The sequence below is a fragment of the Anarhichas minor genome, unplaced genomic scaffold (genome assembly GCF_050575085.1).
Source record: "Anarhichas minor isolate MPS153535 unplaced genomic scaffold, ASM5057508v1 ptg000054l, whole genome shotgun sequence".
Lineage (NCBI taxonomy): Eukaryota > Metazoa > Chordata > Actinopteri > Perciformes > Anarhichadidae > Anarhichas > Anarhichas minor.
The window spans coordinates 827,118-960,000 of NW_027466500.1; the positions used below are offsets into that span (position 1 = coordinate 827,118).

The window sequence follows — 132,883 nt, forward strand, 5'->3', positions numbered from 1 at the left end:
GTGTCGATTTCCTGGAGAGGGGATAATTAATTTGTTGCACAGTGGGAGAGCCAAGGAACTAGCCCATTAGAATCACTCCAGGCTACTTGCTGCCTTTCATTGTCCTCCTGCTCGGCCCTATTGTATCATGCAAATGGGTGAACTGAAACTTTGAGTGTGCTAAGCAACACTTGTTAGAGACGAAGCGGAAAAAAGCAACAAATTCGAGTGATGGTGCCCGTCGATCAAACTTACCAGTTTGAGTCATAGCTCCGCCCTTTATGAAATTGACTAAATCAAAGGTCAAACACAACTAAATGCTGCAGTGAACCACATGGATTTTAACAGACAGCAAAAATATATAAAGCGCTTTACGCTTTGGGGAAATGAGTTCAACAATCCGCCACACTGCATCAATGTTTAGTTTCTGCTTTATTCTGCAACCATGGTTACTTCTGCGAAATCAAATGAAAAACACAGGAACAGCAAGTCACTTGTAATGAATGAGCTGTCCAGCCTTTGAGAAACGGAAAATACTGCAGTTCACATTACATTTTTCTTTTCTAATTAAGACACATTTTTACCATCTTGAAAGAGAGGGGGGAAAAAATCATCATGCAAATATGTTTACAGTCCTATTCACAGGTTTATTATTGGGACTCGACAAAAACTCTCTGATGATCGGTGTAGAGAGACAGCGTTCGCCTGACGACGAGAAAGAGTTTATTTATGCTTCAGGCTCAATCGCAGGGTTGGAGGAAAGAAGTATGGAGAAGCCTCCAGTCAATTTGTCTTACTGACATATGATGCTGACAACACTTAAAAAGAAAAGTTGGATGAAGAAGAACTTCAGTACTTATCCCAAAGAGACAGCGGCTGACCAAAGCTCTGTGCGTAGGCTGAGCCTTGTTGACAGGAGATACGTCTTCTCTATCTCCGTGTCCCTTGCAGCGAAGGAGATGAACAAATCCGCAGCCTTTTGTGCGCTGAGTCCTTGGAGGCAAACCTAGAACAGACTGCCGGCTCCTGAGGAAATGCCAGGTGGAGATGCTGGTAACATAGTGGTAGATAAACAGTCCAGAATAAATAAAAAGGTGTCAAATGAGAACATGTTTCCGTTGAATCCTGGTGTGGTTTTAGTGTTGCCATACTTCCTGTAACCTTCACAGTGATGCTCAGTTCAAAGAAAAACATGAAAAATGTTTTGTAACTGTGTCAAGGAGCTCAAGTCTTTTAACTTCATGGTGGTACATCAGACAAACAAATAGCTAATGAATCTTGAACAAAGAAGTAGTTAATTAAAATACAGATCTAGCACTTTTTCACTACACAGTATGTGTTTGCGGCTGTAACCATAGCTTTTTTTTTTGGTAACACAGGAATTATTCTTAAGGTTTTACATTTAGCTCTATTTATAGAAACCAGAATGTACAAGAAATGCTCTGGGCAACAGATATGTACGAAGCACAAGTTTAAAAGTCATTGCGTTGTTTAACAGTCGAATTGACTGTAAAACAATCAAATGTAAGATTTCCGCTGCACAAATAATCCATATGCATGATTTAGATTGGAAATTTGTGTATAATCTGTCTAAAGTAGGTTTGACATTAATCATGTTAGCTTCCATTCCACTGTCACTAAAATGACTTATTTGAGTCTCCTACACAAGAGGGATTGCTCAGTGTCTCGTCTACTGTATATAACAGACTAGTATATTTCCCCTTTAATCTTCTGTTGTTATTTTTGTTATGACATTTATAACATGTTGAGCGGCAAAGAGACGGGCTTGATGGAATACACAGATCTGGGACAAGGAGCCCTCCCTCATCTCCTGGATATTGCAAGCTTTCATTTGATGAGAATCTGGTGATAAGATTTACTGATTGTACAGAGCTTAATGAATCTGCTTCCCTCACTGTCTTAATCAGATAAGCTATTTCCACATAGTTAAAGTAAACTTCACAAACACAAGCCCAGAGAACAGAAATAGGAACATATTTTGAGATATTATTATACATCACATCTGCCCAGCTGTGTGATATTTTCATATTTGGGCAGATGCAGCTGTAACCAGCTGAGACAAATAACTTTTACTTTTCCCATTATGGATGTACATTATTTACATAAAAAGATCAATGTCCTTGCAAAAATACAAGTATTTTCAGTCAAAAAGTGTCCCCTTTGAAGAAGCAAGTATAAATCTGTACAGTCTCCTCAGAGGGATTAGGCAGCACAGTGTTAACTGGTCCATCGATGCAAGGGTAGCAAAACACTCGAGACCATTCATTGTGACCGTGGTTTCATAGCTTGCTGGAAGTAACTGCCAAAGAAGATGTATTGCTTTCGAGTTGGTCATAGACTCGCAACATTAAAACACGTGGGGCGCTTCATCAGAGAGCTTGATGTCAGCGTGAGATGGCAGGTAGCCTGACAAGGGAGAAAAAAAAGAGAGACACAGAGGAGGAATTTTATGTATCGATTTGCATACGGGTGTATTTTTTGCAGGCAAACACATTTATCTTGGATGGGTCGATTGTTTAGAAGTAAATCAACTGGAACCTCATAGATATTTCTTGATGAAAATGCTTTCACCACTCCGCTACTTTCCTGATGCACTAATTATTTTATTGGGTCAAATAATTCACCCAGACATTCTCATCACTTTAGCTTGCACTAGATTGTGCTTCACTTACCTGTGAATACTAATACCTTGCTGTGACAAACTCAGGCTGACAAATACATAAATATACTGCACATAATAATAACGGTGTCTTGGTATCTCCTGTATGATAATACGGAGGCAGGGGGAATAGCATCAGTACTTAACAATAAGCGATTATCATGTATCTTCAACTTGTGATCACTGTTTCTCTTTGGCGGTGCAGTTTTTAACATGCGACATTTTTGACAACTTTATTTACTGTACTTAAGGGTCAGTTCACGCAATTTACAAAACAAATAATCATTTTCTCACTTAACCCTTGTGATATGTAACTATATGTGTCACTATAACTATTTGAATTGTTTTGGTTTTATGTACTTAGTGGTGGTCTGTTTCTGTGATTTATACCACAACTCAAAAACAAAGGGGGTGAATTACATGTTGTTTGTGGGGCTCATAGCATTAAAATAATTACATTTCAGAAATGTAACAGCAACAAGTCTTTTCACAAACAATGTTCAGGTTAAGGTACGGTCACATTAGCCATCTGTTTGATCAAACTGTAAGTGGTTTATGGGAGTGAATGCTGCAGTATGTGGTCTGGTAGAGTAATAGTGAACATAAATAATTGATTGCACTTCTAGGAAGTTTGCTTTTTATTTCTTTGTCATGCCAAACATTTGGCCCATCCTACATGGATTCAAACATAACTACTGATTAAATCATACACAAAGCAAAAAGAAAATCCTCAGTTCTAACATTATATGTACTTCTACGTACTCTCAAACAATATATATTCATGTGCAAAACAAGTTGAGCATTAAATAGCAGCGCAAAGACAAGAAAAGCCACGAGCTTAAAGTTTATCCTGGTTGAAGGTTGTTTTTTTTTTCCTCATCTATGTTCTCCAATTAACTGGCTGACATAAATGTTTTGTATGTGAATAGCTAATTCAAAGTCTTTTGTACTAATTAACAAGAATAATAACTACATTTCCAAACAGTGCATCACTGTTTCTGCCAATTAGCAAGGAAAACACAAGAAAAGTGTCTAGGACATGCAGCGGAACAGGAAGAGCATCCTTGTATTTGTCATGCAAAGAATATGGGCTTCAACTGAAGTGATAGAAGTGTAATGTCACCGTTTACGGCTTTACTCGTTATGTGTCACTGTGAACAGTTTTTAAAGGAACGACTTTATACTAATGAAATAGTTGCATATCTCTAAACCTTGGCAAATATATCCACTACCACCAACTACCACTAAAGAAAATGTTTTTTTGGCATTCGGACGAATTGACTTTTTAGCTAGTCCTGCAGTCTTTATGACCAGCACACACAAAGACAACATTTGTTGCATTGAGAACAGTGCAGGTGGTGATAACCTGAACTTATTTTTAGGTGCAATACCACAGACCGAATACTTGCTTTGACACGTGATAGAATAAAACACTTCATCAAGAATAGACCCTCATTGTCCAACATACAAATCTGAAAATAACAACGAGAAAAAACCTCGTATATTCGTGAGGAATAGCTGTAGCTTAAAGGGAGGAACATAATTACCTCTGCCTTTTGAGTCCAACTGTACATCCACATGATCCAGTGAGGTCAGCTTGTCCCCCTCAGGGTTTGGGACGTCTATGGAGGTCACTGTCGGGATGACCTCTTGTTCTTTGTCAGGCTGCTCTGCTGTGTATGTGTTGATGCCCGGGATCTTCCTGTAGGTCATGCAGTGGGGGAAAAAAAAAAAAGATTTAAAAAAAAAGGCAAAGCTAATGGAAACCTGCCATCAGGTCTGTTTCACTAATGCTTCCACTAAGCATAATGTGTCACACACTATTTTTAACTGTTCAGGATGGGAGAGGATTGCTTGAAAGCTGGAAACTAGGGCATTTCACATTCCACTGGGCATTGCTCTTTCACTTTCATATTGTTCACCTCCATTTTCAATCAATTTTTCATCCCCTCAGATGCACCCACAATTCCACTTAAAAACTAACATCTTGCATTTCTAATTTCAGAGTCTCCCCTTGTGATTTTGTGCCGCAGCTGGTGCGGTGACATTTGAGGCAGCTTTAGAAACTAAAAGTTGATTTCTTAATGTAATTAAGATCTTGAAAGTGAAAGTTAAGTAATGTTTTACTTCATAATGAGAAAGACCCTGCAAACTACAGAGGAACTAAACCATTCCTTTATGATTGGCATGGGATTACCTGCAGCAGAGGATGCTATTTACTGTATGTCCCTCACTGTATAATGTATGTTGTCTCAGGGCTTATCTTCTCAACCTTTCCTGCCTTTCTGCAGAGTATGCCTCACCTTGGATGGCTGTGTTTAGCATTTCCGCAAAGGTCAACCCTCACATTGTCAGATAGATGAATATTGATAACTGCAGGCCTCTGACAGCCATTCAGCACTCTGTGGGAATTGATTAGACTGTCATTCCCTGTAATATTCTGCAGATTGAGACAGAGGGGAATTGTCTTATTCCTCAAGCTATTATTGTGTCACGGGTGTCCATAACTCAGAGATATATGGAGTCTGAATACTTCTGGAAAGTTTTGGGAGTTAGGAGTGAGATGCATGCTTGTAGTTAATGGGGCCGACTCCGAACAGGGTCATTATGCAAACACACAGACAACAATAATCTATTTTATCATGGATACCTGCTCCTGAAAATCTGAGGATTGATCTTCGCACAAGTCCAAATATATTCTATCCAGTATACTGTACCTTTTAAACTTATATATAACAAAGACAGCCAAGCCCATCAGTACGACTGACACGAGCATGATGACTGCAGTTCCACTGTGGCCACTATCACTGCTGTCCACAAGAGGAGCTTTGAGGGACAAAAAAAAAGCAAGAAAAATTGAGTGCACATGCAGGCCAACTGAGGATAAATGCATTTTTTTAATTTCATATGATGCTTTTATCCAATCAACTCTTTGTCTTTCTCTTCTAAAGTACACTTTATCCAGGAAAAGCCCTTCACTATCAATACTGCTCTCCAGGGAGTTTATATATATTAAAAACAAACAATACACCAATAATACAATTAAAACACTACATTTCAAAACCTGTAGACTTACTACACATCTTCACCTTGAAACTTGAAGGCACAAAGTCTGGCGTGACAACCACCTGAAATGCAACTCTCTCCTAAAAAGGGATCAGAGTTCCATTTGTTCGGGGTTGGAGTGTGGCTGAGGCAGCAGGCTCACCTGGAGACAGCTGCGTGGCGTACACGTTCACCTGCACCCCCGGTTTGAGTGTGAACTGGATGAGGTCTTGGTTCAAAGCACTTAGCAGAACCTGAGAAAGCTATGAGGAGGGGTGATGGAGCAGAGAAGACTCAGTTAGAAGCGGCTGCACAGCAATATTCCACAGTCATCAATATTTCAACCACAGTCATTTCATCTAACAGCCTGAATTATGAATCAGAGTTTTTGCTTCCTTCTAAAGAGGAGCAAGCGTTGATATGACACGGAAAACCGAACCTGCTGCACTGAAACCCGGCAGAATTTTAATGGCGATGGAAACCCCGTCAGGTAAAAGGGCGGCCCTATCGGTGTGGCAGTGAGATTTTAAAAAGAGAATGTATTGCTATTTTGATCAAAACCAAATTTCTTACCTGTTTTTGTTCAGTATTTCCAGAAGATATAATTTAATGATTTAAAGTTCAAGCTATTGGAAATCAAAGTATGTTCTAATATCAGAAAATTAATTTTTCTCCCTGAAGTTCCCCTGCTTTCACACCTAGATGAAGCAATCATTTAACAGGAGACCAAAACGCCTTCCCAGAACCCATTTGACTCCTTAGCCATGCCTCACTAATTCCATCTTGCTCTTTCTAAAATCTTTCCACTGGTTAAAATTAGACTGCTCTACACAGTATGAATAATTACTTTTTGTTCTAGTGGCATATCAGGGTCAGTAAATCTATTACACATTTTAATAAGCCGCACCACACATACACTCACTACATGCATGTGTGTGGGTTGTGGGCACACGCTCACTTAATGCATCCACGTTGCAAGTCATTCACTCGAGCTGAGAGCGGTGAACTGAAGATTTATTACCCTATTGTCTGTGAGGTTCTGCCAGGTAATCAGACAGGCTTTAGATAAATACATCTCTTTAATTCCCAATCCAGGCCGCCTGCCCTAGTTTGTCTCCTTTCTCGATGCTGCCAATTATATGATGCATCAATGTAATTAAATATCTATTAACTTAGTTCAAGACTGACTGTGAGCCAGCAAAATTATGTTTACTTGTGATACATTGAGGTCCTCCTATCCCTTATGATGAATACATTTGCTTTAGTTTAGCTGGTGCTTAAAAAGCAGCGCTGTTTTATTGTTTTGTATACATATTTGATAGCTTTCCATAACATGTTGAGAGATTAGTTTTGAAGAATAATAATAACAACCATGAAGCATCGGAACTTGATTATGGTTTTGTTGTTGTCATCACAAGTTTAAGGCAAGCCTCCAAACTTCTAAAAGGTGGCAGTGAGTCGACAATATGTACGAGATGCTTTGTAAGTAATATTCTAGTGCTCTGATGGATGCTGTTTTAGTCCCTTTACACGGGAAGACATTGCCCTCTAGTGTTGACATTATGCATTAGTCTTTAGGGGGGGATTGCAAAACAAAGTGTGTGAGTGTGTGTGTGTGTATGTGTGTGTGTGTGTGTGTGTGGGAATCGCAGGGAATCAAAGGGGTTTACTCAAAAACTAAATGAGGAGGATGTCTTATGGAGCTATATGAGATGAGATGGGTCCTATGTGCCTGCATGCTAATAATGAAACATATTCCTCTTGTTCTCTGTGTGTTGTCGCTTAATGAACCACACCAGTTTATTGCTTTACCCCAATTACTACAAAACATGTTCACTCCTCATTACTGCTGACCTTTTCCAAAGAATAACATAGCATGTTTCCTACAGTACCATGTAGCCAGGGTGTCCAATCATTTCACCATGGTATCAACATACATTTGCAGAGACTCTAAACTTGGCTGACTTCAGTAATCCATCACAATGAGCATCATGTCCGCATTTATTTTTGTCAAACTTACCCTTATTGTCGCATTGTGCAGGAGTGCAGACTTTCCAAAGCACTTAAAACTGTGTTACCATGCAACAATAATGTAACTTTGACAAAAATAAATGTGGACATGATGCTCATTGTGAAGTATTGCCTCAAGGAAAAACAAGTTTTACATCTATACAAGTACCAACCAATGGCTGCCTGGAAGGTAGAAAAATGTTTCAAATGTTCAGCATGTAAAATGTAAAACACCTCATAGCAGAACTGGAGAATAATCAGTGATTAGTGAGATAATTGTGGATGATTGCTGGAATATATGGGAAAGCCAGACGACCAAAATTGAAATCAACTTTTTCAGATTGGCAAGTTTACAAACCACATGATGAATAGAGGTTGATGACTCATTTATCACATCATACCAGGACAAAATCCTTGATAAACTTATGGCACAGAATACTTTAAATTATTTTGGCTGCGAGCAAAGCTATCACGCAAAATGCAAAAAATATTTTACATGTACATGTGCCTATAACGTGTATTTTTAACATCTCACTAGAAGACCATGCTTCTGTACAACCCACTCAAACAAGATGTAACCTTCTGGTGAAAGACATGTCCAAACATAATAAACCATCACTTTAATACAGCAATATAGCTCAAGCTGATCACTCAACAGTGTTGTACGGCACTCTAAATGGAAAGGACATATCCTCCAGGCATATCTTCTCTAGACTTCCTCTGTTTACTTTTGTGCGGTTTTAATTATCCCAGAAAACCGCATTGCCGTGAACATCTGCAGAGGGCCATTAAAACAATTTGATGAGACGGTACCTGATCCAGGTGCGCCCACTTTTCATCCATGCCCCCGTCTCTTGGCTTCTTTTCAGGAACGATGAAGATCTCTGCTGTTGTTGGTAAACCTGGGAGCACTGTGACCAGGAGCTGCTCCTCCTTTATTCCTGTGACCTTTAATCATAACAACAAAACATCATTAAAAAAGGGTTTTCTAATTGACAGTGTTTGGAGTGATATTCTCTGCTTTGGTTCTGTATTAATGAGTAGATTCTCCTGGCTCACTGCTTCACATATCATTTGCCTAAGTACCAGTCACTGTCAAGATATAATGCACGGATCAACTGAAACATGCAAGCTCAATTTGACAGTCTTTGGTAAAGGCCAGGGCTTTTAGTGCATTTATGCCGTAATCAGAGGTCTCCTGTCAGTTTCCTAGTGTAAACCATGGTAATATCTGACAAGACAGAAGGTCAAAGTGAATGTTTCGTACTGAGGGCTACTGTAGGATATATATATAGACCTCAGTATCCAGGTCTTTTACATAACCTGCTGCTGTTTTGACATCCCCACAATGTCTGAGAGGGGAAACCGGATGCACTTAACCACAGTTAAGTTCTCTTTACTTGAGGTTTTGGTGTTCTCTCAAGGCAATGGCATTCAGCTCTTTAGAGAGCAAATGGCAACTACCACAGCGGTGCTTTTACTGCCCTGTTTTTAACAAGTTCAGTTGGAAGGTTGTACTGATTTCAGGTGAAGTGCAATATCAGAGTGTAGAGGTTAACATTACAATTAGACAGCAATTGAGGTTGAAGACACTGCAGGTAGCAGAGTGCAACGCTTGACAAGACCACATGCATACATTATAAATGCAGCATAACCAAGAATGGAAATGCCATTGGTTTATTAGACTTGACTTACTCCCTCCAGGCGAGTGCAAAGCTGCATATTGCCATACATTGTTCAATTAATTCCTGATTGTGTCATGGTCTTTATAATAAAAGATCGCAGCTGAAAAACTGACCTGAACCATGTTGATCTTCACCACTCGGCTGATGTCCTCTCTCCACTCAGACACCCCGGGGTTCAGCTCGTCCAAATTAGAAGAAAAGCCCAAAACGTATGACCGAAAATAATCTGAAATGAGATAGAATAAAATTCAGACCTAGGATACCTATATTTATGTATGTATTATATATGTTGTTTTTAAGAAGAGACTCAGAATTTTTACATTTTCATATGAATTTTGATTATTGGAAAAATAATCAACTTTCAAAACTTTCATTGATTCCCTCTCAATATGAAGACACAAAATTTACTCCATAGTTTTCCATCTATAATTATATTTAGAGGCTCTCTGTGTGTATTGAGTTTACCATAAACAGCCACAGTCATTTGGTCCTGATGGACAGTGTTGCCAACTGAAGCCTGAACAGTGACGGTGTGACTTCCCTCCTTGGAGAAAGTGAAGGACATCGCTCCGTCCAGAGTCACAACAGGCTAAAAGGCAAAGAGACAGAGAGAGATGTGACTTGTGACTCTATCATGTCATTCAGCAAACAGGCTACATGGAAGAGGATAAGAAAGTAAAGCGAACCTCTGTTTTGTTATCAAACCACCAGTAGTAGCTGACTGTTCCCACATTGCTGGGGCGTAACACTGTCGTGAGGTTTACCGCTTTGTTCTTGACGACAACTGAAGGAGCCGAGAGCTGGACCTGTTCAAGTTGACCTTTAGAGAGAAAACATGAACACTATAATTAAAATGTTTTGTTAAAATGTGGCTAATAACAGGATACTCAAAACTCCAGCAGAAGCCATGTTTTTAGCCATATTTTGGGCACAGCATTGACAGTGTGCCTGGAACACACTGAGCTTATATGGTAGATAGACAGTGGAGAAGATGATTGCACTACGGGAGTATTTTGACAAGTGTTTGTGGATGTTTAGATGCCAACCATTACATTGAGCTGAACTAGAGCACTTCTCTTTTAAAGGAGACAACAAACTGCCGTCTTTTACGGCATACACTGGGGCGTGTTTTTTGGATGGAGATTTTGGATGTAGTCTCGCTTTGAGGAGCCAAATTTGAAGTCACAGGTGATAAAGTCAATGGGATATTGCAAAATTGATTAAAATAATGCAGACAGAGTCTATTCTGGAGGAAAAAGGGCTAGTGTTCGAATTCCAAAATCAATGGAAGAATAGTCCAATAATTGTTTATGTTCTAGAAAGCCACTTTTAAATGAAATAAATGATTTAACTCACAGGAGACGTGGAGATAGAGTATCACCCTATCAAAGCCCAGAGTGTTGGTTGCTGTAGCAGAAACTTGGAAGATGCCAACTTTACTGTAGATGTGCTTGACCCCGTCATCGATGGAGCTTATGTTAACATACGACATCGCTGTGCCGTCGCCAAAGTCCACCGTTACACTTGTCATGGAGCCGAGACCCTTCAGAAAGAAAACACAATGCTGTCACTCACACTGTAGTCTCTTGTTTTTTCAGTGTCCTCACCAACACGTAACAGAGTGCATTTTCCATAATATCTACAAGAAAGTGGCCAAGTGGTAAATCATGTCACTGCATAGTATTGGATACGCTGGTGCTTTAGCCTCTCTGACAGCATCTCAATATACAGATAAAACACGACACTACAGAAAAGCACGAGGCCTACAAGTATCACCCTGTAACACACACTACTACTTTGATAAAGTGAAAAGCAGCACCTCTTCCAGAAAGACCAAGAAAGTGACATTCCTCTCCAGGGTTGCTACCAGTGTTCCCTCACTGGTGAAGAGCTGGAGGCCCCTGGGGGCCTGACGGGGACACTTTTGTCGCCTGGGGCTGTACTTCAACAGTGTTCCGTCAGTGCAGTTGTTAGACAAAGCCCGGCGATATCTGGAATTCATTAAAGACCCCGAAAAAGACACAGATGAGCACCACATGAGTGTAAAAGCAGACATACAACACATGCACACACAAGGAGACATTCATTAGAAATATACAACAGTGGTTCCAAAGCTGTTTTTGTCTACCGTACCCCCATAGATGAGCTCAATTAGCTTCTTCAAACAACAACAGCCATCAGTTTGTAATGGATGTTATTTCACACTATTAACTGTATAAAAAATAACATATTTTTATCATACAAAACATAACTATTATGAAAATTATGTTTCAACTATTTATCCTTTTATGTGAACTATTTTGAATTATCTACTGGCTTGCTAATACGTTTTAGAGCACTTTAGATTGCAGCATGTGGGTTCAGGTGCTGGTAGTTCGTAGGTTAGCCGTACACCGATTTGTAATCCTATTTGTTTTTTGATTTTCCTCCAATTTTCCTTCCCCCGTCTGTTCCGAAGGTTAAGAAGCTTTCTTGGATGGTGCATAATGCACAAACATTTTCACACAGAGTAGCAGGTGATTTTCAAGAAAGTTGAGCTTGATTGTAACCGGAGACATTTCTACACCGAGTACTCCCGTTGCTCGTGTCACCACAAAGGAATCTGTTGTACCCTGTGGTGTTGAGGAAGCTGTCCCCCGCGATGCAGTCTCTGGATGTTGCTGTAGGAACGAACCAGAAAGCCAGAGCGCAGCTCCCGTCAATCTGCCTCTCAAACCCATAGTCGCTGTTTTACGTTGGAACAACAGGTAAAGAAAGAGAAACTCTTAGGAATTATCCAGGTTAGTTATCATTCATTGAAAATATAAGATATAATTACTCAGCTCAAGTAGACTCATACACAGTAAGTACATGTCTACTGGGAATAGAAGTGTTCTCGGCTTGAGAAAACCTTTCACAGCCCGGCAGCTCACTGAGTTTGAGACTTGATGTTTTATGTATCACACATATAAAGGCAGAAAAAGAGTTGTGCGTGTTTATACAAAGTATGATTATACCTCGAGAAAGTCAGAGGGATCCGTCAGATTTTCTTTCATCATGATCAGAGAAACACAGTCTCAGAGTCAGAAAGTTGAATAAACCTTGTAATAGAGTGGTGTAAAGCTTGTTTAATTTAGTGGTAGGAGCTGTTCATTTAGCACCAGTGAGATCAGAGAGATAAAACAAAAACCATAAGAGACAAAGTCAAGTTGTGAGACATACAGAAGTATAAAATAATACACTCTCGAGCGAGGCATTCGTTGTATTCATGATTCAAACCTATTCCAGTGCACTTGATATAAGTAGTAAGATGCAGAAATGAACTGCTATCACATATTTGACTGTTGGGGCTGAGCTTCAATATTTTCAGTCATCTTCTGTCAGTTAAATTGGGTTATGTTGATATGATCATTACTGTTTTATAAAATTATGTCCAAATCAATCAATTCATGCTAATTGTTGTTTATTAAATTGTTAAACACATTTTAAGTTTTGTTTGCTGTAATCACAGTTCACTACATTAAACCCCAGTTTGTTTGTTTTTAATTTATATTGGATTATTGATTACAACCACAATCGTTTATAAAGCTAAGAGTTAAAACAACTTATGCCATATTTTAAAATCATATACTAACTAACACCCTAAGTCGATAGAAAGATAACAGAAACAAGAATAACAACCTCTATATCATAAAATATAAGTCTTCAAACACTCCTCTTGCTGTGCCTTAGGTTTGCTTCACAGACTCTGCCTCTGGAGGCTGATAAAAGGTTTTGTATTGGATTTAATGAAATGAAAAGAGTAGCTGCAGAGCAGGGAACTCACCACTCAAAATCTGCCTCTGTGCATGGGCAGGAATCTGACATCTGGGAAATATACTGATTTCTGGCCTTGACACATCGAACGTTTGCTTTTGGTTTTTGGAAGATTCTCTTCATTCCCATGATGCACACTTCGCCCTGTGATGAATAATGCATCATAAACATTTCTGAGGTCCTTTATCCTTTTTTTCTCTCGACCATCTTGCTTTCATTGTGTGACTGAACCAAAGAGATTCACTTGGGTTTGATCAGCGAGTGGCAGCTTACCTCATTGTGTAACTGCCATGTCATGTAATCTTCGGATGTGCATCGTTGTTGGAAAATGGACCGGAAGTCAGTTTTGACAAGTTGCCACTCAGATCGATGACTGAAATGACCGAATATCCTGCACAGAGAAGCCATAATACACGGTCAAAACATTTGGTATATGGGGCAGATTAAAATAAGAAAAACAGACTAAACATTTGGGTAATGTTGGGTACCGACTTTAATCCATATTCCTCTGTGGGTTGAGAAACATCTAGGGCTCATGAAACCCTTTCAAATTCACATTGAATAGACTTAGATGTACACTTCTAACGTTTTATTGGGGTAATATATAATTACTCAGAGCAATAATTAAACTACAAACACAGGAGCTCCTTTTGATTCCTTCGTATCTTACGTCATTATGAGGGTGTCCTCTCCAGGCTCTCCCAGTACCCCGTCAACATAGAGCGGAGAGGAGGTGAAGCTGTATTTGTCCCAGTTTCTGCCCTCATCAAAACTCAGCCTGAGGGAGAGAACAATGGTTGGATCACAGACAGACTAGCCACAAATAGAGTTGAATTCAGTATGACAATCCTTAGCAGAAAAGCAGCCTCACTCCTTGTTTGAAGATCGAGTATAGTCTCTAAAAGGATTGGGTACACCCTTGGAGAGCCTTACCAAATGTGCCTAATTGGCAGAGGTGTGTGTCGGATGGCCACCAGAGATCCTCCTTGATTCAGGAAAAACACGCTGTACTCTTCCTGAAAAACCTGCAGACACAACCAGCTTCACTTTATCACACCAGAGAAACATTTAGTCTACACAAAGTGTGCACCAATGACGACATGAGGGACATGCATACTTACACCTACACACTAAATAAGTAGAAACTGTTCTTAACACAAGGGTCTCAGCTGTGTGAATAAACTAAAGCGTCAAGCAAGTGTTGCCTCTGTAGGCTCCTTTTGGTTTATTCGTTTTACAGATCAGAGATGCACACTTCTTCACAAGGCTGGGTGTCAAACCTCAATTCTTTATTTCTTCACCAAGAACTGGAAAGTGAGAGGTGAAAGTTGGCACTGAAAGCTCAGTCACATTTCTGTTCTTAATTTGGCTAATGCCTGACTAAAGTCATATTTTTTGTCCTTTTGTTTTATATTATACTGAAGGAAAGTTCAGGGGAAAGTTCAAATCACATAAGCTTTTAAAAAATTCAGCAAAGTAATGTACAAAAAAAACTATTGTTGGAGAAATGCAGCTATTGTATAGGGACAATAGACCGTCTTACAGTTATCATACTGTACCTCTCTCCAGCTGTTTCCAGCATCAGATGTGATGAAAATACTGACATTATTACTGGTCAGCTCAGGTCCAACCACACCTGAATACAAAAGGTACGATAGCACTATTTTCAGTACAGTTGCTTTCTTTCTATTTTAACATTTATTCAGACAAAACAAAAATTCTTTGCACTGATGTAACATGGAGAAGATATGCAGGAAAGATTGATTTCATTTCAGTTTGAAAACGTAGGGAACTGAACTAAAGGACAGAATTGACTGAGAGATACAATCGAGGAACCATCATTAAGAGTAAACAACAGCTGGTTGTTCAAATCAAATAATCTCCTCACCTGACGCTATTATAATTCCTGGAGCTGAGTCTTTGCTGACGATGTTTCCCGAGGTGTAAGGATTCTCTGACACATGAAGGTGTAGATGTAACGAACAGTAAGGCTGCAGAGCACAAACACAAGGACATTCGTTTTCTGAAGTGAAAATGTGAAATTGAAAGGTTTGATACAGACCTGGTTCACATGTCATGATAACCGCCCTGAATTGATTTCTTAATTGTTTATTTATCATTATTTTAAATGAATTAACAAAAAACATGAATTTTTAAATCTTATGGTGCAGAGATCTGGGAAAGAAATGTGAACATGTTTGTCAGAATGTAGTAAATATGTTAAAGAAGTAAAAAGTTTTCCCAACACAAAACATTAAGTATAACCATACACTACCAAGTCTCCACAGATAAAACTGACTACAAATCATTTATGCAGGAAGCTCAATATGGAAGGATCCCTTTAACATCACAATTTATCAAAATGTGTATTTTCAGTTAATATTGGTATTATTATGGCTGAAATACAATCCAATAAGAGTACAGTAAGAGGCGGTCTGGATGATGCAATTACTTGTGGGACCTTTATTGGGCTAAAAGTGGTTTGATTTGTTGACTGGGTCGACCCCACTTTGTGTGTTTCCATTAATTATTAGAAGTTTTTCCTACTTTCTACTTTAGTATTGTCTTCTCCTGTCACCATGTGATAATGTAAAGCGTTTTTATTTCTGCCATGAAATGCTGTCTTTAAAATTTATTTAAAAAACGTTAAACTAATGGTCCATTCCCACTCCCTACCGCGCTCCCTCTGGCACTTTGCTCAGACCACACCCATCTTCAGATGCTATCGCAGTGACACAATCTGTCAGCAGAAATACAAACACTTGCCAAAGTCCTCAGAAGTGCTTCTGTGGTATAGTTCTGCTACAGCAGGTGTCTCCAGGACCACATTTTCCCATGATGACACTCACTGACTCACAAGGTGAAATAATACCATAACAACAGAACAATGTTCATTTATTAAATGTTTTGATTCCCAATTAATTAAGGAGATTAATTAAAAACATATATATATATCTATATATATATAGATATATATATGTGTATATGTATATGTATGTGTGTATATATATATATATATATATATATATATATATATATACATACACACACACACACACATACATATAGAGATAGATCATTATTCATCCATTGTATATATACTTTTAGAAGATAACGGAAATCCAAATAACCAAATCTATCTCTTGTCAGTGGCCCACTTACTTGTTCACAATAGACCTTGTTTCCCTGGAGATCGGTTGTTGGAGCCTGAAGAAGACGCCAGTCTCTCCCCTTGTTGTATGTGATATAAGTTTTCACTTGGTTCTCAACAACTTTATTTGACAGGAACACCCCTTTAATCCCGGCAACCTGCGTACATGAGAGACAGAGAGCAGTGGGGGAAAATAACAAAAAAGGGAGAAAAAAAATAAAAAATAACCGTAAATTATTCAGACTTAAGTAAAGCTGAAGGCCTAGTTCGGAGAGGAAAAGATGTCTTAAAGTGATAGTTTTTCTGACAGGGAGCACTATTTTGGACCATCTGTAGGACTCTGCTGAATCAAAACAACATATGGCACAGCCCTGAGATATTTCTTCTTCTGTGCACATAGATGCAGACTCTCATGCGTGGCGGCTATTCACATTTCTCTTCCATTTAAAGAGCACACATCTTTGTCACAGAAAGAATCACCATTTCCTATCTTCTGCTAGTCATAGTCGCTACATATTTCTGGACAAAGGTGAGTTAAAAAAAAATAAACATTCTGAAAATGCTGGACACATCATCAGTGAAGTTCCTGGGATCATCAGGTGTTCCGGGTTCTTTCAACAACATGCTCCCTCCCCCATTCAACCCAGCAGAGGCTGATCAGGCCCCTGCTTGTGTCCAGCTGGCAATAACTAACTACTTCCCACCCAGGGGTGTTCTCTTTTCAGCCATAGCCATGTAGAGGCTCTTTCTGCTGCGCTGGTGGTCTCTCAAATGGCTGTCCTCTTCTTTTTTCCTTCAATTCCCAGTGTGCTGAGTGCTCTGGACAGCAAAGGCAGCAAATCCTCGATATCCAGCCTCTTTCGGCAGACACTTCCCCTTTGATCCCGATTCTCTGCACTAGCTGGTGAGAAAAATTTCACATACAATGTCTGTGGAGGTCAGTGAGCAGTGAGAGTAACCAATGCTGACGGCTATCTTAGGTGTGTTTTTGTAACAATGTGATGCTTTTACTTCTGGCTGCAGATGAGGATAATCTAAAGTGATGTATACATGTGCAGCCACTGCAAACTTCATAGCACATCTGTCAACACAGATATAACATATTCAGGGCACAAGTTAAAGCTGCTGTTTTCCCTGAATTGTGACTATGGGCTTTACATGACACTTGCGCTTCTTCAACTTCTGTACAGATGGTTCGTTACCTGAAGACTCGACAGGCTAAATGGTTTTTTTTGTGTCCAAATGTCACATGAAAAGTAAGATCAAAGTGGGCAGAGACACGAGAGAGGCACTCAATGTAATGTACCAACATCTGTTCCATTATGGTGAGGACATCCAAGACAGCGCAGGGTACACTTAAAGAAAATCAAGATTAACTTCAAGCAAAGTTTTAGTCTGACTGTTCTTTACTTGTCAGAGTCTCTTGTTACTGCTCAAGCCCCCAAACCAGGAATTTCAATTTGTATGGTGATCTTATACACAGTTTCCTGTTCCCTCTTATGGTTAAATAAATGAAAGTTAGGTGGATTAGATATTCTAAATTGCATGTGAATGTGAGTGGATTCATGACTAAAGTGTACAACCAAGTATTAATCTCATTATTGATGAATCTGTTCAATATTTTTCTGATTAATCATTTATTAAGAACCTTGTGAAAACGAATTACTAAAAACAAAAAGGGAGCTCTTCTCTTGTTTCGATCCTGCAACAGTCGAGAGAAAATTAATTTGCAACTAGTTGAAGTTACTAAAAATATCCCAGCTTCTCAAATGTGACAATTTCCTGCTTGTCCTTTTCTTAACATTATTGTTAACTGAACAATTTGGAGTTTCGCAATGATAAAACCAGTCGGTTGGATAAAACAAAGCATCTGATACATCACCTTCGGCTCTAGGAAATTACAATGAACAAGTACCACCATTTTGTGACATTGTACAGACCTAAAAAATTAACAATGAATCAAAAAACAGTTTGAATGAAAACAATCGTTGGTTGCAGCCCTACTCTTGTCCAGCCAATAGTTAAAAAACAGAGAAAAGGAATTTGCAACGATACAAAATAGATGAAACAGCAACTCCTCAACTTTGAGCAGCAAATCTGAGAACCTGTACCCGGCAAATGTTTGGCATTTTTGTTTGATAAGAGATTTAAAGTTGTTGATGGATTTTCCGTCAGTCGATTGACATCATTTCAGTGCTAATTAATGTAAAGAGTAATCCAAGTACGAGCAGCATTGGAACATACAGAATATAAAGGCACGAGTGTATAATTGCACAAACAGTTTAAGGTATTGCTTAATAGAAAATCATTTTCATGTATAATTGCACAAATTACCATGTAGCTGATTGTTTTAGTCGTAAACATCAATGAACACGCCCTATAAACTGCAGCAGTTATAAAGCCAGGCCGGTGATTTGAGTTGGTTCAGCGCGCCTGAATAGAATAAAAACATGTAAAGGATGACAGCACCGCCCAACAGCACTGTCGCTGCCTACCTCATAGAGGTCTATCATGATGTTGCCCTCCGGTCCTCCACTGCTCACAGCGTTCTCCAGCATCAAGGTGAAGAACAGCCCTCTGGACTCAGACATGTACAGGTTGTAGGAGTCATTCTGGTGCCAGTCCTGAATCGCTGCCACCACCTGGTTGTCATCTGTGCTGATTATCTGCAAGTCCTAAACATGTGAAAGTCATGAGTACTGTAGATGCCTATAGGGGTTTAAGAACTGACTCAAATGAGTTCTCTCAACAACAAAAAAGAGTGAATCTGCATTTCAGTGTGTGCAGAGTGGCCACAGAGCTCAAGCAGCAAGCTAGCGATTCGTCACTTCTTGACATCATTCGGTCCGGATCAGCAGCGATTAGACCTCAGTTTCATGCCATGCACTAAAAATCAAGACAGGCTCCATTTAATTTTACTGAATCCCTTCTCCAGAGTGAGGTGAGGTAGGGGATGTGTGTCCTGCTCAAGGGAATTTTGACACATCCATGGTTGGATGGATGGACGGACAAACTGATGGAAACAACACTGCAGGCATCTCTCCTGTTGTTGTGACATGGTCTCTAAAACCACTGAGCAACCCTGCTGTGCTTTTAGCAAATGGGATTCAGTGCAGAACAATGTTTTTTGTGCAAATGCAAATTGACCTTTCTGCTTCAAAAAGTTCCTTTAGAGTTGTGGGGAAACTGTGCAACTCCACATTCATTCTTTTTCAAGCAAATATCTGTTGATCTACAGACGAGAGGGAAACTCATTAAAAGCTATGCATGGGTCTTAAATAAAAGCATGATCTAAAGATGTAAGTATGCAGAACTAAATACAGTTTCGGGAGGATAATAATGTTGGGGAAACAATTCAATGGATTGTCAGCAAACATTATGACTAACTGGGAACAACCGTACATAAAAACCAACCCTCACCAAGTCATCATGATACCACAAAACAGCCTGAAGGAATAAATCGTGTTTCACAGACAAATTAACGCTGCACTTGTTATGTTGCTTGCTCAACTCACCAAACACTGCACCATTTCCAGCAGCCTTACCTTTGGCAGAGTGTACTTGGGAAGCTTCATTGGGTAGAAAGCATTTCTTTTATAGGACACATAATGGACAGACTGACCACCTACTGGCACCTGAAAAAAGCAATATAGTGCAGTTTATAGTTCAATCCCATTTCAGGTAAATATTCATAAACTTCACTGTGCACACTGATTGTTAGCAGCATGTATCAAACAATTTAAGCCACCATCAAAATTCTGGGTTTGCTACTAATTGGGATATTGTGCATCATGGTAGAGTGGAGCTGTAGCATAATACACGACATTGTGATTTCAATTTCATGCCATCCTTTCCCAGGATAATGGCCCCTTTTAGTTAATGAAAAACATGGCTGTACATTAAGATGCGATTGAATGCAGTGGTTTTACAGCTTTTAATTGTCCTTTAATGAAGCCAGACCTTGCAATAAAAACCCACCTGGATGAAAACGTATTCATCCTGAACCACCAGGGAATTAGGGATGATGAATCCAGGGAAAGGCTTGCCCTTGTTTCCATCAGAGCAATTCTGAAGTTTACAAGTGATGTACTGTGACCCTGTGGGTAAGCAAGAAATGAGTGCTAAAAATATAACAGAGAGAAAAACAAACAACTTTCTGTAGTCCACCATCAAGGTTTAGCTTGCTGATGGTTTTAAGAGAGCCATAGAGGCAACATTTTGGAGGCCAATCTTTATTCTCACTAATAGATAAAGTAGAGAGAGAGAGCTGTCCCAGTGTGTTAGCATCAGCCAAATGAGGCAATCTCCCCAGGGACAGGGCATTAACACACAAGGCCTTGTTCCCCCTCTCTGCACTGTGGCCAATAAAAAGAGCCAAGTCACAGCCGGCCCTTGAAAAATGAATTAGCTTAATCGTATGAGGAGTCTCTATGCAGCCAATGCAGATGGGGAGGTAAGTTTTAGTAAAGCAAAAAAAAAAAATTGTTTTCGAATTCAAGGTTTAGGAATTACAACAAATGTTTATAATGTTTTATCACTCACGTCGATCAGAGATGCTGATCTCAAGGTTTAGGAATTACAACAAATGTTTATAATGTTTTATCACTCACGTCGATCAGAGATGCTGATCTCCAGGTGGATCACTCCTTGCTCTTTGTCTAAACCCAGTCTGGACCTGTAACATTAAGACAATTATGTGAGACATTTAAGATTTCTGCTTAAAGGAAAGTGTCTGTTAATAACGACATTGTGTCCAATAACAATGACAATGTGTCAGTTAATAAAAACATTGTGTGCATCAATAATGACATTGTGTTCATTAAAAGTGACATCGTGTCCGTTAATAATCACTTTGTGTGCATTGTGTGCATTAATAACAACATTGTATGCATTAGTAATTACATTGTGTCCATTATTAATGATTTTGTGTGCATCATTTCTGACAATGTGTGCATTAATGATATCATCATGTGCCCACATATTTTAAATTACAATTCAAATTGTTAACGTGCAACCTTATTTAGAAAAATCACTAGTTTCTCACTAGCGAGTTGCGAGTTGAAGGACTTAACACACAAACTTAGTGATTGATTTATGAATAGCTTGTGTAACCCAGTCCTGGAAATATGAAAGTATGCAGTATTTTACAAGGGGGGGAAAAAATAGCGTTTACTTTTGTGAAGCAGAAGCGTATGTTTTTCTTTCTAATCCATTGTATCATCTTGTAATCTCTGAGATTATCCAGGGACTCTAGGTTGTGAAACCCAGGTTGGGAGCCACTGATTTAGGTTATGCAGTTTGCAGTGCCTGTACATGTAGTAGACTTGGTTACAGAACATTTGTATTGTAATTTGAACTTTCTCGATATATGTTTTGAACATCAGGTGGCTTAATAAGGCATCGAGGCAAAAAGCTTTATCAACTATTTTTCTGCTGCCCCAAGGAATATTTAATAAAAGGGATGCTGTGTAAATAATTATAAGAAACAAAAGACAATTGAGAAACTGTACATAATAAATGCATTTAGCTCACAGCAATAGTTTCAGTTTTTCTGTTATCAGAGCCACAATATTTGTGGTTATATCAGATTTTCATTTTGTATTTGTAATGGTGCATTGAAAATACAGCATTGTCCTCTCAGGCCCATTAATACAACAACCTTATCTATAAACACTGGCCTGACAGACATTTGACCTGCAATGCACTTTATGGCTAAGGTGCACTTAGCCATTTCATTCACTTTCAATAGAGATTCTTCACGACGTACAAGAGTCACCACTTGTTGTATTAATAGCAGCTGTTGTGACAGAAGATGGCTTTCTTCTCATTTTCCATACCGTGTCTGAACTATAATATGAAAAGCCCCCATCCTGCTTCCCTCAGCACTCGGTAATTGCCTCACAGCTCCATCTCTTTTAATGGACTTTCTGTCAAATACTTCATCCAATTCTATCAGTCGAACAGCAGCGCTTGCTCTTAAATAAACCCCTGCAATGTTACACAGAGTTCTCCCATAACCAACACGTACCAGTATGTCTGCCTAGCGAGGGTGGCTGTTAACATGTTTTTTGTAAATCATGTTTGTCAGATGTTCTCGGATAAGATGAGCAGTGCAGGATGCGATGAAAGAAATTCTTTCATCCTTGATCTCTGATGGTGTGGGGAACGTGTTTTTCTTTTTGCCTCGCATGTTTTGGTTGACTTATTTCAGCAACAACAAAAGGAAAAGTATATCTGAACATCAAAAATTTGTTTTTTTTATTGATCATCTAGTAACACAACTGCAGGATGATGCTAAAGAAAACTCAGGCACCATTGTCCCTAATAAACATATAAATTCAAGCTGCAAATACTGTATATACCTGCCTTGTGCGTATAACAGCAGCTCACCACTAAAATATTGTCACATGGACATCTCTGAGTTGGTGAGGTAAAATCTTTATTCTGTATGATCAATTTATTTTTCCTTGTTTTATCAGAACAGGTTGCACCCTAATAGTTAGGAAGCTTAGTGCAAATTGTTTCTGATGTATGAGGAAAGATGTTGATGTTTGGTACAAACCTAATTAAGAGGATATCCTCTCATGGAAAGCTACCACAGTGTAGAGCCTTATGTAAAGAAAAATGTAACTCAAAGATCTCCGTACGCACAGTTGAGTTTAGGTACATTACCATTAGATACAGAAAATCGTTTCCCTGAAGAGAAAGAGCTTTGTTTGTTATGTGATTTAGGTGGGACTGAAGATGATTGATCATGTTTTATTGCTCATTATGTGATGATTTATGGGCTACATTTTCTATTAAGGAGTCCTTTTTCTGGATTGATGATTTAAAAAAAAGAAATCTCTTTTAAGCCCACGTGGGCTGTTAACTTGTATGTGCATGACACAATAAATAGCATAGATAACACACACAGGTAGAGAGTCACTAACATGGGACGGTTAAAGATTACTTTTCAACCCCAATAAGAAAAGAGTGCCATACATCTACCTTCTGAGGATCAAAACATCAGCCTCATAAAACAAGATGTAGTCTTTGTTTTGTCTACTTAGTTGTCACCTCCTCGTTAAAGTCATTGTTATTTACTGTAATATTGTTGTTAATGTGTTTCCCAGACTAATGCAAAAAATGTAGGCTACTGGACGTAACTCCAACCACCTTGATTAATCGGTGGTTCTTCTTCCATAGTTCTATGTGTGTGAAAGGTATTCTGGAGCCAACGACTATGAAAAACATTATAAATTAAACATTTATCCCGGGCCATAATCCCCGTACCAGCACCTGACAGCTAATAACGCTAAAACACTCTGAGAGACACCTAGAAGCTATCTGCCACAACATCAGGGCTGATTCTGTGCTTTATAGATCAGCTATCATATTTAATAGATTACTGACTGAACATTTTTGGATAAGATTTGATTTTTAATACTGTGGTATCTAATCAATATTGAATGAGCAGATTCCATTCAGCGGATGACATATTATGTATAACACCACACTAGTATTTTTATAATATTGTTTTTTTTAAAGAAAGAAAAAGATCTTCCTCCCCAAACACCTAGCTTCATTTGGCAATCAATAATAACAGTGATGGGAATAAAATGTGTCATTACATTTAGCAACAAGTTGTTAGCAGTTCCACCAAAAAGTGGATTCATGCATTTATATTAACACTACATGAAAGTTGATACAATGATCATTTCAATCAAAAGGGGAAAGTACTTAACTTTTTTATACTTTAAGTAAATTTTGCTAATACTTATTTACTTTTATTTAAGTCTGTTTCAATAAGGGGATTTTACTTACCTAGAACAAGGATTCCACCACTGACTGACCAATAAAAACTGGCGAATTATTTGAATTTAATGACATTTCTGTGACACACTGTAAAGTATAAAACATGTTACTCTAAACGTGTTACTCTAAACTTGTTACTCGGTTCAAATCTGATATTTATAACGCCTTAGTAGCCAATTCTCATGTTTACTCATGTTTCTACCATGTCAGTGAAAAAACATGTAAACATATTTTATGGAGCATGTCAATATGTACAGTGAATGCATTTCCCCTACTACTGCTGTGAACAGAATGCTAAAAAATGCATACATTTTAATTATTAAATGTATAATTGTTCTGTGCTGGTCTATTATTCATAGTGTTGATGGAAATAAATAAATATGCGGCGATGTTGCGGCATTTCTCTCCCAGAAAGAAAAACCCTCTGCAAATGACTGATTGTCGATCTCACCAGTAGAATCTGTTGGGGATGACGCTGTCGTGCACAAGCTGCCATCTCTTCCCAAATTCAACAGAGACATAGAGCTGAAAAATGAGAGGAATGCATTAACCAAATGAGTTACAGCATTAAGAATAATGTTCCATGTCATAATACCCAAGAGAATTGTTTCCTGATGTATGTCTAACTATATTATCAAGCAGCTGACAAGATTTGTTGATTTTGTGGCGTCAGTGTGTTGATGTTGTTTTGTGACGAGAAAATCCATCAGTTCCTGTAAAAATACAGTTATACTCTGAAACCAGACAAAAAATTAAAATGGAAAGATGATTCGCTCTGATGCCTTGGAAAAGAGGGAAGGAGGACAGACAAATTGGTCTCTGAATTAAAATCAAAGTGTCTCCTTCATAACTCAGCAGGATTTCGGCCTAATTAGTGTTATAACATCACTCATTTAACTGTCGTTGTAGTCTTTTTATTCCATAAAGCCATTAGCCTTCTTTTTACTGCAAAGCTGGACTTATGTCAAAGCATTCAGAACGCCTGTCATCTTGCCATAATGATCGGGCAAAGCATCTTAAGCCCGGAGCTTTACAAGGATAAGCAACATCATTTTGCCTTATCTAAGAGCTTTAAACTTGTAAAAGACATGACAGACAATCAATACATGTAAAATGAAACCAACCGCAGATTAATTTCTGCAGTTAAAAGGGAAAAAAAAACTGATTCAATTTCGCTTTACAAAGACATATAGAATGACCTGAAGGCAAACTTCTCCAGAGCATCTTTATTTTGACCCTGCGATGGTTCTCAACTAAGCTTTCATCTTCCTCCCTGCACCATTTATCTCACTTCTCAGACCTAGACTGTTTTTCCCTCAGAAAATCAAGTCAGGCAATAGCAGGCTGGGAAGGCCGAGTTTGATGTCTGCGGTGTTGAGTAAAGCAGACAGCAGGGTTCTCACGCAGAGTAATGAAGGGTGCGTGTTCATGCTTGCATTTGTGTGTTCGTGTGTGTGTTTGTGGATTGTTTGGCTGCGTCTTTCTTGTTATCTTTCCCCTGAGCTGTCTGGGGCATATCCATTCAGAGTTAGAGTCTGCAGCCAGACTTTATGACTTGTTTAGGGCAGCAGGTGATCAGATGCCTCTGTTTTGGAAACTGCAGCCTTGGCTTAAGTGGCACATTTCTGCTCACGAAGACCATGTCCTGAAAGCTAGCCGCTATTATCAAAGTAAATGCTTTTGACCGTTACAACAACCTATCTCTTGTATCATTGTATAGTGATATTCATTTTGCTGTGACCCAACCGGCTTGAGGTTCATAATCGGACAGAACAACAATCTGACAGAACAACAATCCGAGCTCACATGTGCATGATAAGCATCAAGTGAACCCTCCACAACAGCCCTTATTCAGCAGCCAGGGATTTATTTTTTTTTTTTTTTGTCCTCTGTCACATTTTCAGTTTTTATTCCAGCTATTTCATGCCACCTGACAGCTACACGTTACCTTTTGGTCGTGGCTGTAAGCCAGGATCCAGTCCTCCTGCTCGGGGTGAAAAAGCAGGCTGAGGATATCAAAGGCTAAGCTGTGTTTCTGATAGGTCGCCCCCTCGTCAAGGCTAATGAGCAGGCTGCTCTCCACCTCCGGGTCGGTAAGCAACATGATCTGAGACGAGACAAGAAAAGAGATGGGGGAGTCAGCGGCCCACCTTGATAGCATCCATTCCACAGGGCCTATGTGTATTTGTGTACTTGTGATGCCTGGTGCAAATGTCTGTAGGGCTGCTATGTAGTGACAATGCGAAAAACTCTGCAACACAGCAACAATTGACCTAATCATTCAATATAGGAAGGCAGGATTTTTCTATAAGATGCATGTGGAAACGTACCTTCCTTTTGTTGTTCGGACTCACGTACAAGTAGCTCAGGATGTTTTTTGGCCCGACTTTCTCATTAAGCTTCTCGTATGTGGTCCCATAATCAGTTGACCTAAAATTCGATTATAAGGATAAAATTATATACTATATATGGAGAAACGCATACTAGTTAAGATGCTGATGGTATTATTAAGCATATCAGGCAAGCAGAAAATTGAAACCGCAGAAATCAGGAAGCAATTTGCAAGATGAATGAAGATTCTTCTAATTATCAACACAAACAAGAATATCCTGTGTTGCAGGGGGATGAGGTATTACTATCATTATTATTATTGATGCTTTGGGGTAAAAATGTAATTTCATGTTTGTGATTTTCATCTTTTAAAATTCACATGGAGGACATATTTTGCCTGTTGGCTGAAAAAAAGCTTTGATTGTTTTTGAAAACAGAAATATACAAAACTATATGAATTGCCCTCTAAGCACTGCTTTGTCGACTTCATTATCGATGTCTTCATATGAATTGTCAGCTAAATACATGCTGCTCTCAGATGCTTTGGGACATTTCAGAAACAAGCAGCCTTAAAATGTTTTCTGCATAACATTAAATAAATAAATCTGTTTTGTGGATTTGTGGATTTTTATATTTTATAAGATATTTAGTTTTGAGTGTGGGCATTTGGGAAATATGACCTTTTGAGTTAATATAGCAAACTTGTCACCAAACACTTGCTTATTTACACATCCTGCAGTAATGGAGCAACATTATCATTCGTTTAGAGTCATGTCATGAATGCAAGTGCAATATTTTCTCCTTTGGCTCTGTTTTTGGTCTCTACCAACTCCTGAGGGAAATATCTGGCTCTTTAGCTGCTAAATGCTCCATATGTCCAACAGCTAGTTGCTAACTGTCTCTGTCTGCCGTTTGGTGCTAAACAGATGAGTGAGCTTAAGAGTTTTTTCACTGAAAGCAGCTGCCTACTGCGGCGGGAAATGACGCTATGAGAGCCGTGGGAGTAAAACAAAGCTTGACAATAAGGTACAACTAGTATCATATTGTTGTTTGATACATTGTTATTGTAAGAAATATTCATTATAGCTGATTTAATGAAGGTGACAAAATATGAGAATGACCAAAATATATATATATTTTTTAATGTGTTATATGGGCAATGCATAAATCAGTGGTTCCCAAAGTGGGGGTCGCGACCCCTAGGGGGGGCGCGGTGGTACTACAGGGGGGTCGCGGCTTCATCACCAACCCACACACACAGACGCACACATACACCGGTAAAACAATATAAAATAACCGACGTGACATGCACTGTGTTCCAACCACGCCACCAGAGCGGCTCATGTCACAGACCGACTGTGGCAAAACCAGCGAGAGCGAGAGCGAGCGCGCGCGAGCGAGAGAGCGAGCGCGCGCCCGAGCGAGAGAGCGCGAACGAGCGAGGGAGAGAGAGAGTGAGGGAGCGCGAACGAGAGAGAGACACACAGCGACACAGAGCGAGAAAGATACGGAGCGACAGAGAAAGATAAAGATTGGAGTGGAGAAAGACTACCCACTACTAGGCCAAAGAGCTATGGGCATACTGTTGCCTTTTGCCACATCCTATTTATATGAAACAGGGTTTTCTGCAGTTGCTGCAATGAAGACCAAATACAGATCAAAGTTGAACATTGAGAATGAACTGAGAGTAGCTATCTCCAACCAGCAACCCCGCTTTGACAAAATCTGTAAAGCAAAGCAAGCCCACACCAGTCACTGATTGATATATATGAATAGGAATATACATAGGAATATGATCACAAAATAATATGGTCCATGTAGACCTGCACACCTTGTTCATGATTGTGTTATTTTATTGTTTGAGAAAACCTGCTGTTCAATGTGAGGAAATACAGTATATGTTGTTTGCACTTTGTTTGAAATTAAGTTAATTGTATTTACAAATTATTTTATATATTTTTTATTTTATATATATTTTATTATTGCTATTTTTTTTCCCAGTTAAACAAACTGAAGAATAAACTGTGAAGTGATATGTACTTATTTTAGAAAGAAATAAAAATATTTTATACAGTTCATGCATTATAATGCAATTCATTAAAAACCAAGAAAAATTTGGGGTCGGGTTGCGGGGGGGGGGGGGGGGGGGTTCGTCCAATGTTCCTATATCATCAAAGGGGGTCTTGACAGAAAAAGTTTGGGAACCACTGGCATAAATGAATAAATACATATAAATATATATATATATATATTCCTTTTGTTTGCCAAAACATCAGTGACAGACAAAAAATGTATATACGGTTATCCTTCACGCAGTAATGACATTAAATTGGTGTTTAATTAGACAACTGTAAGGTTTTAACTATGTGAGAATTATATTAAATAAACTGTAAAACTTAAAAAAATAACTGTAAAACTAAAATAACAGAAATCCAAATCAAATTCTTTGTAATTTAGTGATGTGTTATAAGCATCAATCACATACAAATCATAAAAAAGCATTGTATTTAACCGTGTTTTACAAGTCTCTGAGAACAAACAGATTTCTAAAACAATCAGTTTGAAATCATGTGTGTAACCAGACAGAAGATCTTACCTCCATAAAGAACTCTCTGTTACTCTGCCAGAGTTGAAGTCATAGTACTTTGTCAACATGAGGATCACCTACGAAACAGATCAAACAGATTAATAGCTTCGGAGGAGTAGTATCATCAGTTTGGTGAACAGCAAAGCAATCCATCCATGCACATGTCTTTTAAGCTCCATGACAGACACAGCTTTATTAAAAACAAAACAAAACTGTGATGGCATGTCAACCCGTTCCTTTTTTTGTCGTAATGCTATAAACTTTTGTGTATATTCTCTGAGGAAAAGCTGACCACATATGCATGCTATAATGGTTTCTAGGACCCGGTAGACCAGAAAATGCTACCACTGGTAAACTATGACTAAATTAATAAATAATACTGTGCATTGCAGGCACAGATGGAGACAGGCCTCGTAAATATCATGGACATGTTCTTTGAAGAGGATCATAAAAAGTGTCATAGTGGTATGTGGTTTACAATAAACAGGCCTTTACTTAATAAACATAAAGAGCTGTAGATGTCTTGTACATTACCCCAGATATTAATGAATGGCTCACTGTGGACATTTCTATTTGCCTGGGTGTTTGTATATACAAGTAACTACTGATGCATAAAGACATGATTATGTACATTTTAACCAGAATTTTACTTTAATTTCCTTTTCCAGTGAGGCAACAATATGAGGAAAAACTTATTATAATAAGAACTTCCATCCAAAGAATGCATTATTTCCACAATGGTCACAAAATCTCAACAGTCTGCCACACAAAAACAGTTGTTCGCATTGTGCCCTTCACCCTCAACTCAAATATGTAGTGCAGGGCCCCGCCTGCACTGTGCAATCGTAAAATCTGCAGATCATATTGCTCTCTAGGGGAGACTCTCTGGGCATCTTTTCATGGCTATCCTCTAATTATCGAGTGTTATGAGTGCTTGGGGTAACATTCTGTATAACGAGTGAGAACTCCATCATGTAAACAAGAAATTTGAACTTTTTAAAACCCTGCTTGCACAGTTTGTGGAAATTCCAAATAGCCCGTCATTTTCTTGGCTTTCTTTCATATTAAACAGGTCAATCATCCTCATCTCTGCTAAATAAAAGCCCGCCCCTTCTTGAAACTGACAGACACACAGTGTGCACACATGAGGCCCATCCACGTCCCTTATGTACAGTCGACTCCAGCATTTAGCAGGAAATCAATTTTTAAAGCTAAATTGGTCAATACCATCTGTTTGCCAACATATTTTACTGGCGCAACACCACAAAACACAGTAACAGTATCTCTGATTTATGAATACAAAACAATATTATACAAGTGCTCCATCCTAAATATGGGCTACTCACTATCCAAATCTCTTATATGATATTCTTAATTCTTGTATCAATAAACAGAATCACCAATGAAATCGAATTAAGTATCCTCACATCTCTTGCTGGTATACATACAGAAACTCCTGTTATGTTATCATGTTTCTCAATTTCCCAGATCCTAAAACAACTTCTTTAAATGTCTTGTTTAGTCTGATCAAACGTCCAATAAACAAAATAACGATTACATTACATATTAAAACACAGAAAAGCAGCAAATCCTCACAAATGCGAAGCTGGAAACAGATGTTTTCTATTATTCCTTTAGAAATTACTTAAACGATTAAACAACTAGAATAATTATCTGTTGATCATATTGATGAATCTACTACTCATTTCCGCTCTAACATTATGAAAAATAGGAAAACTCTGACTCTGCAATTACTTTGTGCTGAAATCTTTTATATGACCGTGAGTTCAGAGATAATCCATGTAGCTTGTTATAACTATGGTACCAAGTGTCCAGACTGGGTTGCAGAGATTTATGATCTTCCAATAAAATGGCCTTTATACCTTCCAAAAGTCATACCCTCATGGACACTGTCATACGCAATAAAACAACCAGCAGCAGCAGTCTGAAAATTAGGACAAAATATATGCTCCATTCTGTATGGCGATTAACTTTATGCATTTGCTTGGGAAGGATCCAGGATTACAGTCAGATATAATTTGCATCCAACTAAGGTGGCTAGAAAAGTTCCCTGTGTTCTAAGGGATGTTGAAAGGTAAAGTCCCATGGCTGCAGTTAACCCATCAATACGGTGATAAAATATTCACTTTGTAGATATTTCTATGTGAAACAGGTGTTTGAAGTTCATGTCACATAAGCCATTCAATTACTATTTGAAATCACTGGACGAAGGCTACTTCTTTTAATGCTTACACCATACACCGGATGATGGCAGAATTTACCCTCTGGATTTCAATAATGCCATATATATTAGCATATCTTTTCCCTTTGAATTTCAACAAAGGTGTCCCATTTGATGCCAGCTACCATGTAGTGCATAGCCCATTAGACTGCAGTGGCACCAACATATCTTCAAACTGGATTACATGACATCCAAGAGCAAGCAAATTGATTTTTCAACCTCTAATCCTTTGTAAATCTTAAACCTTGGAGGTAAATGGACTGGGATGAATTTGATCATTATGTCAGAATGAATGGAGGCTTAATGGTGACTTAAAGGGCTTAGGGTGTAGAGATTACGGTATGAGAAATGAAGGTGTTGTATAAAGAGGAGAGGGGATGGGTTATCGAGAAAGCAGAAGAGGGGGATTCTGTTATTGAAAGGTGAACACCTGAGACAAATGACAGGAGCGACAGAATACGCATTACGATTTATTCCCAGTCTCACCAGCCCGTTGATCCAGCTTCATCAGCTGTTGGAATTAAGTTGCCTCATCAATAAAACTGTCATCATATTTAGCCACTGCAATTAAACAGATGGATGATTCCATAAAAGCAATTGTTTCAGGAGTTACTGACTGGAATATTAATAATAAAGACAGATATGACATATCAAAAGCTGTCACATGTCTGAGGTATTACCCTGTCCAATCCATGATGGGATTAGCTCCAATATGGGATAAACCGGTATATACAGTATAAATGAATGAATGCAATATAACTCTCTTTTATTGTCTAGTTTAGACAGAGTCAGTCATAAATGAAAAATAACTAGGAATAAATAAATAAATGTAATAAACTGTAGCCAAAATGTAATAAAATAATATTACAGTACAAAACATTCGTGCAAAATCTAATAAAATAGATTTTAGCCGTTTTAAACATAAAGATTTTAAATCAACATGTTCATAGGAGAGAGAAGATTTTGTCTAATGCTGGTATTCAAAATTGTGATAACTGGTGACAAAGAATGTCACAACTAAGACAAATTGAAGGAAAAAGGGTGAGAACACCTGCCTACAAGATATTAACGCCACAGAAGTGTTAACAATGTGACAACAAACGCTTTTCAAAGAATAAAAAAAAAAAATACTTTAACGAGCAAATTCAAAGACCCCAGGGGCCGGTATAGCTTTAAGTATGGGACTTCACTTGATGAAATCACCACTTTAAACAGCACCATTTAATGCCTTTAATAAAGAAAGAATTGTCTATTTCTATTACATTGTTTATGGCCCTGCAACTCACTCCGCAGCAACAAAAGCCTGCGGGAAAGCACATCCTCAAATACCTCAATACCACCTGAGACATGTAACGTACAGAGGCTTTTGTCTGCCACTTCAAATTATATCACTTCATTAACAAAGGCAACATTTCCTCGTAGACCAGATGTTGTGCTGAAGCTAGATTGTTTGAAGTCAGAGCTGTTGGCTCTCATATGGATAGCAGGTCACTGCAATCATGAATTATAAAGTGACTTCACAATATCACTTTGCACACAAAAAACGATGGGCTTCCTAATAAAACCAGATACACAAACACAAAGAGAAGTGAAATCACAGTGAATTATTTAACATCTTCTGTCCTTGCATTAAGGACTTGAAGGGTATTAATATGACTGGATGTTTTTAAAACATGTCATTCATGAGTGATACAGTTCAGCCATAATGTGACTGATGGCAACATACTGTTACCTTGACAGAGGGTAATACCATTGATCTGTGGACATCAAATAACGGGCCTTTTAAATTGAAAGAGAACAGATACTCCATGTTACAGCTATGGCTTTCAAGCAGAACAGAAAGTGTCTGACTCGTGTCGAGACAACAGCCCTGCGTGGGAAGTAGCAGCTTGGTTGACAAGTCATCTGAAACGGCTTTCCTTCTGGCTTCTACTCTCGCTCGCATCATTTGCTTCTTCGCCAGAAATGAAAGTCAAGGCTAGTTCAGCAGCTAGGCTACGGCAGCCTGCTGTGCTTCAGTGTGCACGGAAGGGGTCTGATCAATGCAGGCAAGATTAGAAAGCAAGAGGGTAGCTTTTTTTCCCCAACCCAACCAAAAAGTTTGCGTTTTTTCCAAAACTACTTTTAACTCTACAGCACTCCATTTAAAAGTGCTGAGTGCAATGGTATAAGATTAGTTGCATGTTGACAAACTAAAAGCTCCCTGGACTCTTTAATAAATTGCATTTTCTCGGACATAAATAAAAGTAAAACAGCTGATTAGATAAATATGCTGGGGAAGAATTTCTCTTACCCATATGCCTCCTTTATAGGCTCACCAACAGTGTTTGAAACTTCCTGCTTTTGCATCACTATAAATCCAAAAAGGAAACTTCAGCATGTAAATCAAAGTTAGGGTTTTGAATATGAGGCTTTTCTTGCAGCAGCCAGATGGTGTAACTCATACGGTATGAATGAGTAATGCAGGTGGCCACTGTAAAATGAAAGAGCTCTGAAACTCAAAATGAGGTGGTGACTGAGCAATGGCCAAAAGCAGTATATCGACAACAACAACAGCAACCAACGAGTGTTTCTGATTCACGGATGGAGCACTGAGGCTCTGACTGTTTTGGTTTTAATTTAAACACACCGACAATGCGTTATACTTATGGTGCCAAAAATGTGAATGTATTGTTGTGTAAGTGCAGTAAAATGTTAAATGTATCAGTGCTGTGTTGGTGAATAAAGGAAATGTACAAAGTAGGTTGGGTTGACTGCACTCTGAAGTTATTCTTTAAATTATCATGGAACATATTTCAACACGATTAAACTGCTTTCTTTAAACATGAAGCAATTCTGTTGGTCCAACTAAATTTGCTAGGGTTGGATCATGAAAAACAACGCTTTCAATGAACTTAATGAAATCATGGAAAGTATTTCCACATGATTAAACTACTTTCGTTAAGTATTAGGCTTTTCTATTGGTCCAACTTAATTTACTACTGTAATTTTACTAATGTAAAATGAGTTCCACCAACCGTACTAAGTTAAGTTGGACCCAACCCAAGTAAATAAGTTGAACCAACCCTAGTAAATTAAGTTGGACCAACATTGTTGTGTGGAAATACTTTCCATGATTTTATTAAGTTCGTTGAAAGCGTTGTTTTTTTGAGGTCAGCCAAGGTATTGAAAGTAAAATTTGAAAAAATAAAGCTGTAACTTTAATTTGGAAAATTCGACAAAAGGGGTATGCACAATATAAGTTTGATTTAAGCAAACACAAAGAAGTACAAACACAATGACAACATAAATAAGCAAGAGGTAAGAACTAATCATGCATTGTCACAGCCAAATTAACTTTATCCTGGTCTTTTTTTGGGGAATTCTGCTCTATTAGAAAACGCAGCAGAGAAGAGACTAAGGGGGGGGGGGACCCATCCATTGAGTCATTCTGCACATTGACTGCAGAATATACTGTGGATACAGTAATTACACTTGCAAGTAATTACACTTTTGTTGCTTTTGTTAGCCATTGACAGAATTAATGTAAATCCTTGTACTTAACCTCTCTACCACTCCTTACCATATAATCATTGTTTGCCTTTTTCAGGGGGGGCAGGGGATCTTTAAGGGAGATAGCTCAACAGTCTATGCTGGTGTCATCTGAAAGACGTTAACCTGAAGATTATGCAGCCAGCACTGTGCCTTAAGTTGTTGTAGCCATAAACCAAAACAGTTATCAATTAACTAGTTTTAATAAATTGTGAAAGTGTAAAAGGGCTAAGAATACAGTGAAAATTCCACTGCTCACTTATGTCGAATAACCTTATGCAGCAATGTTAAGGTTGATACCATTTGTTACACAGCTTTGGTGCTAGATCTAACAATTTTTTGCCACTTGAGAATCAATACAAATTATCGAAAATCCCTCAAAGATAGCACATTAAGGCATCAAGACCTCAAGGAACACCATAGAAAAGTAATGATGTGATTTGGTACCTAAAACTTTTGACATTTGGAGATTTTTGCAAGAATTGCATTTATCGACAATTGGATATTGAGCGCTTCTGGAAACTGAGAACCCTCCTTATTGTCCCTATACCTACGAAGCCATACATCCTCTGAATGCTCAAGGACGTAGAGTTTTATACAGTAACGTCAAGTTTCAAAAGCTTGTCTCACTATGTGAAATGGCTACTTTGGGGACTAACATCATTACATTAATGTAATTGGCTCACTGGATCCGCAAGAGTCTCAGCTTTCCAGTCGTAAAGTCGGCCGAGGACAGTGGTGTTCGCAAGGAGTGGAAGAGCAAACTTAAATGTCCCTGGATGATTACAGCAGTTAAATCATGACATTTGTCTTTTAGCCTTTTTCCACCGAAATTAGCATCAATAGACTCCTTCCCATTCCCAACGATCAGCGAGATAAAATTAATGTTTCTGTCAATGGAGTCTTTGAGGAGAGCATATAACAGCTATTTATTTTCCCATTTAACTCGGTATATAAAGGGGTTTATTTCGACCAAACCAGAGTTGATGATTGTTAGAACTGTGGAAAGATGGTTTTAATGAGTTTCATTGTTTCTGTCGAGTTTCAATGAAGACTGTTTTGATGATCAGCGACGCACAGTAACTGTTGTCTGACTGAGTCTGGTGGCTTTGAGGAAAGACTATTAATTGTAATAATTGTCCAGATCTCTTTTGATTTCGTTTTTTATTATATTCACTTCAATGCGTGTCACACAGCATCGCACCGGAAAAGGGCCGAAAATAAGTGTGTCCACTCGCACGTCATGTTTCCATCACTGCCGATCGGAGCTGGAGCCGATTGATACCCGTCACTCCTGCAAAGAAGGTTTTGAGTACACAAAAGTGGCGATTCAGCAGAGAAAGATTATGAGGCTCCCTTTTGCCAAGAAATGAAAATTCACTCAGACTAAATGCCCTAACTACTGAAAAGCAAGCTGAAGCTCAAGGCTGAGATGTAGTGAGATGTAGACACAGGCTTTCCATCAACAACCTGATTAATTTAGGACATAAACTCCCAAGAAATGTCCTGGATGTTGTAGGGATCTCTATCGCCCCCCCCCCCCCCCCCCCCCCCCACACACACACACACACGGAAGAAGAAGAAAAGGTAGAGGAGGATGGTGTACACTTCAAACCAACAACTTCATGCTTCTGAACACAATCAGGACACAAGCACCTTTTTATTTGTTAATCTATCACCTGCAATATAATAAATAATAAAGTGTGCTGCCTGTATCGCTTCTGTGGAGAATCTTAAGTAATTAACATTAAACGTGGCATTTAAAACAGCTGGGTAGAGTGGAAACAAAATAGGACAGATGTGTTCAAGGTCGTGAGGGACTGGAGCCTATCCCAGCATGCACTGGGCATTACCCAGGACAGTTTGACAATCTCACAAAGCTAACACAGAATGACAAACACATTCACACATTTAGACTTTCTGATTCACTTTCCTTGCATGTGGCTGGACTGTGAGAGGGAACTAAAGCACCTGAATAAAAGTACATTTCTGCCAGATTGGTTGCTGTTAGATGTTCAGTTTGAAGGGGATCACAGCGCCTGATGAAAAGTATAATATGTAGTCACATTAACGGTTGCTCTTTGTAAACACAGCATTCAATTTGGCATTTGAACAGATCAATACAGATTGAACGTTTGCATTTTAGCTCAAATCTTACTATTTAAAACAAAAAGTAAATCAAAAGTACACGCACAAGAGTAATGCGCCTGCATGTGCAGGAGTGTTTTGAATAGAAAGGTGGTCGCAAAGACGTGTGCGTTTGGGAAGTACTGAGCATATGACTCCATGAATGAGAATTGGAGAATACGGCATGAGTTGTGAGAGAGTTTGTGAACTGATGTTTTGAGATTGCTTTGCTGTTGTGAAAAGCAGCCCCCATATACTTCAATGCATCAAGACATTTGTCAGTTTTTGGATTCTCTGTTTACCGTGGAGCCATGCAAGAAAAACTAAAATCCAAGGTAACGTGGGGGGAGTACCTGATATACAAATTATCATTTGGGGGGTGAAGTATTCCTTTAAGCCCTCACATTTCCTGTAGTAAAACATTTTTTTCCCTGACTGCTAATAAAGTCCCAATAGATCTTTGATAAACATCCTCTGCAACACAGGTTGATTGAAATTTTGCATCTACCGCACTGGCTCCTGTAGGAAAACCGTTCAAGGCTATAGCAGCATGGATGCCACAATAGGGTTCTGAATTAAGCAAATACATCTTCTCAGTAATAAAGTAGGCTTACTATATTATATATTTTTATTACAATTTGTTTCATTATAATAAAATCCTTGCTTGATTGCTCAAATGATAACTAATCAATTAATTAATTGCTAATAATTTAATTCAATTGGTCAAATGATGTGAGAGTTCTTTTGGTATTAACATGTTGCATGTGACAGACCCAGCCCAGGTTGTGTCACTCATTCATTAGCATACATTCAGGTCTGTTTTCTTATCCAAGTTGCCATCTTTGTTTTGAATGGAAAACAGAGGCGCAACTTGGGAAACAAGTGTAAAAGACCTCTATGACCCGAAGTATACTTGAAAGCACAAATCTGGGCTCGTGACTGACAATAACCACATGAGTCAGTGTGGTAGCAGCAATGGACTGATCGCATTTTCCTTTGTTTTCATTTGAATTAAAATGCCGAAATGACACTGCACCTTATCAAACAGTGATAATTGGAGAAATTATAAAACAACAGTAACATCCAAGAATCATTTTTTGTCATTTGCCACTGAAGGCCTACAAAAAATAATATCTGGAATTTGACAGGAAAACTAAATATCACAGTCAATAACAAGCTCAGACATTGTGTCTCACAAACTGTATGCACTAAACCAAATACAAAATTTCACAATTTGAAAGTTGCAACAAATACATTACAGAAGGCTGCACTATATAGGTAACTATCAGCTGTCTGAATATTTGAGTTCAAGTGTGAAAACTTGATTTCCTGTAGAAAACGTGAGAAGTGCCTGAGGTGTCAAAACATGGCAGCACTTTCCCACACAAACTGAGTCACATTAACAAGCCGAAGGGGATATTACGTATATGAACACTGCAAGCTTTCACCAGCCCCTTTACACTTTCTTTGTATTTGTTGGCCAATGTACTCACATTTCACAAATTGTCTCCCTCTCTTTATTCGGCATATAAGATAAGGTTGCTTATTGATGTCTGACTAGCTGCCAAACCTCTTACAATTCTTCTCATACATTCGGGAAGCTGATTGCAGCAATTATGACTGATCTCTATCAGTTGATAAGTTTAAAAAAACAACGTTGAATTTGAAAAAGGGACATTGGCCACTTTTGAAACAGATTATTAAACCGATTTCTAAAGAGAACACCAATCTGTGAGCTTTCTTGGCGACCTCCTGGCCTGCACCTACAGAGAGAGTAAGGGTGGGGCATGTCGCAGACGTGGGAACACACACACACACACACACACACACACACACACATTATAACACAGTAAGCGGGATGAGATTCTGTGTCATTAGGGTGAGATAGCATGTTAATTAGTACAATTAAGAGGTGCTGCTAGGCAAATGTTGCTACCTTTGGACAGAGTGAGGCTAGCTGTTTCCCCCATGCTTCCAGTCATAATGCTCAGCAAATCAGCTGCTAGCTGTAGCTTTATTTTCATATTTACTCACATGAGAGGCAAAAAAAGCGAATAAGTGTATGTCTCCAAATGTTAAACTGTTCCTTTAAAAAAAAAGTAACATGAATTAGAATGTTGGGGTTCATTTTGGTGTTTGTTATTTTTTCTTTTTACCATTTATTTGCATCTGTTTTACAAATGAACAGTCAACTTTGATATAGTTATAAAGCATTAAGACAAATGTTTTAAAACATTTCCGGTTCAGTTGTAGTGGGCTGCACTAGATGCATTTGTTGTGAAATGGGTTGGTCTTGCTGACTATGTTCTAAATCATTAATACATGACTGGGACTTGGCCTCATGCTCTTCTCAGTCTACACACTGCCCTTAGATGATGTCATCGTATCGTCAATTTCCACAGCTACGCCGATGGCACACATACACATACACATCTGCAGAGCCAAATGATAGAACTGGCTCAAAGCATGTCTGCATTTAATAAATAGATGAGTTATAAGTACCTAAAACTCAATGAAAGACACGCAGGACATAAATACTTGTGCTAAGCCCTGAGGGCAAAGGAGATGCACCGTGCAAGAATCCTGGATATCTGGTTCCCCACATCAAGCATCGGCTCGCTGCCTTTTAGTATTAAATCACACCTCTAAATCAGCTTCTTTCATCTCAGAAAAATTGCCACGGTGCAATTTAAGCCAGCAAGATGTCAAAAAGCTAATTCATGTCTACATCTCAAGCAGGCGAGAGTACAACACATTTCACTGGTCTTACTGAAAAGTCGATTTAAGGACTACAAATAATTCAAACTCTGCTGCTTGACACCTGATCAAAACAAGAAAAGAGAGCATGTGAGCGTGATTTTGGGTGAACTGAGCATGGCTCCAGCTATCTTTCAGAATTGAAAGTCCCTTTGCTTGTAGACATACATATAGTAAAGCTCTTGGCTTACATCGAAGACTCCTTCTTGTTCTTCCTATTCACTCACATCCTTTCAATGTGGTTTGTTAGACTTCCACAACCAAATATAAGACAATAGGACATTACCTATACTGGGTTATAACATCTATTTTGTTAGCTTTCCATTTTTGTCTTTTATCTCTCTTTGTATCTATATTTCTCCATCCATCCATCCATCAACAACAATATTACTAAGATGCTATTTTAAACCTCTTGCTCCAGATTTATCTTTGTTGTACAGAGCACTTCAAGTTACATTCTTTGTGTAAATGTGTTATAATTTTAATCTGTACAATGACTTACTTTTAGCTTTCAGTATCTGTGTTCAGTGAGCTGTATACTTTTTTTTATTAGCATCACGCATCTTTCTATTTTTGAGCAAGGCGGATAAGGCTCAAGCAAGAAGACAGGTGCATGGAAAGGTTTATTGATCTCATATAGGCACGACTATAGCTAAAATCAATAGAAAAAAAGCAACACAACTCTATGCAGAACATCAAAGTTGTATTATTTTTTACTTATCTTTTTCCTTTAAACTTCAGCCTACCTACCAAGTTAATTAATCAAATAACAATAGTAGATGGCATGTGTGTTTGTGTGCGTGCGAGAGAGTACGAGACAGAATGAAGCGAGGCAAGACTGATTCCCTCAAACTATGCAACGTCTCAGCAGTCGCACATTAACTCTCTATGACATCTAGTATGTTCCGTAATTCTCAGTCAATGCTACTGCTTTAAATTACTCAAATTAACATGCAACATTTGTGATTGCACGCAGACCACACTGCGTCAAAAGAGGTCCGTGCGTAAATCTTTTGCGCATCAACTACTTACGCTGCTGTTTTGTCCGGACCAGTGCACCATCGCCTGGTTATGAGCCGTGTCCCCGGTGAGTGCAAATGTCGAACTTGTGAGCTCAAACTCCTCCTGGTCCGAAAACGCAGCGTCCTCCCCGTCCTCGGGTCTGAATTCGGACCAGGTGTCTGCGCTCCTCGCACTCCGTGTTCGTCTCCAACTGTCCGTATCCGTGTCCTCGTCCAGGCCCACTGTCACATCACCCTGCGCCCCATTTTCCTCGGTGTTCTTTTTTCCATCACCGGTTCTATTTTCGGTCACGTTTCCCTCACTGGGAGCAGGGGCAGCCGCGGGTGAAGCACTTCCAGGAAACACTTTCGGGCCGGAAAGTTTTTGCTGACCGTTCAACCCGTCCTTCTGGAGCCAACTTGCGTTATTTCCCTCCAACCGTGGCTGCACTTTGGACGAACTTTCTTCGCTCGCCGTTAATTCAGCAACGTTGTGCTTTTCGTCGTCGCCGTCGGCGGGTTTGGCGCCCGGTGACCAATCCGTAAATCCGACAAAATCTTTAGTTGGTGCCTCGCCAAAATTAGTCAAATCCAGCTCCGAGAGTTCCCGGGGAACAGCTTTAATTAGCGGCAGCTGGCACGAAGGAATGCACCTTAGCTCCGCTTTTGTTCCGCCCAGGATGGAAGTTAGGGTGAAGAGCCAAATCCACTTAGAGAAAATGATAAAAAGGCAATGACCGAGGTGCGTCTCCATTCTACGTTGATTCCGACTTCAGGCGTGTTAAAAACATACCATTTTCACTCTTGAGCGTTGGTCTGTCATCACCTGGTAAAGTGGAGTCCGTGAATGCACTGTGGGGAGGTGCAGCAGCGCGCGGACAAGTGTTTCCAAGTACTGATGCAAACGATGCATCAGAGGAGGAGCTGGAGGCTGAATCCTGGACGAGAAGGGAGAGGGGCCCATACCCCCGCATCCTCATCTCAACTTGAATGAAAAAAACAGCAACTGGGCGTACTCTTAATTAAGTTGTATTTCTGTAGAGGCACATGGTCCCCTGTGGTTTTTATTCTGTTTTTGATCAGCATTGTGCCAGATACTATTCCACTGTGAAATATTTGCCTGGATCATCATCCTATAGGTAATTTTGCATTGGACTAAAACAATCTCAACGGTATTCCGATGATGGGGTCTCTGGGGAAAAGTCTAAAATACATTATTGGGTCTGCATCATGGTAGACCTTGCGTGGAACTGTTCCTGACTTGGGCTTTTCAGAAAACACGATGAGGCTTTGTATTTCCTATTAGCAAATGCCTAGGTAATCAATTAACAGGATTGCCTGTGTTCCCTGTCAATTATGCCATGCAGGTAACGACCCTGTGGTGGTCAGCCTGCATAATGGCTTGGAGAGACTAAGGCTGCACTCCTGTATTATCCATGTAGCACAGCTGAGTGGAGAGTGCATATTCCCCAAATGTTAGCCTCGGTTTTAGGGTGCCCTTTTTTCGGGTTAATGTAGGGGTGTTTGACACAAAATAATGAAAAGGATTGAAACAGAAGGTGAGTAAGCAATCATTTTCTCCATCAAACACCTCTGGTCTCTGCTGTTGTATTCAAGCACAGAGGAGTATGCAGGCGCCATGGAAATAACTGAGAACCTGTAATTGCCATGCAATGCGGACACCCTGGAATATAATGTTATATTTCTCAAAAGTTTGGGCTTTGTTCCAGTCACCTAATGGTAAACCATTAGGAGAAGTAGAGCCTGTCCAAACCCTGTGATTAGATTCTATTTCTAGGCAACATTTAGTCAATAGGATGAGGATGCTGTTGACTGGTGACTGATGCCGAAGAGACTCCCTATATTGAGCTGTGTTCTCCCCATCGCTCTGTGCTGCGACGTGATCCTGTTCAACACACGGGTCAACTGCACAGAGACGTCTTTCATTGGCAGCCATTAGTGATGCAGTGAGCAAGAGCTGTCTCAATCTGTTTCAGTTAGCCCCCACTAGACAAGGGGAAACCAGTCTATAATGCAGATTGATGGCTGACTGAGAATTTCAATCATGGGGAACATTGGCCAAAAAGCTCAAGTCTTGACTGTAATGCAAACCTAATGCACAGTCCAACTATTACAATGCGGACGGTGTCTGAAATGAAGTAATGGTTGTGTGTGTGTCACCTGTATGACTTTTTACATGTATTTTTTACTTGCCGTGGCTTTCTGTGGGATACATCTGCAATGACACTGTGGAGTGATAATAATGGATTTTTGCCCGACCTGCCTGCTGAGTTTAGACACGGATGGTTGTGCACATGCTGGGTTTGTGTGTGCCTCGTTTTTAGTACTTTGTCTTGTTTTGCTTGTAATATTTCTGTGCTAAAAATAATGTCCCAAAGATGGACGCAAACAAACGTTTAGATGGATATCAATTAACGACTGAGTATTTTCTTGATCAACCAATTCATTTTTGAAATGTCAGAAAATAATGAAAGAGGGCCATCATAATTTCCCAGGGACTACGGTGACATTTTCAAATCATTCGCTCTATCTGAAAAGCAGCCCAAAACCTGAAGATATTAGATTTCCAATGATCTAAATCAGTGAACAGCTGGAAAATGTCTAGACCAAAAGACTGTTTGGCATTCGTGCTTCAAAAGTGACCGAAACAGTGACTCAACTATCACAATGGCTGCAGACTAATCTAGTTGTAGACTTAGCGTTTAACGTCTACTTCTGCTTTTATTTAGGATGTAGATTTCACATGTTACAACTAAATCTGTTTCTATGAAAGTACAAGCAAGCTTGGAGGTGTGCTTTAAAAGTCAAACATCCAAACAGGATCTTTTTGAATTGTTCAAAGATTTTGAATTTCACTGTGCAAGGTGACACATTTCCGGACTCACGTCTTATAGCACATTTGTGTGCACAACATGGCAGCTGAGTGGAATCATTGTCTTTCGACAGACAAGATTGCTGGTTTGCCGCCTATCACACAGACTGAATACAAACTGTGTTATGCTCCCTGAGCTCATACTTCTATGGGGGAAACTTGTGAGCAGACAGTGTGGAAAGCACACAAAGGAGCGAGGCGACAGCGACCCATGTTGTTGGATTTATTCTCCCTTTTTTAATTAAACAGATTTCAGTGAAAGAAGAAAAGGGCACTGTAGAGCCCTCTCTGAAATTAGACCTTTCCCACTCTGATGTCTGGTTCACTTTCACAACTGTTCAAATGACTCTGGTGCTCATAACAGTAATATAAAAAGAGGAGCAAAGACACTCAGAACATTAGTCATGCAGAGTACATTGTCTCGCCCTTCTGCTCCAACTAAAAAGTTAACATCTGCCTGCAGTGCTGCATTGAATATAAGCAGCAATGTGTGTGTGTGTGTGTATATGACTAAAAGCCACACACAGTTGCCATAGAAAAATTACCTCTCTTTTCAGGATCCAATAATGATCTACGCCCAATCATCTTCACTCATAAAATAAATGGAAAAAAGTGTGAAACTTCTGTGCAGGTTTTTGCCTTCGTGCAGATGTGTTACAGAACCACTCGTGCTGAGATAGAAGGTGTTGAAGTAGCTAGACACCCGAGACATCCACTTCAATTAGTGCTGAACACACCTCTGGCGCACCAGGAGAGAAAATCGCCTTTTCAAATAATGATTTCAATTACATTATTGAGAGATATGGTGAGAGGCAATACGGGCAGCAGGCTAAGTGCTCTGACCCCAGTGAATGCTTTGGGTTCTATCTATTTCATACCACAAATCCTTTAAGGTTTACAGTTATATATGTTGTCATTGTAGTAAAATCGCGAAGTGATACTTTGCTACTCACAGAATTGTACAGATAGAAATATACCATATGCATTGCTTCGGTCCATTTCTGTTTATTTTATCATAGTAGACATGGCTTTAATTCATTAACCTTCAGCTCTTAAATATGTAGTCTGATCCAAAACCATCATTTATTTTTACGCAGATTTAGTAATAAGTAAGACGAATTTTCCTATTAAAGTACCTCTTCACCATTACGTTCATCTTCATTCTTCCATATTTTTTGCAGAGTTTGCCTCTGTGCAGCTCAGGACAACAGCAGCAGCAATCTATACGATCACAACTTTGCATTAATCCACATTTAAAAGAGCAAATTCTTCACACAATTCGAGAAAATATATGTTTTTTCAGTTACAGGGCTTATATTTCTACTCATGTCACTCATACCAAGAAGCCAAAATGCACTGATGTGCATTAGTGTGATAGGTCTGAGAGAATGATTGGCCTGACCTGTTTGTGATATTAGAAGAAATGAAACTATAGCCTAGGGCACCAGGAATTAACTCTTTTTTTTTTACCATGAGCAGAATAATGGTCAAATATAGCCAATTATGTATGTAGTTTTGGTCGTTTGATTTGAAATTAGTCTCAATTTTAATTTTCCATGTCATAACAGAAACTTATTTCACAACTAAATTCCATTATTTTTTTCTCTCTGTGAAACACTTCTTAAAACAGTTTAGCCACCAGGCTTGAATAAAACAAATAAAACCATGATAGATGTTTGAGCCCATCTGTACCTTCCACTAAAACGAAACATGCTATCTCTTTAATTAATATCCAGCTGGTGCACACACTTGGATTTATCTGTACTTGCAGTATGTCCCAGCCTAATATCTTTTTTTAAATAGGAAAAGGGACAATTACAGAAATTAGATGTTCTTAAAACAAAGTTTCTGTGGCCCTGTACATTAGAGTTAGATGAGATGTTAGTGCTGATAGCTTTCTCCGTGTGTTTTACAAATGTAATTGTTATTTGGTGCCTCAAATAAAAGCTAAAAAGAAGTCATTTGTGAGAAGATGCTTCTAAACTCGAGGTGAAGTTCATTTGAGGGTCGCAAATTCACATACGTTTGCAGATAATGGCCCTATTCTTATTTTTCCTTATGAAAATGGACACCGTGGGAAATGATAGTGAGGTGAATCATCCCTTTATTAGATTAGCAAATTTGATTCCTGGCGGATGCCTGCAGGTGCTCAGAGGAAGCCCTGAGAGTGCAAAATGAAAAATGACCTGTAGTTGGAGACACCCTGGATATGTAAACATTAATATCTGAGAGAAATATTGAAATATGCACAGACGGGCAAAGTTCTCCTGAAGTTGATTGTAACTAAAACTTTTAGAAGTCCATTTGAAGGCTGTGTGGTAGTGACAGAAGTCCGGGCACCCTGCTGAAGATTTCCTCATAAACGCGTCGTCTTTTTTCCTTATTGACTGTCTCACTTCAGAGATTATTACAGCAGTTTGCAACTGTAGACAGAAATCTTTGAAAAATTAAGTAATAACCACACATGTGAATATCATAAATTAACTGGAGGCAACATTTGGAAAGTGTTCTTGGGGCATAAGAGATATGCAGGAAGAACCTCTGGAAGTCAAACAATTTTTCAGCAAAGTCATCACGGGAGTTACATTATATTAACTCATCATTAGCTCACAGCAGCACAACCATGATTGTAATTATCAATTAAAGATATCCCCATTTAAACTGTCTACTCTATTTGCAAATGACAAGTCATAAAACCCAGTCTATCTATCTACCCACTCATCCATCCATAATGACCAATAAGAACTGCTGTAGTGTGGTGCTGAATACCATCTGATTTTCACTTAAAGGAATAGTCTGACATTACAACAAGTACCCCAAATTAAAAGACAATATGCCAAATATTGCCCATGCCCTCTACAGTGACACATAGAAGCGTTTTATGATCTGACGGCAACTATCGGCAGGGCGACATTTTGTCTGTGGCTTCCAACACTGTAACATGTCATGGCTACAGCAATAGAGTGCTGCAGGAATGAAACCGAACACCCAGAAATGATTTGGCACTTTGGCACGTCCGGTCCCCTCGTCTCGAAGTCAATGGGTTTGTTGAATGGGTTTTTGGTTACATGCCTGAAATAAGGTCTGTGGTAAACACAAGGATAAGAGTTTTGAACATTCTGTTCTACCGCAAAATGCGTCGGTGAATATCCCACACATGAATTTTGATTGTTTAACAAAAAAACAACACTGCAACCGGCTGCAACTTTGTATTTACTGACCAGAGAGTGTCAATGTTCTAATGTCACTCTCAGTCAGTGCTCCAAGTACTCGTACCTCTGCAGTGTATTCCTTGGCGTACAGTGACTCTTTCTTTTGCACCAGCGATTCACAATCATACGGCACAGACAGTGTAAGTGTTTTTTTCTGCACTCCTCACAGCTATATGCACATAAAAACAATGTGGAGAGGTGGGTTGAGAATGAGGGTGTTATAATTCTTCATAAAGTTTCCTGGATCTGCTCTTTTGATTTACAGAATATGATTTAACAAACATTTCCAGAAGAATGTTCAGACGAAGGCACAGTATAACATGCTGAAATATGCTGAAAAGAAATAATTAGTAATTAGAAACTAGTAGCAAGAGACTGCTGATACACACGCCAACATATAAATAAGGGGAGTACTGACACTTATTCTTTTCCCTTCAAAAAATGACACCTCAAGCACGGCTCTCAGCAAGAAAGCGAAGAAGCGTAAATTATTTCTCTAAACCTGGCTTACACACCCTTTGGTAGCAGCTTAGCTTTGGCAGCAACATGCTGTTTTCATGTTTCTCCTTGCAAAGCAGTCATCTTATAGTCCCCTTCTCCCTGAACTTAATTAGTCATGGAGAGAAACGTATGAGAAAAAGGTCATTTGTGTTGTTTAGCATATGGATAGAAACTTCAGGACACAGAACACTAGCTTCACATGATAACCAGTAACCACTAATGAGGTCAGCACAGCCTTTGCTTACTGGTCTAAAGGCCATGGCAAACTTAAAAACACTGAACTTTGCACAATAACAAGGGAGCGAGAAGGGGTTGGGAACTCCCACACGGTGCATCAGTAATTCACAAAGTGAAATATATCATCCTGCAGAAGACCCCTCTTATTTTCAGGAATGTCATTTTTTGAGTCGTATGAAGGAGCTGGAGAGAGACCCCCCTTTCCAGACATCAATTATTAACCAAAGCTTATATCACAACCTCATAGATCAAAACAGCAAGCTTGTAATATACTAGAGGGCATCTCATAAATTTAGCGCTGCCAGAGAATCACTCCTAAGACAGAAAGGTTAGGCGTTTGAAATCTGACGCAAACTCACGAGTCTTTGTAATTTCCCTGACAGGTACACGATATGGCACAGGAACACTGTAGGGTATGTGAGTCTATCTTTGTACTTCTCCATCAGAGGCAGAGGATTTTGCACCACCACAGAATAGGGTTCCTGTGAAAATGAATATTTTATGATATTGCTACCAGGCTATGATTGGTAGCATACGAGTAGATTTGCATTCCAAACTGCCTGTTGTGCAAAAAAATTCATCATTACCAACCTAAGTCTTAATGTACCCAGCAGTCCAAAAACATGTGGTATGTTGTTTTCTATTGCCCCCCCCCCCCCCCCTTGAGGTTAAAAACCACAAGGCTGGTAAAAATATTTACCCTGTAGGTTAAAAGCCCACAATCCCCTGACTCATTAGAGTCATATTTAGCACTGGGAATACAAGATTTCAGCTTATGCCCGATTTCATTCTGCTGCTCCCAGTGATGGTAAAAGGACGTTTCCCCTCCTTGTGGGTGCTTTTAATAATGATGAGATACAGTTGCCATATCACCTTTCATTGTATATTTTCAGCTGACAAAAAAAAAACTATTTTTAGATTTTTTTTAATGCACTGAGTGAACTTTTATCTCGTGTTTTTGGCAGCTTCCCATTGGTAGTTAGCATCTCAGGGTGGAGTTAGTGGTCCTGCTCCGTTTAAAGCGCTGTTGCAAAACAAAGACATTAAAGGTGAAATGAATAATGAAGTCATTTCTTAGTAAGAGGTCTGGACACTTGCCTCAAGGGGGGCTGCATCACTCTCTAAGCCCCTGTAACCCATATTTGTTTGAGTCGGTTTTAACCGCCCATCGGGGAGCAGAGCTTTCCAATACAACACGCTTGCAATGTTAAAACAGATGATTCATCTATGTCCCTGTGCTGTGATGCGTAAATGGGATACAGTACGCTTGCCCACACAACATACCTCTGAAGTTATTTAAAATGTATTTTTAAAAGATTTTGTGTGCTGTCACAGATATAGAAAGTGCTTTGTAAGAGAATCCAAAGCCTATGCATTCGTATCTGTTGGAAAGTGTAAAGCAAAAATAACCTCACTGCCTCTGCATACCTAAGCCTACTCCATTCTGATCCAAAGAACCTGTCACTCTCCACATTGTGGTGAGACAAACAAACTGGAACCACCTCGGGTACTCGATGCCGATTTGCATTTTGTATCAAGTTCCTTGGTCCGACGCCAGCACAAGCATAAAAAGCTCTGCTCCCCAGATATGGGGGTCCTGATTGAAACTGTAGGCAGAGAGGAGGCTCTCACTGTGTGCTCTCTATATAGAGAGCTCATTAGTTGGAGAGACCTGTGTGCATTGTTCCAAGTCTGCAGAGTCAGCGAGGGAGCCACTCATCACTCCTCACAATCCAGACTCCTGCACATCTGGTGTGGCAGCTTCAGGGTGACCTGCACGTGCACACAGACACACACACACACACACACACACACACACGTGCAATTGTTGGCATAGAAGCAAACATAAACATTCACCAGCGCACAAAGAGATACCGAATGGATAATCTCCTGGCTGATCATGCATGCATTGTGCAGACAGAGCTCGGAGGATGAACAGCATTGAAATGTAAAAGATTGAGCACACATTCTTCCCCTCATACACACAACTTCACACACAAGCACTGGCCTGTATCGCCTGTGATTTACTGGCCATTTTACACCCAGCTGAGGTAACCACCTCCAGCATTGACCCTGCGCTGCAGCTCAGGGACGCAGGTACAGCATTTGGCAGCACTTCCCCCCAAGAATCCCCAAGCACAGACGGCAACTCTGCTGTCAATCTCCACTTATGAAGGTTTTAATTTAGTGGGTTGAAGGTCTAAAATGCTCCTTTCATATAGGTCAGTCCCTTCACTGCTATTCCCAGTTCTCGATTATACAGCAAGCTGGTCTGCACTGCAGCATGTTTTACCAAACGGTAGCTCCAACTGTGTGTGCTTATATTTACAATGCTTTGGCATTGAGATTCTCTGAGAAGAAGTCATCAGCATGCAGGTGACTGTCACACATGGCATATGAATAAAGAGGAAATGAAATAAATCTATTCCACAGCAAGGGAGAGGGCATGCCTCTATTGAGAGCATGTCAGTGTTCATTCTATTGACAGACCCGTTTTGTCTTGGCTACGTCATTTCCAAGTCACGCTAAGCTGTGGAGGAAAAAGTTGACTGAGAAAACTGAGAACAATAAAGTCACATATTGACTCTCTGTATCAGTACAAAATAAATATACTTACTGGACCCATGGATGCCATTTCAAAAGACAGAATGAATCAATGGAGTTCATTGAAGCGGATTTCACACAATGGCACTCACAGAGCGCTGTCATTTAAGACCAAAACCGCTATTAGAAATCAATGCTTTTTCGCTTTGATGCCAGTGGCAAGATGCCATAGTGACTGCCTCACAGTGTGACCCGGGAGGTACGATGAGATCACCTTGATGAGTCAGACGTGGTGTGAGTGGAAGATAAGGCAGAGGTATATACTTCAAGAAATACTCTTCTTCTTGCAGAGAGTCAGATCAGAATTTCAACACCACTCTCACGTGTGTACGTTAGCTAAATATAAAGTTGGCCGGCTAACTTAGTTCAGCACAAAAACAGGAGAAACAACTCGGCCGACTCTGTCCAAAGATAACAAAATCCATATTGTATGTTTGTTTAATCCGAATAGCGGCGGTTCGCTTTGTTAGTGAAATAAATTAAAAAAGTATGATAAAAATATTTCGAGGGAAGATTTGGAAAATAACTCAACAACTTTTTTCATCCACACACACACATGCTCATTGTCTCTGTCAGATAATAATAAATGGAGCCACGGCACCTATAGGAAACAGCCCCAATGTGATATTTTTTAGTCTCGCCATTGTAAACCCTTTTCCTGCTTTCAGCTAAGCTGTGCAGGTCTCCCACCAGCTTACAGTAGGCAGGTGTGATTTGCGACTGGTCTACATTATCTGGCAACAGACTTCAATTTCAGGAGCAGTTTATAAGCGGCTTGGACAGGTGTGCTGTAAGGATTAGACCACCTTTGATCCAAACACATACAATCAATCATCACATTACTTTACTTCATATAGTTTCTGGATTATTATTATTATCTGTATTATTATCAAGCTTAATATTATCTTTGTTAGACAATGACAACGACTTCAGATAGGCTTTAACAACTATAAATTGTATTCCCTGGCTGTCACAACACCTCTTCAGAAAACTGCTAATTGGGAAGACTCAGCCTATTCTCAGAAGCCAAGGAAGGGAAAAAGAAAGATAAAGAAAGGAAGAAAAGCGCGAGACTTCGACGTCCCAGGCTCGACTGTCATAGCACAACGTAGCGCTGCTCCTCTGAGATTTGCCTCTGTGAAAAGCAAACACAAAGGCATGCAGACTCCTCAGTTGAGTTTCATCCGAGGTGTGAGAGAAGAGAGAGTTGTCAAGGCCATCACAATTGTATTCACAAACCGCATGTAGGTTCAAATTAATCTGTGTGAGGAGTCGTGCGGTGACGTCAATAGACTGTATTTATGGAGGCATCAGTATTCGGTGTTAGGGTGATGACACTGATACTTAATTTAACTGCGTGACCTCATCGTTATCCAGCTGCACTCCTTGCACTTTGTTGTGAAAGACTGAAATAAGAAACATGTCACAAATGAGGTACACACATCTCACATGGGAGACTATCAGAGTTCAGTGGCTTCTCAGAACATTTGTGATGTGACAGCATTGGAAATATTGCTGGCATCAAAGCTGCAAATTTTGGGGAAAACTCTTCCTAATGATGGATTTCAGTGATATCGTGTTTCAACAAATTTCATGGTCCATGCATTTGAGGACACTAAAACTATACAAAAACACTATCCCTAAATAACAAATACTTACAGATGCATCCATTTACATTTGGAAATCTCTTCAGAAATCAACTCACCTGTTAGCTGCGAGTTTTGCCACTAATTGTAGTGTGACTTTGAAGTAGCCATTTGCCCCTGCAGTGAAAACACTAGTATTTTGAATTTAATGAATGTACTGTTCATCAGACTTGGCCCTCTGTGGCTACCATTTACACTATATCACAATTATCACTCGATAATTTGATCCTATTATACATCTGTGTGAAATTGACATAATTAGCATATTCATTATTATTATTAAAGCCAAAAAGGTGTTTTGTGCGGTCACAATGACCTCTGGCCAGCAAATTCGTATCAGTTCATCCTTGAGTTCAAGTAGACTTTTGTGCCAGATTTGAAGAAATACATAAACATAAGGTTACAGCCTCCGGCCACAGCTTCTGGGTTTCTGTCTCCGGATGCAGAGCATCGTTTGCTGAGCGAGCTAGCTGTCGGAAAATGTATCTGTAAAACTCCACCAGTAGGGATCCGTGACATTTCTCTTGTGGCCGTAATGGAGGAAAATATATGTATCACGTGTGCACCGGGGCTGGTTTTGATGTTTAAATAGGTGGCAGCTTGCTGTGGACGAGTGAAAGCGTCTTGACCCTGGCGCTAATTCTTGTCTGATAAGCTGTAAATTCAATGTCTCATATTTGTATTTTTCCAAGCTTCTGTAACTGTCATATTTTGTGGACCCCACGTGTGAGCAGTAATGGGTACGCACAAAAGGGGGCATGGTTTCATAGGTTAAACAAAAAGGGGTAACCCTCAGAATGCACCCAGACAAAATCCCATTTTTGGATATGGAGTGAATGTTTTCAAAGTTTTAATATGAAATGAAATAATTAAAGACAACATTCTCTCCATTCCGAAAGGAGCTGAATTTTTTATGAGCACCATCCAGTTTTTTGAAGCCTGACGTAGGAAGCCGAGCCTTCTCTGTGGCACACTTTTCAGGCTTTATAAATAAAATATGACGTTCACGTGGGTGTGCTTAAGCAACAAAAAGAAACGCCGTCTGAGTTGTTCTACAAGGATTTCAAATAAATCTTTTGTGAATAAGAAAAAAGAGACACACAAACAAAGCCATAGTCACTTTATGTATGTCTTTTCATGATCAAAGTGTCTGTGGGTATATTGCCCAGCATTAAAGAAATCAACCAAAAGGGAGGGTTCTGATCTCATTATTTCGGTAAATTAGAGCCCTAACGATGGTTTAATTGCATTGTGATCCAGTCAAAATTGATTCATTTGTTTGTTGGATTCCAGGCCCATGGTGGCTTTGATTGTCATTTAAAGATGGGGAACCCATTAATTCTGCTCATAAAAAGGTATCGATCACAGCAGCTGGCACACACTGTAAGTCATGACGGACAATGGCAATGCTAACACAATGCTAATCCAGCGCCGCTTAAAAAACAAAATTACAAAGTCACGGTGAGTTTGCTTTTGTGTGTGACTTCCGCATGGGTAACATCGATAAAACAGCTTTATCTTTATTAATTCCTCTATTACATGTGATAGTGATCGTTCTATTTAATTAAAATATTTTTAAAAACACAGGCCTTTTTATTCTGCATTGTTAGGGTGATGTGGGTTCCTTACGTCTGTACTACTAATTTGCAACAGCAAATGTTTTTTAATGGTAAATGCAAGTACATAGCGCTTTGATCGATCACCTACACACACACACACCAACGGCAACAAGCTACCATACAATGTGTCCGTGTCTTGTCCAAGGACACTTGAACACATGGACAGGAGGAGCTGTCCCTCAGCTGCCTCATAGGTATTTTAGCCACACACACACACAGCATAGCCTGGTTCTAGCAATTGGTTTGTAAGCCATACACTCTGGTCCTTGACTGATTGTCTCAATAACTTGGTTGATATATTGTTTTTCTGTGAAATGTCGTGACAACTTGGCATTGAATAAGAAAACACACATTCATGTCCCCCTTTAGGATATATTAAAATAGCCTTGGTGACCTGTGAGTTTTCCTCTATACAGCCATCATCAGGCTACTTTCACTGGCTGCAGCCTGTTGCAGACTCCATAGGATGATTATCTCCAGGAGGAACAGAGCATTGTTTCGGGGATACTATAGAGTACATTGTGACAAGCGCAGGATTTTCTCCACCTTTAACGTATAGCGCTATGTTTAAGCCCCATTGGAGATCCTATCTGTATATGTGTGTCGCCTTGTGATTGCCTCTGAGGAGTAACAAGGAGACTTAGCTCATTAAAAATGAATGTATAGGGGGGATCGATGGATACAACAATAGAATACATTTAGTGTGGACCCTGCAGTGACATCAGGGACATCTCAGTCAGCAGCGATATGATGAACTCATTAAAATGATTGAAGTTGGTCTTCAAAAAATGCAGTTCAAATCCCAGGACAGCTGGCTAACATGAATCACAGCCAAGATACTGAAGTCATGACCTTAATTCTTTCATTTAACTGTGATGCTCTTTGAAAATGACAATGACAACCAAGAGCACCAGGTACAGCACCCAACCCTCAGCTATATTTCATGAACCAAACGGGCTTTTATTTCAATCTATTGCATTAATTTTTGTGAAGTATCGGTAAAGATCCCCTCAGGTTTCTGTAGAATGTTTTTGTGCAGTCGGAGACTATATGGGAAACTATGTGTGTAAGGTGAGGTAAAGTTAATAAGGTGTAACCCATTTCTACATTATCTTTTTCAGAGTGTGCATTAAAGAAAGGCAGACACACACACACACAAAGCAGCACACAACAAGCTCAGTGTGTAAAAACAGGCTTTCAGATGTCGAATTAAAAAACATTCCACAATGCTTACTAAATCAAATCACTAACATCATTAGAATTAATCCTCTATGGACCTTTAATAGCTCTGTAGCAAATGTCATAGCAATCTATGAAATAGATATTCCGCTCTGAATCACAAACGTCAACCTCGTGGTGGCGCTAGAGGAAAAATGACGGGATAACCAGAATCAGCAGGATTCCTGGGGACCATGAATGTCACGGCAATCCATCTAATATTTGTTGAGATATTTCAGTCTGGAACAAAGTGGTGGACTGACTATTGGCCATCCCTAGTTGTCTTTCCCTCGAAAGGCAGCAGCAAACAGAACAATTGTACGCTTTGATTTAAAAGAACTGTGGGTTGGAGCAGACCTCAGGTTTACTGATATGTGGATGGATGCTACTAAAAGCTGAATGATGCCTCTCCAGACTCTGGGGACAGAAAGCAAACCTGCCCCAGACAATCTGAGAGGTCTGGATGATTCACAACATAGCTGCAGATCAGACATGTATTTTGACCAAATCGCCCAGTGCTTTAAGAAAATCTATAGCAGTATTTTAAAATCAAAGTTTTTGACAAGAAGCCAGTGCAAAGATTTGAGAACCAGAGCCATGTGCTGTCTTGTGCAGCACACGCATGGCTCTGGTTCTGCAGCATTTTAGAGAGAGCTTAGGACCGTTTACGAGGCTACAGAGTGTGCTTTTGCATTTGTTTGTAGTTTTTAACGACTGCATGAATACTTTATGAATAAATTACGGTAGAATGAACAGCCATACATATTTGTTGAGATTGAAATAACATGTCATGCACACATGGCCCGACTTTGCCAGGAGTGCATTTGGCTGATTTCATTATATATTGAAATGCTGAAAAATGATGGCATATGAAGACAAAAAAAATCTTATTTAGCTGTTGTACCTGAACACACAACTGTGCTAAAGTCCCAGAGGGTAGGAAGACTTTTCTGAAAGATGATTGAGCCTTGTCTGACAACACAATGTGGTTTAACTCACAGTTTGGTGAAAAATACCCCAGAATTCATTTTTGTCTACTTTAAAAATAATCTCATGTCCAGTTTTTTTATCCTCAATCAAAAAGCAGTTCTTCAACACTGTGGACAATTCAGCTGCATCAACAATTGCTTTGTGAATAATGAAAACCTCCAGAATATTGACATTGAACAGTTTCACACTTGGTTTCACAATCCTTTCAACATAAGAAAAAAATCCTTAAACCTATCCTCTCATTTCCTCTTGAGTGTATGCAACACTGTGGTGCCAACATTAAATTGTATCTGGGGATCTAAACTGTCAGCTGTGGCCAAAGTTAAGTGAAGTTTCAACTCACAAGACTATTCGCTGCATTCTGCACTGATGGTCCTATCCTCTACCCTAAAAAAGTAAGTGACTCTCTGCTTCCATCTATAATGCAGCATAGAGGCAACAGCAGGACAAAAGTCTTAATTTGATTGACCTGCTAGCACCGCCTCTCCACCAGTGGAGCTCTTGTACACTCCTGGAGGGGAGAACAACAACTTATCTCAAAATGAATCACATTTAGTGTTTGCAACCAAATATCAGATCAGAATCCATCTTCCACACAGAGAGTAATCATGGTTTTTAGAAATGCAAATGGCCCGTCGTTCCAGACCAAAGTATTTCAAGAATTATTGGGTTATGGCATTTTGTACAGACATTCATGGGCTCCAGAGGATGCATCCTGAATAATTTGTCATCCCTTAACTTTTACTGTCAAACTTTTTAAGGTCAAATTTTCACTTTGTAGTAAAGTATCTCAAAATCTATGAGAGGAGTTGGCACAAAATGCGTAGGGACATTCATGGTCCTCAGAGGATGAATTGTGCTAACTTTGTTGATCCCCTGACATTTCCTCCAGCACCAACATTGCTGTGGACATTTGGATTGTCTGGAAATTTGGTGGAGACATTCAAGTCTCCCTCGGGATGAATTACAACAATATTGGTATATCCTTAACTTATCATCCAGCACATCATGTCAAAATGTGTCTAATTCTTTGTTTTATGACTAAATACCTACAGAGTTAATGATAGTCCCATCAGCCCCTGCTTTACTTTCAGGTTTGTGCATATTAGCAGATGTTAGCATGCTTACACACTAAACTAATAGAACCTGGAAAACATTATACCTGCTAAACATCAACCTGTAAGCATCGTCATTGCATGCTCAGATTGCCACTTAGCTAAAAGAACTGCTGTGCCGAGGTAGCCTCACAGAGCTGCTAGCATGATAGACTCTTAATCTTCTTAAACAAAAAACATGAAAGAGGGAAAATGTAACAAACGTAAAGTCAGCTTTAACAGACTTAATATTTCTTAATCCTTTTCCTCACTTGACACACAACAATGAAAACTGTTGCCATAAGTACCAGGCTGATGAGGGGCAACAAAACAGCATTAAATTAAGGTTAGACAAGCCATTTATGTCCGTGCCCCCACCCCCCACTAAACACAACCCTGAGCTAAATGGTTCTGCTACAGTAACATAATGTCTTCTGGCAAAGTGAAAACCCTCAAGTATTCAATGATAATAATATCAAGAGCCACCCAGGGATCAAGTTCAGGTGCAAGTTGGACATGTGCTGCTGCCACACATTATAGCTGAATAATCTGATCACTCTCCTCGTGGATCTTGGAGAGAAAATAACAACAAGACAAATGCGCTCACGTTTTCTATCTAATTGCCTCTGCAGGAACACCTAATCTAAGAAGGATACGTATGTATTCAAAACTATGGTGTTGGTAGTTCAATGTGCTGCAAACGAGTTTAAAATATTCCTTTTCCTTCAGCTGTAACGTCGAAAAACTGTTTTTGATCTTCCAGATATGAATCCAAATGACCAGGTGTGTTATGTGAAAAACTCAGCGTGGTATTTCAGATCACAAATACGTTTGTTCCTTTGAAAAAGCCCAGGAAGATCAAACAAATAATTGGGCACTCTGGGGACAATAAAAAGGTAACAAATTGCGCTGTCTGCATGTGAGGAAATCTGCTTCACACATCCTAACATTAAATTACTCCTCGACATTGTTTTACATTACAAAGTTCTTGTATCACTCTTACTCATATGGCATATCAAATTATTACAGCCCTCAGAGGAGTAATCATCCACACCATCATCTCAGTCATTAAAAGTCAGGGAAAGTAACTTTTAATGACATGTTCCCTTGTTATTCTACTAGAAATAACTAGAAAATAATTGTGTTTTAAAGTCCAATGTTAGAAACCGTTCACTGACCTAGAAACTATAGAAAGTTTCTCAGCATGTGTTAAATATTTATCTCAAACCGGCTCTCCTATTACTTACCCTTACAGGGTCATGTCTTTGCCTCTTAGTTATAATGCTCGACCAAATATCTCAGAATGTACAGATGGACATGATATTCTCTGGGCGGGTAGGCCTTGAGCCAGAGAACCATTGATTACATTTTGGTAGTGCTCCAGATCTGGAATTTCCACCATCAGACAGTTATTGTTTTTAATCCATAACTATGAATTTACAACAGATAGAGGCTTGATTACAAATGCTGAGGGTGTGTCTGCAGGGTTTAGGAATCAATTTAAGGTACAAATGACACAACAGGGATGATGTCATTGTGAAGCTGTTGTGCGGGCAGGTTTTGGCGGAGCTTTGCGGTCTTAAAGCCCTTCTCAGTTTGATACTATTAAGCCTGATGCCCTCTATGAGTCTGGGCTTCGGCCAGGTTTAGAGAACTGCAGGACAAGAAAATGATGATCACAGGGCGGGATGTGCTTTTAATGTTTCTCATTTTAATGAAGTTTGCTTTCCATTCTTTACCCCTGCCTCCTGATTCTTTGCAGGAGTAGTAATTGCCTTACAGGGATTCTGGGGCAGCGCAGTAGCGAGACACTGCATTAGATATCCATCTATGCCTCTGTTCCTGGGGTAATTAAGGTTTGATGTCACCTCAGGAGATATTGTGGCTCCTCAAACTAGCCGGCTTTAGCAATCTGCGTCGCAGTGTAGGGGGTAATTCAACGACAGACTAAGCCAGAGCGCTAGAGTTAGGAAAAGTACCTCATGTCCTCCTGAGTGAACCTGTCTGAGTTCATTGGTATTGTTTGGGATGATAGAGGCATAATTGTTTAAAGACAGGGGCTATTTTTGTCTTTATTATGGTGCTGCAGAAGGAAATTACACTGTATCTGCAACAGCCATTAGGCTAGGGTCATTTTAGAAGTGAGTCCTCTACCATTCAAATATTAATGCTATCGAGCCGTCTGTTGTCAAGCTAATTACTTGGAGCACACAGCTAATGAATGCCATTAAAGAAGTGAATAGCATTTGTTTCCCATTTTTTCCAGATATATTGAGACTAAACATTATATGCATGGTAAAAATTATAGAAAATGAAGGCTTAGAATTATCCTTTCAGTTATGATATCGCAATAAAGCATGAAATCTATATAATGAAGGCAGCAGTATATCCCAGTTGGCTCCATCACAACCACAACAACAGTTAATTGCTTCGTGCCTGTGACAGCCTCTTCAACTACTTTGGAATATGGTCTGACAGCACCCTGTCCTTCCAACATAAAGTGAAACCACAGTTGGGGCTTTGCCTTTTAGATCAGAGCCGTTCTTCTCTTTCTCTGTGGCGAGTGGGGCAGGCACTGAGCTCTGGTTAGGGGGTGCAGGGAGCCAAGAGTGGTCCAACCAGTCAATGCGGGGAGTCTGATTACCATTTTCTTCCTATCTGTGTGTTTCTATGACCAAAGCAAACGTCTTGGCGAGTGCTTGAATGACAAGAGCACAACACAAGAATGGCAAGCTGCAAAGACTCTTGAATACAAAGACCATAGCCCTGTAGCCCCAAGGGAGGAGCTGTGATCTATTTACAAAACTGTTGGGCTCTGTGATAAGTAACAGCAACAGAGTCAAACACTGGTGGTGCATGCTGGTGTTGTTGCCGACATGAAAGCAGCTCAAGAAAGAACCAGAACTCTCATCTACAGCGTGTCTTCCTGACAAGATCTGTCTCAGACTATCTCTGCCACTGCAGATCATCCTTCCACTGTTAGATGAGGGTGATGCGCTACACATATCAGCCTTTCAAAGGTGTGTGTGTGTGTGTGATTGGTTACATGTTTTAAGGTGATGCTTAGGTTTGATGCCAGTGCTTCTTACAAGACACAGTTACTAATCCTCTGTAAAATATCTGCAGAAAAAACTGTGCTGCTGTTTAGCTCCATAGCCCGTCTCGGCTTTTTGTCCTTGATGAATACCTCATTGAAACACAGACACAACATTCTAGTGTCTTCTCAAGAGGGCAAAATATGCTTTTTTAGTCATTGCTTTGTAGGATTCAGATCTGAGAATTAGACCCACATCTTAAGCGAAAATGTAATTGATCCAATCTCAATATCTCCTTGACAAGTTTCGCTCATTGGTTTTTCATTCATGCTTTCCAAAGTCTTTTGTGGAGCTTATTTACCAGTCTATGTCAGATGAAACAGCTATTTTTGCCGTTTTTGTCACATCTGTTACATCAACATACCTGACATGTTCCCTCATATGCTCCATGATGTTCGGCTGTAGCCAATTTTTGTGATCATGTCACCACTTTCCTCTGTGCCCTGAAGAAGATCCTTTATATATAGAAGCCATGTTTATGCTTAAATACTCATGAATCTCATATTCAGTTAAAGGTTGCTGCTGGGGGAATAAATTAATCTGATTTTGAACTAGCTATGAAAACATTTCTTTCGAATTTTGCTGCAAAATATAGTTGAAGGATTGACTTCTTTGACCTTTAATATGTATGATTTATTGTATATATCTTTAAATAACTTTAACAATCTCATAGATTCTTGTCATATTTTAATATAAACCATTGCTAGTGATGTTGTGCCATGTTTTTGTATTCTTAAACTAATTCAAGTATCTTAATTACACAAAATGTAGTTATTGAAATAACTAAATATTTAAAAAGGACACACTAGCATTTGTAGTTCGACTCCCCAGCATGTCAACAACACAAAGTATCTGACTGACTGTCCTCACAGAAAAAAACTGAAGTATGTTTTGTCCAAATCTGAAGCAGGAAACCTCACAGCCCAAAGCTACCAACCATCCACGGAGTGACGTTCCCTGCCTCCGCTGCCCCAAGCTTCTGATTTTCTTGATTTTCCAGATAGCTGGTTCAGCCTGTCCAAAAACCAAATGAGAGAGCGAGCACTAGAGTGTTTGTGACAGGAGGAGACACACGAGGAGAGGTGACATATTTTACTGTCATTATGTTTGCAGAGTCCTCACTAGATGGCAGTGTAGTGTAGGAATATAGTTTGACAAGTTTTACCAGAGATGGCGTCATTTTAGAAACTTTCTGTGTGTGTGTGTGTGTGTGTGTGTGAGTGTGTGTGTGTGTGTGTGCGCGCATTGGTATAACAAAATGCAAAACTGCTCAAAGTTATAGCGGTATGGAGGAAGTGTCTGAGTCTCACCATTTGGATGTTTATTTTAATAACTTGTCTTCATCTGACTGTGACCTTTGACCTCCCTGGGTGCACTCTTTGGCTGGGGCCATTCTGTGGGTGTGGTTCAGTGGTTCAGTGGTTGCAGAAAAAACTCAGGAAATGAATGTTTTATCAGCCTGTGCAAAGACAACAACAACGGCGTAGTGGAGGAAAAGAGAAAGGTCTATATTTGACTCATCAGCTGCTGCCAACTTAAATAAAATCATCAGAGGACAGTTTCCTGTTGGCTTCTCTTCCAAAACATCTGGATTTTTATTAGATGGATAAAATCTATGTTTATCAAGAACATAAATATTATAGGTGTTATATTATAGGTTTCACAGCAGAGTCTTGCTGAGCCGGAATCTGCACAATGAGCTAACACATTTCACTCTCTTGGTGTTTCTTGATGTAGTTTTTAGGCGCTCTTATTATTTTGATAAGACAAACAGCACCCAGACCCACCTATCATGGGCATGCATCCCACATACACTGCCTGATGTATTCGGGAGGTGCAGTAAAGAAGGAAAGCAGCACATCCTACTCACTCACTGTTAGAGAGTATGTGGGAGGAGGTGATAGCGGGCAAGCTTTCACTGTGTGCAATGTCCTCCTCGACGGCGAAATTTAGAAACATGAAGCACGCTCAATATGCAGAGGAAAAATATGCCTGCCAGGAAATTGCTGCAGTTTTCCTCCATTTATGGTTGGATACAGATTTACTAGTAATCCCTGCTTAATAAAGTATTCCCTTTTTTTTTTTTTATCTAGTTTTGAATTGCTTTAAATCGTGTGATTTAGGGAAAATACACTACAGCAAGGAAGGATCAAGCATACATAATAAATGTCGGGGGTGAAGGCTTGTCCCTCCCATTTCTTCAGTTGAGTCCAGTCCAATCTCAAAGATTGGTCTCCAGAACCTCCTCTGACAAGTTCCCCTGCTTTCCTGTGAGAATAGGCAGCCGCCGTCACAGAGGAGCCGAGGGAGTTCAGGAGATCAGAGGCAAAGCAGCAGTTGCCTCTCTTGTGGGAAACCAGATGACCCTCTTCAAAGTGATAATGTAAACAGCTAGCAACTGCTGGAACCGTGGGAGTTTGAAGTAAAACCCGAGGAATTCTCCTGCAGGATAAGTTTAAAAACGAACAACACCGTAAGTTGTATTCTTTTTTTTATCTTATTGAAACAGCTCTTTGCTGGAGAACAAAGCACATAAGTTGTGTAGCATTGTGCAATTGTGTGATCTGTGGGGTTTGAAGCTCTGGGAAGGTAAGAGGTTATTTTCAATGCGCTGTTAGCAGATAAAGGACACTTTACATAATACAGGTTTTTGTGAGACAATTTCCAAAATATCAAGACATGGTGTATATGGTTTCTGTGCATTGCCTTTTTTTTTTTTTGCATTAAGAATTGCTTACGTCTATTTTTACAGCATTCTCAAGATCAAACATTGTGGTAGATCTTCATTGCTAAACTAGCCGGTCTTGCAGCTGCACTAACTCCAGCTGCAGAGGCTTTAAACAGCTGCTTTCACTTAATGGCACCCCTACATGAACAAGCATTTATTGACTTTAGATGTGGGGCTCGGGCAGAAACAGGATTTCATAATACGTGTGCCTGGTGATGTGAGTTATAGACAGCCGTAAAACGGAAAAGGCAGGTCGTGACCCAGACCGTTTCACCCGTGCAATGGATTGTTCCTGTTTAAGATTTTATGAATTTTACGTTAGATTAAGTTTTATGATGTCATCAGCTTGTCGCTCAGTGACTTTTATAATAAATGGAATTCTTTTACTGCACTAAATTTGGATACTTTTTAGTTCGCAGTAAATTACAGGTTTTTGCATAATGTTAGAGGTTTACAGGAATTTTACAGCATTACTAAATTGAAAACACTTCCTTTTTCCAAGGGTGTTGGTTACAAGGTGACACATATGAGGGATCTGTTAGCTCGACCACCACCACCTCAGCCTTGAGTAAAAGTGAACCGCACACTAACCCACGAGATCTCCAACATGGATGCCATCCAAAGACAACCACTGTAGGGACTACAGCCAGCTCCTCCACTTAGGTAAACAGTCTATTTCCACACCACTGCAGTATGTGTGTGTGTGTGTGTGTGTGTGTATGTATGTCTACATGCATGTGTGTCCCAATGCGGTTCTACACCCAAAAGCTGCGAAGGCACCGATCCAACTGTAACAATGTAAATTGTTTCAGGTTCAAAGTGTGCTCTGTTGTTGCCACCCACCCTGCTGTGGGAGTGTAGCAGGGCCATTTTTAGCAAGTCGGGATATATTCTGTGTGAAGTTGTCAAAACAATGGCATTGTACATTGGAGTACAAGTTCCCTTTTCTCTCCAACCACCCCAAGGTCAATGCAAAAGCAAGTTTGACTGAATGTAAATGTGTATTTTAATGTACAGCATTCCTGGAAAACTACAGTAGGACAAGCAGCTACGCCCTCTTTGCTCAGTAACAACAGTAAATAATGCTCTGATAAGTCATTTAAATTGTCCAAATGTCCATCAAGTTAGACAGTGCCTCACAAATGATAAACACCAAGTGAGCCACATGAACAGAATGATATCAACTTAGTTATACTGTCTGCATAGCTCGGTCAAAAACATGTACTCTCTGTGAGAATTTAGGGTTTTACAGGTATGTAACATGTGGTCTACAACTCTTTGTGGTCCATGATCACATTCAGGTTTTTAAAGGCAAACAATGTGCAGCTGTGTTGGGTAGACTACTGGTCAAATTATAGTTAATTATTTAGAAACAAATTTAAGCCTCACAGATTACTGTGCTGCCATATGGCTCCAAACAATCTCGCTCTCAGGGCAGCGGGTCAGGTTGAGTTGATAAAAAAGGTGCCCAGCAGAGTGTAATTACCAGAAATGGTTATCAGAGAGGGGGCTGGCAAAACTCTGAAAGGGTTGTGGCCAATATTTGTGGCCAGATGTCTGTAGTTGGAAAGGAAACAGTTGCGATTTCAATCTTGTAGGTAATCAATACAGAATGGCTGTAATTAATGAGGGAATACAATGACCCTTTCCTTCGTGCTCTAATCACAAGGAAGAACAATCAGTCAAAGGAGGCAGAGAATAACTAGAGTTATTCTCTGCTTCTCCTCATTGTATGTCCATGAACTGGTGGAGTTCTATTTTCTATTTCCATGCATTTTTCAGAGAACAGCCTCTTGTCTGTAAAAGTGGACGTTATCTGGCAGAGATTCGCTCTCCTCCTCACGTCAGCCTCAGACAAGAGACAGAATAAGCATCGGTTACCACGGCAACAGTGCTGGGCAAAAGCCGAAGACAAAGTTGTCATTTTTGTTTTGTTTTCCACCCTCCACATCAATCATGATAAAAATGTACATCTGTTGCTCTGCATGTTTGCAGTACTTTCTGAGTGGTTCCCATTGTCTGTTCATTCATCGTTCCCAATAACAAAGATCCACTGAAAGCTCCGCTCTGTATTATTCTTGTCATGCAGTACTTTGGTGAAATCTGCGGTATACCTGAGACTGAGAGTACCGGCTGAATTTAGACTTTCATCCGGCAGCTTGAAGACAACATTCTGCAGATTCCAGAGAAAGAGAGAAACTGTTTCTTTTTCCTTCCACAGAATCTTACAGCTGAAAAATAGGTGATATGATCTAACGAATTAATTCAGTCATAATATCCAACGAACCGGCTTAGTTGTGGTCCGGTACTTATACTGCGTTGTAATGTGTTCGAATTATTATTAATGACTTCAGTCCAGAAGAAATATCAAAAAATTGTAAATTAACAATTTACAAAGTCTGTTTTATAAGTTGGGGTGTGACAGACATGCCCTGTTAACAGGCAGCGAGGGTTCTAATGAAAGAATGAAACACACTATTGAGTTGCATCATGGGAAGTACAGGGACTAGGGACTAAAAGTCAAGATATCTGCAGCTCAAATGGATCCGTTTTTTCCCTTTTCTCTTTCACTCACAAGTCCTCAAACTTTAGAGAGGTTCACTATTCACTGTAATAAAATGTATATCTAATAGCACAATTCATGTTTTTGAACATCAGTTTTATTGAATAGGTAAATCGTCAATTGCTTTTAATGGTCCTGTTATCCACTGATCATTCATTTCGGAATATTCTACCATTTACATTTCATGCACTCCCACACATTATTAATAGCCTATGTCACTCTACTAATTTGTAATGTTGACAAGAGTGGAGATGGTACTGTGAGCCTTCAGTGGCCTCCTCTACATTCTCCCTATCTTTACTTAACAGTCTGTATCATGTAAGATCCTTCAGCTTATTCCAGTTCAGAGAAACCGAATACAGCACCAGCCAGCGCCGTCATAAACCCAAACCCATGAGCAGCAGAGACGAGAGCAAACAACAGGAGGGAGAATCTGCGGGTCAAAAGGTGGCTTCATGCATCCCTGCGTTTTCAGTCCAACATGCTCTGCCTGCCACAGTGCCAGACTTTCTTAAGCTCAACCAAAGTTCAACCACAACACGGTGCTGATCATTAGTCTCTATACTGATGTCTCTCTCTCACAGGTTTAACCGTGGATTCAGGCAGCATTTGCGTGTCTGCATGTGGAGGTTATTTCCAGTAGAGTAGCAGGTTTGTGACAAGACAAAGGTGTGCTTTTGTCTGCGGACATCATTATCCTCAGCAGTAATCTGTATGAATGAGACGTCGACTAATAACACCTGACATTTGGTCAATGCGTCCAAGATAGACTGCCCTCGCTGAAAAGTTCAAATAGTCAGCAAGAATGCGGGGGCTGGCGGGTGGGAGGATGTTGAGTGTGTGTTTTAGTGTGTGTGTGTGTGTGTGTGGAGACATTTAAGCTTGTACGTGGTTTCGGTGGGAGCTCTGCCAGAAACAGGGAGGCAGGGTTTCAGGGTTTAAGGGTTCACACAGCTCTGGAGTCAGGAAGTTCTGCTTTTCATTACATCAACCCATATGTCCACATTTCTACTCTGCCTCCCAGACTCCACTCTATGTCCTGGCACTGTTATGTCAGTCTGACTCTCTCTTGCTCCTAAAATCTAGATATTTGTGTGTCTGATTGTGTGTGATTAAAGGGCTAATAACTCTGGCAGGGGGGCAGGGGGCTGAGAAAACGAGATATTCCAGAGTTGCATTCACTTAATATTTGAATATTGCTACAATACTCTCTAAAGAGAGACCGGCTGCAGCACGGCAGAGAAGAGAGAAGTGAGGAGGGATCCTTTCTCAGCAGGATAAAGTTGCACAGCTTCACATTCGCTTTAATCTTGATCTTATATACCGTTTACAGTTAGAGGGCCAATTTATTTGCTTGACGAAAAGCAGCGTGCAAGTATTTCCTGAGGCTCCATCAGCTGGTGTTATTATCGCTATATTATCACGAGATGATCTTATGTGCTATTTGACTCCCAAGAACGCAAAGCCAGCACATTAAGTGGCGATCATTTTGTTGTTAGAAGTGGTGGACAAACATGTCTGATATAATTCAGTGTGTTGCACATGGCTTATTACTTAGAATCATATGTACTCATGTATTTGGCACATCAAAGTGAGCAGGGTACACTGTGTTTGTCGACTCAAGTCTAAAGTGAATAAAAGAAATCAGAAATATGATTGTGTTTCCTCCGAGAGAGAACATCTGTGTTTCATTGCTTTCTTAAAAACCAACTTCCTATATTTTTGGAAATCTTTTTTTCTGGTGGAGGCCCTCGCTTTTTAGAGGGAAGCACTTGTTGTGGCTTTGAAGTGCTCTGTTTTGTTTTTGGCTGGGCCATGTAGCTTTGATGCAAACCTCCACTGAGGGGCTGTGGTAAACACACAGGAGCCTCAGTTATTTATGACATGAGGTGGTAGAAGTTAATGAATCACACACACACACACAACAAAGACCGAAAGGGAAAATAAATCACCAACTCTGGCTGAAACTGTAGCAATGTATTACAAGCTCCTTTGTGGGATATTAGGGATACCAGAGAAACACGGTCGCGAAACTACACGCGCGTACGGGCGAGCTGCAGTGTTGTTGTAAAGAAGAGCCTAAAAAGCTGTAGGCTGATCCTGAGTGGCCATTCCTTTGTCCCGCTGCATACATAAGGCCCGGTGGTGGGTGGATAAGTGAAGTCACATGGTCACTTTTCCTTTTTTCCCACACAAACACACCCACATCCTCCTCCATGCAGCCACTCTTCTTCATCTCACTACTCTCACCCGCAGCAGCAGGCAGTGTGCTCCGTGTGCGCGTACTGTAGCGGCACCAAGTTGCGCTCTTTTCCCCACTATGTCTCCGAGTCGGGAATAAACGCTCGCCTGATTATCCTGGAGCCTCTGTCGGGGGGGAACAGGTCGACACCACATCGCCCGGAGTCACTTAATTCACCAAGTGAGCACTTTGTTTCAGGTAATTACCAACTTACAGTAACAGTTTTTCCTCCTCGTGGGTTTGTGTTCGCTTTGTTTTTTAAGGGAGCGTGCACACGTCTCAAAGTGTAGCTTCGGCTAACATACCCCTCCTCCTCGCGCCCGGTACTTTTCGTAGTGCAAATGGTTTAAAGTTGTAATTTGACGCCGTGCACCGAGTGTTCTGGATAACAGGCTACTGCAAAACCGTCGGTGGAAGTTTGCATTTGGTTTGGCGGAGTTGAAACGAGTTCATTTTGGAGGCCCTGGTGTAATGTAGTCCTGGCAGCGGTCTCCTGTATCCATCCACCCCCACGTCCAGGTACCAAAGGTGCTAACTGCTATTCAAACTGGCTAATTCACACGAGGCCTACCTTTGTTTACTGTTGCTTTATAGCTGCTGGAGGACCGGCAGAAGTGGGGAGACTTCCCTCTGCTTTCATCTCACACTTTTATGACTTGGCCTCCATCTGTGTAGAGACAGTGAGCTTCTTAAGCTGCAAGACACAAAGTGAGAGAAAACTTAACCTGTGAGAACGAGAGGTGTTGTTGATGTCCACATGCATTGCTGTGTTATTGAGTTGTAATTACTATTGTGAAAAATACATGAATTATGTCTACAGCTGCAGTGACTATAACTCTCTTTTTTTTGCACATCAACAGCTTTGTGCTCACAGAGCAGCATCAATCATAAGACAACGTCCTCCTCGCTTTTGTCCCCATCCTTGTAATTACATGAGTCACCACAGAAACCATACAGCATCTTTTCCCTGGTGAAACAACAACCCGTTGCCTTGACAGCCCGAATGTGAAGCAAGCCGTGATGTTTCATCTTTTTTTGTTACAGATCCCAGAGGACGAGTAGGAGGCTGCGCAGCGAGAGACATGAGCTTGGTGGAGGTGAGGCAGACGGCGGGGTCTCTCACCCTGGCCCTGTCCAACAACAACGACCCCAAGGAGCGCTACTTCGACCGCGCGAACGAGAGCGACCCCGAGTACCTGCGCGGCAAGAACATGTCGCCGGACCTGAGGCAGGACTTCAACATGATGGAGCAGAAGAAGAGGGTCACCCAGATCTTGCAGAGTCCAGTATGTAGCCCGCGGCTCCGTATAAGTGCCCTCCTACACACAAGCTCTCAGCGTGTATGAGTAATAAACAGAGACAGAGAGGCACCTTCACCCGGGACCGACTGAAATGTTATTTTTCTGTTGGCTTTATTAGTCTTTCACAATATTAAACTGCAAGATATCTGAACGAAACAAGGACTATAAACGGGCATTGTCACTATTCTCTGACACTTAGCAGCTCGAGCCATTAACCGGTAATCGACGTATTCTTTGGTTGTCGCCTCAATCGTAGAATTCTCCTCTCACTCTGCGCCCATATATACCGCAGGAGACAATATCTCAGAAACAGAGCAGCGCAGTCTGGTTAGATGAAGTGCGAGGAGGAGCAAACAAACACATGCCAATGAAGTGCATGGAACTAAGACGAGCTCACACTCTGTGATTGCATAACGGGCCCAACAAGTGGAGCTCATCTCATCACCATGGGAACTATGGTTGGATGAAGCAGAATGCTGGAGCTTAGCTGCAGCACATAGGAAGAGAGGAGAAAAAAAGTGCTGTTTCAAGACTCTTGAAGGCAAAAATTGATTGTACGGTTTAATGCGATCCCCCCCTGCTTCTAGTCAAGTCCCTTTCACAGACACACAAAGAGGTTTCTAGCTGTCTTTGGTGATTTGTTTACAGATTTAATAAGCGGTGCTCCCTGGCACCCTGAGGTGTTGAAGTGAGATTAGGTTGTGTTGCTAGGTTAATTGAGCCTCTCTTCTTTTGTCTACAGGTGTTTAAAGACGAGTTGGAAGGCCTGATTGAGGATCAGATGACCAAGGGCAACAACCCTACAGGTCTTCTGGCTCTGAGACAGATTGCGGACCTGGTCATGGCCAGCACCTTGGGAGGGGCCGGCCCTCTGACTTCGCCCATCAGTGAGTAGCAGCGTGTTTGTGTGTGTGTGTGTGTGTGAATGTCTCTAATCTCGTCATCTATCTCCCTTTCGGGCCTGATTGTCATTCAGCGTGTCTGCGTGTGCATTATGCAGGCTGAATGTCTTCATTGTCAGACTCCTGTGACACTGAACAACAACAACCCTTGAAGCAGCAGAGGAGGCAGAAAGCTGTTTACAGCATTCTTCATTGTCAGTGTTCCTATTAAGTAGCCAGCCCTCATGATCCGTCTTGGTAATGATACAGCAGTTTGTGATGCGGATTATGTTAGCCAAAACCTCTTTTGTGTCTTGTGGAGGTCACAGAGCACCCAGAACTGAAAAGATCAATTTGAAAAAGACAATCAAAACTGTAAATGTGAGGGGGAAAATGTCACCGTCGGAAATGTCTATGGGGTTGCGGAGGCAGAGCCTCTCTTTAAAAAGCTGAAGTGGCTGTAAAAGATATGGTCCTGTATCATTAAATTCCCTTTTATGGTGTTCCAGCCCAAAAATACCCTTCGGTTTCTCGATGGGAATTCTGAGAAAGACCCTTTTTTAAGCTCCAGCTGTAGAGACTCCCTGGGATGTTTGTACTTTATATACTCTAGAAGCAAACCATGTAAACATCCTTCAAATTGAATGTTGTTGTTGCACCAGAAGTTGCTGATGATGTTATGTCTTGTGACAGGCATTGGGATGGTGACTCCAGTCAATGACTTGTTTGGCATCGAGTCTCCCTCCTTTGCCAAAGGGGAGAAACAGAGTCGCTGCAGGCTGGCCAGCCTCTACAGGCTTGTTGACCTCTTCAGCTGGGCTCGTTTTACAAGCTCCTACAATACTGTGAGTACAACTTCCCTTCACGACTTCTAGCCGCTCCACTGCACATCTGCTTGTATATGCCGCACAGGGTTTGTGTAACTTTGTGTGTGCCTCGTGTTTTCTGGCTACTGGGAGGCTTAAAAGGGGGAATACCTCTTAATTTTCAGAGCCCATATATTATTCATGGTTTGGAAAAGTCCGATTTGAGAATGTGTACAGGTCCCCGACAGCAAGAACTCAAACGGAAATATGTGATGAACACCTGCGATTTCAAGATATAAAGCTCACATTTTCCCTAAAGACAAAAGCCTAGAAAGTCAGTTTTTATCAACCCACACACTTCTTTTTGGATTTTTCAGAGTGAAGAGAGCTTTCCTTTGTGGTTCAGAGTTTCCTGTACCCTTGAATCTATGAAATGGTTGTCCCTGCTCCAAGTAGCTGTTAACCCAGCTTAAATAACTTTTTAACAGTAGAGATTTGGTCTCCTGTGGCTTTGGTGCTTTTGGACCCTGACAAGAATAACTGTACGAGGGAAACACTCCTGCAGAAGCATTATAAGGGTCAGAAAAACACACATATATTTATATATAGTCTTAGATTCTCCTGCCCCAGCTTAGCCAACATTGATTATACACTGTAGTATCATCGCAGACATTTCGGAATGTCTCATTTTCTTCATTTCATTGTAACCTAGATAGGTTTTGGATTTTAATAATATGTTCATTGTGCTTCAGGTGCGTGTCACTAAAGAGCAGGATCATGTTCTTATCAGTCCACGAGGTCTGTCTTTCGCTGAGGTGACGGCAGCAAATTTGGTAAGCACAATGACTGTGTTGTTGTCACATTCCCATCATGAGTGCAGACTGCTTTGCCATGGAATTTCGATGAAAAAAATCGCTTGACAATGATACCATCATGTGTTGTTATGTGTGGCTCCCTGTTTTATTTGTATGTCATGAATGCCCCCACCAGGGAGGCATGGCACATCAGTATAATACGCTGCATGCAGACACACACGCATGTAGGTGACGCAATACACATAGTAATAGGCAGAGGCAAGAGGCAGGGAAGGAGGAGACTGCTGGTGAGCAAGCATGGATGTAAATGATGCCAGTTCCCAAATATATTGAAGGGAGAAACTAAATTGCAGCTGTTTTATGAGGGAAGAAGTACAGCTTTGTTTGTTTACAAGAAAACTCCACAGGGTACCTTTAATGGTATTTCAAATTATTCCGTCTTTTTCTAACATAATGACTTTTTTTCCTGCCATGTTTAGGTGAAAGTAAACATAGTCGGTGGGGTGGTGGACCAGGGTTCCACTGATCTGAGCATCGACCACTTTGGGTTCGCTCCTCATGCTGCCATTTACTCCATGCGCCCCGACGTGAGATGCATCGTTCACATACATACCCCCGCCACAGCTGCTGTAAGTACACTCCAGGCGATATTAAACGAGCTTCATCTTAATCAAGGCCTACAAGCTGCTGCTAAATGCTTATTTGGCAACAGAGGGAAAGGATGAATTAAAAAGCAGCCCCCTGCTTTTTATTTCAGATGCAGACACCCTGTTACGCGCTTTCACCGTTTCCTTTGAAGCGAGGCTGTAAAATGCACAACACATGATGAACATCGCGGTGCAAAGTTTTATTTGCGCCTGATAGCGAAAGAAAAAAAATGTGCTTCTATTTATATGTTGGTGCGTCACGGTCTTACTTGCTTTTATCCCGTGTTAACAGGTGTCCTCGATGAAATGTGGAATCCTGCCCATTTCCCAGGAGGCTTTGCTTCTGGGAGACGTGAGCTGCTTTGGTTACCACGGCAGCCTGGATAATAAAGAGGAGAAGGTGGAGTTTCAGAAAGCTCTGGGCCCGAGTGCCAAGGTACTGTCAAACCAAGGGACTCCATTAGTGACAGGCTCCCTTTATCACGGGATAGAAGGCTTTCAACTCCTGGTTGGAAGTCGTGAGTTATTATGTCATACTTTATGCACAACTGGAACGGAAGCGTGTCACACAAATCATGCGTTGTTACTCAAATTGAATCGGTTTTTTTCTTCTGCTAACTAACCGTGAACATTTTGTCTCAACCACTTAACAATTACATAAAGAGAAGAGAACATTAGAAACACCTTTTAATCGAATAGTTTAGCATTTTGCGAAATGCACTTCTTTCGTTTCAATTGCTGAAAGTTAGATGATAAGATGAATATGAAGCTAAAGCCAGGAGATGATTAGCTTAGCATAAAGACTGGGAGAAGCTACCAGCCTTTACAATGTGAGCGTGGCATCGATCTTCTTATTTAATAACTCCCACTAGAAAGCGAATAAGCATATTACTCATTTGCATACGTGACGGGGACAGAATATTAGAAACACCTGTCGACACCGTCTATTCAGCTCCTGGTGCTCATATTTTCACCCGAGGGTGAGAAGCTAGCTTAGTTGATTGGGAAATTAGTCACGGATTTCACAGTTCAAAATAACCAGAAGGGCACAATGAGCAGCATTTGGTTTAAGAAGATAAGATTGTATCAACACTACGGGTGCCGTGTATGTGGATAAGGGATTATTTGCTAATTAACACGCACACATTGATTGATGTAATTAATGTGTTAGTATATCTGGTTATGCTATAGTATTAGCTCAGCTGGATTTGTTTAGCGCTTCATCGTGATTATGGTGTTTTTTAGGTGATGATCCTGAGGAACCATGGGCTGCTCGCTTTGGGAGAAACCGTAGAAGAGGCTTTTCACTACGTGTACCACTCACAGCAAGCGTGTGAAATCCAGGTATAAAAAGCTTGACACTATTATTCTTGATGCTACCTCTTCCCGGTAATGTAATATCATTTGCCATAATTTGGCCAGAGCAATTTCTGAACCTGAATGTGGCCTAGATAGACCTTTACACAGTTGTACGCTAACTACATGTGTTTAAATCACTTTATTATTACTATCACCAGCATTTTTTAAACATTTTGCAAACTTTTTTTCATTTCTTCTACGAATGAGTCAGACTTGGTTGCAAATAGCAAAGTAATACTGCAGTGCCTGAAATGAAAAGCTGATGTCTAACATACAGACTGTTTGAACAAAGCCAAGTCAAATATGTGATAGAGAGCGCTGTTTAGAGCCAGAACCAGGTGGAACCCTGCCGTGTTTCTGAGAAACTCCTGTTGTTTTGTCAGGGAAGCAGTCGGCTCGTTTCTCCATCATTCTGGACTGTATTTATTTTTTGACACATATTGAAAGCCCATATGTCTTATAATTACATTTCTTTTCAAATGAAAATCCTACTGTATCTGAGAAGAGAAAATACGATGTTTTGATATTGCAGAATTGAAATGAATTAATGACGGTAAACCGTGAGTAACTTGCTACAGAACAATAATATGGCTTCTTGTAACTCCTAAAGTAAAAAATGTGTACACCAGAATAATTGAGTTGCCTTTGTTCAGGTGAATGCTTTGGGGTGTTCCGGCAGCGTGGACAACCTGGTGCTCCTGGACAGAGAGAAGTTTAAACCCCTGACCCAGGGAGTGGCCGCTGCCGGGTTGGTGATGGACAACGAGGTCAAGTGGAAAGTGGGCGAGGCCGAGCTCGAGTCTCTCATGAGGATGCTGGACAACCTGGTGAGCGAACCCTGACCTGTGCCTTTTACCCATGATGCTTTGAGTTTCCTGTGCAAGGCGCTTCCTCAGGAAGTATCTGATTAGGGAACACAATGAAGCTAGATATGTTTTCATAAAATCGAATCTGGTAAGAAATGTGTAATTGGATCAGTGTTTTACGTTTTTATGTAATTCCTTCGCAGATACTCCCGTAATTCATGTTTTTCGTCTGTTACCAACATGCTGTCTGCAGGTTAAAGATGTTGGTGCTGTGCAGTGCTGCCCTACTGTCAATTTAAACCCCGCTAGCCCGCCGCCGCCACCACACTGCTAATGACAAGGCCCTGACATGTTCTGTGGACACAGAAAATGTCAGACTGTCTGTTTGACTCGCTAACAAGTGTGTGGCTGGAGTGGGCTGCAGCTGTGTTAGCTCTGTGTGATCGTAGCCCGCCCACATCTTTCAATCATAGCTTCCAGATGGTGAGGCATGCAGTGGGCAGTCACATAGACCACACAATCACTTGATGTAAGGACTCTAGTCGTGTATGTCATTTTGGAAGTTTGATTCGGCAATTTCTCCGAGACTTGAATATGGCGCTGGGTGCAAATGCCGGTGCTCTCGCTGCAACAGGAGGTCGCTAGTTGTTGGTGAACGGGATGATAATCTCTGTGCATGTTTAACTTAATTACCAGTGTGTCTTCCCTAATCTGCGCTACCTAATACGGTAGTTACAGATACTGAGCAGCTGCTTTCTGCTATTGTTCGTATCGGTTAATCAAGCCTATACCCCCCCAAACAATGCTACCAATCACAACTCTTGAAAACTGTGCAGTGGCAGTCAACAATCCTGTGAATAAATGATGGCCTGCTCACATTGTGGCAATCAAAGCCTAAAGCAGGGATTTTTTTGCCTGCGAGAAAAATGCCGATTTTGATTTTGATTGTAGTGTTGCCACTGCCAGCTTCAGACTGCACTCTGCACCCGCTGCGAGCTCCCAACGGTTTCCTCGTTGTCTCGCTCGTCTTTGATGTATTGTTAACAACACGCTGCTTTAAACCAAGGTTTTATCTTTTCCCTTTGAAACTGGGCTCGGCTGCAAAAACGCAGTTTGTATATACAGCGCTGTTTAAATATTTAGAAGCATTGTGTAAGTGGATCTTGGGTGGCCTGTGCATCTTTTGAATTTCATATATCTTGCATTTGATATGTCTTATTTAATGGTTGTGATCTGGAGAACACTACAACGCACTGCAAACAGTTTCCACCTCTGGAACAGGAACACTGTCCAGTTAGTATCTCAGAGTAATGTTTCCTCTTTGTGTGACCTTCTAGGGCTACAGAACAGGCTACTCTTATAGGAACCCCATTGTGCGTGAAAAACCCCGCTCTAAGAACGACGTGGAGATCCCCGCCACGGTGTCGGCTGTGTCAGCGGAGGACAGTGAGATGGGTCTGCGAAGCCCCTTGAAGTTTATGGCGCAGAAACAGCAAAGAGAAAGGACCCGGTGGCTCAACTCGCCCAACAGCTACTTGAGGGTCAATGTTCCTGAACATTCACCCAGCGGGGATGTCAGCCCCAGGACCAAGACCATGGTGCGTTGATTTTCATGTCAAACTGTAAAAAGGAATTTAATAATCTAGCCTTTACGGTTTTGGCCTCTGAAGGAAGTAGTGAGCTGGGGAGCAGCCATTCCTTTGTGTTAGCCTGCCCTCTTGTGGTCAATCTGAAAAAATACACTATTATCGTATTTGACTTCTTTTCCCCAATTTGTACTTATTCTCTTTCTCAGTGGATGAAGTCTTCAGAGCCAGGCAACAACATCGGCACACCAATAAAGATCGAGGACCCCAACCAGTTTGTCCCACTCAACACTAATCCCACAGAGGTTTTGGATAAGAGCAACAGGGTCAGTTCAAACATCACATTTCTCAATATCATAGACGCCCAAAGAATGAATTCTTATTGTCTGCATTGTATCATTATTAGAGCGTTCTCTATGATATGTGGCATAGAAATAGGTACAAAAATTGCATTCGATAAATTAATGCTGATCAATATGTTCTGGCAAGTAAGGCTGCAACTAACCATCGCTTTCTTCATGGATTAATTTGCCATTTATTTCCAAATTGGTTGTTGTATTGTGATGATCAATTGAATAACTCTTTTGTCATTTGCTGTGTTGTTGAGTGTTTGTTACAGTATGTCTCACACACAGATATTGTATGTGTAATGTCTTGACTTAATATGATTTTGCTGCTTAAATTTGTTCAGATAAAAGAACAGCACAGAGGTTACATGATGACTGCCGGACCAAAATCTCAGTTACTCTCAGGCATTGTTGTGGACACCATTAAAGGCCCAGTGAGTATATTTACCATTTGTAAAAAAAAAAAAAAAATTAAAAAAAAAGGCACAAAGTCACAGGTGCAGCCACACTGCATGATACAGGATGCGTCACTGTGTTTTGGGTTTTTAATTGCTTTAACGCATTTTCTAAAACACTGCTGCAGTTTTCAAACCACTAAGCACAATCATCACGCCATTTTATACGACCACAACACTACCATTAAAAACATTTAACTCTTTAAAATAAAATCATCAGCGAGCCAACGTCAAATTCCATCAAGTAGAAAAGGAGTTTTAACACCCAAATCAATACGGATATTCCTATTATCAAGTTATCAAAGTCAAATGTTTGCCCAGGGGGAAAAAATGCAGATATGGCAAGAAAATGCTTTCTTTATTGTGCAATAGTCCTCCTGTTTCATGGTTGAGACCTTTTAACTTGCCAACAATAGGTTTCAAACAACTGTTTAGTATGTAAACATAAACGTATAACCAGTTGCCATCATTACCCGTGAGCAATTACTTCTTTTCACTGAAGAATGCATTACGTCAGGTGTCCATAACGTCTCGTTACTCTCTCCTGTCGATCAGGCTTTCATCGTTGAGGACGAGGAGCAGACTCGCTCTCTTCCCCCCAACCCCTTCAATGAGCTCACGGAGAGAGTGCTGGAGGAATACAAGAGCCTGGTAGAACGAAAGCAGCAAGGCCAAGAAGGTAGTCCAACGCTTTCCCTCCTATTACGCAGCCTTAAAGTGCTCTATCGCTCTCAGGAGGCGCAGAAAACCTCCACTTAATCTAATCCCACACAAGCTCATATCTGACATCATCCCATGTAGATTATGGGTGTGTGGCGTTTTGAAGTTAAACCGTAACGCTCACAGGGGTCATGAGATTGAGATGGAGAGACAAAGCTAATCTCAAAGGTTTAACAGCGCTCTCTGACTTCACCAAGCAAGGCCAAAAAGAAGTAGTTCAAACTACAGTTTAGGACCCATTAGAGGCAGATTCCTGAAGAACTATGCAATCAAATTGAAGTTGTTTTTCTTTTAAATTAAGAAACACACATCATGCAGTATTGATTATGATGATTATTTGGGTGTAATGCTAATATTGTAGTTCGCCGTACTTCTTGCAGCCCCATGAAAGCAGTCTCACGAGCCTGTAGTCCAGTCAGAGTGCTCGGTTCCTGCCTGGAGGAAATGTTGGAACTATGTTCACTGAAATGAGGATATTCCTGCAAAAATGCCCTCAGGAGAAAAAAAAAAGAAGAAAATGTCAGTCCATGGTTTCACTCTTCCTCTAAGCTATGAAGTCAGCTCACAGGGATGGTGAGAGACGAGCTGCAAAGACGTCTTGTCAGACTATTCATGTCTTGGTTATGACTGCAGACGGGGAAACATTTCTACAGCTGTGTATTTGAGTAGCACCTTTATTTTTCACCCTCTAAACAATAATGTGTCCGTCTTGGAACACATCAGCTAAAAGAGATTGATAAAAGAAATGTACCAGTGTTGTTAAACCAGCATAGTATTCAATGTTTTTGTTTTTATTTGCAATAGGGCAATGCCTGAGCTTTTCTTTAGCGCCATCGTGAGGTTTTGAGTGAAATGTCCGGGATTGGATTGCCATGAAATCGTCTCCATACATTCAGTGTAATCGCTTTAGCGCCATCATCAGGTTCAAAAATGTTATTTTCTGGTATTTTTTTTTACAAGCAAATACCTGAAAAACTAAAATAATGACACTGGCATCGGTCTCAGCTGTGCTTTGTGTTTGGTGATAATTGGCAAACGTAAGCATGCCAACACTAAACTACGGGGAACATGTAGCATGCTGACTTCAACACGTAGCTCAAAGCGCTGCTGTACAGCCTCACAGAGCAGCTAGCGTGGCCGGAGACTCTTGGTCTTAAAAGCAATTCTGAGCGACATAAATGTGTTAATCCAATACGCCTCACTCTCATGAACACAGCGGCTTTAATGAATGACTGACCGCTGATGACTTTAATCCTTTTACAGAAGATGATGATGATGCCACTGATGCAGAGGAGATGACCACATTTGATGGCTCTACTATCTCCCTCTCCCTCTCTCCCATAATGACGCCAGCTAAACACGGTAATTAGCCAGCCAATAGCCATTGAAATTATAGTCATTTGAAATTGTCAGCAATAGCTGCTTGTTTGCGTCTGTGTTTTGGTGTAATCTGTAAAAAGCCTCGCAACGCACTTCTCATCTGCATCCTTGTTCCCCGACGCGGTTTCATCTTGTGACAGACGCGATACCCAATGGGAAAGACCACTTGGAAGAGACGGACGAGGATCTGAGCATCGAGGTATCCAAGCTGAGCTTGAGCACTTCAGAAACGGTGGAAATCTCTATTACGTCTAATGATAAGACGGAGGAGGCTCAGACCAAGTCCCCCAAGAAGAAGAAGAATAAGTTCCGCACACCTTCATTCATGAAGAAAAGCAAGAAAAAGAAGGATGAGAAAGAAAAAACAGAGGCCTGAGGTCATTTACTGTAAAAAACAATTAGTGTTTTGCTATGAAAACGTCTGAATTGCCTTCTTAATTTCAGTCTTGTTGAAGGGAAATGAAATACAGAAAGTCTCCCAGGACTGGGTTGTTTTTTTAAACATTCACAGCTATTATTTCGTGTGAAAGTTTTTCCAAGACGTGCCGGCAAAAGGTAATACGAAAGTTTTTTACCCACGAGAATTTGTGATCGACCGCTCCTGAAGGGCTCACTATAATCAAATCGAATGAAAAGCGAACGCAAACATGCTTATCTGTGGTTATTACCCATATTTTAATGGGATTTAAAATGGATATCAAAACAGTTACGTTCTTGTGATTTTTTTCTCTCTCTTTTGCACAAGTTCATCGTTGAATGTATACTGAAAGCTAAGAAGATTGTCTTTATAATTCTTAAATTGAACAATCACACTAGTTGTGTGTAACAGTGGCTGAACATACTAAGACTATACAACGGTCAGCCTAATAAGAAGTACGATTTGTATCTGAACGTATTCATAGTTATACTATCTTGTAATAATATATGTTGGTTTGTATTTTAGCTATTACAATATAGTGTTTGATAGTTAAATAAATGATTTGATAGTCTTTACATACTAACTCTTATAGTAAACATGCTGTGATGGATAAGTCAGTAATAACTCACAACGTTTTTACATTTTTGTCAGTGGTATTGTTCCCATGGTTGCTGCTTTATTGTAACTGTGACGAGGAATTGACTGTGACCAACAGAAGGAGCCCTGCAAAGTGAGGATTCTCGCATATTGATGTTTATGAGTGACTTCTACAGAAATGACAGAAAATCTCTGCTCGTCTGGATGATGAAAGTGTCAGGCCTGAATCACAGAGAGGTGACTGATCGATGTTTTGACTAATTGTGTCAGTTGATGGCAATATGCTGTGGAGAGCTCGTCTTCATAGCCGCTGTTAGAGTTTGATATAAAGTATATTAGAGGACCAGACGTATATTAACATCCCAGTCAATAATGTGAATGATTTGTTTTGACCCAAAGGGAGTGAAGTCTTTGCCTTTGTAAATAGTTTTGTTTGTTTGTGAACTTCTTTTGTTACGCTAAACCAAATGTTCAACAATGAAACATAGAAATGTGACAGTACAATCTAATAACTATATTTTATCATTGTATTACTCTATGTAATTTGTGTGCCTAGTGCTTGTATCTCCCTGCATTGTGTACATTGCTCTTTGTACCGCCTGGTTCTTCTCCAACATCACCGTCACCTCCCCTCAGAGTCAGTCCTTTGAAAATGGCCTTCTACCGATGTAATAAAAGCTCAGATATGTTTCTTTAACTGTTTTATTGCTCTCTTGCTAATTGACTAAAAAGTATGTGACGTTATCCTTCCTTATCTTATTCCCAAATACAGTTGTGTAGTTTTTTTTTTTTTATGTTGTTGGATACTTTTGCATTTATTTCAGTCTGGTGTGAATCTCAAGCTAAATATCTAGACTACAACACCTCAAGTACAAAATAAAGCTTTGTAGAAAATGTACACAGCCTACCCTTTTCTTTTTTTTAAAGGCAGCGTCCCCCTAAAACAATGCACTCTGTTCAGTGATAATTGACCGTGTGAGGCTGTATAATCAGCCTTCAGCCTTCATATGAATGGGTGTTGTCATGGTAATCCACTGAGAGGGGGACAAAGAGGGGATTTGGTGTCTCCAACAGGTGTTCCATGTTGGGGGAGTGACAGGATCTATACCTACACCACCCCCAACACACACACACACACACACACCTCTCCTAGGAGATGACAAAGGTCAAAAGGTAGTGCATTGAATTGGACATAAAAATGAACAAATTTAGAAAATAATATTATTTTGAAGTAAGACATACTTATAAGTCTTAGACTAACAAAAAGATTGTCAGTTAATAATAATATATTGCTCTTAGTAATTACTTTTCTCTAATCATTTTTCTCTTACTTTTTCTTATGTAAAATGCGTGACCGCTCCAAACTCGTTGTCTGAACAATCCCTCTCAATGCGCGGATGGCAAAGCTTAACGCTGAGCTCTTCCGTGTTGTGACTCAACAGGAAGGAGCAGGTGACACACGTCTGGCCTGCTGGAGTGTCCTTCTGCGGTGACCTCGGGGCAAAGTGCAGCTATTGTTTTAAAACAACAGGGGGGCTGCTGCTGCTGCTGCTGCTGCACAACAATGCTTCATCCGAGACCGGCCTCCTGTGTAGACCACCTGCATGCGAGATGACGGCATCGGATCAATACATAGATAGATCAATTAATTTTCCCTTTCGACAACATCCCAGAAGCCTTACACTCCATGCCGTGTGGGATGTTTGTCACATTCTTTCATAAACACACACACACACACATGCCAGCGCCGTGTGCCTTTGCCTCCTCTGTGACAGCCGAGCCAATGGTGTAATCCTCAGGCTTTTCAGATTACTCCAGTTGGGGGTCACATTCTACACCAACCTACAGCGGGTCAGCTTTCCACGCTGCCGCTATCAGCGTGCAGCTCGCACAGTCGGTCGCCCTGCACACGAGCCTCACAGCACTTCCTGGTCCGTGTCTGACTCTTCATCTGTCCGTTTGACACGTGGGTGGCAGCAGACACAACGATCTCTGACTGTTACATTTGCATTGGGGTTATGAAGAAGCTAGGTTAACAATAGCCTTAATCAAATGAGAGGGGGGGGGGGGGGCATATTAGCAGAGAAAGTATTCCATAAACAGGCCTGTAATTGTTGGGATTTTATAAGACCATTGCATCTTTCCACAAATTCATCCTGTTTTTTTGTTTCAGTGTTGAGATCAGGACCGTCTGTGTGTGTCAGGCCTTGCCAGGCAGCTGAAATAGACTCCATGGGAGGGTGTGCTCTCTCTCTCACAGGCGTCCGTTACAGGCCTGGCCACATCTGCAGCGGGCCAGCCATCTGCACCCATTGTCTCAGAGGCACAACACAGCCCCTGCACGCATGGCTAGCCTCGTAAAGACAGGCCCTTTCCCCTCTGTCCTCATCCGTCCCTCATGGTGCGGGGAAGAAAATGACTTCTTAATCAGTCGAAAGGGACAACAGAAGTGGAAAATCAAGCTAGACGTACATTTTTTTCAATGTTATCTTAGAAAACTATAAAGATCAGGAAAGTAGGCTTACTTTCCCTATCAGGTAAATGCTGTTGAACAGAGGCAGCCCCAGCAGATGGGCTCTGATCATCCTGACATTAACCATAATCTCACTGGTTTATTCATTTCTTATCTCTATGTGAGTTTAGATTGCTTTAGATCTGGAGAACTATACAATACAGCTGGAGACGCTGAGGGGGGAACAAGAAACGATAGGGAAAAAACAATTGGATTATCTTAAACAAATAACCTCAAACTACCTCTGAAATCATATTAATATGTGGCATTCACACCGAAGGGAAAACACCTGAACACACCACCTTAATGTACCAAAAACAGACCCCAACCCTTTCCCTGTGTCTCCAATATCCAGGTTTTTAAAGTCTGTTCACATGCATTCAGACCAAACTGTGAGTGTGAAAGCGAGGCAGCTCCTATAGGTCATCATTATTTGCTTCATGTCAAGTGACATAAAGCAGCAGTCGTTACAAATGAAAGCAGGCATTATGTGTGTTATTTGTTACTCTCCTGCAGTATTGATAATGAGGATTTATTATGGGCAAGGTTGACAATGAATGCAATGTGCATGCGTTAGTGGGAGGGATTATCCACCAAGTAGGGCAAGTGGCTGAGGCTAAGGACTGCGATTCCATCGAGCCTAGTTCATTTCAGTCATCGGCTCAGTGCACAGACGGGACAAGGAGAGCGACTCCACCGCTGCCTATTTGTCAAAGCCCCCCCCCCCCGCCCCCCCCACCCCCCAAACAAAAAAGTGAAAATGGTAAAGTACATGCGACAGCACAGCGAGCTGAAACCCGAAGAGGTTCTGTCGGAGTCTGATGCGTCCATGGACCAGCAAGATTCCGGAGAATTGTCCGACTATTCTCTCAGCGACGTTTTATACTCCAAATGTTCCGCAATGGACCAAATCGGCACTTTCATGAAGACCGTGCAAGTGCTGCTCGACGCCGCAAATTACATAGAAAATATCGAGAAGAGCAACGGAAGTAAGTAAACACGGGCAGCAGGGGATATTAACACGTAATGCGCCGAGCAGACAACAATAGAGGCGAAGGCGACAAAAGACGCGCAGCGGACAGATGAGCTGGCCCGACAGCAGCCAATGATATTTCACCTGCTACTGGAAAGAAATGTACTTTAATCGACTTTACACTTCTACGATATCACCAATAGAAAGGAGGTCGGGTAATTGTCTAAATTGTTTTTTAAATTCAGAAATAAATTGCATCGCCAGAGACTGATTACATTGCAATAGCCTTCAGCTAAATTATCTTCTGCTCCCATTAAAACTGTTTTTTTTTTGCCGACCATGGAAGCCTTTCGCTGAGTAAGCACGATTAATTTATTATAAAAAAAAATATGCTTGCATTATGTGCAGATGTAGGTTATTTCATGTTGCCTGGATATTTATGATGTTTGAGACTCCCTATTTCCTATTTATGTCTTAGTCGATCGCAGCTCCCTTTCTCGCATAATTTAAACATCGCATTCAAGGACCCTCGTGCGCACACGAGCAGTGATTTACAGTTTATTTCCTCTAAACATGTTCAATTCAAAGCCCACCTATCATTTGCAGAAGCAGCTGCTGCTTCCTTGTATGTGATGTTCACATGGTTTCCACATGGAACAAATTGTAAAGTTCCCATTGGTCGGCACACATGTTCCCAGCGCAAGAGTCACGCGAGACAGCCAATCACACGCGGGTTCACGCCTGACGTCGCATGTTACTGGGAAGGAGGGCTCATGGGAACTGTAGGAGTTTTTGGGCCACACTAAGAACAGTAGAAAAACGTAATGCATGCATGTATTAATATTAGCATTTTATAAGAAGGCTTGTCTCTCTATTACACTGAAATCTATTTATTTTAGTTGAATTCCAGGGATGTGTTGCCACTGGCCACACATTTAAATTCAGGTCAAATAAGGTCACATCCATCATGCAAATCTAAGCCCTCGTGAAGCCTTTCGCTTGCAGCACGTTGGTAGAAACTGTCTGGTATTTTGAATCCTCTTGATTTTTTCCATTACCAGAATGCGAGCATGGTTATGCTTCAACGTACCCTGCAACCCAGACTGCACACCAACAGAAACTGCGTAAATTCAAGAACAGGAAATTGGACAATATTCACAATAGGTAGGTTAATGTCGATTACAAAAGGGTCTTCAAATGAGGCTAAATATAATAGCTGTGAATGTACATTTTAAATACTTCCTGATAAACAATAGTGAAATCCTTATTAGCATCGTATTATCACTTATCAGCACGATTACGGCATCATTCGTTTTTACAACAATTGGATTTGTTTGTACATATAGATTGTAGAATATGTTGTATTTTGCATCATTAAGGCTTATATAACAGTTTTGTTTGTATATTTATGATTTCAACAGGTCAGCACACAATGAACTGGAAAAGAATAGGTGAGTAAAACTAAACTAAAGAGGTAATCTGCATGTTCAGTCAGTACAGACTACACTCAGGGGTATTGAGAGACATGGAAACAGGAAGACAATGAAAACAGTGAAATGTTGTGACTGGGTAGTCATCTTAAATTCCCATTGCTATCTTTCTTCAATTAACTATTGTTATATATGCATAACAAGTGACGTGCAAAAGTCATACAGAAGAAGGAGAGGCAGACTTTTAACTCCTGCAGTAAATGAGCTTCAAGCTGATGAACCACAAGCTTTCTCCACTCTGCCATGTTTGCATATCTTGGTGCATACCATTTCAAAATGAGACGCACTGCAGGCCTATAAATCAGCTTATTATCATCACAGGACTTCAGAAAATGTGTTTTTTTCTTCAACAACTTGGAAACTCACCTATTGTGTGTGTTGGCAGTGTGTCATTTTGCAAGGCAAATAGAAGGGAGGTGTAATGCAGCCTCAGTGTTCCTGGATGACACGCAGACATTTCCCCAGTCAGCAAATGGGAAACGTCTGTTTCCAGACAACAGGGCTCCTTCCTGACAGAGACTCAGCAGCAGCAGCTTGCTATGCTATGCTATGCTATGCTATGCTATGGACACAGGATAAAGCAGCCACTGCTCTGAGCAGGACACATTTATCCAAAAATGAAATGCCCGGTTAATCCTCAAAAGCAAGCCGTGTGTGTGTGTGTGAAAGTCCCGGTTTGAGAGATGCACTAAGTGATGAGGAAGAATGGCATCTTCAAGAGCAAGGCTTATTTCATACTGGGCTATTTTATATCACAAAATGGTGGCCAATGCAGAGAGAAGAGCTGACATCACAACTTGACCTACATTTTACTACGTTATTTGAAAGGAGAGCGAGTGTCCTTTGCCAGTTCCTGCATTTTGGTCTGCATCCAGAGGCCTCGGTGGATCAGAAACAGCACAAGCTGACCTCAGCAGCTTTTCAAATCTGGGGCCAGACGGATCCATACGTAATTGCAAAAGAGTCAGATGGCGTGGCTAATTAGCCAAATGGATAAACAGATAAATCAAGTGCCTAAATATATCTGGACTGTTGCATTGCTCATCTCACATGGATTAATGCTAGCCTATCAGAATTAGAATTGATCAGCACCGATCAAATAGCGGTTTGCCTTAAACTGTTACAACACTAATCGAATTGGATAAAGAGGAAATATTATAATCTGACTTAAATCACAATCAGTGCAGCAGAGGACAATCATACATTAGTCTGGAAATCCATCATTGTGTCATGAATAATTGTTGTATAATGCACATTACTCTATGCATGCTTACTCTGAGGAGAAATGACCCGTCTTGATTACGTCTCCATCCCACAGACGAGCACATCTCCGCCTGTGTTTGGAGAGGTTGAAGTCCCTCATCCCTCTGGGACCAGACTGCAGTCGGCACACCACACTAGGACTGCTAAACAAGGCCAAAGCACATATCAAGGTGCGGTAGCCACGGTAGTATTGCACCACCATGGGATTAAGGGCTGAATTCTGTACATTTGTTGTGCTCAAAAGTAATAACGTAAAAGTATTTACATACTGTTCCCATTTGATGTACAAGGGGAGGCATCTTGCACCCATTTGATCCCTGTGAGAGTCTGAATGTGAATCCTGAGTGACGGTTTACAAACGCCTTACTTTACTAGTCAATAGACTGATCCAGGTTTTTATTTGATTTTTAGAACTACATTGTATTTTAGTCTCTTAACTCTTCTTAAGGTACACGCTGCGGTGATACTTAACGGTCCATCCAGCGTGATCCCGGTGCAGCTCGATCCGTCTACAAATGCTGCTCAATTATTTAGCCTGACATCCGCTTGAACTTTGAAATGACTTGATTAATCTTAGGAGCACCAGATCAGTCCTCGTGTTAAAGCGGCCCAGTAGCCTCAAAGCATCCAAGACTATACTTTGGCTCCCTTGATGACTACAGTCTAAAGCCAGATACGATTCTTTTGAGGGATGATTGAGGGCTGCAATATGAAAGCAATCCTGTGGCAACAGTGTGTGGGAGTTTATTACAGCGGGGGGGGGGGGGGGGGGGGGGGTAATGGATAAAGTACCTACTGTATGATGTCAACTATTGACTTTGGACTTGCCTGTTTAAAGTGCAGGATATGTGGCCCCTGAATGCTGCTGTGTTGTGTCTTTGGAACCAGAGGTTGTGAGAGTAAGAGGGCGGAGCAGCTGCTGGCAGCATCAAGAGCCACAACAGAGGCTTTTTTCTTCCACCAGCTGTAAATCTTGCTCAACAACTGGCTCGCATGTAAATGTTGCTACTTATTAATGTGCCACTGTTTTTATTTACGGCACGATCAGATGTGATGATTGCTGTGAAGTGATTGGATTACAGATGTCCGTGGGGCCTCTTCGGGACTTTGGTTATTTGTTAGCTTGTTACACATACTTAAGTAAGCGGCTTGTGTGTGTTGTTTGAAATGAACCAAAATCAAGCGTGAACAAATAAATTTAGAGCTAAGAAGGCGAAGAATGAACGTAATCTGCCAAACGCAGGGCACGATGACATTTATGTTCATTTGTATACCCATGAAGCAACTCTGCCTTTTGCATCCAGTCATATGTCACTGGTATTAACCTCACACGGAGACGCCAGCTATTCCTCGAGAATCCAACCAGCAAGTTGCAGTCATTGTGTTGAATATTTCATTAGAGCGCACAGGGGGCGTCACATTTGACGACAAACGCATTAACATCACTTCACTGCGCGCAAGACAGGTTCACCATTGTCTCATGCCGCATAGTACGTTAACCACGAGGAACATCTAGAGAGCTGCAGTCGTAACGGTGTGATTCAACGCTACGCAACTCACGTAAACACCAAATGTGGCACACACACACCGATTCTCTCCATAATCTTCACATAACAGCACAATTAACTCTTTTGCATTTCCCTCTTATGTAGAAACTTGAAGAGGTGGACCGGAGGAGTCTGCACCAGCTGGAGACCTTGGAGAGGGAACAGAGGCACCTGCAGAGGCAGCTATCCCAGCTGCAGACTCATGGAGACCGGGACCGGGTCCGTATGGACAGCCAGGGCTCCCACATGGACTCTGACCACTCAGAGTCTGACAGAGGTCAGTGTCCCAATCACAGCCTTCATCGGGTTTGCCCCCATATACACTAACGCAAGCACAACATCTAACATTTGGACTTGCACGACTCACTAAAATGAATCTGTATTCATTTGTTTTTTGTGCAGAGGAGATTGAAGTTGATGTCGAAAGCACTGCGTTCTCCCATGGAGAAATGGACAGCGTAAGCACCAGTGGTGTAAGTGACCTGGATGACATCAGCAGCCGGCAGAGCTCCGCCAGTGATGAGGGCTACTCCACATGCAGTCTAAAACTGGCCTTCTCCGCTTGAAGCACCAGCCTACATGTTTACTCCAGCTGCAGTCCTTTATGGCTCTCACCAGTACCAGCCGAAAGCTCCCATTCTCCCTTTGCAGTTTAGGTTAACTGCCTTCATGAGAAGAGCCAGCCTCAATCCCACTAAACAAAATGTCTACTCCCCCCCCCCTCCCCCCCTGAGAACCAGCCTTAAGTGTCTCCTTCCAAAAGCCAAGGGGCTCCTCTACATCAGTCTGAAACATCTTACACCACAGCCTCAAATTTAACTTCTCTGGCAATGTACAGTTTCCTCATTTTCAGAGTTGACTTAACCAATCACCTGAATGTCCCTTCACCCATTACCAGCTTGAATCAACCATACCTGCACTCAAACCTGACCCTGTAGGAACCCACGCACCAGTGTCCAACACTGAAGGGGGGACTCTACCTTTAGTCAAGTTCATCCTCTGAAACCAGCAAAAACCCTAAAAAAAAACAAAACAATACCAGCTAGAAGCTCACCATTGTCAACGTTTGCTCCATTTGCCTTGTAATAACATTGCCCTTTTTCTCTGGATAATATAATCCAGATGGCACTTCTTGACAGTGTACAAGCCAGTGGCAAGGGCTACGATGTCTGCATTCCAAACTGTTTATTACACTCGTAGACCCTCTAATTTAAGACCCTCACCCATCAGCGATCCATGTGGCGCCCCGTCTCTTGACTGAAACACAGTTGTATCCAAACAGGTGGTGCAGTCCACCCTCGTTATTCTATTGTATTTTGCATATGATTATAGTATTTATTTTTGGTATATTTAATTTAACTGTAGCTAAGTATTTGGTCATGCTTGAAAGAAAAAAAAAATGTTAGATTTCTTCACATTGTTTTTAAATAAATAGTTTACCACATTACTCGACATGAAATTTAACCCCGACTGAAGCATTTGCAGTGCTGAAGGTTTAAATGCATTACTTAAGGTTTTGTCTTTTACAGTGTGTGCAGATTCAATTTCATTATGACAGTAACAAGCTATCCCGCACTAAAGCAATAAAGCGTCTACTTTTATCACAACTGTAACTTTGGCAGAGTTCAGCACACTATTCTGTCCGTCCAACACCAAATTGCAGTTTACCACGTGCCCCGGTCGTGGCATCAATTTTAATATTCAGTAGGAAAAAATTATTGTAATTGATTTAAAAAAACAAAAAAATAGCTATGGTGCATGTGTATTGAATATAGCTATCATGTTGTGATGTGCTTTGGATTGACAAGTCTTTAAAAATGTCTGTAGCATGAACATAAACACTACAGAATACCCATTTTGATTTATACTTCAATGTTTAATACTGTATCGTTTATGTATTGTAGCATAAAAAGAACGCAGTTCAAATCCTTGACACTTGGAAACTCCCCAGTAATGATTATATGTATCTTGGACACAGAATTGCACTGCTGACCTGTTAGAGTCCATGAAACCAAATACGACATTTCAATAGGACCATTCAAATGCATCTTTCTGGTCCAAGTCCTAAGGAGATCACCAAATTGTGTCTTAACATGGGTATATGACTCTTGCACAAAGTTCCCCGTTACAGGTCGTCCACCCCCCCAACCTGTTTGGGAATCTATAAAATGCACTATGAAAAAGACTTTTAAGGAAGTATGTCAAAGCACACCCCAGAATGTTTTCTCTTGTGCGTAATCAGCCATCCAAGGTGACTTTTCTGCAAAACATGCTGCTGGTCCCCTGCTGGTACTCCGTTACAGTTCCTGAAAACTGTCTCAGGAATCTTAATAAACCTCTACTGCCCAAGCATAAGTAATGTCTTTTTTTTGGGAACACCTACCATCAATAATCTAATTTTCCACTTGGTTGTCTTGTATTGGACTGACGTGTATCATATAAATGAATCACGTCTGTAGCTAACGCTGTTCATGAAGCCTCCTGAACTAAAGTCCAACATGTCAAACTAATAAACTCTTGAGACGTATATGACAAAGAGGGTTGTAACACAGATTCATTAATAATGCTACTAGAAGTCTTTACTGCCTCCTACAGGATGAACGCATGATGTAAAAACAGTCAAAATGAGGTGGAAGCAATAAGCTAAAAACAAAAATGAAAACAAAACAATGTTTATTTCACTGTTATATACACATATTAAAACGTAAATTCAGCCATTTCAAATCAACACCGTTATTGACATTCAGACTCCTCCCACAATGGGTCAGTGCTTAAAAACCAACTTCAAATGTACAAACTAAATTCTGCAGGTGTGTATTTAGACTCCTCTTAGCAGGTATTTGGCCTCAGTGAAACCTGGACACAAACATCAAACTCTACGGCTTTCCTACAACACCACCGCTGCCTTTTTCTTGGATACCTGGTGACCGTGTGCCAACCCCCCGTTTGGATTTTATTTGCTTTTGTACCTACATAATATATAAGAAAACTACATCAATATTTCAAACAATGGCGCGCGCAAGCAATTCCATTCTTTACTTGGGAAACATAAATCTTGTAGAAACACAATGGAAATGCACCGATACAGCTTGTACACAGTGGGTTATTATACACAGAGCAGAGCAGGTCATTGTGGCATTAGATGTCTGACGTTGTATTTTGACGTGTCGTGGTACTGAGTCATTGGCTTGTCTGCAATACCACATGTTCCCACTCCCACCTTTCCATTGACGCTTTCTGGAGATGCAAATATGCTCCTCTTGACCTAGACAGAAAAACAAAAAACAAAACGTTTTCATTATTAATTGAAAACATATAGAGAATGGATTATTGAATAACTTTTACTATATACAACACACACACACTTATTCCACAGGAAGGATAAGCTAGTGGGTGAAATGTCTCAAAGAGACATCTACAGTAAATAACAATTGTCCACAATTGCCCCATGCATCATGGGTTATAAAAAAAAAAAAAAAAAAAGTACCTGTCCTTTCTTGTTCTTCGAGTAGGCTTTGTTGTTGAACTGTTGCCACTTTGACTTTTGCTCCTCCCTCTCAGTCTCCAACTCCTTCATCCTCTGAACCTTCTTCTGGGCTTTCTTCTTCTTGTACTCTCTCTGCTCGGCTATCTGCTCTTTCCTAGAAAGACAGACAACGAAGAGAAATGTATACAAATACCGTATGATGTACAAATACAATGACAAACATGATATATTAAATATGAAAAAATAACATTAGTGAGTCCAACATACAGTATAACTTAGAGGAAAACTGCATTATTGGCACCATATAACCATGAACAAAATATATGTAACTATAGTCCTGTATAAACTAAACTATTTCCGTTGAGGAAATCTATGCTGAAAGAGTTCACACTCGGTCTCATTACTTAGCGTGTGCAACGGTTTATGTGTACGCACATTAAGTGTGAGTGAGACACACAAGTTGTTTTTTGTTCATACCTTGATTTGGGCTTCCCGTCCTCGTTGGAGCGTTTCCCCTCCTCTACTGCTTTGAGGTTCTGCAGAGGAATCACTTCAGCGTTCCCGTACCCGGCAAAGGTAACGGCTGCAGTGCCGTTCTCCCGGTCTATCTCCTCAATCTCAGCCTCATACACCCTGCCAAAGAATCACGTCTGTAAGCAGGTGAGTATGAGCCAAATACTCAAGCTCTACGTAACAAGCAATGTTTCAACCAATAAATACGAATGATGAATGAATCTGTGCATTATACAACTATTGGATATTCTTTCTGTTACAATTTACCACAGGTATATGCATTTCTCACATTTGCGACCCTTAAAGTCAAACATACAGCGGCTTGTCTTAATAACTGAAGATGAACAAACAATGAGTGGACAGAACATCATCCATTAAACCATTTTTTTTTTTTAAATCAAAATGAAGAACTCAATAGGTAGTGCTAGTAGGCATGCAATTGCATATATTATTTTCATCAGAAGAGGCTGGTGATACTCACTGTCCGTCCTGATTCCAAACAGCCATACAGCTGTCTCCCACTTTCCAGCCATGCTTCGAGGGTACAGGGTCTGAGCCGTTGGTGCTAGAAGAACTTTCAGTGGGCTGTGAGGTCAGGAGGTCTTTCGTCAAGTCAATGACTTCCTGTAGAGGAAATGCAATCAAACGGTCATGGAAAACGTAAGCAAGTTTCCCCCTCGGTAAGAGGTGGGAATGAGTTATTTTCAGTGTTTTCGCTTTCCTTAAAAGCACCGTGGGGCCCTTACGACACGACTCACAGTTTAGGGTTAGCATTCTAGACAGATACGTTGGACCAATACTAACATAACACTTTAAAACTCTAAATACAAATAAAAAATATATTGTAAAATCACATTTGCTTGTTAATGACGACCTATATTCTTAAAAAGTAAGAATATATTTCACAATACTAGAACGTTATCCTGCAAGGATGCAAAGAGAGGTCTTAAGGATTTGATTATTGGAGAAGGGTTTTTAATGGACAAATAGTTTCGATATGTATGCTGTATACAAGATCAATATAAATGTATTCTACTGTGCAATATGAATATTTCATGTGTAATAATGTGAACTCCATTTAGTCAGATTATGTCTTATTTTAGTTTTACAGTTTATTATAAATGTGTGTTGTTTTTTTTTAAAAAGATGCCTCTTGTTGCACTTTTCTTGCTGTAGGACTAATAAAGGATAATCGTATATCTTCTATAAATCCTGCATGTCATCTCTACATGTGCATATTGTACACACTCGGCCAATTGAATTATATCCATTCAGTCTTTGCACTATTTGTATTGTTTCTTACAGAACACTCGACTTTTACACAGACGTTTGTTTCTTACTTTACTGTTGGTCATTGGTGCTTTTTCAGACATAATCAAATAAGATTTATACCAGCATCTATTTTCAAAACTGGGTTCAGTAGTGGTTAAAAGCAACGACTAGATGATCAGTTACATATAAAACTAAGATATCCTTCTATACGAATCCAGCAATGACAAACACGCTTCATCACATTCACACAAACCTGTAAGTCTTTCTGGAGTTTAAGGAGGTCTTCATTGTCTTGGTCGGTAGATAAAGCGACTTCTACTTGCTGTAGCTGGGCTTTGTAGCTGCTCAACTGTTTCACCAAGTCGTCCGACATCTGTGTGTTGACAAAAAAAGACGGTTTTCTAGTCAACTTGGCTAACGTTGGGTCAACTTAGCTGTATTAGCATGTCCGAGAAGCTAAAGTTAAACATATTAAATCGTAAATTAGCAATCATATAATCACACAGATTGCTTGTGTAGTGTATCACATGCAAAATGAGTGAAACATTGGCTAATAAAATCGAAGATTAAAGGAAAAACATGATAGACCGCTAGGTCACAACATTCACGTTAGCATACGCTAAGGTTAGCATCATCCCTCGGCCTCTTACGTCGACGGAGATTTTACGTACGATGTACTAACGTCAATGCTAGCAACAACACACAAACTGAAGGGGGTCGGTGTACATCTTACCTCAGTATAAATGCTCTTGACCGTTAAACACAGCAGGCATCCAAATCTCAAGTCGACAATTAGCCAAACCGACAGCTGAAAAGAACAACAGTGCGCGTTCCTTCCTCCCGTACACAAATATCCAATCGGAAGTCCAAGACAGACGCTCTCGCGATAACAAGCGAGATCAGATGAAGTCCAGAGTGGCTCGTTAGCGCCCCCAGCGGCACCATGGGTGCACTGTATCTCCAGTTTCCTGTTCATTTTCCTATACTGGTATGTACAAGCTATAACATGGAAGCATGATATATATTATATATGAATATATATATATTCATATATAATATACAATCACAAGAAAAAAGGTTGGGAACCACTGCCATAGATCATGCTGCTAGATAAATCCTATGTAAAGTATGTTGTAGTGAAGCTGTGCCAAAACAAATCATACAATACTTTGTACTTTAGTATGGATGTCAGATGACAAGAGTGTAGCATAGATATGCCTCAGAACACTAAAACTCGAACATACAACCCTTTTAATACTCCTAATGAATAAATATCATTAAGTCATTATAGTAAAACATGTGTCCTGGTGTGTCTGTCTAAATAAAATGACTTAACAATCCTAACGTAGATAACTAGCAATGCATGTCAAATCCTCAGTGTATCCTATAATCTGCACACAATAAATGAAATCTTGCTTTCAGATGTCATACTGTGCAGATTTTTGCTTAGTATTTGAGAAGAATGATTATATTTGTCTATCAAATACACAAAATGTCTCAGTTTATTCATTTTGATTTATTCTACTTTGTTATTGGTAGAGCAAATTATGCCGAACTGAAACCTTTATTTCAGTAAATGCGCCGCTCTTAACTCTCACTGCTAGTGATTGATCTCTTTAGTAAGTTGCTCCAATCCTCTCTGTAGCTGCAGGTATTATTTCAAGCTGTTTTTTCTTTCAGGATATATCTGAACATTTTGCTCATAAAGTAGAACTGCAAAACCATAAAGAGTGTACTCATAATCCATTGTAATTTAATAAACTACAGATATTACATCTATAAATCAAAAATATTGTTAATGTCATAATCAGCCTGTGGTTTCAGTGTCTAAGAGCAACACAAAATTGCTTTTTAAATCTCCAGCAGCGGATGAACTCCGCCCATTACTGATCTCACTGAAGAGGAGTCGGCATCACACATCCTCAGCGTCAGATCAAGCTCATATAAAACCACGTAGTCTCCACTTCAGCCACAACAGATGACACAATCTCCCTGAGCCAGCACTACCTGCAATGTAAGTCTGTTTTATGAAAGTTTTTTTCTCCTAAAATGTTGTTGGATGAAGAATTATTTTTCAAAGAATAGATACATGTGGAAAACTTACTGTTTTCCCATATATATATATATATATATATATATATATATATATACTGAATATATTTTGTCTTTTTGATATGAAAACTAATTTTTCTTTGTTGTCTATTTTCTTACCGACAAAGACGACAGAAGCACAGATTTTCTTCTACAAAATCTTCCAGAGGGCAAAATGAAAAGACTCCGCTCTCTCATGCTGTGTTCCTGAATGGGTGAAATTAATAGACTGCTGGCGAGCACAGCTTCCAAACCTCCTGAAAGAGCGCTGGTCGGACGCAATCATCGACACCGCAACTCACTCTGATGGGTTGTCTTAACTTCACCAGCGGAAATGAGACCTTGCCCGGCAGCCACCTTTATACCGTGCAGACCTCTGTGCCTTTAACGATCCTCGTGGGTTTCCTCATCCTGCTAACTGTGTTTGGAAATGTAATGGTAGTTATCGCTGTGACCACAAGCCGAGCCCTGAGAGCACCTCAGAACTTGTTTTTAGTCTCTTTGGCATGCGCGGACATTCTGGTCGCCACCTTAGTGATGCCGTTCTCTTTAGCCAATGAACTGACGGGTTCCTGGTACTTTGGTAAAGTGTGGTGCGAGATCTACCTGGCTTTGGATGTGCTCTTCTGCACCTCATCCATCGTTCACCTGTGCGCCATCAGCCTGGACCGATACTGGTCCGTCTCTCAAGCGATCGAGTACAACCTGAGGAGGACGCCGCGCAGGATTAAATGCACAGTCTTCATAGTTTGGGTTCTGGCGGCAATCATTTCATTCCCTCCGCTCATCACGATGAAGAAGGACGAGGGTAAAGAAGACAGCCCGAAATGTAAAATCAATGACGAGAAATGGTACATCATCTTCTCCAGCACTGCCTCTTTCTTTGCACCCTGCGTCATCATGATTATGGTGTACCTTCGAATATACCAGATTGCCAAGAACAGAACAAGAGCCCAGCCAGGTGAAAGGCAGAGAGAATGTCGCAATCCAGAAGACAAGAAGTGTGGCTTAGACCCTCTGGAAAGAGAAGACGGAGAAGGGAGGGAGGCGGGAGAGGCGGGCGGTGGAGAGATCAATGGGCTAGATGTGGAGGACGAGCCCTCCTCGTCCGATGGGAATGAAACCGTCCTTTGTTCCCTGAAGAAGAAGAAGGCTTTACGAACAACCAAAGTGGCTCAGGAGAAACCCGGAGAAACTTCTCCACAGCCCTGTGTGAGAGTGAGCAAGTGGAGAGGAAGGCAGTACAGAGAGAGGCGCTTCACATTTGTTCTGGCTGTGGTCATGGGAGTGTTTGTTCTTTGCTGGTTCCCCTTTTTCTTCACATACACGCTCACCACTGTGTGTGACACCAGCTGCGTCCCGGAAACATTGTTCAAAATGTTCTTCTGGTTCGGTTACTGCAATAGCTCCCTAAATCCTGTGATATACACGATATTCAATAACGACTTCAGGAGGTCTTTTAAAAAGATCCTTTGTAAAAGGGACAGAAGAGGTTTATGAATAAGATTTGAATGTATACATTTCAAAAACAGCGTTTTGCCCATCTCTATTAAGGCTCCTATCAGCAGTGTAAATATAACATTAAAAAGGTATTTATAGAAGATTTGAAAAATGTGACATGTAGCATGTTTTGCTTTAGTGTTTCAACATTTAGTGTGCTTCCACATCAGTACATGTTTGTAACATTAAATCATGCAACAGCGATTTAATGTGCAGTTTGTTTTACAGCCAGTATTACACTGTGACAACCTGTGAGTTTACATTGCACATTTGTGACAACATGGATGATACATTTTCTACACGTGTGTATTTGTAACAGCACTTAAATGTATCAGTCAACTACCAGATATCATCTCTCATGATTTGGGTACTCATTGTATTAAACTTGAATGATTTAGACATAAAACTAAAGTTTACTGTGAAACTGTGAGTGAAAATAATAATGTTTGTAACATAGAGGCAGACTACTGGCGCTCATATCACTACTATCTAACCTCATTCATTGTAGTGCAACAAATATCACACTGCAATCCACTGAAATGTCAATAGTTTGTAAACAAACATGGCCAGTGATTTCATTATGACTGAAAACTCAATCATGTGCTCATGACAGTAATTATCCTGCGAGAGGAATGAAATGCCAAACTGATGCCTATTATTTGGAAAGTATGCCCCTCTCTCGATAATTGGACAGAACAATGAAAGGAAAGACAGATTTAGAGAAGTAGATGATTGTAAATGCTACAGTATTGCCAAATTTAAAAAAAAATGATTCATCTTTGTACAATAGTACAAACAATAGCAAGAGCACCTGAAAGCAGATTGTACCTGAAAAGATATTATTCCCCATATTACCAACAATCTCCTTCACTCATAACAAGCACGAGAACGTGACAATTATAGGACAAGAAGATTACGCCTAGGAGGTACAAGTGGCACAACAATATTGAAATGGAGTTTATCATGAATCACAGGCCTTCATATCAGGATATCATTAAATCATCCCCTGGAGTCAAACAAAAAACCATTCAGCAAGAGAGATACGAGTGGCTGCTGCAAATTACACTGTGAGGTTAATCAACATCCGCACAAGCTTATGCGTGTGGTGTTCTCCTATACGTGGACCGATATCAGCATTCTTCATCTCTTCTGCTTTTTTAGCACGCTGTTAACAGCACTTTGGACTTTTTTCATATAAACTTTTCTTCAACAAATAGACTTGCGGACTCCTATCAGTCTGTGAAACTGGAAATTGTGTAAATGCACCATCCATAACGGCTTTAACTTAGCAAACATTTCTACCAATCACCTCTCGTGTATATACAGTAAATAACACAGTGATTCCCATGACTTGCTCTCTGGGACTCGGGTGTTTTGAGATTCCTGTGGTACACATGTTTGGGTTCAACCACGTCTGCGAGTCTTAAAATACAACATATCTTACTTACCACAAATGGCAAATCAAAGACCTACTGTATTGCTGCTCTGTTCCCACGAACGATCTGACACGGGAAATATGAGAAAACATTGGTATTTGAAGCTTTTTGGGCAATGACAAGGAATGCAAGATAAAGCTGTTTTGGCAAAGTTGTTCAATCAATATGAGGCTTTGGTGTCATTATGTTTAAACTGGACGGCGGGAAAGCTCTGCCATAACAGCACTTAAATAAACTCACTGATTATTATAGTTCTAACAGAAGTAGCTGTTTATATATTAATACGTAGAAATCCACATTATAGTGTACCTTAAAATATTTGCGAAACAGTCCTCAGAATATTTTTTCTTGGCCCTGATTAATGTGTCTGTGAAAATTAAAGGGCAACCTTTAATTAAAATGACAACTATAATAAAGTCTGTCGTTGTGCTTGAGCAGCAGGACGCATACAGTAAAAGTTTAAGGCTCACACTCTCCAAGCAATAGAGATTAAATGCCAAAATAACCATGACAGCACTTGAAACAATGGAATCCTCAGAGTTGACATGGCAGTATCTCGTGATCAGTCTTCTACGCCTCACTCACATCTCTATAAATCATGGCTGCTTACAAGCTGTAAACAGTTGGTCACTGTTACTACTCCCAGCGTCACACGTCCTCTCTCGCTGTCTGCCCAGAATTATTTATTGCCCCTCTAAAGGCCACTTCAGAACATCACAATTCATGCTCGTGACACCGGGGATTATAAAACGATGCTTTATAGGCGGCTTCTGGCAGGCGTTCCCACAACTTTCACACAGCTCCCCAGTCAGCCTTCTCCATTTTTTTTTTCTTGTATTTCATCCGTATTCCTCCCGCCCTCAGCTCAATAGGTGCTTCTTAAAGCTGCTGGTCATGTATCTTAAACAGGCTGGCGGATTAGAGACCAAAGAGGACCGACCGCATCCCAGACATCAGACAGAGGCATCAAGACCATCCGAACAACTTTAAACCATCGCTAGTGATGAATAGAGTGTTTTTAATTGAATGTTGGGTCATTCATTATGGATTGAGCACCATGCATCGTGCACACTGGGGCATACATTGCTTCCCCCCCCTCTTGAATTGATAAGGATGTGAGATAATCTAATAATGTTGTGAGGGATGTAAGCAGCAGAAAGATCCTGTTTAATTTGCCTCATGCAATCCCTGTTTCTTGCTCTACTCTGCTCACCATTGCATCTACATTGCACATTTCACTCAACAGAAATTGTCTCGTTGTAACCCATAGTTTTTGAATGTGTTTAAAGTATTTGATTATAATATTGCTAGTTGTCCCAAGTATGCAGAAGATGAAGTATTGGTATTTTCCGAATTTAGCTTTTCCAGTCCTGAAGAAAGGGATTGTTGTTATGAGTATTTAGGATATACAAAGTTAGCTTCAGCTTACATTTTCTTAGCACATGCTTGTCTGGAAGTTGACAGAGCCAAAGCGCAGTGGGATGATGTGGAATTCACCAAATATATCAGATGTATCAACAAACAGAAGTTCATTCTTTGGGGACAGCCAATATACTCTTTACTCATTCATGCTTTCGTTGAATCATATTTTACCTTTTCTTGTTTCCACATACAACACAAATTATCTTTTCATTTTGAGCCTATTAAAAACAATTTCCAAAGTATTAAAATAAAAAGTAGTAAAGTATTTTAATAGAAAACTAAAAATCTGTTTTACAGAATATTCTGAATTTCTCTGACATTCCAGTAACAAGTGCCTTTTGGGTACATGTGTGTGTGTGTGGGTGAGAGAGAAGAAAAGAGGGGGCAATGGGATGAAAAAGTTAAAGGCCGAGACGTTAAAAATGGGTTTTACTAATTCGTCTTGAGAGACAATGACTAAAAACACTGATGCTTCTTGCTAATCACCCTCAAAAGTAGAAATACTGTGCCCCTGTGAAGCTCCATGCACCCTCCACAGCAATGCTTTATATGCTCTGCAGCGAATCTTCATTGATACCACATTAAGCGCTGGCAAATCTCCTGCTCCGGACACCATAAGTCTTCCTTAGCCATCTTGTCCTGTCTGTGCTATCGATCGTATCCAATTCCAGTCTGGCCCACTCTCCTCCTCATGCACAAGATTCTGCACAGCACCCCCGCCCCGCCCAGGACGATGATGTCGGCCCCACACACACACACACACACACACACACACACACACACACACACACACACACACACACACACACACACACACACACACACACACACACACACACACACACACACACACACACACACACACACACACACAGAGTAAACACCAACTCCTGATAAAGTTTACTGTGATTGTACTTTATCTGTCCTCACCAGCCAGCTGTTGTGGACAAGAACTCATCCATCAGTATGCTGTCAGTTAACAAACACCTACTCACAGACAGAGCAAGCTGTAACACTGTCATCCACTTCAAGGGTGTCAACATTGTCTGTTTTACCTCTTTTTGGCAGGTTCTCAGGCAACAAGGCAAGCCTATACCGACTACTGTCGAGGATGAATCATCAGCCATAAGACATGATTACTGTTTGAAATGGAAACAGGACATGACCACATCATGCGGATGGAGTGGAATCAATATCTGAGGTTATTACTCGTAGAAACAAAGATTTCTAAGGGTGTCAGTCACGACTGCAAACTATTTTCTGCATATTTGCAGATAACATCAATTTCCCAGGCAAGATAATATTCCACATGTTTGGAAATAAATGATTAAAAGACAAACTTAATCAATTGTGTATGGCTACATTCTTAAAACTAACCAACATGAATAAAAAGCAATTTAAGCAAGATAATACACTGACTTTTTACATGTTTTTGATTGTGGTCAGGCTTAAATATCATGCTAAATCCAATTGAATTGTATTGGTTTAGCATAATGCCAGTTGATTTAGTGGATTCAGAGGAGCGTGTGGTCGCAGTTACCTCTACTGTCAGCAGGTGGCGCCTCGTGTGGTCACTTCCGGGTGATGTATATTGACATGGTTCCCTTTCCTTAGAAATGCAGAAAGTGCAATGTAGATCTGTTCAAACCCTGAAAAGGTAAACATCAGAAATGTTTAAATATATTGTATGCAGTCCGTTTTGTTTAAGATGTTGCTAGAAACAACTGAACGCCACCAATCCCCTTAGCCCATATCTCCCTCTTGTGTAGCTAACAGTTAGCTAATCTAGCTAGCTAGTTTTTACACTTTAAGACGTTTGATTTGATTAACAGCTACGGTGTGCTCGCATTTATTTGTGCGCAAGTTAGAAGAAAAAAGCGCAGGTGGTTTAGCGACACTTACCGGCTTTTTGAACACATTTCCATTGTCTTCAAACAGACGTTTAAAGACAATCCATTGGAACACGTAAAATCGGTGAACTTCAAATGGACATTTAGCTTTAACGTTAACCTGCAAACTAAGTTCGTTTTCCTAAATTGCTTAGAAAATGGCAACCGGAAGTGACATATCTCCTTGCGCCACTAACGGTACGTGAGAAAGAAGTGTTCGATCTCCATTGATGAATAAAGAGAACATACAATACGTGTAAATATCCCTTTAAAACTAATTAAAGCACTGAATTTGGACTTGATTAATTTGCATTGAGTTACAGATTCTAGGCACTTGACTGTATGTAATATTGTATCTATTGTATTTTCAGCTATTTAAATATCTTGCACCTCTTTTTGTCTGTATATATTTCTGTAGTTTTAGTTTGTTCTTGTGTAATGTTGTACAATGATTACTGACCTCTTCATCCTGGCAATGGCATGCTATGGTACCCGTGCTTGATGTCCTTATACCTTTTGAGTTTCACTTTATTCATTCTTTCTCTGTCTTGCTGAGGCGAGACAGGATGTCCCTTTCTTGTGCTCTAAGACATTAAGTCTGATAATAGATTATCTTTGGTTATCGGGGATAGACTTCCAGATGGTAATTTCTGGTTTAATTTAATGGCCTTAAGGGGGGGGCGGACTTCCTTCCTTGGGGTTTTGGGCAGTATAATTTAGTGTGTGTGTGTGTGTCTTTCTTCATTATTTGGACAGATACCGCTTTGAGTTTTTTCTTCTAAAACTCAAACTAAGGCCATTGCTGGTGTGAGTACAGAAATAGGGCAAAGTAAGTTTTTCCTGTTTTTGTTGTTATTTAATAACTGTATATCATTCATCAGATTATGTGTTGAACTCTAAATAAAGCTTAAAGCCATGTGGCACACATGAAATGGCGAATAGCTCAGTGGAGAGATATAACACTGTAAATGCATCCATTCTAGTTCATACGCCATCTGGTGAGAGAATGTTTGTAATGAGAGCTGGGATGTGAAGCGGAACCCAACATTCATAACACTTAACACAATTACAGCCAATATTGCATCCGTCATAAATTCTGACAGCACGACATGAAAATCTAAACAACTTACGCCAGCAGAATATAATATTATTTGAGATATTACCTGTGATAAATTCTTTTTCGCGTATGTTTCCATAAATGTTTATTTAGTTGTTATTGAGCAACATAGATGTGTGTACTGTTGATTGAATCCACATCACTGAGATTTTTTCATATGTTGTACAACATTAAACAGAGCTGGAAATAATACCCTCAAGAGGCTTATTAGAATGTACGGGCTTTGTTTAGGAAAATCATGTGAACATAATTTGTATTTTGAGGCTTAGCTACTTTTTTGGCTGTTATGTTACTGACTCGAACAATGAGAAATTCTGTAGCGATTACTCGTCCTCACAATGCCGTCATCTGTTACTCTGTATGATCTGGCTGGTTCACAAGTGAAATCCCAGGTATTCTCATGCAGTGTGGCAAAAACTGAGTAAACAGATGCTTTATCAATATGTATCTCCCTGAGACTGTGTTTTTTTATTCACTGCTCTCTCAAGACATGTGACAAAATAGAAACACGTGCTTCTGATTATAACCTGTAAACAATGACTTTCTGTTTAAAAGGATAACTAGAACCTTTCTTTCGTGGTTAACCAAGTAAGTTATCTCTGTTTTGAAGTGATCTAGTAAACTCAATATATTCCATTTAGACATGGTCTGCCAGGAACGACAATAAAAAAGCCCCCTCAATTTTAGAAATAATTAAATTTTGCAAGAATAATGAGTCATGCTCATTTCCATGGCAGCAAACAGCCAGTCCATCAGTGGAGACTTATTTTCTTGGTGAATAGCCTTCTGTGCTCCTGATGTCAGGGCGCAAACTCTAAACCAGAACGCATGTGCTTAGCATACATGTAATGTAATCACAGAAGGATAGGGACTCTTGGACACTGATCAATACAGGACAGTCATATAGATGTATAATTTAGTACATGTACATATTGACCACAGCACATTCATTATTACATTTTTATTTGGGGGGGGGGGGGGGGTTGGCCAATCACTTGCACCATGTGCAGTTACGCCCTCTGCAGACGCGTGTGTGGAGCTGCTATAATAAGTAAGATTCACCCAAATTGTAAAACAAGCTGACATGTGCAGTCTCTTTCGGTTGTAAAACATAATGTTACAAAACAAAGCTTAAGAAACTTGACGATCATGTTTATTGAGGTCGTTGAGGAAGCGTGTCCGGGCATGCGCTCTCTCTCTCTCTCTCTCTCTCTCTCGCTCCCTCTCTCTCCCTCTCCCTCTCCCTTTCTCTCTCTCGGGTGGCAGGACCCGCGCTCGGTCTGCGTGCTGTGCGAGCCAATCGCATTGTAGAAAAACACAATATTGCGTCATTGTTATTGTGGTGGTTTGGAGCTCCAGCTGTTGACAGAGATTGCGCCACCACGCTTTCATTTAGGCCTCTAACGCTGCGTTAACGGGTGGACCCGCAAGATTACACTATAGCACCATGTCGATCCAAAAGGACATTTCGTCGGATGAGAGTTTGCAAGGTAAACGACAACAGCTCGTGGCTCATCAGTGTTTAAACTACCGATAGACGTCGTTAAGAAAACACAAGGTGACGTTAGATCACACTTACTTACGTAAAGGATGAGCTTAACAGTCGACGTGTCTATGCCTGCTTAACGTTATTATATCGATCTAGAACCAGTGACCTAGTTATAGTGAATAAGGCTGCAAAATCAAAGCGCCTTCAAGCCACGTCTGTTTGCTATTGTACCTCTACCCTACTGATATACCAATCGCATTGAGACTATGCATTTTATTTAAGGATCCTGGGTTGAGCTGCATTTCAGTGGCAATGGCTCTCAGAGCACTAGTCATCACGGAAGCCAGGAGCAAATCCCCACGTCCGTCCTGGAGGATGACGTGGAGAAAATGCTGCTGGAAGCGCAGCACGAGTCGGGCAGAAACAGCTCCAAAGGAAGCTCTCAGTGCAACAGGTTTGTGGGGGGGAAAAGAGGAAGCACTGTCTGTGTTTTTCTTTCTTGTAGCCTATGTTGTGTAATACAGCTCATACATGTGTCATTGAATGACCACAGTGTGTGTTGTCTTCCTCACAACAGCCCACTTAGAGCCCTGACCCCCCTTCTTCTGTTGCGAGGCTCAGAGGCCAGCAGCTCACAGGTATAGGTGTTAGCACCATTGAACAGTATCATAATCTATTATCCAAGTCTAATTCATTTAGTGTAGTTTTATGGAATTCTTCCTAAGATGTTTGTTTTCAAATACTAGTGGTGGCCAAATTGTTGCTTGAATATCCACAATTTGTGTTTTTAGTCAGATGAAGACTTCCAAGAAAGAAGACGGGAAGTAGAGAACATGATGAAGAAAAATGCTGACTGGATCTGGGACTGGTCTAGTCGCCCTGAGAACAATCCACCAAAGTATGTAGCCACCACTCATTAGGTTTCTCTCAGTATTAAGTAGGATTTATTTTTTTGTTTCAGTGGTGCTATCTTAGTCAACACAATTATTCCAAAATAATATTCCAAAAAGTGTCAAAAATAGCTGGTGACTATGACCCACTTGAATGTCTTTGGCATGCACATGTAATCAATACCAATGGAAACATAGTGATTAATGATTACAGAGTAGGTAGTCATTACAGGGATGGTGGAGCTAACAGTAGGGAATTGTTAACTCTATTGTACTAATCTTTTACACATATTAGCCTAAATGTATATTTACTTTACCCCATGATTTGTAATTGTAAGAATGAAAAAAAGATGTCTGTGTGTGTGTGTGTGTGTGCTGGCTGACATTAGACTGACACTCAAAACAGTGAAAAATTAATGTGCTTCTCCGTAGGGAGTTCCTGCTGAAGCACCCTAAGCGCTCGACCTCTCTCAGCATTAGGAACACCAGCGTCATGAAGAAGGGAGGCGTTCTCTCTGCTGACTTTCTGAAGCTTTTCCTTCCTTCTTTAATCATTTCTCACATAATTGCCATTGGCCTTGGGTAAGCAACATCATTTAATCTCTAACTCTGGCAATTACAGTATCTCAAAAACTAAAAAAACATTCAATGAGAACCTTTAGAGGAAATTGCTGACGGATCCTTAGAATAATGTTTAAAGCCCCGATTTTTGACCAGATTCAATTGATTATCTTCATATAAATAATGGAATCATTTGACTTACAGATCAAAAATGTATTTGGTATTTCTTTAGATAATCATACATGAAAAAAATTGAAATGTTCTTCTACTGTTTTTTCTACTGTTTACTGCTGATGCAAAAAGATCTTTAACAGCACCAACACAGCATGAATAATTTAGTGGTTATCTAATATTAGTCTCTGCATTAAATGGCATGTCCATCAATTTGAGAGTGATAGATCCCAGCCCTGTGTTTAGATGTTTGGTGGTGAAACAACAGTTTTATTTACGTCTCCATTATGACATTCATAAACATTGATCTTACCTCTGTGAACCTCTAACATGTAGAGTAGAACAGAACATTTTACCACAGCAGAATACAGCTGTTTTAAAACCTAAATATCCAAAGGCAACCTATAAGGTTTCCTCATGTTCAGTGTCTCAGATTTAGTGGGCAAACGGTAAAAGTAAACTGCTAGTGTGCTCAAAAAAAAAAATGGCACAGGTATTTTTTCTAGTGACAAACTTGTGGTGATAGAGGCATCAAATCCCAGCTTCAGTGTAGTTATATGTATTTCAGAATGTCATTTTTTTCTTAGATTTCTTTTGTTTTGTATATTTTGTTCTCAGCACCATCACATATTACATGTTTCTCTCTTCTTTCAGGATATATATTGGGAAGCGTCTAACCTCCCACAACACCTACTGAGTAGGATGGTGGACACCTTGATGTGACCACCCAAGCATGCCTTAAAATGGGACCTTCTGATGACTGAGGGGAGACGTGGCCATGTGAAACGGTCCAATTTGATTGAGTTAATTAAGGATCTGTCATTGCTGTTTCGTGGTGTTTACTCCTGAACACAACAGTGACCAATCCTGCTAGCCTGGAGATGACTGTTCTGCTGCTTCCTGCTCCTTAAATCTGCACGTTGGGGAACTGTAATGTACGCCATTGCCTTTTTTTGTTTTGCAGTGAGAGATCACTTTTGATTTAAAATGATTTATACATTTTTCTTCTTAATCGGCTTTGAAGAAAGGAAAGTGTTTTGACTTGTAATTTACATTTATTTGTCCTCATTAGATTGCTAAATTGTTGTGCAGTTGTAAATTGTGATGATAAGAAAGCATTATTAAGCACATATGGGCCATGTTGTTCATCCTACACACAATAAAAGCTGGAAATGCACGTATGACCCTGATGGATTTATAAACCAGTCAACACGTAGAAACAGGGAAAGAACCACATGCAGTTGAACACAATTAAAATTTTATTTAACTTTGGTCAAAATAATAAACAAGTGAATACATTGCCACCATGTTAGGAATCAATGGACAAAGACAATGCATTTGTTTTAATGTCATCAGTATATGTTGTGTAGTCAACCTTCATTTCTGCATTCACAACTACGGCGATAACGTCCACATTTTAAAACACGTGGTTCAAATTTGGGTGACATCCCTAGTTAATCAATAAGGGCACATGTATGAGGCCTGTCTGAATTCCCTACTATTACATGATTAGGAGGCACTCTATCACAAACTGTATGGTGTGCAATTCTCCTCCTTTGTGTTTTCATAGACAGCCACATATAGCAGCAGTATATGAGGACGTAACTCTATAAAATAGGATTTACAAATAATGCACATGAGGTCTGTAAAACGTTTGGGGACATAACTTGTAGCTGTCACTGATAAAAGTAGGTATTAAGGCTGCAGATTCCCTGTGTCCCGGGCCCCACCATGTGCCATGTAGTTTCCAGCCTGCATCCTAACACATGGTCAAAAAACACAAACACATTATCAGTTGTCTCCAACAGTAGTTCAGAAACCGGTCGCCCCAAATAGTATTTCCATAACAAGTTTGCTTGAGATCTGCTCAAAGACAGTGGTGTGACTGGACATTTTTCCACCTCTCTACAACATAAAAACATGCAAAGCAATAAACATGTTTTAATACATACTTCTAAATTTAAAAACACATCTGTAGTTTTAGTTTCTTTTATTATGTGGACGACAAGGTGTACTTGAGTAGATACAGTCAGTGAAATTATGTCACCTTATTGACGGGGGGGTAAAGTAAGAAGAGGAAGGGGGAAGAAAAGAAACAAGTCCACTTTCCAAATTCACGGCCACTTCCACCAGTGGTTTGGCCTGAATACATGGCCAATGGGGGAATGTTACAGTTAGGCTTATTGGCCATTAATCCGTGCTTCAGAGCGCCCAAAAATCTTTGAGATGATGTTACAACTTTGACAAGACGTCATTTTTAAGGGCTTTCCGATAGTTCTGTCGTGAAATCATGAAATGAAGGCTTAAAATGTCAACACAAACACCAACGTTCAAGAGTTTGACCTCGAGAGAGTGCCATTCCGTCAATAAGACCCGAATTGGGCTTTCTGGGTCAGGGGGGGGGGGGGGGGGGGGGCATGTTGATTGCCCTGGTGCCAAAGGCAAAAACAACCTAAGCTCAGACTCAAAATAAAACAGGCCTATGGATCAACCTCCTGTGGAAAAAAAAAAAAAAAAAAAAAGTAGACACGTGCTTTCGAATTCTTCACCAGGAGGACAACGAGGCTGTTTCTTCTTATACAGATAGACAAGTAGTAGGCTTAACTACACAGGTACGGTAAAAGCCCTATCCTCTGGAGCCCCAAATCTTCTAGTTGATTTTGTCCTGGAAAATGTACAAGTTGTTGGTGGCTGCCACAGCTATCACGTTATCTTTGGGGTGCCAGGCAGTGTGGAGGATCTTCTTGTTGAAGTCCAGGCTGTCCACGCTGATCTCGTCCTTCTTCCTCTTGCCACCAGTGGACACTTTGCGCGGTTTGAGCGTAGCCCGAGGTTTGCTGCTCTCCCGGGACGCCTCCAGTGTGATGTCCCGCCTAGTGTTGCGGTCAAACATTCGGAAGAAGTTGTTGTAGGAGCCGGTCATGATGGCACTGTTGAGGAGAGAGAATAAAAAATATATACTAGAAAAAGCTCATTTGATATTTCAGGAACACAAAACAATAGAACATACTACAAAAGAATCTGCTTTTCTATGCAAGAGCAAGGACACGTACCTGTCACTGCCATTCCAGCAGCACTCGAACTTGTCAAAGATGCAGTCGTTTTCATACAAGGAGCACAGTTTACTGCGAAGGTATTCATGGACCTGAAACAAAACACATTACTCAACGTAAATATTCACTGGAGCCTCACCTCCTCCTCGCTGTGGATATACCCGAGTGTAAAAAGGACTCATACAGCGAACATACTTGGTCTGAGTATTGCACTTTTTCCATCAGCGAATGGTTCTACTCATAGCTTTATTTCTAACAGAACGGCCCTCAGATTGCTTGGCTAACCAGACACCTGTGAACCAGTCAAGTTCCACTTTACGTCATTGTCTGTCCAAAATCTCATCATTTTATCTTAGAATGGACAGGACGGACGTACAGACAGACAGACGTACGGATGGATAACCCAAAGACATAATGCTGATCCGACCACATTCAGTTCATCTATAATTCTGTTTACAAACGCAATGTTTAAGTCACGCTTGATGTTACCTTACAAACAAAAGAATGATCCCAGCCTCTTGCACACAGCGAGGCCGACAGCTTATCAACTACACACTAGTTTGTGATCGGTTCTCAGTATCGGCCGATTACCAAACCCGGGTATTAGGACTGAAAAAGTCAAATCAGTGCATCCCTATTTACAACACGGTGGGGCTTACTTTGTTCTCACAGAGGATTAATGCTATATTTGAAGATAAGTATGTTTATTCACCTGATACGTCTCCACTGGCCTGTTCTCCATGTTGAGGTCCCAAACTTTGACGGAGAGGTAGTCACGTGTCATCATATAGCGTCCGCTGTGACTGAACTTCACGTCCGAGATGGAGGAGATGATCTCAGAGAAAAAAGACCGGCTGCTCGGATCCTCTGGCTCCTCAAAGACTGTAATAAAGATTAACAGCGCGAAAATCATTCCCAGCTGGCCTTCGTAACATATCGAAGCAAAATCATATCCAATCTGGAACGTGTCAAACACTGTTTACCAGATTTAAAAATGACTAAAACCTTCAAACATTTCTGTCCAATCAAAGTCACAAAACGTTATCTATTTAAACGAATCAACAAAATAGAGAAAGCAGTAAATCTACGTATCAGATGAAGTGTTACTAACGGTCCAATCATTTTCCATAAATGACTTGATGAGTTATCAACATTTTTATCAATTAATTTCCCCACTGATTGACTAATGAATTGACTTAACGTCACCACTTACACTTTGAGTGCCTATCGCAGAGCGCCGCTGCTCGCATGTCACACAGGCGGATGGTGCCTTTGCTACTGCTGTACACAAATACATTGCATTGGAGTGGATGGCACTCAGCAGCTGTGATTACTTCCGTCAGTTCCTCCATGTTGGCGGGCTTGATGTCTACAATATCTGGGAACACAAGTGTTAAGGAACTAGCAGTCTTATGTGTCATTAAGGTACAACGCAGAGATCATTGGCCTATACGTCGTATATATATCCACCAGCTGTCTTCTGGTAAAGGAAAAAAAGGATACTAAAACTTCTGTCTGTGATTTCCAAGTGCCATAGATTTATTCTTAGGTCATCTGCGGAGAGGTACGTTTCATGGTCACTATTTACAGAAATGGAATTAATGTGATAGGTGTGCGCATTTGCAAAGATCCTCCGTGGGCTTGCTTCTACCATGAGATCCATTGGCATCAGTACTGGTACCTGAAAATACAACATGCAAGTTTAGACAAGATTTTAAACAAAAAAATTAAAAAAAAGAGACTCACGCATGACTAAACATACCCGTAAAGAGGTGATTCTAAAGGGGTCTCGGAGTCGTCCATCTTCATCTTTCAGGTTGTAACCTTCTGCTCTTTTATCTCGTTCACTTATTTTCCACAATTTGATAGTTTTATCTGACAAAAACAGGAAAGAGAGTTGTAAAATATCTAGAGGTGAAGAAGAGTGATCTGATATTGATCAAGTTAAGTCACAGCGTCATAATTCTAGCACCAAACCAGGTAGAAAGTAAACCCTTACCATTTGTCGAAAGTAGAAAGTGAGCAGCATTTTGTTGGGGTAGCCATCTTATTTTATTAATTTTTTCCTCAATTTCTAAACTTTTCAAATAGTCAAATTCTGGCTCGTGACTCTGAAAAGTGCTATAGACGTTGTACTCTCCGCGCAGATGTGGACGATTCTTAGACTGAAAACAAATATGGCAAACATGAGTCACCAGGTATATATATACACACACATTATCACTGCAACACAGTCCAGCAAATAACTTTTGACATATTATTGTTGATGAAGATACTAATTTTGACACTCCGCGTGAATCTTACCTCCTGTTCATGTTGAAATATCACTACTCTGCCTCCTTTATCTCCAGTTGCAAGCAATTCTCCAGAATAGTTGAACTCAACTGTTGAGATTATGTCAGCTGAAAAAGGACACAAATCAGAGTGAATCCCATTTACAGACAGCTAGAACCGTGTTAGACTGCAGACTCAATCTGGTGATTATAGACATTTTATTAAAATAAAACATCTGGTACTCTGACAGCCAAAAACGTGTACGCCCACTCATGTATGAATGAATGAAAACAAGAATGATGTCACTCGACAATTTATGGACGCAGCACATTGACGTCATGGACACGGTCGCTCCCCTTTAATAGCTTAGCCACCACCTAGCATACAGCTAGCTAGCGACATACAGTCATTTACAGAGGGAAAGGGGCTTTCCGTGCAACTGATCCACAAACAGACCCACACCAATCTCCGCAGCGGCCTTACATTGAAACCCTCGCGACCATCTTAGCTATCGTGCATCTCACGTGAAGCCCACGGAGCATCATCATCAGACCATCTAGCTAGCTGCCCATCGTTTTAGCCTCGCCGCCAAGCTAACGTTAGCCACATACCTTCCGCAACATCTTCATCTATCGCTCCTTTCACTTGAGAGAAACACCACTGAAAATCATTTCCACCTGCAACTCCTGTGAAAAGAACACGTCGTTAGTTTGCATCTGGTTCGTGTTTCGTCTGGAGGATAAAATGACCTGACAGTGACACAGTTTTGACAACTAGCAACTTAGCTTGCCAGTGCTAACGTTGGCTAGCTAACTTTCAGATTCAGGCCATCACACACACAGAGTGAGGTGGGTCCTTCTCCTCCTACTTCAACAGTAGCTTACCCGCCATTGCTTCATGTAGCAGCTCTTGCTGCACACGGCTTCCAAAACCTAATCAACCAATGCGGCTTGCTCGGGGAAATAGATAGCATCCACAATCAGTGTGAAGACTCGGGTCCAGATCTGTCAAGACCACGGAAATTATCCGAGATTTTTTTTTTCTTCCAAAATGGCGCACAGTACATGGAGAAATGACGTCATGCACACATGCCACATCCTGGCCCCATCCATCCTCCTGAGCATCATATTGTTAAACGTGCATTCAGTCTTTATTTTCTATGCATTGAACTTTATTTCATGACATATTGATACCTGCTCATGCATCCTGTTAAAGACAATTCAGCTGTCATGTGATGGGTGGAGCAAATGACATTTACACACCGGGATGGTGGTATTTTAAATAAAATTGGAGCAAACAAAATGAAATAAACAAAAAATAGCCAGAATAAACAACATGAGCATGTTTTGTAGTCTTATTCTTTGGCCAGGTATGTTTCACGAGTGTGATTTGCATAAAAAGTACCCTAATTGCTAAAGTCCTTGTAGACATACAAGTAAAACAAATACACATTCATTAACAAACTATACTGTTATACTTTTTTTTATTTGATTGGTCGTTGTTGACGTTAGATCTGAAGTGTGTCCTAAGTCAAAATTGTATGACGCCTTACAAGTACCCTGGCTTGTATTGTGTGGTCAATGGGTGACATCTAGTGGGGAGATGAGGAAACTCCAGGTACGTTTTGTTGGGTATGTTGCACCCACCTCTATGTGTAACAAACTGACTGTACTTCTCAGGCCCTATTTCACAGACATCAACCTTCAAGTCTTTCACTACATGGTCTGTAAAACCTCACTCACCTTAAACATGTCCACTCGAAACAAACACAAATCGTGTTAAAATGGTAAAATGTGTAATTTTAGGTTTAGCGTTTCAATTTTTTGTACTCTTAGGCTTGACCTGTACAGCACGTTATTCTTATAACCCTATTAACCGTGGGCCTGCCATAGAGATGCTGTGTATATTCAATACCTTATTACAGTAGTTCCAGGGACATTCTGAAAACCATTATTGTTTCACATTGAGGGTGTCACAGTGGACCCATAATATCTATCTATCTTCATGTTTTCCCCCCACATCAGTTTCAAAATGGAAAAGATATATGTATATTTATTTTTTGGTTGATTCAGAATGTCAACCCAGCTCTTTCATTGCATGCTATCAATCATTATGTTTTGTTTCCTTCAAATGGTGCATATTACATTGGGGAACAAACTTTTCAAACTCTGCTCAACCCAATTCTGCTCAGAATACGTCAAAAAGTATGTCCCTTATACCTCTATTTTCGTGAGCATAATATGCTTAAAATCATGGTGCAAAATATAGACACAAAAATAGATGTTTGAGCAAGTACTTTTAGTTTCATGCTTATTTTTCTGTAAACAGCACTCTCTGAAGGGTTGGGGCTGTCAAGAATTGGGAGGAGAAGGAACGCCCATAGGGGCTGATTGTGCAATAATAAAATATCCAACAAATAAATAAATGGCAAATGCTGATGAAGTGTGAGAATATGTAATATCTGGGCCACGTTTCAAAATAAATTTTGACAAAATAAACTAAACAGAGCTGTGTTCTTTTTAGTACACCAGTTGATGGAAACACATCATCCTAATAACACTAATTCTGCTGAAATAAGGGAGGGAATAAGAAGGGTGCTCTATTTTCCATCTCCATAGCGCTTTTAAACTTAGTTTGTTTGCCGCATTTGCAGATTGTCCTGGATGGGGCAAGTGAATAAATAGGGATGCACCCAGAAAGACCTGGACCAGATCTCACCAAAACCTTCTCCCCAGCATCTCCCAAGCTCCACAACCCTCTCATCACTCACACAGCATCCCTTAGGGAGAAGCACAGCAGAGGCCTGGAGGTTAGGATGACACACACACACACACACACACACACACACACACACACACACACACACACATATATATATATAAAGATGGACCAACTTGTACCTGCAGTATGAGTACAAGTTGGATGGTCTAAGATTATGCGTGGAAATGAAAGAGCATGCATAGAAATATGACGAAAAGAATGTGACATTAAACACGTTCACACATTTTGATTTGTGTAGTCAGTGTCAATTATACATTTTATGTTCTCTAAAATGTTGTGAAAAACTGCTGAATAGTGTCTTCAAACATTAAGCATTTAACACCTCCTTGCTTATTGATCCCATTCGTAGTTAGTAGATGCGGGCATGTTTCGCTTTAAATGAACAATGGATGGTTCACCAGTGTTTTGTAAAATCATCATTATTTTAAGAACCACTTGAACCTCTAAAACATCCTTGACTTCTTCACAAGGAGCCCCGTGTAGTTCCACACAGCACCAAATGGGGTTGCAGGGATTTTTACTTTAATAGCTTCTCTGACTGGATAAACATATTGCGTAGCTGTCTGCTGGGGCTGTGCAAACATTATTTATTGGACACATTAAACACTTGATTTGAAAGCATAAAGTGGTGTTTGTATATTATAAAAATGGTCAGGTCAGAGTTAGGGATACTAAGCAGAGCTTTTTAAATTCTCAGAAATGATTAAAGCAATTGTTTCAGAATTTTACTTATATTCTAAAATGTGCCTTTACTATATAATACACTTCATTTTTTTATATATCTGCCTTGAGTCATAGTACCCTATTAAAAACACAATTAACTGTTTGTATTCACCATCAAAGTGTGAAGGAGAAACAATTGACTTAAGCCTAATTTGGGATTTAATAAACCGTACCACTTAATTGTTGTGTACTTTCGAATTTTCACATTTTTCAGTACATGTTCAGTGTTGTGGCTGTGACTGTGTGTGTGTGTGTGTGTATGTGTGTGTGTGTGTGTGTGTGAGTGTGTGTGCTGCCGTGCCGTAGCTTCATCAGGTATAAGGAGAGGTGTTGACTTTATTCCGAGCCTCCAGTAACACCACTGACTCTGATAGTTCCCCATCCCTGTGGGAATTCATTATAAGACAGCTAGAGGCTGCTTGTGGATGGTTACTGTGCTGCCCGTATGTTAACTTGTCGCTATCGCGCAAGGCAAACATGTGGTGCAGCTGCTTTCTCTGGCTGTGGGCAACCTGGAGAGATTGATTGGTGAGCCTTCTGTTTTATCCAGGATCAGGGCCACATTCAGTAGACATGGTGCCTCCGGAGAAGCAGCCATTTTCCCCAGAAAATATGGCTCATTACCAGCACAGACAAAATGAAGGTATATTGACTTTTTAACATCTTACAACGCACCTATTCCTGAGCCAGTTAACAACAAGCATTTGTCTCCTGGAAATCTTAACTTCATTTTGTTTTCATGTAACTGAATGCAAACAACAGTCCTGATTTTAACATGAGCTCATCAAGTTTGTTTTGACAAATCAAACACTGATTCCATCCTCATCTATTTCAGTTTGAATTAACACTCTGAGGCATGCACATAAATACCCATACACATGTGTTTGCACCCCGCACACACAAACAAACCCTTCCCCCCACATTTGGTCCATCAGACAGTTTTTAACACAAACCATTGGCCAGTGGATGTGTCTGTTCTGCTCAGGGGCATAAGCTCTGTCCAGACCCTCAGTCTTAACTCTCTCTCCCTCACACACACACACACACACACACACACACACACACACACACACACACACACACACACACACACACACACACACACACACACACACACAAACAAACAGCAAAGACAAACACAATCAATTATTCAAGACTCTTGTTTTGGCTCATGTGTTTTTTTTTTCTTATTATTTCTGTTCTGTTGTTTCTATAGCATCCTCTGGCAACCTAACAGCCAGGAGGCCCCGATGAGTGAGATACGAGGCCTGATGACTTGAGGTCTGTGTATGTCTTTGTAATTTAGATGGCAGAGTATAATTTGCATGCACAGCCTTCAACATTGTCTCATTGTGTGAAGGAACTATCCTTGCGGCTTTCCACAACTGAGGGTTGTCAAAGACCTGGCTTGGAAGACAAACCTTTGTCTCCTTGTTTATTTCCCCCATGAGTGGACATTTTCAGCGTGGTCATTCAGCATGGTTCAACCTCCATCATTGTAAATGGCACACTGTCCTCTAGTTTGTGGTATTTCCCTATCAGTTGGTAAGGTTCTATACTAACATATGTAAGATACAGTTTACATTTTACATACGGGGTCCGTCATTCTTCAGTGTGCAAATTTGTGCACTAGATGGCACTATGGCACTTATTATTCAATGCCAGCAGATAATTTCCATTTTGGAGGATAAGTGTATGCTGCTGACACAAGTGATGATCACAAACTGCTTGTTTTCCCTGAGCTGATGTTGATAATATCACGAAGAACTCCGTAGCCACTCGCATTAATCAATTAACTGTTTTGACCTTTAAGAACAAAGCAATTGTTTTGATTTTGGCTGCCGTAGTTTCACGTGGAATAAATATGAAAATACCGAATGGGAGTAGTGCAGATCACTTAAGTTTTCATTTTATCTCCAAGACTACTCTAACTTGACAGATTCAGAGTTTTTTTTTTTTATAAAGGCTCAAGTGAACATCAAACAAAACACTCTCCTGAATCAATGAAAACAGAAAAGAATCACATTGAGGATATATATTAGATGTGAATCCTTGCAGCGATGATGTCCTTGTAACAGATCATATTGTAAATACGATGGGTTAAATTGCACTTGTAGCTTCCCTTCAAACAGTCAGGCTATTCTCTCGGGGGGACAAGAGAGTGCTGCAGACTCTTCCTCTAATAACGCAAGACAATGAGATCCCAGCTCATAACATAGGCCTCCACTATATAGAACAAGTATTGGGGGCTTAGCAGCTAATAAAGTGGCAAGTCTTCAAATCCATGTCAGAAGAGCAGAGTGCCACAGGGACCTTTCATAACACGTGTATGTGCAGGTTCAACTGCAGTGTAAAGGTTACACGTCCACATTGCACTGATCTAACCTGATGAGTTGCCTTAAGCCCCACAAATTTCAAGGCTGTGTTTCTTATTTAAAGAAGCAGAAGTGAATAGTTAGCTCGGTCTCAACAGGATGACAAGCGGAGACAGGAGTGTGGAATGAATGTTTGAGATGCAATTCAAGATCTACTGTGTATCCTCTTCTCAATTAAGTGCGCGTGAAGCAGCGACATAATTTAAATATGATTTAGATTTATTTCTGATAAGCTTGTTTTACCACATCTTTTGTAACTAGGGTAATGTTGTTTCTTTCAAAATGAGCAAAAGGCATAATATACATCAATTTTCTTAATTGAATCATGCTGCCCTTTGAGTTCACGAAACACAGTCTCAGTAATTAGCTTTGATTGCCTGGTCTGTGTTTCATAAATGCTCTCTCCCGCTTTCTCTCTAGTGAACCTGTCCTTCACTTGAGCACAGACACTCCTCCAGCATTTCCACCCACTTTGTTTGTGAGTCTTTGATCCACAGTATTCCAGTTAAAGTTACACCCATGTGCTGCAAGTTGAAACTTTCAGCATTGTTGCTCAGGGGAACCTTATACCCGTGGCGCCTTCTGCTTTTGTCCTTCCCTTTAGCAACAGAACTCTCCTATGGTCCCGGACAAAAGACTACTCACGACACCATTTTATGATCTCTGTGATGATACCGTTTCCTTCTCCTGCGTGCATGTTACCTTGGTCTGCTCATCTAATCCGAAATGTTAATGTAAAAAAACCCCCATCATTAGGGGTTCTCCCTTGAGAAAATTGTTGATTTGGAGCAAAGGAAGTAAGAAAATCCTTTCTCCTCAGATTTTAACTGCAAACAAGAAAACCAATTTAAATCAGTATTTCTTCTATATGCTGCACAATAACATAAAAGTGTAAGAACAGATGCCACCAAGTTGATAATTGAATCATAAAACCAATTTTTTTTTGGTTTTCAATTAAATTGATGTGCAGTATCAGCCGGACTGCACTCATAATGCTCATTGTGTTCAGTGGATGAATGTGTTTGTGCACACATTTTCATAACGCATTTAAATGTGCATGTGTGATAGTATGCACTAGAATTCCACATGCATGTTAAGCCTAATTGAAGCTACAATTATAACCATTTTCTACGACAACAATATAATCTGGTGTATAAAACACTTCAAGGCAGGAACAACAAATACAGTATATTAAAGTAGAGTGTAAAGTGCTGCAATGTCTTGCCTCTCCAGTCTGTCTAATCACTATGTGAGTGAAACATTCATGGTACACTAGATCAGTTCAATATTTAATTTCTCAACAAAGACTACATGATGGAACAGATGCTCAAACTTTGTACGTTTCTCAGGAGAGAAAAAGTCACTTTCATGGAAGCCATTGAGTACAGAGATTGTGATTGTGTTCAAGCTTTGTGTTGACTTCTTTGGGCTCTTCACCTATGCACTAAACGTACAATCGTGGATGAAAAGATGTTCAAACAAACTAAGTGTGCATAGTGAGCCAGTGCTCAAACCACAGACTGAATACATCAATTGTTTACATCCAGGGGCATAAGAAACTCATGTGTGGAACCCCGTTAGTGATGCACCAGGGTTGGCCTTTGCCTCCATGTCACATTTCAAGTGAAGATTTGACTTGGCATGTTTACATAGGATTTCTTCATCTCCCTTTTAAACCCCTATGGGCAAACTGAAGGTGAGGGGAACTAAGATTATTATCCCCCGTTTCTCTGAGGAGCTTTTCTTTATGCACACCCTCGCAGATGTCGACATTTGGTTAGGCGGTGTACATAGAAGCCCCAGATTATCTGGCGCTTCAGCAAGTCTGTTTAGCTGAAGTTAGGAGTGGTTACTTTCCTGCACCTTCCTAATATTCCCTCGTGTTTCGCAACCTGGAGACCCCCGTGCTTAGTCATCTGTGTTAAAGAGTGTGTAAAAGAAAAATATTGATGATTGAATATTGCTGTCCATTCAAGACTTTAGGTCTTAGTTGTAATGATGTTCACGTCAATAAGATCCTGTGCAGACGTAGACCTAGTCGCAGGAAGCGTAACAGATGGTGTACTATATGTCATAATGCTATAAAATCCAACAGGAATTGACAATTGAAATCCCACCCTGGAGTTTGCCTCTTTTAGCTTTGGCATAATCTCCTCAGGATTTCAATTGCAAAGTCAAAGAGAATAGTCTAGCACACGGGGACTAGTTATCTGGGGCAAATGCGGTCTAAGGTTGACAATGCAAAGGCTATGTTTATGTGCATCACACTTGCTATACTGAATGTTTCCCAGAGTACAAGAACATCCTCCCCTGAATTATATTCCTCTTCCCACGTCCCAGTGCTGCCGTGGAAAGTAGGCCAAATGAGCACCAGGGCGTTGCTTTTTTAAGATGATCAGTTTGTCAGTGTGTTTTTGTGTGTGCTCAGGACGGCTATTCATGTGGCTTGACTCTGTAGAACAAAGACCAGCATTATACAATTTGCAGCACTTCCAATAGTAAGGAAAAGGGAGAGGTTGGAAAATAGGGACAGGACAAGTGTGGATGAAACAAAGACAAAAACTGGCTTGTACTCTAATTCATTTACTTCCTCTTTTCCACCTCTTTGTTGCAGCAAAAAGGTCCCTTGCCAGTAACACTCCTCTGCAGGAGCATACTGTACTCTAGCTGGCATGGCTTATTTTTAGCTATTGCTGTGCAGCTTTCACCTTGACTCTCTCCGTCTTGACATCATAATTAACATTTCTGTTAATAGTAACACAGTTCAATATTAATAAGGATCTCTGACTAAAATCAAAATTCTGTTGTAGAGTGATAATGAATTGTACCTCATTTCTCATATACAAGACACCTTGCCAATCACCATCAAATTTGCATCACTTAATCCCTGTATAGGAGTAAATTAGAGGCACTGATGCAACATGGAGAAAATATACATTTTGATGTGAGTGACTTGAGAGTTATTGGACTCCTGCAGGTGGGGCAGTATCACTATAAGTTGGCAATAGCTCCATCATATGGGTCAACAGGCAAATTAAAGTTCTCTTGAGTATTGAGGGAAACGCTGCTGCCTGTGTGGTCAGGCATGCACATGGGCTGTATAAAAAAAAAGGAGAGGAAAAACAAGGTTAAAGCTGATGCCTCCCGTTTTGGAGGCCACTTTGCCAGATGCAACATGTGTCCATATCATACTTACTGATGAGATTTTTATACGTCCTTTAAAGTCAGAATTTTGCACCATTCCTGGGTGTCACAGTTTGGTATGAGGGTGCCTATATCATACGTTGATATGTTCCGATTTAGAGCTGAATAATCACATTTACCTCACTTCCATCAATGCCACTGAGAAATGTGAGGTGGCGTGATAACTTTTTATAAATAGGGAATTTTTTGACAGGCCTATACAAAGCAGTGATGGACACAATCAAGACGGGGCTGAATAAGAGCGAAGGTATGCTGGATATTTGGTCATGTATATTTTGGTCTAAATTTCCAGGGGATATTTTAGATGTTAATAGCCCTGAAGTGGTCTCGGTTTCTTATTTAATTTCTCTCGCCTTCTTTAAATGTAATTCGCCCACAGACTGCGCCGCGAGGCTCTAAACCGCGCAGAAACTCTCTCATCATTTCCACAGCAGAATGGAAATGCAAATTGTGCGCACGGGCAATGCCCTTGACAGAACTCACCACTGCACACAATTAACATGAGCACTCTGACAGAAGTTAGTGACGAAATGTGAGGTCACACAAGCTGTGTGTCAGATAATGTGCTTGTGTTTATTTGAAACAATCCTACATTAAACGCATCAAAAAGATACACGTGGATTGTGTACAACTAAAACTAGTAGCTATTATTAATAATAATAATAATAATAGTAGCTAACAATAATAATATTAAAAATAATAATAAGGTGGCTTTCGTGAAAATTTAATTTCAAGAAATTTTACTGCATGGAAAAGAATAACGCGCTTTCCTCTCTTTTAGCTCAATACATATTTTTTTATTTAATCTATTTATTTTGTCTTGTGGTGTATATATATATATATATATATATATATATATATATATATATATATATTAATAATTCTGTCTTTTTTATTTGAGATGATTTGTCCTGAACATAATAAACAACCACTTTTTGGCCGCTCGGGGGGTCTAGGGAGGGGGAGGGGTGTTAGATAAACCTATGTTGAGATTTAGCTATCTTGTCACTGAGGAACGCAGCTGCCTCATATCGACACAATGATCTCAAGTGTAACCAACGAGGGGCGCTGTCCGTCTATCAGCTATACTTGCCACGAATAGCCTACATGATTGATCTTATCACTCTTGGCCATTTGTGTTTTGCCCCTATAATTAAAAATATCCTGCTAAATGTATTTGAATATGATATTTGAATATGTCACATCGAATCTCGCACGTGCATTTATTAGGCCTATAACGTTAATGGCATCTTTAAACAAAGTTTGCAAGGAAGCTGTCATTGTAATGGTGTATTCAGCATTTCATTATTTAAGTTAAAAAGTCAAATTTTTATAAATATGATCTAATTTCCACCACTCATGAGAAACAATGCACAAGTATACAAGTTGATCTTTTAAAACAGAGCTACAAGTGATAACAAAAGCTATAGACTTCACAGTAATTATTTTCTTGTGCGTTGGCCTAAGCCTAAATAAATAAATGAAATGAGGAAATTGTAAATCACTATTAAGTTCAACCATACACAAAAAAACATGATATATATATTATATTATTATATATGTGTAAACAATGGAATAACATAAAGACTGGTTGAGTTGCTGTAAACAATAAGTGGGCTGACTGCCTGTTTGTTCCATATGGAGTTTGGAGTGATGCGTAAATGTAGGCGTATTTCATTAATATTTAATCCACAAAAGGATCACTTTAAAACAACCTCTGTGATAAAGCCGTGAGCGAATTTGCTTGTTGTGTGCTAATAAGATTTATTTTCTGTCCCCCCCTTTTTTTTGCCAATAAATTCAGTAGGAAACAATGCAGGTGAGCATAATGAAAGTGTTGTCCCAATAAAGTGCATCGATGGACAGCTGGGCAGCGGCCGGCTGATTGACTTTGCCTTGACATCTGGGAGGCCCGCTGGCCCCTGGCACGCGTATAGGCTGATGTCGCCATTTACATGCAAATTTAAGGAGATCATGAGGGCCTCGCCCCGTAAATTCACACACAAAAAAAAAGAAGACGTCACCCTCAATACGGCGGAGGCTCGTCCCGTCGAGACGGGAGGTCTTCGAAGTCACCGTGTACATTTTTATTGGGAGCCACGCGTCCAGAGGAGTTTAGTTTTATATAGATGGCCAGGCACAAATCTTTAGGGGTTCTTTCACTGTGGCCACTGAATAGAAGAATGAGATAACAGGCTGCCGTGTCATCAACCGGTCATTTAAACGAGCATTCAGCCTGCCTCAATGCGGCCAAGATGCAGCAGGCAAGCAGTTTGCACTTGTTCCCCTGCTTGTCATGCGCCACTTACCCCAAGCGTGCTGTTAAAAAACAAGCTTTTTTATTTTTAAGTGAGAAATGAGAAAATGTGACAAAGATCCCCTAATTCCACGCCCGTGAAAGTTGTCATGCGCGCAAACGCTAAAACCAACGGGGATCAACCTTTCTTTTATTTTGATGCTAACATTTCACCTAATGATGGAGAGCGCATTTTCCACGGTGTAAGCCCACCACGCAGATGATCCCACAGAATGAGCTGAGACGGATTCAGGCTCCGCGCCTCAGTGTGTGGAGCAGCTGACTCCCTCTCTCCACGTCCAGATGGCTCCTGCACACAGATTTGCATTCATTTTCCTCTAATATCTTCTGAAATAGCGGGGCAGCTGCATTTGTTGTCAAATACGGTTTAAAACTCCCTTTCAGGACAGCATCGTTACCTACGTGACGGGTGTGGAGATCCATTTTCTTTCTCCAGTCAACAGTATCAGATCTAAGAGGATTTGTCTCAAAGTCCCCTAATTTGATAATCAGATTTAAATCGCCTTGGTGCGTGTAATCAGGGGTTAAGTTCTAATAAGCGACTTGAACACTGTGCGAAAAAAGCAGAGTGAGTTCTGTGCAAAAAAGATATTTGCAATCTCGGCAGAACAGACAAAACATTTACAACATGCGTCTCGGTTTGTTTCATCTTAGAGAAAAAGAGATACATTTTTTTTAAAAGGGCCCTTTGAGGTTTTCCTGATATTTTTTTTCACAAATTGAAACTTAGATTTCTCTTCAATAATAAAAAAAAGTACAAAAAAAATCCACACCCTTATTTTGTGACTGGGCAATTTGGCAATAGATTGTGTAGAGGTGAAAGCAACAGCTTATAATTCACTTATCTTTGGCAGCAGCTATTAACCCTCAGCACCAGCTAGATAGATTGCTCAGGATACAGCACACATCTCTCTTCCTCGCACCCTCCCCTCGCTCCCTCCATCCTCTCCTCCTTTTCACCACTAATGAACCGAACTGCTTGCTTGCCCCTCTCGGACAGAGTCGGACATGTAGGCTCTTTAAAAATGATTAAGATGTTTCTGATTATTACTGATTTGAGCGGGACGTGCATGAAATAAAGAAGACACAGAACCATGGATTTCCTGAAGTTTGTTTAATGTCATGAGACACCCTGGCTCTAAATGTTTAGCTCATAAAAAGAAGTCAGAAGATCTTACTTTATCTTAAATGGCACATGCATGTGATTGATTTGTTTTCACATCAATAATGTGGATGCTAAGAAACGGGGTTTCAAACTTTGTTCATATTTTATGCCTACCGCCATAAATAAAGAGATCCTCTGCTCTGCGATACACAGCAAAACAATTGAAAGTCAATCATCTCTTGTGAAAAATGCTCAATGAAAATGTAATGTCAATTAATAGATTTATAATCATGTCTGATTCTCTGAAATCATCGTTGGATTAATTACATTTTAATTACAATAAAATAACCCGCAACGTAGAGTTAGAAATTCACAAATATATCAGTTATGTGAAGAAACATGATCTGTCATCATTGAAATATGATTTATGGCCTGTATTCACGCAGCTATTGAGATGCTTTCGATACATTAGTGAACAAGCAATCTCATCACGTCAATTTGTAATAATAACACATCTAATCGAATAAATATGTCAAATACTATTGATTTTAATCAAATATAATAAAACTAATCACGGAAATTGCAATCATTAGGCCGGCTACAAATGATAAGCAATGCCATCCTGAATTCCGAGTTATTATCATATTGTTCTTTTTTATTTTTTTTCTCATTATGTGTGATGGTTACACACGATTGAATTTTCCATATCATTAAAAAAATCAAACTCACCACATATAGGGCCTAAGCAAGAGGAAAAGTGGAGCGAGTGAGTGTTCTCAGGCTGCTGCACTATAGGGCTGTACCCGTACAGAGGAGCGCCACTGCTTGACAGGAACCGTCAGAGCTCCATATTTGGGCAAAGCCACGCCTCTTCAGCGTCATATTCTGACAGCGCCTCTCCCGTGGGTTTAGAGTTTTGGCTCCCGGGAAAGATTTCAGTCCTCGGGGAAAGAGGGCTTAGTTTTGCATGTTCCCATCCATCCTGCACGACGCGAAAGGGCCCCTTATCCACCTCTCCTGTGTACTAGGAACACCTCCACTGGTGATCAGCCTTTGCCTGTGTTTGTCTTGTGGAGAAGCAGCAGCACCTTTTCAGGAGTGGGTTTTTTATTCAACAAGAAGTCCTGAAGGTTTTGGATGCGGTGCTTCAGGGATGTGGGCACTTTGAGAGCAGCATCACCCACAAACACAAACAACTGCCATCGATTTTTCTGTGAATAGCACAAAAAAAGAAAAAAGAAAAAGAAAAGAGGAACAATAGCAGCACAAAAAAAAAATCTTGTCTATTGAACAATTCACTTTTCCAGTCTGTGGATACCGCTCTAACTAAGTACAGCACTTTGAGAATTGTTCACATCGGACGGACTGAAGAGGGAGGCAAGACCTGTGGACCGGGTTTTCCCTCGCAAGTCTGAATCGGCTCTCGCTACTTATCCCGTGATAAAATAAAAACAACCCTACAGGATAACGCGCTTGGACGTTTATTCCCTTAATTTCGCAGGAGGCTCTTTTTTCACGCAAATTGTCCTAAATGTTTGGAATTCAGGAAACTATACCGCGGGGCGGGACGACGATGAAGGAGGAACCGCTCGGTGGACTGAACTCGGTCCGCTCCTGGATGCACACAGCTGGGGTGGTGGATGCAAACACAGCCGCCCAAAGGTACGCATGCCAAAAAGCATCTGATTTTTCTCACGCATTCCCTCCTCATCATATCGACCCCTCAATCCCCTGAATACTCTGTATCAATTACGGTCTCCCAATAAATGCCCCCCCTTCGGCTTTCCCTTCTTTCATTACACCAGATTACCCATTATTGTGACAAATCAAGAAATCTCCCCCGTACTCAAGCGTGCTTCTGCATCTCCAATGTTCCCATCAGCTTCTCCATCATCTTAGTATCCCCGGTGTCCGGTGCTTAACCGAGATGGTCTCTTGTTTTCTCCCCGCAGCGGTGTCGGCTTGGCACGGGCACATTATGAAAAGCAGCCCCCTTCCAACCTCAGAAAATCCAATTTTTTCCATTTCGTCCTGGCGCTGTATGACAGACAGGGTCAGCCCGTGGAGATCGAAAGGACAGCTTTTGTGGACTTTGTGGAGAAAGACAAAGTAAGCGGGATATTTTAGAAAATACGTGCACCTCTGTACATAATCAGTACTTGTATCGAAATTATGTTCTCTGAAATGGCAATGGGTTACTAAGGGGAAGTCACGTGTAATATTGATTTAAAAAAAAAAAAGCTCAATTCGTTGATGACAGAGAGTCGTTTTAAGAACTAAAGCTGTTTCTCTTCTTTTGCACAGAAACTATACATAGCCTTTAAAAAAATAATAATTGTAAACCAACAAGACATGTGGTGGTGATAGGCAGTTATTCTGTTCATGTTGATTTTCACAAACTGTTGTCTTCTGCAGGAACCAACCAGTGAAAAAACTAACAATGGGATACATTACAAACTGCAGTTATTGTACAGCAATGGTGAGTCAATCTCTCTTTAATATTTTGCAAACACCTGCAAATATATCACACATGAGTTTGTCTGTCTGCATAAAACCCACGTGTAATAATAATGATAACAATAATAATAGAAGCAGTCTGGTCATTTTATGAATATATTCACTGTCTGAGGTCTTTGTATCTTTTATTATATGTGACTAAACTTTTTTTTGGAGGGCTTACTTTAAAAATGTATTGCCCACAATTCCTCAAAACTCACAAGTGGTCTTCTTTTTCTCTCCCCAGGCGTCAGAACAGAACAGGATCTTTACATACGGTTAATCGATTCCATGACGAAGCAGGTAAGCTGCTGTTACACTTGTTTCTTCGCTCACAGTGCAAACGCATGCTCGCAACCCACGGTTCACTTGTGCAAAACCTTAACACGCCGTGCAAATCGTCACCCCTGAGATGCACACAGGTTTTTTTTTGTTTTGTTTTCTTGAATCTGCTTGCCAAACAAACAAAAAAAAAGTTGTGGCACCAAATGAAATCAAATTACTGCTGTAACAAGAAGACATAGTTTCCATTTACGACTGTTTACGTTTGGCCATATCCTAAAGTACATTTAACTCTGCAAGAGTCAGGCTTCTTTGTAGGCACCCATTCAAATTTAAACACAACGTCTGCTCCACATGATCTGATTTGACATTTCCTGCGCAAAGAGTCAGAGGTGACGCTCTCACCATAAATATTTTTAAAAAATTTGCATCAAGTATTATATTTATGAATATAAATATACATATTTTTGCTGAGGTTCATCTCACTTATCTTCCTCACAAACATTAGGGTGACTTTAAACCCAGAGCCCAACGCGCAAAATGCAATTATTAAGTCTTAATGCACATGCTAAGTCAACGCAAAGATTTGTAAAGTTATTTATAATTTGGGGAATAAAATCAGAGATGGTTATTTCGGCTCTCCGCCTCGTGTTTTGTTATTTAATAGAGGGTTTAGGTAGAGCCTTCTGAATAGAGCCGTGAAGCCTGAGCCACTGGTCACAGACAACATTCCTGTGCGAATGATCCGAGTCAATGACGCAGAACAAGCAATTTATGGATTTCTGTTTCTACAGCTGCAAACAGCGACATAAATCAAACCAATATAGATAATCGCCCGGTTCCTAGAACAAATAAAAAAAGGAAAAAGGAAAGAATACTCAGGTCAAGGGGGACAGCTTTTAAAAGCGAGAAAGTGATGCGACCTGGTTCAGATATGTCACTTTTTCAAAGTCACTCTCTCATATTAGCCTCGCGCGTGCCAGAAAAAAAAAAACATCACTAAAATTATGAATGGCACCAAATGACAAAAAAAATAATTAGCACGTTTCTTATTAAATATTTTTATTTTATTATATTCTTAAAGTGTTTTATCAATAACGTGGTGCTTAGCCTGCGTTTACAGTTGGTGCCGGTTCAGTATACGAGGGAGAGAAGTGTCTATCCTTAGAAATAGAAGAAGGAGGGAGGGATCGAGGGAGGGAGAGAAGAGCGGCAGAACTGATAGCTCCACGCCATCTGTTTCAGCCAATGCTCAAAAATTACTCAACCGTACCGCCAGACACCGCTTTTTATCCACAGAAAGATCATTGTTAGCGGCTCAAAATAAACAACAGATTGCCCATTAACACTTTCCCCCAAATATCCCCAGATTATAAGCATATTGATGACACTTCTATTGGATCTCTCCTTATGAAAATCTCTCTGTCTCTCTCTCTTTCTCGGTCTGTCTCTCTGAGCCACAGGATATTATCGAGATTAATAAAAAATACAATTTATTTTTATTGTCATCATAATCATTACTTTTCATTTTATAATTAGATTTTTTAAATATGATTGCCACTGGAAATATTGTCGTTGGTATTGTTATTATTCGTCATAGTTATTTTGTAATTGTTTATTTAGGTTGATATTTATATGAAGTAATGTAATTTAAACAGTGGGATATTGCTGTGATTATCTTAACCATGTTTCTTACTTAGCCTTTGCACTCTTCTAATATATTCCGTCGTCCTAAGATCATGTGTATTCATGCCCTGATTTATTTTATTAAGTGCAAAAATGGCAGATATGTTAGTCTAATTATTTGTGAATTTATGTGAATTAATAGGTGTTTAAGAGATGACTGTGTTTTCACTTTATTTCCATCTCATTTCCTTTCAAAGGCCATCATTTATGAGGGTCAAGACAAGAATCCAGAAATGTGCAGAGTTCTTCTTACCCATGAAATTATGTGCAGGTAAGCACTATTTCTTTGCTCCGTCCATTTTGCACATCCAGGCAAAAAGTAATTCCCTCCCCTTCAATAAGTTTTGACACTCATGATGTGATGCAGCAATCCAGACTGTCCTGTGGTCCTTCAGCAACCACAGAGAGAGAGAGAGAGAGAGCTGCTGTCATTTCTAACTTTGATATGATGTTATTCAACTATGTGAATATGCCAGTGGAAATGAGCTGCCTGTCTTTTTCAGTGAAAGAATGTACTCACAGTACATAAGTTATGTTTTTTAATCTTTAGTTTATTTATTTGTATATTCTAAGATGTGTATGTCATCATGTAAGCCTGCCAGACACAATGTGTTTTCTGTTAAGTTATGCACAGGCGCTGCATGCCATGTATCAGTTTTTTCTTCTTCTTTTTTAGAACAGAGTCAGTTCTCGGTTGATCCCACCTGTCAACAATGATCAGCGAGCCTTTTAGCGTCATTTAACCACATAAATCTCAACCTCTCGGATTGCGCTGCTATTCAGCGGTGTCATTGATACTAAAAGGAAAAAACGCCTTTTGTTGTTATTGTTGAGCTCAGCATGAGCTTTGTGAACATTGAATTCGGATACTGTCGGTTAACCTCTCCTTTGTTGCACCGGTGCATTGTTCAAGTTACTGGTTGAGAGCAAGTGCAGCATGAGAGCTGAGAATGATTTGTCTTTTTCCATGCATAAACTCATCACTCACGCTCAATTTATACATGCATCCATCACTTATTTGTGACACGTTGAATATGCTCGTACTCTAGAGGTAATATTTTTTTGTCAAGAGGAAGTGCATTTTGCTGCTGAATAAAGATCTACTTTAACTGCTGCCTATTATCAGATAAGAATATCGACATAATAAGAACAGTTATAATAAGAATTATCTTTTGATATCTTACCTTATTATATCCTAATTGTTAGGGATGTCATACATGTAGTTTTTGAATTATGTTTATGCTCTAATACACTCCAGCACCTTAGCTATAAAACACATCTTTATTACTGCTGCTAGAAAGTCATGTAAATCAGACATATTTAAATAATGTGTGGTTGACTGACAGTAGCTTTGCACAAAATCTTTGTTTTTCTTTCTGCACCATATGGCATAAATCAATCTTATTCACATATGTTATGTTTATATGTTTTCATTTCCAGTGGAAGCTAGGATGATGTATTTGTTTATTTTTGCAGTTTTGATTCAAGTCCCAATCAAAGAAGTGAAAGGCAGCTAGCTATAGGCTTATGGGGGGGAGATGGCTGAAACATGTGGTGGAAGATAGATTAGTGCTTTTGAGGCCATAATTGATAAATGCCCTGCAGAAATATTGGTTGAGGGTGGCACCTTGCATCTCCCTCAGAAATAGCAGCTTGGCAATTAGAGGTAAACAAAAGCTGAAGCTGTGAAAAGTGACTCCCCTGCCTCCTGGCCCAATCCCCACTCCCCTCCCCTCCAACACTAAGCCAAACAACACAACATGTTGTTTTCACCATTTTTATCAGCCATCAGCATCAATGGAATGGATAGATTGAGTGTAGGAAATCTAATGGCAATTTTATTTTACCTCCCCGATATCAAAATCACTCCGAGGCACTTAATAAATGTATGTGGTTTTGTGTGCATTATTTATTTATTTTGATTTATTTAGCAAAGTATTGCTTGTTCTGAAATACTCTGTCTATGTTCCTGTAGCCGATGCTGTGACAAGAAAAGCTGTGGAAACAGGAACGAGACTCCATCAGACCCAGTGATCATTGACAGGTAGGCCATGTGCAGCTTCTTCTCTGAGTGTGAACGGGGGGAGCGAGTAAGTGAATGAGTGAGTGTCTGAGTGACTAAATGGATGAGTGACTGAGTGGATGAGCAGGCGCATGGATGAGCTCGTGAACAAATGAGTTCCCTCCCGGTGTGCCAGACGGCCCAGTTGGGCTGACTTGCATCTTACAGCTCACAGTGTGGGAACTGTGGGTGATTCTGTGTGAGCGGCTGAGGGGCGTCTTTCCCAGGTACCTGTGCACCGAGGGGCGGTCACCACCTGGATAGGGTTTGTTCAATCACAGGTGGTTCAATCACCAGAGGATCATGCTGGGAATACACCTAATTAGCTTAGGCAACTTCACATTTATTTGGCTGGCATCCCTTCTTTGTTTACGACAGTGATGCTTACACTGTCAATAGTTGTTTTTCATTGACTGTTTCCTTCTCTCAAGTTAACTGTGAGCTAGATGCCGTTAAAGTTTCGTTTTAGAGGGCATAAACATTTTATGTCTGCTGTTTTGTTCTGCACCTTCAGGGAAGTTACATCTGCCACATTTATATCACCTTCTAAAGAGGGAGAATAAATGGTCTGCTTTCAGGCATTGACATCTTTCTCACACTGTGAAACTATATTGCATGTCCTGGTCAGCGTGAATATGTTTAGGTAGTTTAGTGTGTGTGTGTGTGTGTGTGGATATAGGGGTGAGGTAGGGGGTGTAGTTTGTGCGTCGATCTCAATGTAACTCTCACCACGTAGTAGAGAGAGACAGCAATGCTAATGTTTGACTAGCCGGAATCACTGTTTGCTTAGTGGAGAATGCCTGGTATCTGACAGAGGGGACAACTCTCTTATTAGTAATCAAATAGGGCTGAGCAGTTGTTGCTGCCACTCCACTCCAGCGGCTTCTCATGCATCAGGAAGTAGGAGCTGGCTGCCCTGGGAGCCTGAATGGATTACCAGAGCTACTGCTGTCTGAACTCAAACTCACACAGACACACGCAGATACGCGCACACACACGCAGGCGCCGACACAAACGCGACACCCACACGTCCTCACGCGCACGCATGCTGCTTGTATGTTGTTTATGCTTTCATGCTTGACTGTGACTGTCATGCAAGAAAAGTACTGAGGTGTTAAGGACGTTGTCAGGATGGAGCTGTTTTTTTTTTTGTTGCGGTATCTTGTACCAAGCCGACTGCTTAATTCATAAGTCAAGTGCGTTTGTTAGTAAAGGGACGACAGTGCGAACATTAACATATAACTTGAGACGTCTACTTTGCTTAATTTCCGCTGCTTTCATGTTTGCTTTGTGTCTCTCTGCTGCCTTTTACTGTTTAGAGTTTCGCACACCATTGTTCTTCAATCTGCGGGACAAAACATGTAACATAAGTACAATAAGCAAAATGAATGCATAGAGAATTAAAGTCAAGAAAGAGGGGTGGGAAAAAAAAAGAACAGGGAAAAAAGAAGCGGATGGATATTGTAAGCTCAACTGGCTCAGGGAGGGCTCGGATTTTCATTGTGACGAGTCTGAATAGGAGTAGAGTATCCCTTTCCTTGCACAATGAGCGGCTCTGTTGAAACACAAAAGCATATGTTCCTCATTAGACCCTCCCATTGTCTCCATGTCGTAACTATGAGCCCGTCAGCTCACCCTAACAGACCCACACAGGTTCCCAGTGACTGAAGGAGGCTCGCAGAGAGGGGTGCTTGTGAAAGGTTGCAGGGTTTAGCGAGAGTTACGGACGCGGCCAGAGCACACACTGTAGTAGGCTTGCTACGCAAGACTATTTACTGCAATTACTTGACTGCTCCCGCTGTGCATATGGGTGCGCTTTTTAGTTAAAGCTTCCATGTTTTACAGCCATTTCTGTTACATCTGTCATTTTCTCATGCACATCATTACAGGCACCTGTGCTGCGGTCGCTGCTGGCAGAAAGTGATTATTTCCAATTGAGTAGAACATAGTTGAGTGACATAAACCTTAGAGGAGAGGTTTGATTGTTGAATCAGGCATGTCTCATCTGTCTACAATTACAGTATGAAAACCAGCTAGCACTGCCACATTTCCGAGAGAAACAGTAGCATGGCCGAACCTTAAGAAACAGATTTGGAGTGAATCATTGATGGCGTTCATGCGCTGTAACATTTTCCCAGATGGTAAGAGGGGAAAGCGCACACAGCTAGCTGGCATCTAGCAAGACATTAACTGGCGTTCCCATGGATCTGGCATATCCAACGGAGTTTGGGAAACTTATCATTCCGAATGTGTCCTATTTTCCTGCGGTCAAGCCAGACATCTGTTTACCCTATTTTCTCTCAGAGTTTTGATACAGATTTTCACTCAGATTTTTGAAGAGGAAGGATTCTCTTAAAAAAAAAAAAGAAAGTTGGTTAGATATAGGCCCAACAGCTGTCACAAAGTTTCAGCACTGCTTGGTCTTTAAATATTTCAGCGCTTACATTTGATGCCGTTGCATTATTCATAACTCCTTTTTGGATGAAGAAAGGCCCTATTTTTGTTGCATTTGGGTGTTTTTTTATGTGTAGTGACTCAAATTCCAATGTATCGTTTGGGAACGTCAGTACGTAATTTGCTCTACAAAAAAGTCTATTGTCTTTCAAGAGCGTACGTGTACTTTTTCAAGAAAATAAAAATCTTCAAATTCAGTTGGTGCTTACATTAAATAAAAGAAACAGTCAATTTACCTTGTGACTAATTGTAGCACTTTTGCTATGACCGCATCTCTATGCAGTTCGGTATAATCATCTCTCCCCTTTATAAATCCAGCGGTGCTACAGATGTCACATTTATAAGTTAATGGTGCCTTAAAGTAGGTGGGGGTGTAGGTTTATTCAGTCGGTAATTTGAGTCTTTAGAATTATAGTGATGAGGTACCCAATATCTGATTAGATGGTTTTCCCATTTACAGTGCATGTGTTTAGCCAAACATAACTCAATTTGCGATGACTCTCCTGGTCTGGTATCTGTCTTCACTCTCTTGCATATTGACTTTGTCTTCTCTTGTGTGAAAGATTAGATACATTGTTCAGGCTTACACATGGATTTTGTAATAAGACGGCACATGTTGTTGAAAGAGGAGAGAAAATGACTCATTCTGCGTGTCAGGGTTCAAAGGTCACATTTTACTCGGAGAAGCCGGAGCAATTTATGCAGAAAGTAAAATCGAGACACACACAGAGAGAGAGAGAGAAAGAGAGAGAGAGAGAATGTGTTATCAATCTTTATTCTGCCCATATGTGAATTTTGATTTTAATGTATGTTCATACAGTTTAACATCTTGTGTCAATTTACGCTGCCATTCACAAACGGGTTCTGGACCAGATCTAAACATGTCAGCTCCATTTATTCCAGCGGCCACGGCACTCCCTTTCACTTCCTGTCACAAAGGTCAAGGAGCACTGACCTTTGGAGTGCAGCC

The 132,883-nt window shown here is 40.4% G+C and overlaps 8 protein-coding genes across 27 annotated transcripts in view; 5 read left to right on the forward strand and 3 right to left on the reverse strand.

Moving 5' to 3' along the window:
- Nucleotides 1–392: 392 nt before the first annotated feature.
- LOC142931820 (VPS10 domain-containing receptor SorCS1-like) lies at nt 393–41,472 on the reverse strand. Its single transcript, XM_076075935.1, has 27 exons — nt 40,750–41,472; nt 29,070–29,137; nt 26,473–26,572; nt 26,091–26,249; nt 24,594–24,667; nt 20,956–21,020; nt 20,324–20,442; nt 19,891–19,980; nt 18,841–19,020; nt 16,357–16,503; nt 15,083–15,185; nt 14,754–14,830; nt 14,128–14,219; nt 13,865–13,972; nt 13,468–13,585; nt 13,205–13,338; nt 12,011–12,124; nt 11,219–11,390; nt 10,756–10,942; nt 10,086–10,219; nt 9,865–9,988; nt 9,513–9,625; nt 8,528–8,662; nt 5,868–5,967; nt 5,377–5,485; nt 4,207–4,361; nt 393–2,406 (listed from the first exon to the last, which is right to left on the reverse strand). The coding sequence occupies exons 1-27, from the start codon at nt 41,470–41,472 to the stop codon at nt 2,348–2,350; spliced, it is 3,759 nt and encodes a 1,252-aa protein (XP_075932050.1). The 3' UTR covers nt 393–2,347.
- A 20,123-nt stretch (nt 41,473–61,595) lies between these two features.
- LOC142931690 (gamma-adducin-like) lies at nt 61,596–80,376 on the forward strand. Of its 5 annotated transcripts, none has more exons than XM_076075742.1 (16): nt 61,596–62,300; nt 63,058–63,218; nt 68,405–68,646; nt 69,404–69,548; nt 70,236–70,387; nt 71,101–71,181; nt 71,643–71,792; nt 72,103–72,246; nt 73,056–73,154; nt 73,823–73,996; nt 75,313–75,573; nt 75,771–75,887; nt 76,253–76,342; nt 76,919–77,042; nt 78,350–78,445; nt 78,604–80,376. In XM_076075742.1, exons 2-16 carry the CDS (start codon nt 63,167–63,169, stop codon nt 78,837–78,839), a joined length of 2,163 nt encoding a protein of 720 aa, XP_075931857.1. In that variant the 5' UTR covers nt 61,596–62,300; nt 63,058–63,166; the 3' UTR covers nt 78,840–80,376. The 5 variants fall into 5 exon arrangements, with proteins under 5 accessions (XP_075931857.1, XP_075931856.1, XP_075931859.1 ...); XM_076075741.1 differs by having other exon boundaries at nt 61,601–62,300; nt 78,347–78,445; XM_076075744.1 differs by lacking the exon at nt 63,058–63,218 and having other exon boundaries at nt 61,603–62,300; nt 78,347–78,445.
- A 2,374-nt stretch (nt 80,377–82,750) lies between these two features.
- Nucleotides 82,751–91,014, forward strand: LOC142931692 (max-interacting protein 1-like). Its single transcript, XM_076075747.1, has 6 exons — nt 82,751–82,979; nt 84,025–84,127; nt 84,385–84,414; nt 85,772–85,886; nt 87,369–87,540; nt 87,666–91,014. The coding sequence occupies exons 1-6, from the start codon at nt 82,751–82,753 to the stop codon at nt 87,827–87,829; spliced, it is 813 nt and encodes a 270-aa protein (XP_075931862.1). The 3' UTR covers nt 87,830–91,014.
- smndc1 (survival motor neuron domain containing 1) lies at nt 89,920–93,427 on the reverse strand. Its single transcript, XM_076075746.1, has 6 exons — nt 93,269–93,427; nt 92,789–92,908; nt 91,745–91,887; nt 91,228–91,383; nt 90,751–90,904; nt 89,920–90,528 (listed from the first exon to the last, which is right to left on the reverse strand). Exons 2-6 carry the CDS (start codon nt 92,906–92,908, stop codon nt 90,391–90,393), a joined length of 711 nt encoding a protein of 236 aa, XP_075931861.1. The 5' UTR covers nt 93,269–93,427; the 3' UTR covers nt 89,920–90,390.
- Nucleotides 93,428–94,932: 1,505 nt separating this feature from the next.
- On the forward strand, nt 94,933–96,217 carry LOC142931806 (alpha-2A adrenergic receptor-like). Its single transcript, XM_076075908.1, has one exon. It carries the CDS (start codon nt 94,933–94,935, stop codon nt 96,124–96,126), a length of 1,194 nt encoding a protein of 397 aa, XP_075932023.1. The 3' UTR covers nt 96,127–96,217.
- A 7,104-nt stretch (nt 96,218–103,321) lies between these two features.
- Nucleotides 103,322–106,278, forward strand: LOC142931751 (BCL2/adenovirus E1B 19 kDa protein-interacting protein 3-like). Its single transcript, XM_076075825.1, has 6 exons — nt 103,322–103,480; nt 103,762–103,933; nt 104,057–104,117; nt 104,271–104,377; nt 104,802–104,951; nt 105,756–106,278. Exons 1-6 carry the CDS (start codon nt 103,438–103,440, stop codon nt 105,796–105,798), a joined length of 576 nt encoding a protein of 191 aa, XP_075931940.1. The 5' UTR covers nt 103,322–103,437; the 3' UTR covers nt 105,799–106,278.
- A 69-nt stretch (nt 106,279–106,347) lies between these two features.
- Nucleotides 106,348–111,472, reverse strand: LOC142931750 (serine/threonine-protein phosphatase 2A 55 kDa regulatory subunit B delta isoform). Its single transcript, XM_076075824.1, has 10 exons — nt 111,313–111,472; nt 111,040–111,114; nt 110,459–110,556; nt 110,154–110,319; nt 109,917–110,029; nt 109,658–109,835; nt 109,368–109,532; nt 108,867–109,036; nt 108,155–108,246; nt 106,348–108,031 (listed from the first exon to the last, which is right to left on the reverse strand). Exons 1-10 carry the CDS (start codon nt 111,317–111,319, stop codon nt 107,752–107,754), a joined length of 1,344 nt encoding a protein of 447 aa, XP_075931939.1. The 5' UTR covers nt 111,320–111,472; the 3' UTR covers nt 106,348–107,751.
- A 12,963-nt stretch (nt 111,473–124,435) lies between these two features.
- LOC142931811 (transcription factor COE3) overlaps nt 124,436–132,883 on the forward strand; it is a 65,121-nt gene continuing 56,673 nt past the window's right edge. For 15 of the 16 annotated variants that reach the window (XM_076075914.1, XM_076075912.1, XM_076075913.1 and 12 more), the window contains exons 1-6: nt 124,436–124,595; nt 124,886–125,042; nt 125,349–125,412; nt 125,677–125,732; nt 127,595–127,668; nt 129,373–129,441. In XM_076075914.1, coding sequence (XP_075932029.1) covers nt 124,465–124,595; nt 124,886–125,042; nt 125,349–125,412; nt 125,677–125,732; nt 127,595–127,668; nt 129,373–129,441 — 551 coding nt within the window. In that variant the 5' untranslated portion in view covers nt 124,436–124,464. The remainder of the gene's footprint in view (nt 124,596–124,885; nt 125,043–125,348; nt 125,413–125,676; nt 125,733–127,594; nt 127,669–129,372; nt 129,442–132,883) is intronic. The other variant, XM_076075921.1, reaches the window with a different exon arrangement.

Coding starts and splice junctions, on each gene's coding strand:
- LOC142931820 (XM_076075935.1), bottom strand. CDS start 41,472: ATGGAGACGCACCTCGGTCATTGCCTTTTTATCATTTTCTCTAAGTGG. Junction 19,981..20,323: donor ATGAATACGTTTTCATCCAG/GTGGGTTTTTAT, acceptor TGCTTTTTTCAG/GTGCCAGTAGGTGGTCAGTC. Junction 2,407..4,206: donor GTTGGACTCAAAAGGCAGAG/GTAATTATGTTC, acceptor CTCCCTTGTCAG/GCTACCTGCCATCTCACGCT.
- LOC142931690 (XM_076075741.1), top strand. CDS start 63,167: ATGCCATCCAAAGACAACCACTGTAGGGACTACAGCCAGCTCCTCCAC. Junction 68,647..69,403: donor CCCAGATCTTGCAGAGTCCA/GTATGTAGCCCG, acceptor TTTTGTCTACAG/GTGTTTAAAGACGAGTTGGA. Junction 73,155..73,822: donor AGCAAGCGTGTGAAATCCAG/GTATAAAAAGCT, acceptor GCCTTTGTTCAG/GTGAATGCTTTGGGGTGTTC.
- LOC142931692 (XM_076075747.1), top strand. CDS start 82,751: ATGGTAAAGTACATGCGACAGCACAGCGAGCTGAAACCCGAAGAGGTT. Junction 84,415..85,771: donor AATGAACTGGAAAAGAATAG/GTGAGTAAAACT, acceptor TCCATCCCACAG/ACGAGCACATCTCCGCCTGT. Junction 85,887..87,368: donor AGGCCAAAGCACATATCAAG/GTGCGGTAGCCA, acceptor CCTCTTATGTAG/AAACTTGAAGAGGTGGACCG.
- smndc1 (XM_076075746.1), bottom strand. CDS start 92,908: ATGTCGGACGACTTGGTGAAACAGTTGAGCAGCTACAAAGCCCAGCTA. Junction 91,888..92,788: donor AACTCCAGAAAGACTTACAG/GTTTGTGTGAAT, acceptor TTTCCTCTACAG/GAAGTCATTGACTTGACGAA. Junction 90,529..90,750: donor CGAAGAACAAGAAAGGACAG/GTACTTTTTTTT, acceptor TTTTCTGTCTAG/GTCAAGAGGAGCATATTTGC.
- LOC142931806 (XM_076075908.1), top strand. CDS start 94,933: ATGGGTTGTCTTAACTTCACCAGCGGAAATGAGACCTTGCCCGGCAGC.
- LOC142931751 (XM_076075825.1), top strand. CDS start 103,438: ATGTCGATCCAAAAGGACATTTCGTCGGATGAGAGTTTGCAAG. Junction 103,481..103,761: donor GTCGGATGAGAGTTTGCAAG/GTAAACGACAAC, acceptor ATTTTATTTAAG/GATCCTGGGTTGAGCTGCAT. Junction 104,952..105,755: donor ATAATTGCCATTGGCCTTGG/GTAAGCAACATC, acceptor CTCTTCTTTCAG/GATATATATTGGGAAGCGTC.
- LOC142931750 (XM_076075824.1), bottom strand. Junction 110,320..110,458: donor TATTTCAACATGAACAGGAG/GTAAGATTCACG, acceptor ATTTGTTTTCAG/TCTAAGAATCGTCCACATCT. Junction 108,032..108,154: donor TGCTGGAATGGCAGTGACAG/GTACGTGTCCTT, acceptor TCTCCTCAACAG/TGCCATCATGACCGGCTCCT.